Consider the following 144,179-nt stretch of genomic DNA (forward strand, 5'->3'; position numbering starts at 1 on the left):
TTGAAAATCAAATATCAATTGTGACTCATTCAATTCTCATATTTTCCTTGTATATGCTCTTTGGTGTATTCTTGATGCACTCTGAAGAATTACAGTACACTGCTATCGATATGCCTCTGTCACTCCAAGTTGAAAGTTAAATGCATAGTATTAATGTTGCTGCACAAGCTATGCTTCTCAGTGATATTTATAGTCTTTTCTTCACAAATAATCTACAATCAAGTTCGTTTTCTCAGTCTCCACAATGTAGTATACCTGAAAGTGAATCTGATATTATCTGTTTCTGAAAGAAAAAAAAATTACATACCACTTTCCAAATATTGAAGATCAGCCAACTTATCAGGAATGATGCAAGAGTGAGACTTGAGTGAAGAGATCTTTGCCAAACTATATTTAGCATCCATATTGCAGATATTTCTGTAAAATTTGACAAACTGCACAAAGAAGTGACTTGTTACCATAATCTCTCTGTCTCTGTCTCTCTCTCCCCCCCCCCCCCCAGGACATTACACTACAAAAATAGATATGTCAAGGTACCCCAAGGTCACTGCTGGGTTGAAGGTGATCACCATGGACAGAGCATGGACAGTAATCTCTTCGGACCTGTGAGTAATTTGCGTTGTCCTTAGCAGAATTAATTGCACACTGGACATTTGCATGGATCAGTGTTTCAGCCAGGAATTTTAAAACCAGGGGACACCATGTCCCACTACCATTTATTTTGGGGGACATTTTGCACATTTTAGGGACAACAAGCGTCAGTTGTCAATCAAATTTTGTATTATTTCGTAACAATTAGTTTCACTGAACAAAATTCAAGCTACGGCAACCGCGTTGCTATGCTTGAATTCAGTAAACTGTATCTGTCACCAATCAGAGGTCCAGTGGACTACAGTCAAGCAAATTATGATATCAAGCACAGCATTTTAATTACTTTTAATCATAGCTAGCTCGTTAAGTACATAAGTGTAAGCCTAAAAATAATTATGCAAAACAAAGGTCATTGTCAGTAACAGATATTACTTGTTGACTACTCCCAACACAGTCGACTCAGGGGAGCACAATGGGTCCTGTTAGGGGACAATGTTACAAGGGTGCGTCCTGGTGGCAACACTGATGAATGGTGTATTTGACAGTAAATGAAATATGACATCAAAACAAGAGCTGATTTAGTGTAGGACTCTCCGTGTTTTTGATGATCTTTGCTGCATCTCGCTTTAAGCACTTAGACAAATCATCTACCTAAGTGAAAGTAGTTTAAACTGTTTATGAAAAATTATATCATTATTGTTATAGATCTCAGTTGCACATCTCAATTTGAACTTTAAGAGAGTGATACATCTTTGACTATCGATATATCAAACTTGCGAAAAAGTGTCTTCACTGAAGAGTGTTGCCATACGATAAACACTCATGAAATGATGGACTAAAACAATGAACATAAATGTATGATGTTGCAGATTAAAGAACTAAGAGATAAAATGATCAAATTTAAGCAAGAGGAATTGCAGTGTTCTGTGTTTTTCCTGCAGGTTGCAGTGGGTTTAATACATGCCAAAGCATCTCACATCATATGGCCTTTGCATCGATTAGGAAAGCTGGAACCCTTGGTCCCACACAAAAGAGAACCAGTCGGTGTGTCGTATGAACGAATGACTGATGAAATGCTAAACGATATGGGTGAAACCTATTCCAGGTCATGACTGTGTTCTTGGCATGCATTGCTGAACTGATCCATGAAGTGTGACCTAGGTCACTCCCTGCTGACATTGAGGCACATTGGAGGTCACAGTGGCTTTCAGCTCTCCAGAGACAACAAAGTGTTCTTACTGCTTCAGGTTCTTGTTGACAGTGATGGGAACACCTAGTAGCAACCAGCCGCAGGCCCCCAAGGAGAGAGTTGCTGTATTGTGACACCAGTATTGATGAAGAAAATTTTATATCATCAGATATATTTTTATAGCATTTTGATCCCAGGGTGTACGATTTCACATCCAAATTTCTGATGACCAGACAATCAATCAAAGAAATTTGGATCATGAATTTCACATTCGGTGACACGATAGAAAAATCTCTGTAAATGATCACGTGACACAATTTTTTTCACACCCCTGCATTGTGTTTAATTACGTTTCTCGTCACACTTTTCACACATGCTTTCTCAGACTTGAAGTTTGGAAAGTGACATTGAAAATAAAACTGCCTTCAGTTGTTGATGTGCTCAGGTCCCAATCCATTGCCAAGTGTGGCTTTTTAGTCCATGTTCATCACTTTGTAACTTTGAATTGCCATTATACCAGTCGATTTGTATCATGCATATACCAGCATGGTTTTACTACAGAAATACCTCAGTGACAAAAAGAACCAAAACAAAAAAAAAAAATGAAAGGGCATCTGCATTTGGGTGATGATGTTGTTTTCTTGAATTGTGTGAAAAAATCAAGATTTGAAAATGTATTGTTTCAAATTGACAACCCAAGATTTGTGTATTATATTTCTTAAGCATATTTGACATTCTTCTCAGAAATGTTGTATCAGGATTTTTCCCAAGCTTGGGATCCATGGTAATATTTGTGTCAATCTTTTGATGGGGAAACCCAGTGATATTGACAGCTGCCTTGCCCCAAACAAAAACATACAGGCTTCATACATGTACACCTGTGTAGCCTTGCATGAACTCAGAAGCAGACAACAAATCTTTCAACACAAGTGGAGTCTCAACATTCTGGAAAGACAAACTGCAGATCAGTCATGAACTTTGATTGTTATTCCATCTCAAGTAACAAGGCTGTCACTTACCTTTACATAGTGAATGTTCATTACACAGGGCACAATTTGAAATTGGGGGTGATGACTTCCTTCAGGACAAATAATAAACATTCACAATTAACTTCTTCACGCTCAGGATTTTCTTCACGCTCAGGTTTGTTTGTCATGTTTCTTGTCTACAAGGAGTATCTGAAATAGTTTCTCTATAGTGTTTTGCATACTGTAAACCACATTGTCAAAATAACATCCATTTTTCTCCTTAAAGGGTCAAAGTTGGCCATTTTTTCATGAATTTTGTTTGATACAAGATACTACTTATATTGTTTGACATGTTGAAAGATGATGAATGTATGGGTGACCACGTATGTATTCGACCCGGGTTTTAGACAAAAAATGAAACCACGGCGAAAATAAATTAATGGTAATGACTCGTTTTCGCGATGGTTTACTGTATCTTTTCTAAAACCGGGGTCGAATATATGCATGGTCACCCATTCATTCATTATCTTTCAACAGTCAAACAGTATAAGAAGTATCTGGTATCAAACAAAATTCATGAAAAATGGCCGACTTTGTCCCTTAAAAACCTGTCAGAGGTGGATTTGGTATTTTCTGTACTTTTCAGCCGCTCAAAATACCGTAATATTTAGAAATGTCAGTAATCATCTGTCATCTGAAATATGACCGTCTCTCTCTTCAATAGCAATACAATGTTACATGTCAAAGTGTAAAGTTTTGCTTCAGTTGACCTCTGAATACATGACAGTATAATTTGTTCATGAGCACTGAGGATTGTGACAAATGGGTACATGAATGCTTACAACTTCATGATTGTTGCACTTCAGGTGAGAGAGTGAATGTTTGGAGAACCTTGAACAGCAATTTACTGTATGCATTGGAAGTGCTAAGACATTCTTGTACCATTTATCAAACTTTCCTCTTTGTATTGATTTTGATACTTTGCATGGGGGATAGTGTCTTGATCCATAGTTGGGTTGACCAAAAGGGTCCATGTTGCAGATGTCATGTTGTGCCACAAACCAACTCATTTTGCCATCCGGTGCATAAGATGTCTTGGAATATGTATGCCCACAACTTATCAGTACCCACCTTTGCTTTCCCATTTGCATGACTTGTGAGATGACAACTTGATGATGACAATCCAATTGTGTGTACAGTGTAGATGGGAAGGGTTATGATCATGATCATGTGTACCGGATCCTTCATGTTTTGCCAATTAATCACCGGTCACTATACACTGGCATAGTGAACTTTACCATGACACCCAACTTTATGAGCTGGCCAATCAAACATGACCTGTGACTGCGACCTCTGACCCCATGCACGAGATTAAGGATGAAATCTGTTATATGTGACAGATTGAATAATTTGTTGCAGGTCTAGAAAGCAGAAAAAGTCGTCATTTAAGGAAGGTTTTCGGTACCTTCACTACAAATGTTAACTTTGATATTTTATCCATGTATCTGTTTTTAATACATGAAATATTGTACCATTCCCTGTACCTTTGTATATATCTCCAGAAACTTCTTAATACTACATTGTAAAATAAAGACTACAATTGGAAGCATTCTCTGTGGTGTGGGTTCTTGATAAGCCTTTATTTATTGCCTCAGGCCAAAAAAAAAAAAATTGTGTGTTTCCTGTAACATGCTCTTCAGAAATAGGTAGGTAGGTCGGAAAAAAATTTTTTTGGTATTTTTTTTTTCTCTGCAAAAAAGAAAATGTGAAAATTTCTAATACCTTTCGACAAGGGTCAAGACATCGTCATTGTCAACACAAAAGATTACATACACGAATGCAAAAGACAATTACGCAACACTCAGTATTATACACAACTAGACAGTGACGACACAGAACAAACAGTAAACAAAGTACACGAACTATTAAACAAAATGTACGAGAACAAACACATCGACCATGATACTTATAAGTATCTCGATCCAAAAAACATAAAAATCCGTACCCCGCAGTGGTACTTATTGCCTAAAATTCACAAACCGCCGCTTGAAAACTCAACGTTTGCAGGGAGACCAATATTTAGTGGCTGCTCCAGTCCCACTAACAGAATTTCAGAATTGCTGGATTACTTCATAAAACCACTGGTCCAGCAACAACCGTCAAATATAAAAGACACAACAAACTTCATACAAGAAATAGAAAAAACAAATTCCCCCAACATGCATTTCTTGTAACACTCGACGTGGTGTCGATGGACACAAACACAATTCACGACGAAGCGATTCGGCTAGTCAGTGAAACATTAAACTCACAAACCTCGCTTCAAACAAATTACGGCATCAAAAAACCACCACGGAAGACTTAATAGAAATGATTTCACTAATTCTAAAACACAACAGTTTTGAATTTAACAAGCAATATTTCCGCCAAACCCGCGGCTACAGCATGGGATCGAATGCCTCGCCAGAGATAGCAGACATTGCTTTTCATGAACTTGAAAAGAAAATAATCGTAAACAACCACAACAACATTCACTTCTGGAAAAGATTCAGAGATGATGTCTTTGCAATCTTTCTGGGAACACAAACCGAACTCACTAACTTCATTCAAAAAATCCACACAATGCACCCAACGTTTAAGTTTTCATACGAAAACTCAACACAAGAAATTACATTCCTAGATGTAGTAGTTTTCAAAGGTGCAAGATACCACAAAGAAAATATCCTCGACATCAAAACACATACTAAACCAACAGACACATTCCAATTTCTACATAGAGAATCTTGTCACCCGACAGCAACATTTAATGGCTTTATCAAAGGTGAAATCCTTAGATACGCTCGCACTTGAAACAACAATGACGACTTTACTAAAAAAGTCGCTTTCTTTAGAAACAAACTACTCGACAGAGAATACAAAAACAATGAAATCACGAATATAACAGAAAAAATAAACACAGTATTCGTAATACACTAACAAACTGTACAAGTACACGTACAGAAGCAACAAACAAACTCATCTTCAGTACAGCATCTTAAGGGAAGTCTTTTGAAACATTTGGCTGAACCGGAGAAGGACTCAACACTAAGGAATCTATTCCCAGAATCACCAATCATTGCTTACAAGAGAAACAAAAACCTAAAAGACACACTAGTCAAAACAAAATTTACAGAAGTAAAGAAACAAAAACCAAACAAACCAGACCACCAAACGGACTCACAACGAGACCCAAACATTGATATTCTTGCCTACGCTATTCGAAGAGCAAGACCACTAAAATACATAAAATAAATTTTCACAAACACAAACTAACGAAGAATCTACATTGCGACTGATGAGAAACCACACTCGGGTTTCGAAACGCAAGCGTCAAAGGGCCACTCATCAACTTTGTAACACCATAGGTCCGGCTGCGTCTCGCCATAAGCTTTCCCCACACAAACAAAACATTACCGTACACACTAATCCAAAATATCCGAGGCGAAACAAACATTTTCATTAACACAAACAATCGGATAAGAAATGTAGGAACACATTTTTGAAACGAATCAAACAAAAACTCGACACAAAAACATTTTGGATAGTTAGGTGGGGAGCCTCTTTCACACTTTTTACAATCGCCATAAGCTTCCCCACACAAACAAAACATTACCGTACACACTAATCCAAACTTCCCTACAAATATCCGAGGTGAAACAAACATTTTCATTAACACAAAAAATCGGATAAGAATATAGGAACACATTTTTGAAACGAATTAAACACAAACTCGACACAAAAACATTTTGGATAGTTAGGTGGGGAGCCTCTCACACTTTTTACATTTTTTCTTGAACGTGATCGCATTTCTCACATGTTACGGAAAACACGCTTGCACAAGCAGTCGCTATTGTTGTTTAATGACGTCATGAAATCACGCGTGATTTAAAACTTTTCCCAGCCAATCTCGCGGGATTTGTTTTCAAGGTCCAAAAAAAAGTTTAGGGTCGGGGGGTTTGAACTAGGGTAGGTCGGGTTACCGGAAACACACAATTTTTTTTTTTAGGCCTCACATATAAAAATTTCACGTTTACAACACAACTATAATGATAACAAGGCACAGTGTTTTAAGTAGTTTGAAAGAGTTGAGGACATCATAGCAAAAAACTTCTCATTTCCAATGTTACTTCCCCCCCCCCCCCCCCCCCCCCGATCTACAAACATTTGGGCACTTGTTAATTACACAATGCAAGAGCCGAGGTACATGAATATTCCACAATGATTAAGGGTCATTAGCATAGAATTTTAATACCGAAACAATGCTCATTAATGTAATCTGCATATTTGAATATCATTATAACCTCGCATCTTGCCTAATAGTGTTAATTTGGTATTTTTTGGCAATAATCTGAGCACCATTGAACTATTTGAACAGTTGATTCACTACAGTCAACAGTTTTCACTTGATTGAGTCAGCGGTAAACAAAACGTGACTGGTTTCATTGGTCAATCAGCTTTCACAGACTATAGCAGTTGAAATGAGCACTACAGTAATCCTGGTGGCATTGTAATAAATGCAGACAAATATGGTCAACATCTGACTGAATATTTGTGTATCATTGTGGATATAGATGACATCAGAGCTGTCAACTCTAATCCAACCCCTGAAGTAAATTTCACACGAAACTTTCCAAATTATTGTTACTATCACTATTTTTTAAAGCCCTGCACATATACCGGTATTTATCATGTGTGGCACTGGCAAACTTCACTGGCAGATATTTCAGATGTATCAAAAAGGAGTGCAAAACTGACACCATTCAATGTTGTTCGCTTCAATCAGACATAAAACATGTAGTTTCTGAAATGTTTTAACTGTCACCAAAGTCTGTTACGAAAGAAGCAAACAGATCGCGTTTGAATTATCAGGTGGACATGATGTGATAGGATAATGATAAAGTATCTAATACGTGTCAGAACTGCATGCAATTAATGACTTCTTTCAGCAGAGACCCACACTTTATTTTGCACTGACCCAAAAATTATTACAAATTCACATTAATCAAAATGTAACTCCAAAATGCAAGAGGGGTATCATTTCAAATCACAATTTTAAAAAAATTGCACTTACATGTCACACTTTTTTGTTATCAGAGATTTCATTGTTTCAAAAAATGGGAAATATTGATCCCGTGTCTGCACACTGAGATGTACATTAAGAAATAATGATAAGAAATTACAACTCGTCTGGTCCACCTACTGACTAAAATTGGAACTGCATTTGGCAAATGCTGTATTTGAAAAATCACCTAAGATCCCATTTCTTGTCTTTGATCACATTGGCTGTTGCCATGGTTTATATCAACCAATGAGCTATTGTATCTATAAGAAAACTGTAAACACACCCAAAACCCTGAATATTTCTTCTTAAAAGTTTACAACTCTGTGTTAGTTTTATGACATTTATAACAAGAAAAATAAAGTAGGCTCAATTCTACAAAAGGAGAAAAAAATTCAAATTGCAAAGGGAAAGTAATACAAAGAATGTTATCCTTGACCCTGTTGTTGATCTTGGATTTCAAATGGGTACTGTTATGTAGGTCATTTCCCCCACACTCATCATGACCTGAGTTCAATTAGTCTAGAACATTCTCAAGGTCACTGCCCTTGATGACCTCACAACCTTGAATTCAATTAGTCATGTTTGGAATGTTCTGGAAAGTTGATTAGTTGTGTAAGGGAGATAATTTTAGAACAGTAATTAGCATGTCAATAAAAGTTCTAGATTGTTCTTACATGCCTTTATAAAAGGGACGTGCACAGCTTCCAGTCAGACTTTTGGGATCGTGTCTCTTGTGTGTTACTAAACTCCAGCAGTAGTCATTCTCAAGACTTTTCAAGACCTTCACTGCCAACGCTGGATTTATACTGTGGACTTTGTGCAGCTTCAAGCCTGCAAGCCAAAGGACTGTTCATTCATCCAACTGACTGTTACAACTCTGAGACTGGAGCTTTGCCGTCCCAGCTGAGATAAGTAATCTGTACACTTTTAAAGCTTGTACTCTATCCCTGACTTAGCAATTAGTTTTATTTTTGTAATAAATTCTGTGTTAAACGTTAACTGCTGAGTTCACCCTTTTGTTCGTTTTCTCTGCACGTAACAAAATTGGGGGCTTGTCCGGGATACGAATATTTTGAGCCGTTTGACAACATTTTGACAGCCTTTTTCAAAACTACTGTATACTGTGAACTCAGCGAAATTTAATCATGGCGGAATTTAAACCAGACGAATTTATGGATGACCTTGATCAGGACACATTTAATTCCCTCAGAAAAGACAACCTCATAACACTGGCCAATTTCCTTAAAGTAGAAGTCAAAAGATCTATGCGCAAGAGGGAAATACAGTACCGTATTGCCAAACATCTAGTTGATTTAGGCCATTTGAGGAATCCACCCTGAAAGATTATGAGCCCGAGTCTACCTCTGAACTCAGAAAATTAGAATTAGAAATGCAGACAAATTTGGAGATCAAGAAACTAGAATTACAAATGAGAGAGAAAGAATTAGAAATGGAAGAAAGACAGAGAGAAAAAGAATTGCGATTAGAAGAACAGCGATTACAGGTAGAAATAAAACGTTTAGAGCTTGGACAGTCAGGAAAATTCTTCCCTTCAGACAAGTTTGACATCACTAAGCATTTCAGGTTAGTTCCCCCTTTCCAAGAAAAGGATGTTGATAAATATTTCCTTCATTTTGAGAAAATTGCTCAGAGTCTGAATTGGCCTAAGGAGTCCTGGTCTATGCTTTTGCAGAGTGCTTTGGTGGGTAAAGCCAGAGAAATTTACATTCAGTTGTCAGTAGAGCAGGCTTCAGATTATGATTCTGTGAAGGAATTAATTCTCAAGGGCTATGAGTTGGTGCCTGAAGCTTACCGTCAGAAATTTAGGGATTGTGAGAAGGCGAAGGATCAAACTTATGTTGAATTGCTCGAACAAAAGAACAACTGTTTGATCGTTGGTGTTCTTCGGAAAAGGTCAGTCAGAATTATGACAAATTACGACAGCTTGTTTTGATTGAGGAATTTAAAGGTGCATTCGGAGTGACATCAAGACGTTTATCAATGAACAAAAGGCAGATACATTGGAGGTTGCTGCACGTTTGGCCGATGATTATTCATTGACCCACAAATCTTCCTTTCTCAGCAAACCATCCCAGTCCTTTTCATACAGAAACAATGCAGGTAAATTTAACTCCTCCTTTTCATCCAAGAATTTTTCAAAGGAGAGTAGGAAATCAAATGACAACAGTTCACAAAATTTAAGTAACACTCACACATCATCAGATCCCAAGTCTCAATCTCCTTCTGACAAACAGTTCGGTACACTTTCTTGTAATTATTGTAAGAAAGACGGCCATTTAATGTCAGATTGTTTCAAATTGAAAAGAAAACGTGAAGGTCAAAGTGGTCAAAGTGGATCTAAGCCAACCGGCTTTATTTCTTCATCAACTCAATTAGAGTCTAATAATGTGTGTAACACATTGTCTGAGGTTAAACCCCTCTTATCCCCAATTAATGAGGTCAAGGTCAATTCTTCTCAAGATAGCATTATGGGTATTTTCGAACCATTTATTCACGATGGTTTTATATCACTTTCTAGTGATTTTTCTTCCGCTACCCCTGTCAAAATTTTAAGAGATACCGGGGCTTCCCAGTCTCTTTTGTTGGCAGATACCCTGCCGTTTTCTGAAAAGTCATTTTCAGGTTCTAAAGTTCTTATTAAGGGGGTAGATTGTAATGATACATTCCTGTTCCTCTCCATAATGTCTATTTGTCTTCGGACTTTGTTTCTGGACCTGTGACTTTAGGTATTAGGCCTTTTTGCCTTTCGAAGGGATTCACCTTCTTCTTGGAACGACCTTGCTGGGGACAAGGTCATTACTAATCCACTTGTGACTGATAATCCTAGTTTAGATCAAAATCCAGAGCCAATTGACAAGACATTCCCGCCTTTTTCCTTCCTGTGCCATTACTCGAGCCATGTCAAAGAAAACTTCTGAGAATCAAATACTCTCAAAAATAATGTCACAGATGTTGACTTAAATGACACCTTTCTCAGTCAGGTGTTTGACACGGATCATTCCGTTATCCCTCGTGGATTTGAAACTTCCAGTAAAACTTCTGCTGACCAAAGTCAGACATTTTCTAGATCAAATCTCATTGCAGAACAACACAAAGACCCAGATATTTTGTGTTTGTTTGACAGGGTAGATGATGAAGATAAAACTTCAGATAGCTCTGTTTCCTATTATACAAAATCTGGTATTCTCATGCGTAAATGGAGACCTCCAGATGTTTTGGTTGATGACGATTGGGCTATAAAACATCAAATTGTGGTTCCAAAGCCCTACCATGCTGAAATATTGCGCCTGGCCCATGAAACCCCCTGGGCTGGTCACTTAGGAGTCAGGAAAACTTATCATAAAATTCTCAGTCACTTTTATTGGCCTAATCTCAGGCAGGATGTAGCACATTTCTGTAAAACTTGTCACACATGTCAAATGGTAGGAAAGCCAAATCAGACCATTCCAAAGGCCCCTTTACAGCCAATTCCTGCATTTCAAGAACCATTTAGTAGGATACTAATAGACTGTGTTGGGCCCCTACCAAAAACAAGATCAGGAAATGAGTACATGTTGACAATTATGTGTACATCAACTCGGTTCCCAGAAGCCATACCACTGAGAAATATAAAGACAAAGACTATAGTGAGAGCTTTAGTCAAATTTTTCACTTTATTGGCCTCCCTAAATGTGTCCAGTCTGATCAAGGCTCCAACTTTATGTCTGGAATTTTTCAACAAGTAATGGATCAGCTAGGCATTAAACAGTATAGGTCATCCGCCTATCATCCAGAAAGTCAGGGTGCTCTTGAGCGATTTCATCAAACTTTGAAAAACATGATTAGGACCTACTGTTTTGACACAGAGAAGCAGTGGGATGAAGGAATTCATTTTTTGCTCTTTGCTGTTAGAGAGTCAATTCAAGAGTCTCTTGGTTTTAGCCCATTTGAGCTTGTATTTGGACATACAGTCCGTGGCCCACTTAAGCTCGTTAAAGAGAAATTCCTATCAGACGATGATGATTGTCTGAATATTTTGCAATATGTCTCAGATTTTCGTACAAAACTCTCTAAAGCATGTGAATTAGCCAGAGAAAATCTTGAGTCATCTCAGCAGTCAATGAAAACCAAATATGATAAAAGCACCTCAAAACGGAAGTTTGAACCCGGTCAAAAGGTTCTTGTTCTACTTCCAATTCCTGGAAAACCACTCCATGCTCGTTACTTTGGGCCATATCTAATTGATAAGAAATTGAGTGATTTAAATATAATACATCATAATAACACCTGACAGGCGTAAACAAAAACAGCTATGTCACATAAATATGCTTAAGCCATATTTGGATAGGGATAATCCTACTATAACTCAGCCTGTCAGTGCAGTCAGTTCAAGCCATTATGAAGATAGTGATACTGAAACTGACTTGAGTGAAAATACTCTAAACTCAAAGCTGGGCTCGGTCAAGCTTCAGAACTCAGAAATCCTGGAGAAGCTGGAGTCTACAAAGTTGGCACACCTCCAGCCAGAACAACAACAACAGGTGAAAGAACTGCTCCACGAATATCAACACCTATTTCAAGATGTTCCAACGAGGACAAACGTCATCTATCACGACGTTGATGTTGGGGACAGTAAGCCTGTAAAACAACATCCATACAGACTGAATCCAACAAAAGCGAAATATCTCCAGGAAGAAGTCAAATACCTGCTGGACAATGACTTTATTGAACCCAGTAAAAGTAACTGGAGCTCGCCGTGTATACTTGTTCCCAAATCAATCACAGTTATCGTATGTGCACGGACTTTAGGAAGGTCAACACCTTAACAAAGACAGACACTTTCCCAATCCCGAGGATTGATGACTGCATCGACCGAGTGGGAAAAGCCAAGTATGTGACAAAATTTGACCTACTGAAGGGATTTTGGCAAGTCCCTCTGACGGATCGTGCTCGTGAAATATCCGCCTTTGTTACACCAGACGGATTGTTCCAGTACAAGGTGATGCCATTCGGAATGAAGAACTCTCCGGCAACGTTCCAACGGATGATCAACGACGTCATATCCGGGCTAGACGGGTGTGCAGCTTACGTTGACGACGTCGTCCTGTATAGTGACACCTGGGAGGAACACATTAAGCTCATGCGGAAGTTCTTCGAGAGACTGAGTAAAGCAATGTTGACTGTCAACCTTGCCAAATCTGAGTTTGGTTGGGCGAGGGTAACTTACCTCGGACATACTGTAGGACAGGTGAGGTAAAACCTGTTGATGCCAAAATCAGTGCCATTTCAAGTTTTCCCATACCAAACTGCAAACGACAACTGATGCGCTTTCTCGGTATGGCTGGTTACTACAGAAAATTCTGTCCAAATTTCTCCACAATTACTGAGCCTTTGACTAACTTACTTAAAAAGAAAGTAAAGTTTGTTTGGTCAGAGCAATGCCAACAGGCATTTGATACACTTAAAGCCATACTGCAAAGTGCCCCAGTGTTGTCTGCACCAGATTTCACTTTGCCATTCAAATTAGCTGTAGATGCTAGTGATACGGCTGCTGGTGCTGTTTTATTGCAAGAGGATAGTCATGGTATAGATCATCCTGTTTGCTATTTTTCACGCAAATTTAACAAATCCCAGAGAAACTACTCTACAATTGAAAAAGAGTGTTTATCTTGTGATATTAGCTTTACAGCATTTTGAAGTTTATGTTACTTCTTCAAATCAGCCAATAGTGGTTTATATTGATCACAACCCTCTTGTTTTTCTGCAGAAATTTAAAGGCAAAAATCAGAGATTGCTAAGATGGAGTTTAATGTTACAGGAGTTTAATCTTGACATTAGACATATCAAAGGCAGAGACAATTTAATTGCAGACTGTCTCTCTCGTATTTAGAAATTATTGTTGTTCACTTTCAAGAAATTTTATTGTTGTTCACTTTCAAGAAATTTTACTTTAGAGTAAAACAAAATTTGAGTACTTAAATCCTTTTCAAGATTACATTTGTAAAAGAAAGATTTTTCTTTGAAAAATTTTCTTTTTTGAAGAGGGGGTGTGTTATGTAGGTCATTTCCCCCACACTCATCATGACCTGAGTTCAATTAGTCTAGAACATTCCAAGGTCACTGCCCTTGATGACCTCACAACCTTGAATTCAATTAGTCATGTTTGGAATGTTCTGGAAAGTTGATTAGTTGTGTAAGGGAGATAATTTTAGAACAGTAATTAGCATGTCAATAAAAGTTCTAGATTGTTCTTACATGCCTTTATAACTCTTGTGTGTTACTAAACTCCAGCAGTAGTCATTCTCAAGACTTTTCAAGACCTTCACTGCCAACGCTGGATTTATACTGTGGACTTTGTGCAGCTTCAAGCCTGCAAGCCAAAGGACTGTTCATTCATCCAACTGACTGTTACAACTCTGAGACTGGAGCTTTGCCGTCCCAGCTGAGATAAGTAATCTGTACACTTTTAAAGCTTGTACTCTATCCCTGACTTAGCAATTAGTTTTATTTTTGTAATAAATTCTGTGTAAACGTTAACTGCTGAGTTCACCCTTTTGTTCGTTTTCTCTGCACGTAACAAAATTGGGGGCTTGTCCGGGAAACGAATATTTTGAGCCGTTTGACAACATTTTGACAGCCTTTTCAAAACTACTGTATACTGTGAACTCAGCGAAATTTAATCATGGCGGAATTTAAACCAGACGAATTTATGGATGACCTTGATCAGGACACATTTAATTCCCTCAGAAAAGACAACCTCATAACACTGGCCAATTTCCTTAAAGTAGAAGTCAAAAGATCTATGCGCAAGAGGGAAATACAGTACCGTATTGCCAAACATCTAGTTGATTTAGGCCAATTTGAGGAATCCACCCTGAAAGATTATGAGCCCGAGTCTACCTCTGAACTCAGAAAATTAGAATTAGAAATGCAGACAAATTTGGAGATCAAGAAACTAGAATTACAAATGAGAGAGAAAGAATTAGAAATGGAAGAAAGACAGAGAGAAAAAGAATTGCGATTAGAAGAACAGCGATTACAGGTAGAAATAAAACGTTTAGAGCTTGGACAGTCAGGAAAATTCTTCCCTTCAGACAAGTTTGACATCACTAAGCATTTCAGGTTAGTTCCCCCTTTCCAAGAAAAGGATGTTGATAAATATTTCCTCCATTTTGAGAAAATTGCTCAGAGTCTGAATTGGCCTAAGGAGTCCTGGTCTATGCTTTTGCAGAGTGCTTTGGTGGGTAAGCCAGAGAAATTTACATTCAGTTGTCAGTAGAGCAGGCTTCAAATTATGATTCTGTGAAGGAATTAATTCTCAAGGGCTATGAGTTGGTGCCTGAAGCTTACCGTCAGAAATTTAGGGATTGTGAGAAGGTGAAGGATCAAACTTATGTTGAATTTGCTCGAACAAAAGAACAACTGTTTGATCGTTGGTGTTCTTCGGAAAAGGTCAGTCAGAATTATGACAAATTACGACAACTTGTTTTGATTGAGGAATTTAAAAGGTGCATCCGGAGTGACATCAAGACGTTTATCAATGAACAAAAGGCAGATACATTGGAGGTTGCTGCACGTTTGGCCGATGATTATTCATTGACCCACAAATCTTCCTTTCTCAGCAAACCATCCCAGTCCTTTTCATACAGAAACAATGCAGGTAATTTAACTCCTCCTTTTCATCCAAGAATTTTTCAAAGGAGAGTAGAAAATCAAATGACAACAGTTCACAAAATTTAAGTAACACTCCCACATCATCAGATCCCAAGTCTCAATCTCCTTCTGACAAACAGTTCGGTACACTTTCTTGTAATTATTGTAAGAAAGACGGCCATTTAATGTCAGATTGTTTCAAATTGAAAAGAAAACGTAAGGTCAAAGTGGTCAAAGTGGATCTAAGCCCACCGGCTTTATTTCTTCATCAACTCAATTAGAGTCTAATAATGTGTGTAACACATTTTCTGAGGTTAAACCCCTCTTATCCCCAATTAATGAGGTCAAGGTCAATTCTTCTCAAGATAGCATTATGGGTATTTTCGAACCATTTATTCACGATGGTTTTATATCACTTTCTAGTGATTTTCTTCCGCTACCCCTGTCAAAATTTTAAGAGATACCGGGGCTTCCCAGTCTCTTTTGTTGGCAGATACCCTGCCGTTTTCTGAAAAGTCATTTTCAGGTTCTAAAGTTCTTATTAAGGGGGTAGATTGTAATGACTACATTCCTGTTCCTCTCCATAATGTCTATTTGTCTTCGGACTTTGTTTCTGGACCTGTGACTTTAGGTATTAGGCCTTTTTGCCTTTTGAAGGGATTCACCTTCTTCTTGGAAACGACCTTGCTGGGGACAAGGTCATTACTAATCCACTTGTGACTGATAATCCTAGTTTAGATCAAAATCCAGAGCCAATAGAGGAAGACATTCCCGGCCTTTTCCCTTCCTGTGCAATTACTCGAGCCATGTCAAAGAAAACTTCTGAGAATCAAAATACTCTCAAAAATAATGTCACAGATGTTGACTTAAATGACACCTTTCTCAGTCAGGTGTTTGACACGGATCATTCCGTTATCCCTCGTGGATTTGAAACTTCCAGTAAAACTTCTGCTGACCAAAGTCAGACATTTTCTAGATCAAATCTCATTGCAGAACAACACAAAGACCCAGATATTTTGTGTTTGTTTGACAGGGTAGATGATGAAGATAAAACTTCAGATAGCTCTGTTTCCTATTATACAAAATCTGGTATTCTCATGCGTAAATGGAGACCTCCAGATGTTTTGGTTGATGACGATTGGGCTATAAAACATCAAATTGTGGTTCCAAAGCCCTACCGTGCTGAAATATTGCGCCTGCCCATGAAACCCCCTGGGCTGGTCACTTAGGAGTCAGGAAAACTTATCATAAAATTCTCAGTCACTTTTATTGGCCTAATCTCAGGCAGGATGTAGCACATTTCTGTAAAACTTGTCACACATGTCAAATGGTAGGAAAGCCAAATCAGACTATTCCAAAGGCCCCTTTACAGCCAATTCCTGCATTTCAAGAACCATTTAGTAGGATACTAATAGACTGTGTTGGGCCCCTACCAAAAACAAGATCAGGAAATGAGTACATGTTGACAATTATGTGTACATCAACTCGGTTCCCAGAAGCCATACCACTGAGAAATATAAAGACAAAGACTATAGTGAGAGCTTTAGTCAAATTTTTCACTTTATTTGGCCTCCCTAAATGTGTCCAGTCCGATCAAGGCTCCAACTTTATGTCTGGAATTTTTCAACAAGTAATGGATCAGCTAGGCATTAAACAGTATAGGTCATCCGCCTATCATCCAGAAAGTCAGGGTGCTCTTGAGCGATTTCATCAAACTTTGAAAAACATGATTAGGACCTACTGTTTTGACACAGAGAAGCAGTGGGATGAAGGAATTCATTTTTTGCTCTTTGCTGTTAGAGAGTCAATTCAAGAGTCTCTTGGTTTTAGCCCATTTGAGCTTGTATTTGGACATACAGTCCGTGGCCCACTTAAGCTCGTTAAAGAGAAATTCCTATCAGACGATGATGATTGTCTGAATATTTTGCAATATGTGTCAGATTTTCGTACAAAACTCTCTAAAGCATGTGAATTAGCCAGAGAAAATCTTGAGTCATCTCAGCAGTCAATGAAAACCAAATATGATAAAAGCACCTCAAAACGGAAGTTTGAACCCGGTCAAAAGGTTCTTGTTCTACTTCCAATTCCTGGCAAACCACTCCATGCTCGTTTACTTTGGGCCATATCTAATTGATAAGAATTGAGTGATTTAAATTACATCATAATAACACCTGACAGGCGTAAACAAAACAGCTATGTCACATAAATATGCTTAAGCCATATTTGGATAGGGATAATCCTACTATAACTCAGCCTGTCAGTGCAGTCAGTTCAAGCCATTATGAAGATAGTGATACTGAAACTGACTTGAGTGAAAATACTCTAAACTCAAAGCTGGGCTCGGTCAAGCTTCAGAACTCAGAAATCCTGGAGAAGCTGGAGTCTACAAAGTTGGCACACCTCCAGCCAGAACACAACAACAGGTGAAAGAACTGCTCCACGAATATAAACACCTGTTTCAAGATGTTCCAACGAGGACAAACGTCATCTATCACGACGTTGATGTTGGGGACAGTAAGCCTGTAAAACAACATCCATACAGACTGAATCCAACAAAAGCGAAATATCTCCAGGAAGAAGTCAAATACCTGCTGGACAATGACTTTATTGAACCCAGTAAAAGTAACTGGAGTTCGCCGTGCATACTTGTTCCCAAATCAGATCACAGTTATCGTATGTGCACGGACTTTAGGAAGGTCAACACCTTTAACAAAGACAGACACTTTCCCAATCCCGAGGATTGATGACTGCATCGACCGAGTGGGAAAAGCCAAGTATGTGACAAAATTTGACCTACTGAAGGGATTTTGGCAAGTCCCTCTGACGGATCGTGCTCGTGAAATATCCGCCTTTGTTACACCAGACGGATTGTTCCAGTACAAGGTGATGCCATTCGGAATGAAGAACTCTCCGGCAACGTTCCAACGGATGATCAACGACGTCATATCCGGGCTAGACGGGTGTGCAGCCTACGTTGACGACGTCTCCTGTATAGTGACACCTGGGAGGAACACATTAAGCTCATGCGGAAGTTCTTTGAGAGACTGAGAAAGCAATGTTGACTGTCAACCTTGCCAAATCTGAGTTTGGTTGGGCGAGGGTAACTTACCTCGGACATACTGTAGGACAGGGTGAGGTAAAACCTGTTGATGCCAAAATCAGTGCCATTTCAAGTTTTCCCATACCAAACTGCAAACGACAACTGATGCGCTTTCTCGGTATGGCTGGTTACTACAGAAAATTCTGTCCAAATTTCTCCACAATTACTGAGCCTTTGACTAACTTACTTAAAAAGAAAGTAAAGTTTGTTTGGTCAGAGCAATGCCCAACAGGCATTTGATACACTTAAAGCCATACTGCAAAGTGCCCCAGTGTTGTCTGCACCAGATTTCACTTTGCCATTCAAATTAGCTGTAGATGCTAGTGATACGGCTGCTGGTGCTGTTTTATTGCAAGAGGATAGTCATGGTATAGATCATCCTGTTTGCTATTTTTCACGCAAATTTAACAAATCCCAGAGAAACTACTCTACAATTGAAAAAGAGTGTTTATCTTTGATATTAGCTTTACAGCATTTTGAAGTTTATGTTACTTCTTCAAATCAGCCAATAGTGGTTTATATTGATCACAACCCTCTTGTTTTTCTGCAGAAATTTAAAGGCAAAAATCAGAGATTGCTAAGATGGAGTTTAATGTTACAGGAGTTTAATCTTGACATTAGACATATCAAAGGCAGAGACAATTTAATTGCAGACTGTCTCTCTCGTATTTAGAAATTTATTGTTGTTCACTTTCAAGAAATTTTATTGTTGTTCACTTTCAAGAAATTTTACTTTAGAGTAAAACAAAATTTGAGTACTTAAATCCTTTTCAAGATTACATTTGTAAAAGAAAGATTTTTCTTTGAAAATTTTCTTTTTTGAAGAGGGGGTGTGTTATGTAGGTCATTTCCCCCACACTCATCATGACCTGAGTTCAATTAGTCTAGAACATTCTCAAGGTCACTGCCCTTGATGACCTCACAACCTTGAATTCAATTAGTCATGTTTGGAATGTTCTGGAAAGTTGATTAGTTGTGTAAGGGAGATAATTTTAGAACAGTAATTAGCATGTCAATAAAAGTTCTAGATTGTTCTTACATGCAGCTTTATGAACTCTTGTGTGTTACTAAACTCCAGCAGTAGTCATTCTCAAGACTTTTCAAGACCTTCACTGCCAACGCTGGATTTATACTGTGGACTTTGTGCAGCTTCAAGCCTGCAAGCCAAGGACTGTTCATTCATCCAACTGACTGTTACAACTCTGAGACTGGAGCTTTGCCGTCCCAGCTGAGATAAGTAGTCTGTACACTTTTAAAGCTTGTACTCTATCCCTGACTTAGCAATTAGTTTTATTTTTGTAATAAATTTGTGTTAAACGTTAACTGCTGAGTTCACCCTTTTGTTCGTTTTCTCTGCACGTAACAGTACACACTCAGTACCTATAACGACAAATACTTGTACAGTTGTACCATGTGATGCAAGAAAAGAAACTGTGACCAAAACTTATAAATTAAACTACAACAATCCGATTTTGTGATAAAGACCCTAAGCAAAATGTCTCCGATATCTACAAATATGATGATAGAACACCTTTATTATTAATAACACCTGGGACAAGGATACAAGTCACAGATAACACTCTGTATAGTATCAGCATGATCTATTTCTATAAAGGGTGTATCAATTGTATAACAGGCTATTTGTAGAACAATGAAGGCCACAGGAAAAGTAAGATTTGTTTGAGGTCTTGCAGACTGGGCGGTCGTGATGTGATTTTTACCCCATGCTAACTCCACCACTTCGATCTGAGATGGCAACAGTAGTTTTGTAGCGACTGCAAGTTACTTCCCCTTTTCTACATTTTATGGCTGTGCATGGAGGGGAGGCAGCTCCATCAAATACACTATTGATTTAAAGATACATTGTAAATGTGCGTCAGCCATTTGTTAAGGAATAATATGGTGAGGACTTTATCAAACACACAAAAGAAGGGTGGAAATAAGACATGCTGCACAGATCTAAAAGTGATGAGGGTGATGTGCGCAAATCCAATTGTTTTGTTGGTCTACACGGGCAACTCACAAATTTATTCTTTATTCATGTCTCTGCGGGTGTCATTATGTCAATCATTCTGTATTTAAGTACATGAAGAAAATGTGTTAAACCACAGATGGTTCCACCTGTCTTTATATATTATGTAAATAAGTCTATAATTACCCTACCCATTCTGATTTTGCATATTGACCTGTCCTTTGGCACTGTCCAAACTTAATCATTTGGTCCCCCTCCCCCACCAAATTTATGCAGAGGACCATAACCTGAAAAGCTCACATGAAATCTGAATAAACAAGGCAAGCTAAAAACGACATCATTCATAATGCCCAAAGTCACATACAGAAAACAAAGTGACAAGGATATTGAGACAGTGGGAATATTACTAATAAGACAGTACAATTTTACCTATACCTTAAGAAATGACAATGGATCAGCTATGTGTATGTTTATGCAAAAGTTGATAAATTTTAAGATTTCTATCCAATTTTTAAACATGACTTTATGGTCAAAAGAGCTACTGTATCCATTAATGATCATATTGGGATGTACACATCATATTACAACTTTGACTACAAGTGTTATTTCACATTTTTCAGTTAATGCTACTCAAATTCAATATTGATCTTTGCTTTGGCAGAATGATATTGTATTCAAGGCAATGCCATGTTATGTCATCACGATGTCATCTAGAATCAGACTGAACGACATCCCTCCTACAACTTCCACATCGCTTGGGTTAGTGCCATTACTGTCTATGCAATAGTTGGAACCCTGCAGAGGAAACTGGGTGGGGTTGGTGGGCATTGGGAGGATAGCAATATCAAACTAATATTCTGCCAGTCAGTGATTCATTGTCAGTGATACCATTGCAAACACTGAACTCCTCAACATCATGTTATCAAACATGATAAATTCACTTTGACCAAGACGATTGAGGAATATCAACAGCAGATATACAACAATATTAAACTGTACAATTTATTCCACTGGGAACAGCTGTGGTTGGCGCATATCACACAATCAATATGAAATTGTACACATTATAGAAACACCAACAGATTTGAAACCTTTGTACAGATACCAAACTACATACATGTAGAAACAACCTTGTACATTGATTGCTCTGATAAAATGTTTCAGTTCATTGCTAACTCAGGAATTCTATGTCATATTGCTTGCTATCAGCCACACAGAGTTTATAAATAGTACTGTTAAGACTCTGCAATACACAGACCTCAGCATATCACACAGGCTCCTTGTAAAAGTTCAAAGAAGCCAAAACGCAGTCGACCCACAATTCTAAATAAATATGTATGTATGTAGACAAAACTGACCTATCAAGTAAACATGGCTGAAAGTGGCTTGGTTAGTGCAGAATACAGAAGAAATAGACACTGTTACTGAAGAGATACATGTAGCAATCAAACCATCTCACCTCCGTAGTTTGGTAAGACTCAATTGTTTTTTTGTCGGTGAAGTTGAGCCTCTGTATCGGAAGATGGAGAGAAAGATCCGAGATCTGGTAAATGTAAAGATACATATTCATACCAGCTTGTGCATCTCTACTTTGGACATGTTCAGTTACTCAGGCAGTTCATTTTGCTGTTTCTCCCCCTTGGACACTTCAATAGTTGTCAATAGTTCTGCATTGAACATAAATAGTGTAATGTATTTGCGGAAACACTTACATTTGAACTTTGTAAACATGTGTACTCTACAAAGGTAATTCTAATTCAAACAAGGAATGTTGGGATAACTATTTGCACAATCTTTACGGCATTTTTTTGTTTTTGTGTCCATATTTTTTTTTAGTTTTTTTAAATATTTTCTCTATAATCAGTTATATTCAAAGTTTATGTATCTGTAATCAAATTACAAATAATTCAGTAAATTCCAATCATAAAGCTTGGTATTCATTTCAGTTTTCAAAAAGTCAATGATCAATAAACTATCTCTACTTTGATTTCATTTTTAAAATTAAAATTTTGTAGTACATTTTGCAGATCATTTCTCAAATACAACGTCATCGGTAACATGCGGTATTAACTTCCATTTGTTTCCTGCCTACAATTCCTTGGTCTAATTTGTCGATTTTCTCATTTATTAAAGATTGCATACCCCATCCTCAGGATCTGAATTCCCTTTGGATCCTCTATGTCATGTATGCTGCTCTAGAGGGAGTATGGCCACTTCACGAAATAGCTGATGGACTGTGAACACAAGGTTATAATTCAAAGGGGCCATACATAATTGGGCTGTCTCAGAAAAGCATTCAAACATGCCATGTACATAAGAAAGATTACATCACAAGTTGCAAGATTGTACATCAACAGTTTCTACCAGCCCTGAAGTATATCCCCAAATATGTTTGGCCCTAAAAAGGTTTGGATGGTGTGTATACAACAGGAGATGTTTGTGGATCATCAGCTGCTGAATCTCCCGAATCCATTTCTTTCAATTTCTTTAGATCTCGTGCAAGCAGTGCATAGGTATCCCTGGCTGTCTTGACTTTAGCCTCTGCATACAGGATTAAAGCTTTCTGGAAGGCCAGGACACGTTCCCTGTGATACTTCACGATCTGAAAGACATGAATAAGAGTTACAAGTGAAAGAATAAGTGATCACAAATATTCTGTTCTTTTTTCAGAAAGGACAAACATTATTGTTCATGTTAACATACTATGTATTTCCTAAATCAAATTACTGGTTCTTTGAAATATATGTAATCTGCAAGTATAATGAGATGCATAAATCTTTATGCAATATGTGTAACTTAATTCTCTCAACACGACCCAAAACTTCCTGAATTGATATATTTCCCTTACTAAAATCTTTTATCGTGAGGTATGGACGAGTGGAAAGAATGTCTCATGGAAATTAAAACACATTATAGCATCATCACTGAAACAGAAGGATACTGACTGTAAAATTTGTACAGAATAATAAAGGCTTCAATGGATACCAATGTATTTCATATGCAAACAGCATGACAGCTGTAACTACACACTGGTGTTAGTTTTACTAATTTTTCCCTCAAAAAGTACATGAACAAGTACTTGCCTCTTTCTTGGCAACATCTGAAATCTTATCAAAGGCAGCTTCTGCATCCTTTTTGACATCTTCAGCCTGTTGAAAATGGGGAGACCAATTTAAATATCTCTATACTTGTCTTCCCAGGGTGAAGTTTTAACAAAAGCTTCTCATAGTACAGTACAAACTATACACAAAACTAACGTCCCTTTGATATAAACATAGGGCCAAAGTCCCTGAAGCTACTATAGACATGGATTAAAAATTAAGTATTTCCTGACTGTATGAAATTATCTCACTAAGGTCATCCTACGGACAAGTAAACTAAATATTAAAGCTGTCTGACCAGCGGTTTTGAAAGAACAAGCAACTCAACAGTTGACAGAGCTCTGTTGAGTTATGTAGAGAATAACCTTTTGTGACACATGTATTGATGAAGAAGGTGGATATCTTTGATTAACAGTGTGAGTTCTGTTTAATAAGTTGAGACTGTACATACTCAGAGAAAGCACACTGAAGAGACAAAGGTTTGAAACTTAAGAAGTTCAAGGTCATCAAAAGCATTATAAGGAATCATGTTACACTTTCATTGCACTGTTTACACAGATTGCATAATTGCTATAAATAGCACATGAGGAATCTTTATACAGCCCAGCTTTACCATAAAAACCCTATCACTTTGACCACTCTTTTAATTGACCACTCTATTTTTTTCCTCAAAAAGTAATTTTATTTTATCCTTAATACCAAGTCAACCATAAATGGAAATTAGAACTTTCTCTTTCTCTATCTCTATCTCTATCTCTATTGACTATTTTGAGCAATTTCTTTTAGATAACATACAGGGCACAATAAATGACGGTTCAGAATATGTCAAAGTTGGGATTCAGGAAAGTTGCCTTTACATGTTTTAATCCTCCAAGATGGTAAGCATTTCACTATGAACTGTCAAAAAAAGTTGAACTTTCTGATAATTCGACACTAAAATTATTTTGGCTTTGATGATTTCCTAATTAATTCATTATTTAAAATCATATTAATTATTTTTTTCTGGTGAATTGATAGGGTTTATACAGTACAAGAATTACATACAATGTAAGTCAAATTTTGACCAAAAATGACAAAAAAATTCCTTAAAAATACAGATTTGCATATTTCATCACAATTTGAACAAGTCTAAGTTGGGTTACCCCTAGGGACCTGTATACCAAATAACAAAGCTGTCTGACCAGCGGTTATGAAGAAGAAGATTTTTTACCAAAAACACCTTTTTTGGCATTAATTTGCCTATTTTCAACAATATCAAAAATTAAAAAAATAGTTTCTCAAAATCGTATTTTTCATCTACACAACAAATATCAAATCAGTAAGTACTGCGGTTCTCAAGATATTTGAGTGGACGGACGCCTCACAAACGGACATACATACATACATACATACATACATACATACATACATACAGACTGACGACGGACGCCGGACGGATACCCATCCCAATAGCTTCTATAGACTATAGTCTATAGTAGCTAAAAATCATGTCAAAACACAGCAATGGATATCACAAGCACATGATATGATCTTCTCAGGTACACGATAGAAACTGGGAAGCATTTTGACAAAATATTGAGATGACAATTTGATAAAAAGTAACCAACCACAATACTAATATGACGACACAAAAATGCATTGATAAGGGAATATTTTAAAATTAAGTGCCTAATCAGACAGTGACTATGTGTGTACTTATCACACAGGGAATATCACCAACTGCGATGCACACTCTATGTGTACACATATGTCTTTGTGATGCATGTGAGTGTTGGTGTATATGTGATAAAACTTTTGTAACTTCGTCGTGGAGAAGTCTGTTTACGGCAAAAAAACAAGATAATGAAAATTCCACTTACTGCATCCCTCTTCTGTGGTTTTGCTTTCTCTAAATTCTTAGTAGCAGTCTCTAGGTCAATCATTTTGCACGTTCTCCGGTAAAGCATTTCCTGAAAAAGACAAATGTAAAATTGAAGTTGCAATTTGTGGATCTGTCCTACAAGCAGTCAAAGGATACTGTATTTGAAGATTCACAAAGAGCTAAAAAGGGGAAATTATATCATGTACAAAGGCAGCAAAACACAAAAATGTTCTCACCTTTTCAGATTCTTGATACCTTGCATAAAGATCTAAAGTAAAGCCAAGAGTATTTTCATCATTTGCTGAAAACACTGTTATGCCATGTTTATAGTCATCAAGTGCATGGGAAAATTTCACTAACATACTGAAAACAAGGAAAAAAAAACATTACAGTATCATTATAGGAATATATTTCTCGTGGTAATATACTAGTATTTGGTGTCTTTTGTTTCTCCAACACACTTTCAGTGATGACTGATATTGTAGTCAAAGGACTGCCAAGAGATTGCCATGGTGTGTGAGATTGAAAATTTGAAGAGTCAAAAGTGTGAAATCATAAGATTTAAGGCAAGAAAGGGGAAAGATTGTACATGTGATTTATACATGTACATGTACATGTACATGTAGTGGTATATGATGTCTTGGAATGATGATGATGTCTTGGAATGATGACATATAAATCAACAGGGAAAAAAACAAGCACTGTGGTATAGAATTAAGAAGTGATATAAAGGCAATATACCCAGTACTGTATCTCTTGTATACAATTCTTTTTTTAACCATGCTTCAAAGCTGTTCTTTTCAGTTAGTTTGTACCACTGCTTTGTTGTAATGCATGTTATAAAACTCCAGGAAGATGCCATCTTACTGGGGTTGAATTGCGAGAGCTGAGATGCAACAAGTTTTGTTATTTTTGATAAACTCATCAATCCCATTTGCCATCTTCGTTGTAATTTAACTTACTTTCCCATCATGAAAAATATCTTGTCTAAATCTAATATTAACACTCACAGGGAGTAAAACATAGACACGAAACATTAATATTTCATCTATGATAACTTGGCAGAAAATCATTTTGCAGGACTGGTTGAAATTCCACTGCAAATGTACCACAAGAGTATTTGGGTTTCTGTAATTTTCCAACTAATTTTCCTGTGCAAGGCAAAGAATTAAGGCACTCTGAGGAACACTTACAACACATTTATGAAAGCAGTTACTCCATTTCACAATTACACTTGGTGTGATCTAATTACCATCTGAAGAGTGTTTGGAGCAGTGGACAGGAACGAACGATTTGCACAGAAACCGACTTGGAATCACGATGATACAATGTATTCTTGAAACAAATAGTTACTTACTTGTTTGCGCTTGCACTTGGACCTTCAAGTACACCCCCTCCAAGATTGAGCATTGTGGATAAATGTGAATAAGCGCCTTCTAATCCTGGATGCAAAATATAACAAATAGGAGAAAACACATCAACAAAAAATAGTGGTACTCTCAGTAAAGAAAAGCCGTCAATGGTTTGAGGAAGGGAACAATGAGGTGAATTAGAGGCAGGATTAAGGTAGCTACATACCTTTTAGACACTTTCAGATTTTTATTTTTTTCTCAATTGAACACGTCCCAAGCCCCATAAAATATACATTTTCTGAAAGCCCTGATATAGAGCTATCCGACCAAGCACAGTACACGGTCATTATTTGCATAAGAGTCACGTGACAAGCGTTTTGCTGAACCTTCCAAAACCGTTTTTTCCCGCCTTATGTGAACACGCTGCAAGATTTCCGGTTGGAATTTCTTCATTGACAAGCCTTGACAATATCCTTCAAAACCGTGTCTGGGATTTTCTTTATATGCCTTTGGTTTTTTTTAATGCGCTCTTAAAGGTGTTAGATGAAGGTGCTTTCAAGGAATTTTAATTATCACGCCATATAATTTGAATGGAGCCTCCGGGAAAAAATCGCAGACACTGTTTTGAAGGATATTGTCAAGGCTTGTCAATGAAGAAATTCTAACTGGAAATCTTGCAGCGTGTTTGCATAAGGCGGGAAAAACCTTTTTTTGGAAGGTTCAGCAAAACGCTTGTCACTGACTCTTATGCGAATAATGACCGTGTACTGTGCTTGGTCAGATAGCTCTATATCAGGGCTTTCAGAAAATGTACATTTTATTGGGGTTTGGGACGTGTTCAATTGAGAAAAAAATAAAATCTGAAAGTGGCTAAAAGGTATTTAGCTACCTTAAAGAACACTGCCGTGATACTGAACCATTTCACAAATCACTACAATCCTAGAGGATCATGTTGCATCATGAAACCAGATTTTTTCCACAATAAAGTTAGTGCTCAAGGTTCTTGATGGGCACCAATTACAAACTATGCTTTCAGTAATACAATAAATTGATTGAAATTACTGTAAGCTTTTCTTGACATCAATTTACTTACTTAACTGAATGTAGACCATTTTGTTAAAGTTGTCACTAGCTTCTTTTGTCAAGGTGAGCTTGTCGTTACAGTTATCACGTTCTTTCTGGAATGTGTCGTCAATGTCCTTGTGATTTCCTTTCCTGGCCTCACCAACTGCTTTTGACAGATTACTAAGAATGTTCTTTTTCAGCTTTGTTCTCATTGGTGCCTACGTGAAAACAGGAATACAATAAATTGTCCAGCCATTGTAATTTTATAAATTTCCATATTTGGCGTGTGTGTCAAATAAACCAAATATTGTAATAATGACAGTCATAACGTCAATGTGAAACATGTATTGATAGATATTTAGTCATGGACTGACAGAAAGATTAAACCTATTTGCATTTTACCCCATGTAATAACTCATTCTTAGTACATTTATAAAGGAAAAGTGATTTCAAGAAAAAATATCAGTTACTGTTTTCTTGTAATCACACTGAGAAAAGTTGAGAAAATCATTTAAACAAAAGAAAATAACAAGAGAAGACACCATTAAATTTTGAAAGCAAGACTTCCTCCCAAAACACTTGTCTTTTCTGAATATTGTAGATGTACCACAGGTGTTTTAAACAGCTACTGGAATGAATTTCACATGAATTTCATCAATCAACGGAAATAACTAGATGAAGGAAATACCGGTAGACAACGACTGACAAAAAGACGATGCAGGCACATTTCAATTTGAATTTATTTCCAAAATTTATTAATTTGAGCTGCACAGAATTGCACTAAAATTCTCACCTCTTTGTCTACAAGAAACTTTCCAAGGCTTTCCTCTTTGCCCAGTAATTCATGTTTGAGGACAAGCTGCAGATATTTTTCTAAGCCTCGACAGTCCTTGTGAAATTCATCTCCAATGAGGGCCTTGCTGCCGCTACCAAGCTGTTTCTTGGATTTGGCTTCAGCCCCTGATGCTGATACACCGGGTTTAGGTGGCAGTGGAGGGAGCTGCAAAAATGGATGTACAGGGAAACAAAATGCTTACAATTATTTCCTGCAAAAAGTTGTCTGCATGTATTGTGTTAGAACTTTTGGCTTTTCCTTGTAATATTCAAATGAAGTCAATTTGGTTCTACTGCGATTGGAACTTACAAAAGTACATGTACAAAATGTTGACAACTAAAATTGCAATAACTTTGAACTGCATTGCAATCAAAACATTTGACTTTCTCTATCTGTTTGCTGTGTGCTGTTTGTTAGTATGAAGACAGCAGATACCCCAGATCTCTTCTGGCACACACGTTGGTAGAAGGAGGTCTGTACAGAAAGAAAAGCCAGCATGCAGTCTGAGGGCTCTTTGTCCAACAATACACAAAATACACACAGCAATGATACAACACAGTTTACTGTATTCAACATAAACTGTCTGTGACAGTGATAGTTGGCTTGAATTTTCATGATTTTTACCCTATAATACATACATTTCCTTTTTCTTATCCCAAAGTAATGTCAAACATAAACACAATGCTTTGTGTATAACTTGGAACATCACAGTTGACAAATGGATTCTAGTCTGGACTAGAATTCAGCTTTCCAGGATAACTCTGGACACAACACATAACTGTACATGAACAGACAGTATTAAGAAGTTGAACCATTTTCTCGAGGGTCTATGGTTGAACACTACGCATTTCAACATTATTCTGGACGTGGAATACCGTACTCGTCCGAGTATAAGCCCCCGGTTCAGCAACACTAAACAGCGGTAAAACTAGCGGAGGGGCTTATACTCGAGTAACCCCATGTTATCTGCCATGCACACTTAATTTATGCTAATTTTATGCACAATTTTTTTCAACACCACTCGATCTTTCTATCGCTTTCAAAATCGACTTACACATCCAAAGGAATTGATTGTACAATCTCTGAATACAGAAGTGATATTTTGGTGAAATTTCAGTGTCGAAAAAAAACCCAAACTTGAAACAAAGACGTCATGTATGCTGCTGATAAACAGTAATATGTAGTAATGTGAACAGGCATGCATTGCCTACACAGGAAGGCAACTCAATATTCCAGTATCAAACTGTCTACATCTTGTGAAAATAACAACATAACCAGTGTTCTCCCCAGGATTTTGAAATAGGGTGGCGGCTAATTTGCATATTAATTTGCATAATATTTACATATCATTTGCATGATTTTTGCATATGTATCAAGGGATCTCTACTTGCAACTGCAACTACACTGAAGACATCTTACTTTTAACACAAGACGCATTTGCTTTACATGATCAGTATTTTTATTAACATTCTCAAACAGAGGACATCAAAAACTTAATCATAAATGGTAACAACATATTGGACAGGCAGATTAGTTTTGTCAAATTTTTATCCATACAATGTCAAATACTTGTATACATACTTTTGTATACATACAATAACACTTACTGCACAGCCAGTAAGATAATGCATAAATGTAAAAAAAACAACGTAACAGTCATGTAAAAAAAACCAAAAAATGCATAAAGTCAGTGTATGTAAACAAGTCATCGTTGATGACACAGTCCCCACTTGTTAATGGGTACTTTGATTACATGTCCTAAGAGGATAGAGTCCTCTTCATTAATTGAGACATGCCCAAGTTTTGGCTAAGGACACGAAAAAATTGTAACAAAATGGCTGCCATGCAGCCATATTGGATCATATCAAGAAACAAATTGACATACATATGTATGACATAGGTTAATGTCCTTGTACCAACTTTGAATAAAATCCGTTGAAACATGTCTGAATTATTGCTCTGTACATGAAAATATCGTAATAAAATGGCTGCCTAGCGGCCATATTGGATCGTATCACATAACAAATTGACGTACATATGTAAGACATAGGTCAATGTCCTTGTACCAACTTTGAATAAAATCGGTTGAGATATGCCTGAGTTACATTGTATGCCTCTGCATATGAAAAAATCGTAATAAAATGGCCACACAGCAGCCATATTGGATTGTATCACAAAACAAATTGACATGCATATCTATGACATTGGTCAATGTCCTTGTACCAACTTTGAATAAAATCGGTTGAAACATGTCTGAGTTATGGCTCTGTACATGAAAAAATCATAATAAAATGGCCGCCTGGCGGCCATATTGGATCGTATCACAAAACAAATCGACATGCATATCTATGACATTGGTCAATGTCCTTGTACCAACTTTGAATAAAATCGGTTGAAACATGTCTGAGTTATGGCTCTGTACATGAAAAAATCGTAATAGAATGGCCGCCTGGCGGCCATATTGGATCGTATCACAAAACAAAATGACGTGCATATCTATGACATTGGTCAATGTCCTTGTAATAACTTTGAATAAAATCGGTTGAAACATGTCTGAGTTATGGCTCTGTACATGAAAAAATCGTAATAAATTGGCCGCCTGGCGGCCATATTGGATCGTATCACAAAACAAATCGACGTGCATCTGTATGACATATGAAGTAATCCTTGTACCAAGTTTGAATGAAATCGCTTCTTGCATCTCTGAGATATCTGCGTGAACGGACGGACGGACGCACGCACGCACGCACGCACGCACGCACACACGCACGGACATGACCAAACCTATAAGTCCCCCCGGACGTAATCCGTGGGGACTAATAAAACAATGTTACAGTCATATAAAAAATACAAAAAATGCATTAATTCAATGTGATGTAAATAATGTAACAGTCATATAAAAAATACAAATGCAAAGTTTTGGCAGTACAATAGAGCAATACAAGCTTGTAAACATAGTACTACTTTCAGTGAACCACAGAGACTATTCCTACACTTTCTCCACTGACACAAGCTCCCTAATCTAAATTGATGCGCCTAGTCTTCTTTGATGCCCAGATATCAGCAGCTGCAGAGAAGTCGAAGTGGTTCAAGTCAGGCCCCTCCACACTGATAAAAGTCAGGCACTGCAGGATCTTCTCTGACAATCTGTTGCGCAGCTTGGTCTTTATTCTTCCAATGGCTGAAAAGCCACGCTCACAGTCTGAAAATGGACAAGAATAGAAAATGCATATAAATAATAGAATTGCTGTATTTGTCCTACAGTACAAAAGTTATGTTGCAATGCATTCAAGTAAATTCAAGCATTATATATTAAAGTATTTTAAATTAGTGAATTATATTACAAATTTAGCACTAATCTTCAGATTCCTTTCTACAAAGTACTTCTGTTGTTGGTAACAAACATGTTAAACAGTACTGTATAAACTTCTTTCATATACTTTATAGTATTTACTCACCAGCAGTTGACAGGGGCAGTGTCAGTGCTATGGAAGCCAGACGATGCAGTGAGGGTGTGATGTCAGCAAACTTGGTGATTACAGTTTCTAGCATCTCTCGGTAGCTAAGACCCTTGTACGTTGTTTCCATGGATGACTTCAGGAAATTGAATTCACTGGTGACTGCAGCTTCATCCATGCTGTAATGGCTGATTAAGGTCTGTTAAAGAAACCAAGGAAAGATATGAGTCATGTCAACACTGAGAGGGAAAACAAACAAACATAAGCTACCTGAATGGGAATTATGACTTTATGACTACATTCAATTGTCATGATTAAATTAATATCAGAACACTACTTACATCGACATTTCCAGGCTGGCATCATCTTCAACAAGGCTCGGGTCAAAAATAGAGAATGCACCAATTAGTTGCACATCAGGAAACCGTTGCTCTAAGTTATCACAGACAGCATCAATGTACTTGTCATATACCTAATGATAAAAGAAAAAGAAATCATTTTACTCTCTGCAGTACAGAAACATGAAGTTTATTTCAATTTGTAAAAGTTCAATGCAAATGTTATTAATATTAATACAAATACACATAACAACTATTGTTATGAATGAAAATACAGCAACTCTTACCTGGTCTTTGAATCGTTGCTTTACAGCATCAGTAGAGGTCACACTGTGTTCTGCAAGATCTTCATTTAGGTAGGACTCAACATTCATGGTATGTGTTCCTGGCTGGGTCTTCAGTGTCCTGATCGCAGTAATAGTGCTGCTGATGATTGTATCGAGAATAGTCACATCTACATCTTTCTTCTGCAAGTAGATTGAAAAAAAAAAATAAAAATTTGATTTCACCTTGATGAAACATGTTTTGGATTCATTAATGTTGTATCAATATTGATCATGGAACACTATCTTTGCAGGAACTAGCAACAACAAAAATGCTAAAACCAAATACACACCTGAAACATTAATGACAGTCTTGTCAAGTGGGGTAGAACATCACTGAGCATCAGAATGCTGGCTACAAAGTTGAACTGCTTTAAGAACATGGCAAGACCAGTAGCTGTCGCATCATGTCGTTCTTCCGACTCCCTCTCAAGGCTGACTATAATAGATGATAATGACCTCCTCACTGCATCCACAGCTCTCTGATGAGATAACCATCTGACGTGTTTAGCCTCCTTCAGACGAACCTCACTGCTACCAAGGATTTTCTGTTTAAAAATTAAAAAGAAAACAACATTACATGGCTTGGAAAGTAGAAAATAGGTGAATTGAGAAAAAAAAAAGATCAAATCAGAAAGTTCTGTTTCAAAATAGGATTGGATAAAAAGGTCATTTTAAACCTAATGCAAAAAAACTTTCCACACTCCTGACAATAGAAGAAGCGTTTGACACAAAAGACGTAGCAAACTCCCTGTGGTGACTGAGGTACAAAGTAATACAACTGACTTGATAATGATTTCTGCTGGCTTACCTGAATTTCTTGTAAACCAGCCATACGCACTGCCGAATTCTGATAAAAATAAAATAACTGCTGCAAGGTTGAACTTAGTCTCTTCAAGTAGGGGATGCCTGCCATCGCCTGTCCTGCTGCCAGCGCCAGTCTGTGTGCCACACAGTGGATGTTGATCATTGACGAGTTAAGTTCTCTCAACTGAGTTGCTACCTGTAACAAAGGAAAATAATTTTTATTTTATTTGTTATTTACATCAGATATTGTGTATATCAAATCACACACAACTACACTATATTAAATAATACTGACAAGTACAAAAAAATGTAGAAACAAGACAATATAATTGTAGAAAACTATCGTTATATTTGAAGAAAAATGCATCAGGGCTCACTATTTTACACGAGACTACTGTGAAGACATGACAATTAAAAAAAAACAATCTGGTGAGAGTGATGCTCACAAAAAGACAAACTGCTATAATGGCACACTTACCCCAGTTCGCCTGCCAACCATGACAGCTGCCCCGTCAGACCCAAGAGCTGTACAGTCAGTGAAACTAAGATCTAGCTGTGCGAACATGTCCTGCGTGCTCTTCACAATGCTGCAGGCTTTGCCATCGGCTAAATCGTCTATATGTACAAATGCTGTCTTTACCTGTGAATGGGTAAAAAGAACAGGTTTCATTCATTTATTCAACTAAATGTGTCAGCTTCTGAAACAAAACACTATCACATTGTGAATTTACTCTTGAACATAGTAATAATTTACAACAGTGCGTGTTATTCTCCTGAACTCCTAAATCAAATGCCTGCACCCTGCATACAATAGAACAAAATATCAAGTTGTGTGATTTGTACTTACTTCACACTTGTTGTCTGTAGTCTTGATGTATTTGATGTACGTTATGAGTTGCTTCAAGATGGCTACGTCGGTCGTTTCATCCATCAGAAGACTGAAGGTGGGACTTGAACGAATACTCTTGTAGATGTCATCACTGATCACTGTGGCAATGCTCATAAGCATTTCTTGGATAGCACGTTCAGAGGTGTAATGTGCATTTGCACCCTGAAAGCAGAAAAAAAGGAAAAGATATATGATTATCTTTAAATTTAAATTGGGGTAACCAGTAAATAAAACCTCAATTTGAACATGTATCTTTGGAATGAACATCATCATTTTTAAATTACTGTACTGCATGCATTGATTTTGGGGGAACCCCCCCCCCCCCAAAAAAAAAAAAAAAAAAAAAAATTAAAACAAACAAAACCAAAACTGAAATGTTCCTTACCTGATCTAAATGTTCTAAGTAGGTGCAGCCCATTCCCTTGACGAAATCCATTAGCGATGTAAACTTTGTGGTGTGGGATATCTCGTTCTTCCCTAACCAATACAAACACTTCATCGCTCCTTCAAGTGCCAGTCGTTGCATATTCACTTGAACCTGGAACACTTCGTTGACAGGAGTATTTTCTTTACCATCTCTCTCTAGACCAAGGGCTTGCTGGTGGGCCTCTGTTTCGCTGTGACGCTGAACACTGTCTTTTCTGATGGCGACACAAGGAATAGCACTCCACACACCAGAACCATTTCGGGCCTTCATGTTGAACTTCTGACATGCCCTGCATAGCATTCCTAAAAGAAAAGACGAAAAGGTCACTTTGTACAATAACAAAAGTATCCCGGAAACTTCGATTTTACCCCCGAGTTTTTGCCTCCTTGGTCTGGTTGTGACACGACGCGACGATGATTTACAAAACGCTGTAGCCGTTCGTTCCAGTGAAAATTGTTATTGAAGCCCTACCATAAACGTAAACAGACATGAAACAAAATGGCCGCCGCCCTGCACGATAGATTCTAGAGAGACATAGCAATTATCAACACTCACAAGTTACGGTGGCATTTGAAACTTAAAAATAACTTTCTAGAATAGGAGACCTACATTTGTTCCCCTGAAATGATGAGAGATATCAGAAACCACGCCGAACCGAACGATCTCTGCGTTCTCACTTTGAACTGTTAGTTAGTACTCTCCAGTACTCTCCTCCAATCATACAGTGCTCGGATCGGCACGAGCGCCCTTGAAATACACCGATCAATTTTGACAATATACACGACGCAAGGTTTTGACAAAAGACATTTATCGAACCGATCTGACATTTAGTTTATTAAAATCGCGAAAAAAAATCTCAAGACAACTAGTCCCATGACAGTACGAATGAATAAAACTCAAAACACATCTTGAACGATATCACATGATTGACGGATAGTAAACAACAATAACAAGAAATGGCTGCCATTGAACACGTGCTACGATTGCAACCAGGAAGTAAAGTGAAATCGCGTTTTCGTACACTTAAATAGGGCGATCTCTTATTTTTTAATCATTAGAGTTAAGTTTTGCCCTCAAACTGGTGAATGGGGAGTGAAATTTGCGGGTAATCGGCCGCATGCCGAACACAAAAACTATGTTTACGTATTTAAATTTTATACGGACCGCGGACGTAGCACAGGCCAGTACAGTAAACGAAAACGGGCGACTGTATTTATTTCACCTACCTTTTTCATCTGGAGTTACAATCAACCATGGAAATAATTTTTTCCATGTCGGGTCAACACCAGTTACTCTTCTCTTGTTCTGTGATGATGGTGAGTTCACGGCCTTTCTCTTTGTTGATTTCGTAGCAGGCGATGACAAGATCGGTGAACACATATCAGTTGTGGGGGTCGGAGAACACGTTGCCGTAGGGCTGCTCGGAGATGGGTTGGTCGAACGGCAGAGCCAGGAGTCCATAAACTTGCGCTGAGACATGTTGCATTAACGATTTTCGCTGAGCAAGTGACGAGTTCCTGATTTTTTCTAGCTTTTTAATAGCTCATAGCGTTTGTGTTGCCGACATGTTCACGGCAAAAGTCTTTGAAGCACTTTACCCGTACCCTTACCGCCATCCTTGTCACCCCCAGGCCAAGTAATCAGCGTTGCCGCTGGCCGCGGTGACAACGTCTTTTATTGAACGTCTTTTATTTACGTTAGTAAACGGTTTACACCATCAAATTGCGTTTATAACACCTTCAAAATTAAGATTCTTTGAAATTGAACTTGACAAAACGAGGTTTAAGCGTGATAATTAGGGCCTATAGAACGTAAACAAAAAAGAGGACAATGAACAGGACATTCAAACAACGAATGTCGGTGAAAATGAAAAGATTTTACAAAGAACGGGGCCGTGATCACTGAGTGGCGGGCCAAGTGGTAAGCGTGGCGGCCTTGTTAAAGCGTGGCGGGTGTGGCCGTAAGCGTGGCGGCACCGCCACGCTATTTGTCCGCTGGGGAGAACACTGATAACAGTGAAAATTGTAATAGTCACCAGGAAAAGTCTTCACAAATGAAAGGATACTTGCTTCAAGCAAAAGAAACTGCATGTTTTGAGCATGAAAACATCGTGGCCGTGAATGAAAATAAGGCCAAAGTAATTAAATTCTTTGTTTTGCGACCACTCTAAATGGGAAAAGGTACGCATCTAAGCGGCTGAAAAACACACACAAGAAAATTAACACAATGTAATTTGATTGCAGCAAAGTAAAAATTGTAACAAAATTTTAGTTCAGAAAAGCTAAGCGGTTATGTCCTAAAATTTTCTATTCAAATACACTGTGTGTGTTTTCCATGAAAACCTTAAAAACCTAAGCGGTTGGAGACGCAAAACAAAGAATTTAATTACTTTGGCCTAAACGATGGTGGACATGGGTGAGACTATTCTATTTAGGCGACGGGGGTGAGCAGGGTCAAAGAATCAAGATAGTACTGGGAAAACATGTCATTTTCCTTACCGTGCTGTCAAGGGAATTCCAGTTTCCCATTGTTTTAATATCTTTCAATAGTTTCTTTATTATCTAAAAGTAATTTTACCAACTTAAATGACCAAATATACTCTCCTAACCTTTCTGTATTTGAGTTACACTAGGGTAGGGGCTTATACACGGATGTAATGCATTTTCTAAAATCCTCTGAAATCAGTAGGGGGGCTTATACACGAGCAGGGGCTTATACTCGGACGAGTACGGTAAGAAACTTTTTTTGACAGACAGATCAAACTTATGAGAAAAAGCATCAAAAGTTATATTATTAGATTATTCAGTGCCATTGGTAGCTTTACAATTTCTGACCAGTGCCGAAGATGAAACCTTGTTATCAAAAACTACAGAGAATCAGATACATTGTAAAAGTACTGAGATACAATCTTTTTAATGTAATTGCACTCTCTACGAAATAATCATTATTACTTACAATTAATCCACTGACATCATTATTTGTCACAAGGCAGTGCTCTAGCCACTGGAAATCCTCATATTCTCGAATTACATTGACTTCCTTGTTGCTTTCATCTAGCTGGAAGGTAGAAACAGGACATACATGTATGAAACACTCACAGGATGAACAGAGTTTGAAAAACAACTGCTATCAAGACACACAGGCAGCTATGTTTGGCAAACTTCCTGATTTATTAACCTTGATTGTGAGTAATTTATCTTAGGAAGCCAAGAATTGGGGAACCATGACACTAGGTTTGTCTTGGGCTTAAAATCAATTTTTATTTTGTTCTGTTTTGTTTTGTTTAATATCATACAAAAAAATTTCATTTCAGCTTGCTTAGGATTACAGGACTTGCATGGCAAAGAAAGTACCGCCGTGGACGGACTAACAGATTGTGCAAAGAGTTTTACTACAAGCAATTCATGTAATTTGAGAACTTGTTCAACAAAACTCCAATAGGACATAAAATGGTGATTAAATCTGCGGGCCAATCTTAAATGTAGTGATAATACAAATTTACATTGTGTACTGGGGAAATATATACATGTATGTACATGTATGTATAGAAACTGGTTTCTATTTCAGACAAAATTGGCTTTGGTCAACAGGTTCCTCCATACAACTCACACTATGCTGCCACAGTATAAACAAAATGCAAAACACTTGTCATTACGTATTCAAGGGTTCAATAGAGAGGGCAAATATTAATTTTTATTCTACGTAAATTCTTGTTGCCTGTGTAGAACTCCAAATGTGCAAGTATCTGTTTGTGGAAGTCAAAACTTTGCAGTTGGGACTTGTCTCGACAACTATACTGATTTTTTCCCCTTTGAGATTGAAGTACTCAAGACTCACAATCATTGACATTTATCCTATATCTACGTCATACACCATGTACAGTCATCAAAAGCATAACTTAAAAGTCATCATCACAAAAAGAATTTGTTTCTGTGTCTTTGCAACATGGTTTTGTGTTAAAATTTACATTACAGAGTTATTAGTAATAGTACTGTCTCAATTACAATTTGACTGACATTAATGCATGGATTTTAAGACCTCATTTCGTTTCCTTGATTGCCATTTCAAATTATTAGACTAAAAATATGGGAATACACTGTGTAATGGCTATTGATGTTTAAGTCTTTATTACCTTGCAAAATGGAAGGGTGCAGATCACGGAAAAAATGTCAATGGAGTGAAGTGCATTTGTCATACTCAACTAAATATAGAAAATCAAACCCATGAAATTGAAAGGGGAGGTGAATGATGTTTGTTGAATTATTATACCGTGTGAGATAATGACATGGAGAGGGCAGTGTCCATGGAACAGGAAACAACCTTTTTCCTGTTTAACAAGGTTTACAGCATTCTGCATAATGAATCAGCTACAAATAGGCTGTGAGTAAGGCAAATTTTCAAAGCTACATTTACTAGCAAGGGCAGAACCTTGAAATGAATTGAGAGCTAAAAATGCTGTGGGGAAGGCTACATATCTTGTGTTATCAACCTGACACAAACAATACTCCAATGACTATTCTCTACAGTTAAGATCTCTCAACTGTCCTGGTTCAAGTGATGTTTTCATTTCTGTTTTACTGTAGACTATTTTTGAGCCTCACCACTCAAGAACAGATGGTACGTTATTTGAACACACACATGGGACTCAATGATTTCAGAATTTGAAATCTTATTACCGTAGTTTTGGATTTAAGGTAGATACAAATGTTCACTCAAAACGAGACAGATTTGTGTATGAAGTGTTATGCCAATGATCTGGCCTTGATTTTTTGTTCATATATTTACTCAATATGTTGACGTACCATGATATTAACCTGGCCAGTGTCCATGATATTAACAAGCTAAGATGTAAAATAATATCTGCCGGATATTTCGTGATTTTTTTCCCCAACTAAATAACACTTGAATGGACATAGAAATGCACAGTACGACTAGAAGCATCAGTTGATTGTTTGATGATATCATTACAACTGACAGTTGAACAGAATCAGATTCACTTGGAACATTTCTTAATAATATGCATGATACAGATTAAAATGACCAACACAGATCGCAATGGCAAAGCTCTCCAGATGTCACTGGCAATGGCACTGACTCAACTGAGTCATTGTCAGTCAATGCTTCAACATCATCCATGTACAGTGCCGTGATCTTTGCTTACCTTTTTGGTTTTCAACTCATATTTGATGACGTCACCATCCTTGGTGGCTCCAACGACTTGTGCAGTGTACCACGGCTCGAAGGGTTCCATCCCGGCAATGTCACCGTTGGCATCTTGCATTGTTTCCTGGTTATCATAAAGGAATGAAGGATTTGTAAGCATTTCTACAGCAGTGCCATCAACTGATTGTGATCAAAAATTCTATCACCATATGATTGATGATCATTCAGCTCATAAGTGCCATCAGTGATCATTTGGTGGTTTTATATTTGACAGACAGGCCTTCATTTGAGTTGCATATTGTATATAAGTATACTTTTTGACTGGGTGTACACTTTGACCTTATTTAGAAGACGGCAATTATATTTACACTCCCACGCTATAAGGTCGCATGTATGCTTTCAGAAAGCATGTAAATTTCAATGAGTAATCAATGATCATATATCAGTCTTTCTCCTATCAGCTTCATTCTTTTTCTCCATAGAAATTTGAATGTATGTTAAGTAATTACAAAATAAGCTTCATTAGAACTTCCACATATTCATCAGTTCTTTCACTCATGAAATACATGTTAGGTGATGCAAATATCAAATTATGTTCTCATATTACAGTATATTAAACACATCAATAACATTCCCTCATTATAATCATTCATCAATACAAGTCAGTATTAGCACTATTACAAGCAATGAAATAAGGGATCCGTCATTATTTATGGCCTGGGGGTCAAAGGATACTGAGGGGGGTCACTCAAAAAATAGAAAGCTACAAGGGGGGTTGCTCAAAAGTGGAGAACAAGAAAGGGGGGCTACTCAATTTCCAATAGGGGAAAATGTATAAAGCAAGCTAATTCTGATTCTGTAAAGTTTAAAACCAGTGGAATGCCTTGACAACAAACCCATCTTTTATTGCAGGAAAATAATAATAAATAATAAATGTGAATAAATGTATGTCTGTTGCTATTTGTTCATTTTCAAAAAATGTTATTGAAATCAGTGAACTGGAATATAAGTTTTGGAATACTGTCTCATATTTCTGTTCCTTTGAGTTTTTTAGAAGAAAAAAATCTGAAAAAAATACTCCCCAAGTAAAGTGCCACCAATCTCTATTTTTCAAAAGCTCCAACGGCAGGAGGGGGACACCCCCCTCCTGACCTCCTCCCGTGACTGCCTGTGGTCCTTTCGCACCACATCTTTGCCCTCTTGTAAAAACATCATACGGAGCACACTGCATGTCATCAGAACACTGGATACAGACCTGTACATCAGCCCCTGTCACAGCAATGGAACCTCTTTCCGACACAGACCTGTACCACAGGGTTTAATCAGGGTCTGTACAGGGCCTGTCGCAGCAGCAATCCATTTTACTGTATAGATATTTAACTTTCCCAATTTTTTTTTTTTTTTTTTTTTTTTTTTTTGGGGGGGGGTCACTCAATATTTCTGTAGCAGAGAGGGGGGGGGTTACTCAAACATGTCATGGTTGTTGGCAGGGGGGGGGGGTTACTCGAAATTTTGGAGTTTCTAAAGCGATTCCTCCGACCCCCCAGGCCGTAAATAATGACGGCTCGAGTCCCTAATATGCTTGATAATTCCAGTACCTGGTATTAGTAGGAATCAAATATTATATTTATATCACATCAAAGCACTTAAAGGTTAATTTAGAATTCTGGATGAAAATCATTAGAAGTACAAACAATGACATGGGCATAAAATAAAGACTTCATGGTGCGGCAGTGATGTAAGGTTGTGTTCATTTTAAATTTGTTTAACATCTCACATCAAGACAAATCATTTGTATGCTGTATGTTACACTTCTTGGCACTAAACGTTTCTTTTTCTTCATTTGGTGGGAAATGGCAGGGATGAACTGATGACAAGAATGCATCTGAATAATCTTTATATACTTATCACTCTAACACTGGTTGAACTTAAAAATGAAAAAGGCTAAATTATGTGAACACATTCAGCTCTTTGCTAATCCTGGCTGATCAGGTAATTTTTCTATTTCACTAAATGTCTCCAACAGATCTTGTGGAATTTCACACACGGGCAGTAGCTCTGCATGGTAGGGCTATGTGTTACTGGCTATGGGCCTATAACCGGTAACACACATCCCTGCCATGCAGAGCTAACACTGACAGTAGTTCTGTTGATGAATTTAAATGTACGGCGCTGAGACTCTATTCTGTACACATCTAATTGATTGTTCATTTGAAGTAATCTGTTTCTAAATGACAGTTGATTGGATGATGGTGTTTTCTCTCTTGAAGTTCCTGCTGTGTCTGAAATGAGGAGTACAGAATGGTGGGACACATCTGCCAACAAGAACTTTGGGAGACAATGATCATCCTTTGTCATGTCAGAGACAAAATGCCTTCAGGAAACAAAATCATTTTGTTATTATATGATTTGGTTCATGTCTACATCAGCTGGGGGAGAGAGTATTATCTTTTGAAGTTCATCATAACTACAAATAGTACAATGTCACTCATTTCACTCATTACAAAAGGATCAGAACAGCAGACGATTGAGTTCATCCAGCGACTTTTTTCCACCAAAACTATTTTTAATTCTTTCAAAAATTTCTGCCACTTCGAAAGTGGGACACTTCTACTTCTTCATGACGAGCTGTACTTGCTCAATCGAGATAATACAATGAAAGCATAGAGCGAGTAAAACTCTGAACATGGATGTAGTATGTATGGCACCTCCATGCTCTGATCGTCCATAACTGAAATACTGGCATTTGTTTCTATAGAACTGTATCGACCAGCGAAAGATAAATGCTTCGATGTGACCATTATTTTTGAGATCTCAAGCTATTTAGATTGATACCGGTAAATCTGACTGCAGTTGGTAGCTATGGTTACAGTCGGAAACAAGAATGCTATTCACTGGGTGAGGAAACTCACCTTTATCATTTGAGTTCCTGATGGAGATGTTTGTGGAATATCATATCTTTGGAAAAATTACAATAGAAATAACTAAGAAATAACTGAATACGAGGCTTTAGTCACACATATGGAGCCGAGTGAAATACGAAGGCATGTTTCTCTTATCGTTGCATCGAAAAGCCGTGAACATGAATGGCCGCGGCGGTGGGGCGGCGAAGTCATTTCGGGGCGATCGTCTTACCTCCGTCGCCGGTAAATCGTGCACGGAAGGTAGGGCTACGATCATAAATGAAAACGGCCTTGAGGATTACTTGGAAATCTCTCTTTCCAGTCTCGGACCCATGCAAACGTGTTGTATGCATAAAGAGAAATGTCAATACTCACCATGTCAAGCTCCAAGTCTTCTCCGTTTAATCCGCATATACACACCTCTGCGCAAAGCTCACTTCCGGTGTACAAGTCTGCGCAGATGTAATACGCCCTCACCGGCACCAGTAGCACAGTCCCAGTCTAGTCCCTCTACTGCCCTCCAGCTCCACACACATACCGGTACGGTGTCCAGCAGCTGCCTGGGCCGAAGCTTCAACAGAGAGAGTCTCTATCTCTTCATGACGTTTTATCTCTTACTAAAAATTGAACAATACTAAATACTAAAATACAAGCAGAATTTTGAAAACTTTTTATTGTATTTGAAGACGTTTTATTGATAAACAGAGTGAGTACAGTGCTTGTCAGAAAGGTGCAACACTAAACGTACGGTTCTCAACTAACACGAATGGAACTAATTTGGGATAATTGGATTTTCATATTTTCAAATTTCTCAAAAGTGTTAGGTCCACTATAGCTGAATATTGCAATATTATAAATTACTCATAAAAAACAAGTGTATAATGTAAAAGGAAAAACAGATGAACTTACATTTGCAGATTAAACAGACATTACTTCACCATCCAATCCTCCTAAATTAGTTCCAATCGTGTTAACTATTTATCATTGGGAGTATTTTTATCAATTCACTACACACTGTCCCTAACTTGTCTTTTAACAGGGCAATTCCATACGCAAAGTGGTACAGATATATGAGTATTAGTTTTAGTATAAATGAGTGTAGGTGATGTAGAATGGTACGTCCAAAACATATAAATGAGAGTGTAGAGCTAAGAATCCCTTCACTTCTGTCTGAAGATTGCAGGATACATGAACATTATTACTTTGGACTTTAAGTAATTTATGTTATTATTTATAGCGCTCTGCTCTCCGCATCGAGAACTGTAATTTCTCACGAGGACATGATCTGTATACTTTGATATATATATATATATATATATATATATATATATATATATATATATATATATATATATATATATATATATATATATATATATATATATTATATATATATATAATTCCCCCTAAGTTGAACCTATGGGTCCAGGATGGTTGTGAGGGCATAGGAACGTCCGAGTGAAAAGTGTCCACCTCATCATCATGTCTCGTGTTTTGCCAATTGGTCCATACCCGTAGACCTCATTGATTTTTCTTCTCATCCTTGGTCTATAGCGAACGTTATACAGTGACGCTGTTTTTTGAATTAATTGTTTTGTTTTTGTTTGCTGGCGAGATTAAGCTCCCGACCACAAAGCAGGAAAACAGAGATATGTTTACAGAGTTCGCTGTTCAGGACTTACCATTGCGTGTATGCGATAACGCAGACATTTTCTACCATGTTTATAGAGAACTGCCGTTTTGGTATTTATGTTTTTTAACAAACGAACGTGAAAATATGCTGACGCAGCTAGCCTATGTCGATGCTCGACTGAGGATGAGAAAGAAAACCTTTTATCTTGGCCCTTATCAAACTTATTATGATGTCACCGTGTAAGAAAGCGGTTATACTTATAATCATCTCCTTGAAATGTTACGCCGTTTCAAAATCTATAGTAGGATGATATTACAGATGAAGTTACAATCCATACTCTGTGCCCCAGTAAACGTGAACTGCCCCCCCCCCCGCCGAAAGATGTAAAAGAGATGTCTCTAGGTTATTACGGTAGGGTCCTACTAATTGCTCAGATATTTAGAACCAACTTTAATTTGACGATAAACTTCGAGGTCTCTGAAGCTACCGCCAGGGGCGATATTTACGGAGGATCCTGAACTCTTTGAGTGGGTTGACAATTGACCGTACATCTAGCAGGCCTCAGAAGACTTTGACTAATATAGCTAACCATAAGCTATTTCGAGAAGATGCAAATAAGGAGGTATTTTATTTGAAAATGATCTTCGAAAGGGTTTTAATAAAATCAATATTTTAGAAGGAAGTGGGCATTGTTTGTTTCTACCTTCCTGGCGCTCCGATTTAGATAAAAATCATAAAAACCCTCACCTTATGTAGAAACTAGCTGCCAGTAAATAGCGACTATGGTAATTCGCCTCTGGCCATAATCATCATTCTTATAAAAGATATGCACAGGCCCACTCCTTCGGCATTTCTAGCCTCGTCCAGGCCATCATGTAAGCAGCCGTTCCAATGATTTGCATACAGTAGTCTGCGCAAGCGTCATTATCTTTTCAACATGAACAAAAGAGAAACGCTTCCACTCCCCTCCCCTCTCATTGATACAGGACAAAATTGCCAGACAGCCGCCAAAAATCTCTTATTGCCGCTTTTTACAAAATCAACAGATTTGTTAGCTGATACTGCATATTACAAGTAGAATTATCTTTGTAACCAACAAACCAACATATCGACACTATTCTGATCAGCCACAATGTACAAACTTTAAGATATCCTATTGATATTTACAACTTTGTGATTTGAACGAATCATATGCAACATAAGCAGGTAGGTTCACTCTTGGGATCGACTCTCAAAAACGCCCTCAAGCGACCGATCTTCTCATCGGCGTGAACTAGCTTCTCGAGATATACTAAATGTTAACGGTTCTGTCGCCTGCGGCGCACTACATATGTGGCATGCTCGACGAAGGGTCGTAAACTTGCATGACTTGCGTGCAAGTAACGTCACTTTGAAATACTCAAAAACAACAAACATTATTCTGAAATTGCTAACTCAACAAAGGTTCATGTTAACAAATCCTAAATAATACTGGAATTTGTTAACCTTCAAATTTGTTGAGTGAACAACTTCTCCATACAGTATCAAACACATCAGACACATGACTGCATTAAAAAAATCAAAAAATGCAATCGATTGAAACGACAAAATTCTACGCAAACATGGGTCACCGCTGACCGGGTGATCACCGAAGATACTGGGAGTTTTCGCCGACGTCTTTTCAGTTTCAAGTTGTGCGTCCGGACACAGACACGCCGGGCATTTGTCTGGGGATGTATATAGTTAATGACCATGCTTTAACATGATCATTTTACAGGTACACGGGTCTTCGTTGAAATAGCTAGCCAGTGGTACTTTGGGTATCTTGTACTGTTTTAGGCAGTGCGCTGTCAGCATTAGAAAAAAAATAATTGAATGGTGAATACTTACATTAGCGTGTCCTGTTATGAAAGAAAAACCTAACAGCGAGAAGAACAGACAACAAGACTGAAGGGATGTAGAAAACAAAACTGTCAATAACACGATTGGAACTAATTTTGGATAATTGGATGATAAAGCAATGCCAATTCAATCTTTAAATGTAATCTCATCTACTTTTCTTTTCCAGTTATACACTTGCTTTTATGAGTATTTTGTAATATCGCAACATTCGGCACCTATCGCTTTTGAGAAATTTGAAAAATATGAAAACCCAATTATCCCAAATTAGTTCCAATCGTGTTCAATCGATATCGGTTATTTATAAAGTAAAAAAGTATGAATGCAAATAATAGCTTCCTAATGGCCCATCAAATCTTGAATTTGTGTGTTTATGAGCAAAATTATTCCTGACACTAAAAACGCACATTGTAATAATTGTTTTCTATGTATGTCTTTGGTGACATCGTTTAATCATTATACCCATGAGGGTCCCCTGACATGTATTGTAAGCATACATATGCAACGAAAGTCCATGGTAGAAAAATAAAACATAAAATGTGGTCTCTCAATAAGTTACACAATACAAACAAATGAAATATTTGGAATGGATGAGAAAATCTCGAGACAAATTGTTAGGAAAGAATTCAACTTCGCTGCTCTTGCAAAAGCAGGTCATTATGCATGCACGAACCTCATCTACCAATCAAATCTTAGAAAGTAAAAGAATTGTATGTCCTGGCTTTGCTCATCTCTGAATAAACCCTAATTATATGCACCCTTTACAGGACAGTACTGCCGCTTTGCCTCGAAGAGCGACTCAGGCTTTAGAGCTCTATGTGGCAACTGAACCTTGGTAGGATTATATTTTGTAAGATGCACATCAACTGAAACAACAAACAAACGAACAAGGGGTACACTAAGTCTTACTTTCCTAAGTCAAGGTAGCAACGACGTCATGCATCTTTAAAGGTTCAACGACCGTTATTGTTGATGTATTTTGAATTCTGTTCGTTTTTTTATTAAACTACACTTTCTTGTTTTAGGCCTAATATGACATCTTTATGCCGAGTGTTGGACTTTTCTAGTCAACACAGTCTGCAGATGTATGTGCCTTGATGTTCATTAGCACTGTTGACAACTTAGTCTGGACTGTAATTCATTCGCATGTTAGATAAACATTGCATATTATACACATTGTCTTACGTTTGCTAGTCTAATACATTGTATTTCATCGTCATACAATAAAAAGTTGAGAAAATTCATTTGTTTTATAAAATAGACGGAATGAAAATATGTCTAAAATTAAAGCTTTTTTTAGGGATCACGACGAACTGCATTTCCCAACATGCATGTGGATAGCTCCTTTGTTATGCAAATCACGCAACATCGTGAACTCTGTGTGCATGTTGTGGTGCAGTTTCTTCAACTTCTCGGGCGGTAACATCACTGCGTCCTTATCAAAGTAATGATAATATAGCGGATTCCCATCAGGGTCGTTTGGGAAAGGCCAGTATCCATAGAGGTGAACTTCTTCACAGAAACTCATCGCCCCGCTGAACAGAAGAAATCCTAGATAAGATAGAGGTTGAAATCGACATTGGCTACGAATGAACGATAACAAATGGGTTTGTTTCACCAGAAAATGCGTTTAAAATTACCAGAGAGGTATTTCTATAGTTCAACTCATCGTGTCCCTGGTCCAGAGTACATACACGTAATTAGGAAAATTCAAACGAAATGTCGTTTTTTATCATTAAACACTTAACTATTCAAACGAAATGTCGTTTTTTATCATTAAACACTTGATAACAACGAAGTTAGCATTCACAGTTGTGACTGACAGATAAACTACAAGAGCTGTAAACCAGCTGCTTTCAAAAAAATTATAACAGAGGTATTTTACATTATTCAAAGGTATTATGAATAAACCGGAGACAAAAGTGATAGTTATTTGTAACCCCTCCTCCCCGTGCAACGGTTCAACAAATTTCCCTCTCGTCCCCATTGTCTCATCTCCCTCAGTCTGCATAAAAGGGAATCTCCCTACTGGCTTTCTCTTTATTATAAAATTCACCATCACTGCCCTCTTACCGATTATGGCATTACCATTGACAAATTGACAAACCTCTAAAAAGACAACTGAATTCAACTTTGTGCTCAACAACAGGGCCCTTTCTAAGTTGCCCGATAAGAAAAGGGTAACATTTTCAAGTCACAATTGCTGATATTCCGCGGTGCTCACACGAAAGGCAAAAATCGCTGGCCAACAACACTCTTGTTCGCAAACTTTTTGACCGCCGCTGACGCAGTATCTGTTGCAGAACAATCGTTCAAATCCAGACTCTGATGCATAGACGACACATCAAGATGTATAAATAAAATTTTAATTATTGAAAGTAACATCAGCTGTTCTTCTTACAGGTGATATAATTAAGATAAACAATCTTATTTCACATACTTATTTCCGATGGGTAAATTTGATGTTTCGTCTCACCTGTTGTTGTCCTGCGCTCTTTGATATTTCGGGCTTTCCAAAATTTTTTTACCAGAGTGATGTGGCTAGGATGAGGATAGACCACCTTGAAGTTCAGAGGTTCTAGCGCGTCTTGCACTGCAAATGAGAGGTTTTTGCAGGAAAAGTACGTAAACGCTGGCATGTACACCAGGGAATCCGAATATTCTCTCTGCATGTAGTCTTTGAAATCCAGTGTTCCGTTCTTGTCGAGACTTGCGTATCTGTCGTAAATGACAGAGGAAAACAGTAAAGCGTATTAACTACGCCCACACTGACATAGTTTTAACAATATCTTTTATACAGGGAAGAAGAGTCTGAGCTACAATCAACTGAAATGTGTTATTAACTACACAGCAATGCGGGGACAACGTTAAGTTCTCTGCAGCAATCTATTGCGTCAAAGACTGCGGGACCAAGAATTGTATTTAATGAATATTTAGCCATTTCATATCAACGCATAAACTTTTCGAGCTTCTAATCCCTCGCACATGCATACCTTTTATACAAATCATTTCATCGTTGAAAAATTACAAAACAATCATTTGTTTTATGTTTGTGGCTATGCCATGAAGAAATAACATCGATAATGTCACATAGAAACCATAAGCTGCTAAAGTAACTCAAAATCAAGTTGTAGCTCATATATATTTTATACACACACACACACACACACACACACACACACACACACACACACTCTATCTCTCTCTACACATGTATGTATGTATGTATGTATGTATGTATGTATGTATGTATGTATGTATGTATGTATGTATGTATGTATGTATGTATGTATGTATGTATGTATGTAGTATGTATGTATGTATGTGTGTGTGTGTGTATCTGTGTGTGTGTCTGTATGTATGTATGTATGTATGTATGTATGTATGTATGTATGTATGTATGTATGTATGTATGTATGTATGTATGTATGTATGTATGTATGTATGTTTTTCGCATACTTTCGTTCTAGGATGGTTGGGTTGCAGGTGATCAAGTCTGTCTTTGATCCGACGTCTTCAGAATAATTCCGAACACTCGCCAGATTGAATCTGAAAAATATAGACAATAAACAAATGTATTATTGTTTGCTTTTACACAAATGTCTTCAGATTTATCCTCCATTTTTCTTTAATATAGAAATCGATGTCTCGGCGGAAAAGTAGAATAAAAATATGTATATTTTCTGCAAATCATTCATGGTTGATGAAACTTGCCTCATTACAAAGTCTGCAGCGTCTATGGATTGACCGCATTTGCTACCGAGCAGAATGCCACTACTCCCAACCAAGCTGCACTTCTTGAACGATTTACTTGCGAAGGGCATTTTCTAGAATTAGAGAGAGGAATCGTTAAGCAATCATTTTGCCAGGACTACAGCCTGTGTGAAGCCAATGGCGCTTGCTGCTAGCAAGCAATATCATTGACTTGTGTTTTCTCAGCCGGAGCGAAATGTTTCTTAGGTAATGTTATCCCAGAACGTGTTCAGGAAATATTTTTAAACATCATCAATAGTTACCGTTACGTAGATTGCTTCTTTTCTTGAAGTTATTTACATGCTTTTAAAATTATTTTTTGTACATGTTTAATTTCATTTTTCCTTCTTGGTTGAACTTTTGACATTGCTCATGATATATTAGCTCGCATTTAAAATAAAAAAAGTCTTTTGTTGTTAAGTATTATCTAAATAACTGGAATCGTTTGATACTGCCTTAAAGATTTCGCTGTTTTCCAATTGGTGTTTGGAAACTATAGTAGAGTCGGGGCAAGGTTCCAAGACAAGAAATTGACCTTTTTAAGCTAACTATTGTCTAGTGGTTAATAAGCTCAAAAACCCCGTAAATTATATATTTCATAAAGCCTAGATATATAGGAATATTTGGTTACAATAATGTTACCATTGTTTACATAACTATCACGTGACAGGCAATTTGCATAACCTTTCGAAAATCGGTTTTCCCTATGTTTTGTTTAAATGCCTTGAGATATGTGGCTGAAATTTGTGTGAGTGCAAGCTGTTTTAAGGATCTTCCAAAAAGTGTCTCAGAATTATTTAAAACTTTCTCAAACAATTTTTATGCCAGAAAAAGTTCCAGGGGGGTAAATTTAACCCCAGTTGATTTCTTTAAAATTGTGCTCAAATAAAAACTAAGCAAGATATAAAAAATCTGAGATACGCTTTTGAAGAGCGTTGCAACAGCTTGCAATTCATCAAGATTTAGTCAGATATTTGGAAGTATTGAGACAAAACATAGGGAAAACCGATTTTTGAAAGGTTATGCAAATTACCTGTCACGTGATAGTTATGTAAACAATGGTGACGCTGTGGTTACCAAAATGTGCCCCTATATCAAGGCTTTCAGAAAATGTATAATGTACGGGGGTTCTGAGCTTATTAACCACCAGAGAATTGTTAGATTAAAGAGGTCAATTCTTGTCTTGGAACCTTAAGTTCTGTTTTACAAGTTCCCAGTGATGATAAAGCAATCGTATTCATTGAATGTAATAGATACATCGAGGGTTACCTTCGGGAATCTTTCAAAGACATCTGATGTTACATTTAAACGTGATTTTCTTTCAGCTTCAAACTTCAACGTGTCGTTGAGGTGAACATTGGTCTGCGTTGTCAGAAATAATTCCGTCGTGTTACATTCTCTCTCGAGGAGGGCGCTGTGTGTCAATGTACAGGTCCAGGGTCACGCGTACGGTGGTAATCGCACACAGGTCCATACCGAAGAAAAATATAGCAGTATATTTAGACTATAAACTCATAATATTCATTGCAACTTCCTTCTATCTAGCGTATCTAACCTCCTTTTCATATTCTTAGGCATAACCACCACCTTTAAATACTGATTTTTGGACAGGTATCTTACAAAAAAATAACCATTAAAGCATTGTCACATCGGGAATAATTCCATTGCATTAGTTGAAGTACTATCCGGTGATGACCATGGAAACAGACAACTGATACTTTCCTCGTCCATGGTCCCGAACAAAAAAGATAATCACAGGTCAGCAAGTAATGACACAAAAACAATGCTCATGGACCATGATACTTTTTAATTCCAATTTGCAATATAAAACATGTTTTGACTGTGTGACTGTATTTTCCTGATGTGCGATGGTATGGAGTTTTAGTGTTTGACAACTGCATACTTAAGATTGTTTGAAACGATTCCAAGCTTTGTGAATGGGACTCAAAGATTACCATTATGAAATGCTTTTGTTGAAAAGCAATGGAATAGGAAATCAAACAAATGATCGATATTACGAGGAAAATTATAATTTTGCAGGTCAAATGTGAACATTCATGAGTTATATTTGATCAACTTTAACGTGTTCAACGTATTTAACTTGTATAGCAATAGCTAAATAATGAACATGGAAAGAGAAAAGTGCTCAAACCAGAAGACGTACTTAGGCTCAAGGTCGACGTTGCAATATTGGTCAGTGTTGCATTATACGTTGCCCAAGATTCAAACACAAAAAGTTAAGTGATGTCAAATTAAGACGTTGCAAATGTTAATATGTACATAGTTTGGGCTCCAAATATCTAATTTTGTAAGTTATAGGTCTTATAACTCTTTTAATGTACCCCAATCTACCCTTGCCTATCCTATATGCCTGCCTGCCAGCCTGCCTCTTTCCCTCCCTCCTTCCTCCCCTGCCTACCCACCTACTTACCCTTACTTTACAAAATCCTTACCGTAGAGACCCCCTCTTACTTACCATAGACTGGGCCCTAGTCGTCTGGCTTTTCTCGGCAACAATTACTGGCTGTTGGCTGAGGCGTTCGCCCCACGATCAAAGCAACAGCCTACCATCAGCGAGATGGCCAGCTGATGTTCAGTCCTTCAATTTATTGTATGCTTTGATACTTAAGTATGCCCACAGACTTGGAGTAAGTCTAACCATGGACGTAAAAAATAGACTTACGGCCATGGTCTAACTTATTCACACTTTTCCAGTACACATCTTCACCTTCATATTGATATCAACCTACCTTAGCTTATCAGCCTCTTCTGGATCGAAAGTCCAGTCTCTTTTGATGCTTTTATAGATATTCACCACAGGATCTTGCGATGGTTGCATGGAATTAGCAGCTTCTTTCTCGATCTCTATAATCGGTGGTCCAGCAGTGTTGAGTACGTATACGAGGGAGAACGTAACAATAGTCGAAATTAGCCCGATTATGACAAGAGGTATAACTATCTTCGATCGCTTCGTCATGGCTACTGGAATGTGAACTTATCAGTAAACCTGTAAGAGGAGTGGTGAAAAAAGTTTTAGTTTGTTCTCCAAAAGTTAAGTTTAATTCAAAAACACGCGGATGCGCCAAAATCTACCAACTCGCAGCAGGTTGTTGGACGCTGCCAACACTGACTATGTTGCCAAATAGTAGGCGAAAATGTTGACTATGATTCATTCATTCAGTTTAGCAACTAAACTGGCTATACAATTTAAAATGAATGACATCACCCTGTGGTACTATAAAGAGCTGTATTTCTATTCGGTGTTTGCACTGACTGTTAGGCAGACGCGACGATTGAGGGGATTTATCATTCTCCCAGACACGGAATACGATCGTGTTCAGTGGGTACCCCGATTTTGATATTCAGACAGGTGATAATTGAATGCTCCAAATCCCCCTAGTGTAACAGATAGTGCTTTCCCCGATAAACCATATCGAAAAACTCCCGCCCAGTTTATGCAAATACCTGTGTCATTACTAATCCACCCATTGTGCGCCCACGGTCCTGTAACTTCCCGTTTAAATGACAAATGTACTTCCACATTACATGGCAATTTATATTTAACGAGTCTAAGTTTCATGGTTTCTTTGGTTTAGTATATCAGTATGACATCAATCGATCTGCAAAGACAATTTAAACTTTATTTTTCAAGAATTAAAAAACGTGAGGAAGCAAAACAAAGAAGTAAACGGAGGGATATTGTACTTGTGCAATGTGACGAAAGAAAGATTGCATTTCTTCCTATGCTACTATGTTAAATGCTCATCAGATATCATCCAAAATAGAAAATAAATTAGCACTAAATATATCCCTGCATTTCCATCTCTATATAATTGATAACAATCATTTGTTTCATGTTTGTCTCCATACCAAGGAAAACTCAAAATCAAGTGAAAGCGGCCTTATGTATACTTGCAAATTTAAGGTTTTCTTAGTCTGCTCTTTCTAATGCTGCTGATGACTTATGTCATATATATATATATATATATATATATATATATATATATATATATATATATATATATATATTATATATATATATAAACAGATTACTTCAAGTACAAAGTAATGAAATCTATTACTTAAGTTTCATGCATCTTGCAATCCTCAGATAGAGTGAAAGGATTACTAGCTCGACACTCTTACATATATGATCGGGACGAACCATTCTATTGTAGGTAGTGTTAAAATTCGATAAATAATATTATCAATGCTGACAAATCTACACTGTTAAACAAACGCTCTGAGTTGGTTTCAAAATGTCGCCACCAAAACAAATATTATTTATCGAATTTTAACACTACCTACAAATAGAATGGTTCGTCCCGATCATATATGTAAGAGTGTCGAGCTAGTAATCCTTCACTCTATCTGAGGATTACAAGATGCATGAAACTTAAGTAATAGATTTCATTACTTTGTACTTGAAGTAATCTGTTTATTTATTTATAACGGTCTGCCTTTTGCATTGAGCACTGTAATTTCCCTCGAGGACATCTGTATACTTCATATATATATATATATATTATATATATTATTATATATATATATATATATATATATATATATATATATATATATATATATATATATGTACATATGTGTGTGTGTGTGTTTGTGTCTGTCTGAGTCTGTGCTGTGTGCGTATGTATGTATGTAAGTATGTATGTATGTATGTATGTATGTATGTATGTATGTATGTATGTATGTATGTATGTATGTTTGTATGTATGTATGTATGTATGTATGTATGTATGTATGTATGTATGTATGTATGTATTTAGTATGTGTGTGTGGTGTATGGATGTATGTATGTATGTATGTATGTAAGTATGTACGTATGTATGTATGTATGTATGTATGTATGTATGTATGTATGTATGTATGTATGTATGTATGTATGTATGTATGTGTATGTATGTATGTATGTATGTGCGTGTTTGTGTATATATGTACACTACGTACAAAGTAATAAAAGTTTCATGCATCTTGCAATCTTCAGAGATACATTCATGTTATTGTTTTTGACCCTGTGCTTTGAAATCTGTACGCTTGGGTGGATATTCTTAGAGAGAGAGAGGGGGGGTAGGGAAGGAGTTACGGAGGTAAGGAGCACGCCATTTGCGTGTTGCGTTGGTGATGTATGGTGGCTGGAGCTGTCGCCGATAAAAATACGCCAAAATTATTAGTGTGTATTATGTTAAATATTATTTTAACAAGTGATTTTTTTAACAAAAGAATTCATGTTAAAGTAATATCGAAACAAAAACGAAAAGCGTTTGCAAATAAGACAAAATATTTGAAAAAAAAATCATTTTCTTTGATTTTTGAAAACGAAAAAATCAAACTATAAGCTTAGAGATTAGAAACGAAAATCGTTAATTTTATGATTTTATTTTGATTAAAACAGCAGGAACACTTCATTTGAAACAATTTTTAGTCCCCACGGACACCGTCCGGGGGGACTTATAGGTTTGGTCATCTCCATGCGTGCGTGCGTGCGTGCGTGCGTCCGTCCGTTCACGCAGATATCTCAGAGATGCAAGAAGCAATTTCAATCAAACTTGGTACAAGGATTACTTCATATGTCATACAGATGCATGTCGATTTGTTTTGTGATACAATCCAATATGGCCGCCAGGCGGCCATTTTATTACAATTTTTTTCATATACAGAGCCATAACTCAGACATGTTTTAAAAATTTTTATTCAAAGTTGGTACAAGGATATTGACCAATGTCATAGATATGCACGTCAATTTGTTTTGTGATACGATCCAATATGGCTGCTGTGTGCCCATTTTGTTATGATTTTTTCATATACAGAGGCGTAACTCAGGCATATCTCAACCGATTTTATTCAAAGGTTGTACAAGGACATTGACCTATGTCATACATATGTAGCCTACGTCGATTTGTTACGTGATACGATCTAATATGGCCGCAAGGCAGCCATTTTGTTACGATTTTTTCATGTACAGAGCCACAATACTCTCAGGCATATCTCAACCGATTTTATTCAAAGTTGGTACAAGGACATAAACCTATGTCCCACATATGTATGTCAAATTGTTTCATGATATGATCCAATATGGCTGCATGGCAGCCATTTTGTTACAATTTTTTCGTGTCCTTAGCCAAAACTTGGGCATGTCTCAACTAATTTTATTCACCGATTTTATTCAAACTTAAGGACATTGACCTATGTCATACATATGCACATTGATTTGTTTTATGATACAATCCAATATGGCCGCCGTGTGGCCATTTTTTCCGATTTTTCACGTTCGGAACATAACTCAGATATGTATCAAGCAAATTTATTCAAAGTTGGTACAAGGACATTGACTTATTTATACATATGTATGTCGATTGGTTTCACGAGATGGTCCAATATTGCCACATGGTAGCAATTTTGTTATGGTTGTTTCATGTCGAGAGCCATAACTCTAGTAAGTCTGAACTGATCGTATTCAAAGTTGGTACATGTACATTGACTTACGTCATACATATCTTGTTGATTTTTTAAACAGTAAGATCAAATATCGCTGCATGGCGGTGATTTTGTTACAATTTTCAAATGTACAGAGCCATAACTCAGACATATTTCCACCAGTATCATTCAAAGTTGGTACAAGGACATTGACCTATTTCATACATATGCTCATCAATTTGTTTCACGTCATGTAGCAGTAACATGTCAATTATTGAAGTTTCGTATGTAGGCTGATATGTCAAGAAATACGTACTGCATCATATTCATGAAACTTTATACAGATGTTATCTGATGTTAAGCTCACATTGCTTTAACATTGAAAAAGACATTTATCAGTGTCATTTTAATTAATTTGTAATTGCATAAGTAATGAACTTTCCTAATTAGGGTGATATAGCCACAAATTAATACAACGTCAAATGTGATGAAACTTGATACAGATGTTGATCTCATAGTGTTGTAAATACTGCATCAAACTTTATGAAATATGGTACAGGTGATAATCTGTCAAGTGTTAGAATTGTATGCAAAAATGTTTTGCAACATCCTGTTGATTAATTCCTAGTTGACTCATTTTATGAACTTTAGGATGGTGGCTAATTGGTTTTATGTTTTCATCACCATGGAACTCATTCTTGGCCATTGAGCGCCATCTGTATAAAAGTATTTTTATCACAGACCCAATTAATGAAGAGGACTCTATCCTCTCTGAGGACATGTGATCAAAGTACCCATTAACAAGTGGGGACTGTGTCATCAACGATGACTTGTTCTTGTAAGAAACAAAAAATAAAATCATATTTTAAATGAATAAAAAAAATTAAAGTATACAATCATGCTTTTTGGGGTATGGCAAGCCGAGTGTTGCAAAATTCATGAACTTTATGTTTATGTTCATAAAAAGCATTTTTGTGTTCATAAAAACCATGTTTATATTCATGAAAACCATTTTTGTGTTCATAAAAAAAATTTTGTGTTCATGAAAAACATTTTGTGTTCATGAATTTTATGTTTATGTTCATAAAAACCATTTTTATGTTGCTTTCTAACTTCGGGCGCATAACTTTAATGATAATCAGACATATTTTTCATAGCCCTGTCCTAGTGCAAAACTTTAATATATCAGACTTACATATATCTATGATATATGTATATATAAAATATATAAAATATATATATATATATATATATATATGATATATATATATATATATTATATATATATATATATATATATATATATATATATATATATATATATATCTGAGATATCTGTATGTTTATAATTTTTCGGCGCGCCCTTCAAGCGCATAACTTTAATGATAATCAGACATATTTTTCATAGCCCTGTCCTAGTGCAAAACTTTAATATATCAGACATACATATATCTATGATATATGTATATTTAAAATTTTTCGGCGCGCCCATTGAGCATTTCTTTAAAATATCAACAATAGTTTTCAGCATGCCCTTCAGCTGCATGACTTTCATACATCAGATATATATATATATATATATATATATATATATATATATATATATATATATATATATATATATATATATATGAAAGATATACATATGAATATATATTATATATATATATATATATATATATATATATATATATATATATATATATATATCAGAGATATATATATAATATTCGGTACGCCCTTCAGGCGCAGTAAATTAATATATCAGAGATATGTCAGAAATATCTTGATGTCTGTAAATTGAAAGTCTGTTTTGCAAGTGTACTAATCATTATGAAATCTGCAGCTCATATGAAAAGCATGACAAGTTCCTGACACTTTTCTGTTTCCTCTATGACATCTAGTATGCATAGAAAGAGTGGAGTACATTCACTGCTCATTCAAAATACTGTTTTCAAACTTTAGATATCAAACTTTTAAGCTCCTATCTTAAAACTGACATGACACCAATTTCATTAAAACACTGAATGACTGAATGTTTAAAATATACCCCAAAATTTTTATATATATATATATATATATATATATATATATATATATATATATATATATATATATATATATATATATATATATATATATATATATATATACACACTGAATTATTCAATTTATATTCCACTTTATGTTTAACCTTTGTCCTGCGCAGGAGGGTCACCTTGTTTCTGAAAGTTGGAATAGGGGGTCAGCCACTTTTTGACGTCAGCAACAAATAATCCACAGCCCCGTCAGGCCAAATAAACTCACCAGTCCCTTATGTACAAGTCCATTGATGTATGATAAACAGATTGATTTTGCAACATCGCCGCATTAAAAAAAATTCTTTGAAGGAAAAATGCTAAAAAAATTGCCAGGATTCACAAGAAAAAAAAACATCCAGTGGAACATGTGGGAAAAAAAAGGCCCCCCAAAAATCTTCCAGACCCCCCAGGATATCAAATGGTCCACCCCTAAGTTTCCTGGATGAAATACAAGGGAAGTGTAATAAGCTCAAGTTGCCCATGGAATTTATCATCTGCCTTATCCTTATTAAACAAAAACTCCCTGTGTTGCACTTTGCTATTTCTGGTGGCATTTCCGACAGGGACTGAAATTCGCAACTGACAGTGTGTTTCTGTGTCATCAGATCTAACGCGACGTTTATTCCGAGGAGAAACTGTGTGTTAGTTATGGACTGGTAATTACTCCAAGAGCCCGCAGAGATTACAGGTGCAGCCAACAGAGCTATTCATCGAAAAAGCTATTCCGGAAGCATTTTTTGAGGGCCGGGGAAATTTTAATTTTACTGGGGCAGGGGACATATTTTTAGGTGGCAGTGGAGCAAATTTTAGTTTTTTATGACATAAACGTGATCATGAACACAAAAATAGCTGTTATGAACACAAAAATGGTTTTGATGAACATAAACATAAAATTCATGAACACAAAAATGGTTTTCATGAATATAAATATGGAATTCATGAACACAAAAATGATGTTTATGAACACAAAAATGGTTTTCATGAACATAAAAATGGTTTTGATGAACATAAACATAAAATTCATGAACACAAAAATGGTTTTGATGAACATAAACATAAAATTCATGAACACAAAAATGGTTTTTATGAACATAAACATGGAATTCATGAACACAAAAATGATTTTTATGAACATAAACATAAAATTCATGAACACAAAAATGGTTTTCATGAATATAAATATGGAATTCATGAACACAAAAATGATTTTTATGAACACAAAAATGGTTTGCATGAAGATAAAAATGGTTTTGATGAACATAAACATAAAATTCATGAACACAAAAATGATTTTTATGAACATAAACATGAAATTCATGAACACAAAAATGGTTTTGATGAACATAAACATAAAATTCATGAACGTAAAAATGGTTTTGATGAACAAAAACTTTCGAAAGTTTTTGAAAAATAGTTACCTTGAATGATAACGATTATTGTACCTAATTTGATGTCTATTTTCATGAACATAAATATTGTTTTGATGAACATAAACATAAAATTCATGAACACAAAAATGGTTTTCATGAACATAAACATGGAATTCATGAACACAAAAATGTTTTTTATGAACATAAAAGTAGTTTTCACGAACTTTGCAACACTTGGCTTGCCATATTGGGGTATGAGATTCACAATGGCGGGGATATGAACGCTTCCATCGCATACACAGCATATAAAGAATATACAACGTATAAAGAGAAAATTTGGCTTTGCGAAGTTTGGAAGCGCAGATGAGCACACCATGTACCTAGGCGAGGTGGGTGTGCTCGGGGGAAGCAAGTTTTGGATTCAAAATCGACTGCTTTCGGCGGAGAAACCGCACGCCGCAAATCCGAGGCGGTGTCGGCGGTTTTTTCCGTGGCAGTCAGGGCTGTGGAGGGAGGCCGGAAACACGAGAAGGGTCATGCAGCATTCGGAAACCGTTCTCCGCTTAGCTACTTACATGTTTAACTTTTCTATTATCATTTTCTGAGACTGTTCGCTGATGAGAGCCACTTACAATACGACATTGAACTATCGTATTATACGTAATGAAACTATCCTATTATCGTTTTCTAGGACCTTTCCCTGTTTTGACCCGGGGTTTAGACCGGCCTCCCACCACAGCCCAAAGGCGTAGCGTGTTTTGCAGTAGTAGCCTCAACAACATGCTCACCAATATATGAAAGCAGTATTAGTAAAGTAAGTACACACCTTAAGGCAATTTAATGTCGGCCAATGCCAACTGATCTTGAACAAACAGCAAGTCCAACGGAAAGGTATTTACGAGAATGAAATATAAATAGGCTGTGTTTGAGTTCACCTTTCATCACGGTGCATGATCAAAGCCCGCCTTGTGTTTTGAGCTATCTGCGTAGTATTATCCTAGTATTGAAGATTGGCCTAGTATGGTACTTCCCTCGCCAGGTGCTATGATCTGTTTAAAGATTTGTTTCTCAGCAGTACCTACCGTAGCCACGAATTTCTGTCAACTCTTAATTCCTTTTGGTAGTCGGTATTGTTCCTTCAAATTGTGCCCCACATATCAACATGCCCTATCCTAAGCGCAGCCCGTCGAAGAGATTTGTGCCACAGTTAATATTAATGTGTCAAGAGTTATAGACCTCGTGACTATCGTTGCCAACGGCAACTCCACTTTATACGATGTCAGTTACAGATGAAACTAAAGGCGGTTAATCAGCAGCTGGCAATATGTGTTCTATCAAACCACAGTTCAAGAGGGACAGTTATTTTACTTTCAAGTTTTTCATTTTTAGTTCTTCATTCACAAATACTCTAAATACTTGAGAGGGGAGGGTGGGGACGCTAAGGAATCAAGACTGATATCTTAATTTGTTTATATCCCCTCCCTTTCAATACCCTATAAACATTCAAATCTCCCTCTATATCCGTTGTCTAAAATACTCAAACCCCTATTATACAGCCAAACATTTTAACCTAACATTTTGATGTGATTTTTAGCGTTTTTAATCTGCATATCAACTCCAATCTCTTGTTTTACACCTATATAGTCAGCATTCAGCGTATCAACACAGCCTTCTTATGTGTCAAGTACACTTGTATTGCTGGCAGTCGCATTTCAGGCCAGCTATAAATGCATTGTCAGTTTTATAGCAACAACACTGCATATTCATATACTCTTGTGTTAGCAAGCTGAAAGTATCTCAACATGATTGTAAAAAAAGAGAAGTGCGAGAAATGATGTCGATAAACAAAATGAAAACGTTGAAGAAGAAATACCAAGTTTAATATAGCTACCGGTCATTTGCATCTTGGCTACTCTCTGAGGACAATAGGCTTTATTACATCCCGCCATGTGAGTGCAAATCAGTGCATTGATTTGAATAGGAACATCCGGGAAGTTGGCGCGCCGGTGAAAGATATACTGACCGGTTTCCATGGTTACCCGGTCCTGTGAAGCCGTTCGACGTTTTCGACGACAAAGAAGACGCTTAACTCTAGATGTAAAATATCCATGCGCGCACTGCTATTTTGACTTTCGTTAAAATCTGTTTGATGTTGGTCGATAACGGTAAAATTGTTTGAAAATGCCCTGCATGTAACCATGTAAAGCATTAACTGTGAAGAGGCATGTAATAAAAATATTATTGCCTGAATACATGGGTTTATGTGCCCTCGCAGCAGGAGACAATTTGCCCTCCTGGCGTCGGGCAAATTGTCACCTGCTCTCGGGCACATTATAAAAACCCATGTATTCAGGCAATAATATATAATATGCGTTGTAAAATGCCAAATACATATAACCATATAGGAATAGAAGTAAACTGTATTACAAACGGGGAAGTAAACTGTAGGGCCAAACGGGGACGTCGACGGCACGGTCGGCTGGCGCACAGGTTATCGTAACGTTGCTTGGATAGTCGTTCGAGGCGGGCGGCCGCAGGTCGCCGTTTACTTGGAAAAAAGAGATTCATGCCGCTGCAAATACTTATCCGAATACTTATACTGCAAATACTTATACTTAAATATTTATCATTCTCTTTTTTCCAAGTAAACGGCGACCTGCGGCCGCCCGCCTCGAACGACTATCCAAGCAACGTTACGATAACCTCTGGGCTGGCGCAAAGTGGTGTAAAACCTCAGTGTAAATGATCGGGTACGGCGCGGTGGTGTCTGTATACGTAGCGATTGCAATGTACAGCGCCGCCAGTGGTGGTAAGGGAAAAATTGGCAACAAGTAGGCGCAGGCGCATTAAACTTAACGCTCACCGTTCAGGTGTTGATGTCTACGGTCAAAACTATTTGTCTATTTTGCTCGGTGGGTACGATTCTCACTTTTCCCATTTCTGCCATTGAAGAATTGAGACAAAACATTTGAAAAACCGATTTTTGAAAGGTTATGCAAATTACCTATCACGTAATAGTTATGTAAAAAATAATGACACCAAAATGTTCTCCTATATCTTGGCTTTCAGAAAATGTATAATATATGGGGGTTCTGAGCTTATTAAGCGCCAGAGAATTGTAGATTAAAAGGGTCAATTTCTTGTCTTGGAACCTTAAGGGGACCGGCCACGGCTTATAGACACAGACACCCGTGTATTTCTTGTTGCTTTATGTGTGGGCACTTCTGATCGTAATTGATCAAAAGTTGCTGACAAAAATCTTGTATTTTAATTACTTATCTCCTGAGATAATGCAAAAATGGCTGTTATGCTGTTGTTGGTTTTGGTATATGCGCGGGCTATATTAACTTTAATATAAATTTTGGCAGTATTTTGTTTAGTATATGATCTAGACTCTTGTTATACTCCCTATGGCATGTTGGAGTGTCCATTATTCATTTTCCAAATACAGTGTGTGTATGTGTACTGTGCATTTGTATAATTGAACCAGATATGAACTGAATATGCTAACGTGTTTTACAACAGGTTCATTAATAGTAGTAAGCTTCACAGAAGAATAAGATATCTGTTATATCACTAAATGTAGCAGGTTTTATCAACTTCGCACAGTACTCTCAGAGTTTAATCACTAATTACAAAACTTTATTTAATATGCAAATGAGCTGTTAATTAACTTGACACTGCTCAATACTTCACGGGACAATTAGATATCCATCAGATCAACATTTGTAGCACGTTTCAATTAATTTAATGCTGTAATTTCAGAGTAATGTCACTAATTACTAAGTTCATTAAATATGCAAATGAGACCTAAATTAACTTGATTGACACTGTTCAATGTTTCATAGCACAATAAAATATTTATCAAATCAATATCTGTAGCACGTTTCACCAAATTTGGTGCCGTAATTTCAGATTTACATGCCTAATTACAAAGTGTATTAAATATGCAAATGAACCCTTAATTAACTGAACACTACTAAATGCTTTACAACACAGTTAGATATCTGTCGGATAAGTATTTGCAGCAGTTTTCGTCACATTTGATGCAGTTATTTCGGAGTAAAATCACTAATTATAAAACTTCATGAAATATGCAAATGAGCTAATTATTAACTTGACACTGCTCAATGCTTCTCAGTACAATTAGATATTTATCAGAACAATATGTGTACCCAACTTCACTGACTTTGGTGCCGGAATTTTAGAGTTATATACCTAATTACAAAGTTCATTAAATATGCAAATGAACCCTTAATTAACTTCACACTACTAAATGCTTTACACCACAGTTAGATATCAGTCGGATCAGTATCTGCAGCAGATTTCATCACATTTGGTGCAGTTATATCGGAGTTATATGACTAATTACAAAACTTCATAAAATATGCAAATGAGCTATTGATTAACTTTACACTGCCTAATGCTTCTAAGTATAATTAGATATATATGAGATCAATTTTTGTTGCATGTATCATTAAGTTTGGTGCAGGAATTTCAGAGTTATCTCACTTATATTAAAAGTTCATTAAATATGCAAATGAGAAGATAATTGACATGACACTAACAGTATCATGATAATGTTCTGAGATTGTCATCTGTGAAAAGTTTCATGAAATTTTGTGCAGTATTTCTTGATATATATCTAGACCTGTCATTACAGTCTCACTAGAGAAACCATTGTACGGAAAAAAAACGATATTGCATAACTTCATTAATATGCAAGCCACACTAACCAAAATCTAATAAGTTCTTGCAAGTAGCATATGGTACCTGTCTACCAAAGTTGACTTGAATTCGTTCAGGCGTTTTTGAGTTATCGTGTGAACAGACAGACAGACAGACACACACACACACACACACACACACACACACACACACACACACACTAACATACACACACACACACTGACAGACAGACAAACATCGCTATGACATTAGCCCACGTGTTTACACACGTCAGCTAAAAATGAATTTCAGTGTGGATTCTAATCCAGTCACTGACAATAGTATTTACATATACGGCAGTGTTGACAAGTTGCATATTGTGCGTAAATCAGCATGCTGATTTGAGACAGGAGAAACTGCAGTTGATACAATGTATATTCAAAAGCAAATCGACAGTTGCAGCTTTTGACCCCTGCTACAACACTTATTTGTTTCCTTATGACAACTCGATGATATTCATACTATTGCAGAGTTTTGTAAAATATTAAAAGGCACGAAATCCTATCAAATTATTCCAGAATTTGTTTAACTATTATTAATATTTGCCCCATTAGATGACATAACAATGTTTTTATTGACTTACCTAACCCACTGTTGAATCTGAAAAATGTAAAGAAAAACAGACAACCAAAATATTTTGAGAACCCCTACACTCTATACTCTGCAAGACCCGAGGTGCGAACATTGTTAGACTCCCTTCTCACTAAGTATTGCACTGTAGCATATCCTTCCATGCCTTAAGCTATCAAGTTTGCAATACATCGCTTTATTTTGACAATTCCTCAAAGAAAGGGAATGTACAAATTTTACAGAATGTTTTATTCAATATAAACCGACACTTCTAACACATTAAGCTTTCAATTGTAGTGTTAATTTAGTTTCGCTACACTGTACAACACTTGTTCTCATTTGCATACAACTTTGCACCTCGCTCTTGAATTAGATGCTATACTCAGTGTAAACCTTTCTAATCCCCCTCTACTACCCCAAAATTTTGAGAGCCCCCCTTGAATTCCTCCAGCCCCCTCCTTACCCAGTACTTGTGAATACACTCATATTACATTTGATCGCAAGCTATGTTTGTCGGAACATTTTCTCTAAAGTTAGTATGCGGCTCGAAAGTGAAATACTTACACTTTTGCTCAAACTTTCCTCAATGAAACTTTCAACCACTTTCTTCAAATCACAAATAAAAATGGGAGGGGGGTTACCGTGGAAATTTGGTGCAACAAAAACAACCCACCCAATATCTACCAATTTTTAAATTCAAAATGGCTGTGTTAACTCTATAGAGAAAAATGCAGTTTTCAATTTTCGAATATCAGTATCAGAATGTTCTATTATGGTTTATGTTTTGAACGGTAGACATTTTCTTACACCAAGAGCTTTAAAGTGAGCCCCAATAGTGGTAGATCAGAAAAGAACTGTAAAAACTTTGAAGTCCGAATATTAGTACGCGAGGGGCATTCTACCTTAAAAAGTCACCCTATTACATTTTTTCCCATCCGGACTGTTCTGCTACCCGAGAATTTCAGTTCAAAATTAATTCCTACAATTCCGATGTTAATGTCAGAATTGGGATAAAGACGCTATTATGGCCCGCCTACTATTTATCATGAGCCACGCAAGTGACTAGCCGCTAGCATGAAATAGTCAAAGGTGGTAAGGGCTGAAAAAAAGAAAGTAAAGTTGGTCAAAATAAAGAAATGGTTGAGTGCAGTATGAACTGGCAAAGAAGTCGATAGAAAGACTTAGTTTGCTTTCGTGCTGACAAGCAAACGGAAGACTAACTCCAGATTTTGGTGGACTTGCATGACAAGGTGTACCACCAAGGAATTTCTCGGAACATATTCGAGCTTTCAACATCGAGTCAAAAGAGAAAATACAAAGTAACAGCATTTAATGGCCGTGTGCTTCTATGTGTGAAAATGCCACAACTATAAAGAGGCAATTACATGAATTTCCTTAGAACCTTTAGAAATCTTTGAAATTACATTCTGACATTTACATTTTTACACTGGTCGACGATCTGTTTTGCTCATTTGCATATCAGCCATTCTATGACAATCTTGCAGATTGAATGTATCTCTTTAGCAAACACTAAAGGCAAAGTGCAAGCATTGTCTTAGTGAAGACTTTTAACAATTTTGCCATTTTTTGTGATTTATTTTACACACTGGAATATTACTTATCTAATCAATTTCATTTGAATAATCATAAAGTTTCATCAATAGAAGAATATTTCTACTGGAAGTTAATTTCCCTGAGCCGGTAATTTATGTGTTTGTGATTTTTGGCCGTTTTCATATTTTTTCCCTTCGCGCTGATCTTTTTAGCATAAGTCATTTAACCAACCTGAACAGACATACACCAAAATGACACTAAAAACATCCCTATGAACTATTAAAGTCATAGAAAGTCATAGAAATGGAACTTCTTGGATGTAGAATTTTCGGTCATTTCTAGTAAATGAATTTTGATGTTCCAAAAATCAAATATTGTCCCATGGTGTTCATTTGGCGGCCAATTTGGATTTCAACAAAAATCGTTTGTTTTTTATACAACTTTTGAATTAGGCATCACAGGAAGAAAAATAAACATGTTTTGAGGTACATTTGGCATGAGATATCGATTTGAAAGAACTTTTTTATGATTGAGACACGTTAAATACCCCAAATTTAACAAAAATGTGAAAAAGTCTATATTTCACACCAGCAAACTGAAAATTGGATCTCCTCTTCATGTTCTGTGTCCAGCTAGCTAGCTGGATTTGACTACATTCAGCTCGTCCCAATGTGACAAACATCGCATGCCAAGTTCTATCTCTGACTGAATTTCATGTCCAAGGCTTTGGTAGTCCGTGTGGGCTACCATTCCATGGATTTTGGTAGCCCCATGGAAAAGTTGGTAGTCAGTGGACGCGGGACTACCGCTAATTTCGAGCCCTGAATCTTTTCGCAAGAGGGGTACTCAAGACTCTGGCCCTGTCTTTAAATACTGGGAAGTTGATGCATCGTTCAGAAACACTTTCTTTTCCATTTTTCTACAGAAGATGCATTCTGGAGGGAACAGCCGCATGACAGATGAAGTTTAGGGCTGATTAGACGAGTTTGATGCAGAGGCTTCATTTACTGCTAAACTATGTCTTAAGTGATCCTGCTTTTTCGTAAACTTTGATTGAAACCTCGATGATAAGCTGTTTCTTCAAAATCTGCACCTTGAATCCGTACTGCGTAATATCAGCCTTGCGATAGGTTGAATCACGTGGTTCAAGTAGTCATCCGTCACGAATGTCATGCAGCTGAGCGAGGTTTTCAATGGCAGACCCCCTCGACTTTACTAAATGTTGTGAAATTTAGATGCTCAATGCCATTTATATGTTAAATACAATTTACAGAAGGACGCTTCTGTTGTACTTCTGGCCTATAGTCGTGATTACTCTTTCATTTTATTTTGCATGAATATCCACCACCACCATCACTCTATAACTACTATGATTTTTAATTCACTACCACCTGTTACAGCTAATACTACAAGTCCAAGCTTACACCTACCAAAGAGACGGGAAATTACAATTTTCAGTGATATAATGTCAATCATATCATTCCAGTATATTTATATTTCACATTCGTTAGCCCTGATTGCTCCAGACAGTCGCATGACTGTGTATGTATTCGTGAGATTCTGCACAGTATGCCATTCCGAAGTCACAGTGGATTTTTTTCACTTTATGTTTTTAGTCTTATACTGATAATATATAATGGCAATAAACAGCCCCTGGGTCTTGTATACCACTTGGTTTTGACCATTTCATCTAATATATGTTGTTAACCTGTCCAAAGATTGTCGTATAACCTTCCAAGCAGTGGTTTGTTGCTATATATCACTATATATACACTAAAAGGATTGAGGATGAGGAGAATTAACTATTTCTCCTGTAATATCACCTTAGCATGAAGAGGAGATCCAATTTTCAGTTTGCTGATGTGAAATACAGACATTTTTCTCATTTTTTGTTAAATTTGGGCATTTAACGTGTTTAATTTATAAAAGCGCTGTTTCAAATTGATTTCCCATGCCAAATTTACCCCAAAGCATATCTACTTTTCTTCCTGTGATGCCTAATTCAAAAATTATATCGAATAAGCGATTTTTTTGAAATCCAAGATGGCCGCCAAATGAACCCCATGGGACAATATTCGGTTTTGGGAACATCAAAATTCATTAACTTATGGAAATCCGGTCACGACATGCGACATGCGACCTGCGACTTTAAAACTGCGCCCTGCGTGTTTATTCACAGGGTACAGGGGAAAGTCCCCTGGGGTGGGGAGGAAGGTGTTTTTTGTGCAACGGTTTACCCTATTTGATTTTATTAATTTTGACTGTGATGTTTCAAATAAAGAGTTCAACTCTACAACGTCTGACTGCTTTATTATTACCGACAAGTCCTTATCTCCTCTCCAACTTGTGTATACACCACTGTATTTGCTCCGAAAACATTGCCAACTTGCTAATCCGCTGTCCGTATCAGCGGATTAAGTGATTGAGTCAACACCACAGCCGTCCCACACGCATCAAAATTTACCCTGCGGTTTATCAAACTGCAACTTGCGACTTCAGGGTGCTCTGGCCTAGCTGCCACCTGCGAGTTTCAAACTGCGACCTGCGAGATCACGACCTGATCCATGATTTTAGGTATTTGGTGTTTATTGAGAGTATGAAAAGCAGTCACAAGTAATATCAGTGATGGGTGGTGTCATTTAGGAAAGAGATGACCTTCGATGACACAGCTGTGTTGGCCTACGTGTTGTTCGGTTGCTTTCAAAGTCCGGTTTCAAAGGGACAATGCTCAACTGATCACCGATTTTCATGAATAAAATTTGTTTTATTGATAGGCCTACTTCAACAAGCATGTTGTTATATATGTTGTTTCCTAAAGTGTTGGCTATTTCACAGATCGAAATGACCTAGTTTAGGCCTAAAGAAGTATTCTGTGGTTGTTGTACTTCGATTCGGTGACCATGCACCCAGCGCCGTGGGCGCAAAATAGGCAACGGGGTAGTGACGTTGGTTGTTGGCAAACACTGGGCGGGATGGTTAAACACTTGCTTAGTTGTTGGTTTAAATCAGAGAAACATAAAAACACCTGGGCCAACCGATTATCACCTTTGCCTGAATATTACGGAAGTGTACAGGGTTCACACAATTCGAGCCTAGCTTATAACTGCCCGTTTGTGGAGTACAGTCCATGTAGCCGACAATGAGATGCAAATGTATGCGGTCAAGGTCTCCTCAACTAACTTTCAGCTGGTTCTTCACTTTCTACTATTTTTATAGTTTTTTTTTACAAAGGCACAGACTTATTCTACCTGCAACTTAAAACTGATAGTGATTTTGTAGCTCATTCTTTACCATTTTCTTAGTTTTTGGTTGCCGGTAACAGACACTTCATGTTCGTGTCAGCTACAGTTTGACAAACACGCAGGACGCAGGTCGCTGTTGTGAAGTCACAGGTTACATCCAGGTCTAAATGCCGAAGTCGCAGGTCGCATGTTTCAAACTCGCAGGACGCAGGTCGCAGTTTTGAAGTCGCAGGTCGCATGTCGCATGTCGTGACCGGATTTCCATATTAACTAGACACCCTTTGGATTACAAAAATGTTTAATAGTTAAAATATGTATCCGTGGAAGTGCATGAGAACCCTATCTTCCGACCCGACGACTAACACATTTGTCGTTGATGTTAGCGATTACCGAAACTATCTATGTTTAGAAAGATGAACGTTATCATCTGTAACAATAAACAGCGTTCTCAGAAGGCAACTTCCGCGACGGTGGTCAAATTGTTCCTATTGCTTTGAATTGTTGGGTTTGTTTTTCAAGTAAGTATACATACAAACATAGGCTGGCAAAACACTTACCTCGCCTCAGGACAGAATCTACAGAATTTCTCTGAAGGCACCTCTGCCACTTGGTGTACGTTAAATTGCTTGATCCATACTGATGTGAAGGTCACGTATTTTTTTTTCAAAATTGTTCACACTTATCGTCAATACACCTACGCCTGAGCATGTCAAGGTGACGCATTTCATTCTTTTGTGATCACTGGTGCAATCGGAGACGCAGTATTAAAACCGTATACAATTAGAAGCTGGGAACTATTCAGCAGCGACAGGCAGTCAGCGACAGGCTGTGAGTGCGGTCACGCCCTAGATTCTGATCTAGGCTAATTATAAGCTTGCAGTAAGCTACAACAAAAGTCATACCACAGGGAATAGAGTAATCTTGTTGTTGTTGTTATTGTTGTTGTTGATGGTGATGATGATGATGATGATGATGATGATGACGATAATAAAAAATATTAAAAAACAATGTGTCATTCCTTGCTGTTATTTGTCGATGTTGTAGATAATTGTAAAAGAAAACTGTAATCGTGACAAAAAAACGACGTAGGTCGCCCAACGTCACTCCCGTCCTATTATACAACCAAAGGTGGAATCGAGATGCCCCTGATCAAGGCTCATCAGCCACCTTCAAGGCCCCAAAAAACCCACCCCATTTATGAGCGATCGATTGAAATGTGCTATCATAGGCATTGAAATTTATCTCACTGACCTAATTTTGGCTTCACTTGAACTACCGACCTGCAAACGAGTGGAAAAACGGCGATTTCCAAGTCGTACTCGGTCAAAATCGATCACATTTGAACTTCCCGGTCGATGGTGATGGCTCTGTCGTCACTGGGCATTTAAATTGACCAATTGGGGGCCCTGACCGGGTACGACTTGGAAATCGCCATTTTTCCACTCGTTTGCAGGTCGGTAGTTCAAGTGAAGCCCAAATTAGGTCAGTGAGATAAATTTCAGTGCCTATGATAGCACATTTCAATCGATCGCTCGTGAATGGGGTGTTTTTTCTGGGCCTTGAAGGTGGCTGATGAGCCTTGATCAGGGGCATCTCGATTCCACCCTTGGTTGTATAATAGGACGGGAGTGACGTTGGGCGACCTACGTCGTTTTTTTGTCACGATTACAGTTTTCTTTTACAATTATCTACAACATCGACAAACAACAGCAAGGAATGACACATTGTTTTTTAATATTTTTTATTATCGTCATCATCATCATCATCATCATCATCACCATTAACAACAACAATAACAACAACAACAACAACAACAAGAAGAAGATTACTCTATTACCTGAGGTCATACATGTAAGTTTTTCCCATGCTGGTTGTTCTGCTACCTAACAATTTTATTGACTTGATGTAATCAATTACTTTTGGTGCTTGCGATGTTAATACCAGAATTTGGATATGTCGAGGTTGTCATCTTTAACAATCAATAACCAGAAGTTGTAAACATGAAAATGCAAATGACTCACTGTACGCAATGGGTGAAAATGCATCATCAGTATTTCGATCATGACCACCAGCCCGAGGGCAGGCAAAAAATCGTTATATTGCCCAAGCTATCATGTGTTATTATTTTTATTACACCGAACAAGCAAACATGCAAAGAAACAAAACACAAAGACTTCTTCGAGTACAGTTCGCCTTCTGAGTCCGGACCTCAGCGTAAAATGTTGTCAGTGCCGAGTCTAGGGTTGCCGCTAAAGTTTGCCGATCTCCTCGGTGGCGTATCCAAATTTGTTGCTTGCATAGTCGCTGAACGCATTCCTTGTTGTCATTTTCGTTTGTTTCCTGTTTACTTGCATCAAAATATCGTCTAACTGTGCCGGTGACAGCTCTGCATGACGTTTCGCAGCCATAAGTTGCCAACTGCAAAGTACAACAAGCGAACGACAATTTGTTTTGCGCAGAAAGGAGGCGCAGTAAGTAAAATGACGTCATCCATGTAATATCAAATGCAGATGGCATCATCAAGTTCGCAGAGGGCATCATCACATTCGCAGAGGGCATCATCACGTTTTGTAACACACCTCATCCGTAGTCTGTATTCTAATTCGCCAATCGATAGTCACGTGGGATGCATTCTTTTTGTGCTGATCCATGTAAACGAGGTCATCAGGCATCATCTGGTTGAACTGTTGCCTGCCAGGCATCAGTTCCGAAAAATGATGCTCGCTGACGTCAAAACGACATTGACGCGAACGTGGACCGGAATGTAAACAAAGATGTCGTCTGCGGCCGATCGAAACGATAATCCAGAAATTTCTTGGTTTATCCTACTTTCTGAAGAAGAATTGAATGCTTTGGTTTCCAACAAGGACTCGATACGGACAAAAACTATATCAAAGGTGCATTGAACGTTTTGCAGAAGTATTGCGATCTTTGTAGGAAAAACTTTTTCTTACTGAACCACTCCAACATATTACATCATAGACAAGTTTTGTGTATAGTACGTTCTTATGTATGGCTACGGATGAGGTGTGTTACAAAACACATATTGACTGGCATGAGGGCAACAGCATACGTCTTTAACCCCTCGGGCCTGTGAGTCACCCCCCAAAACAGACTGTTTCCCTCGGCCTACGGCCTCGAAAACAGTCTCTTTTAGGGGGTGACTCACAGTCCCTCGGGGTACAGACGTATGCTGTTGCCCTCATAGCCAGTCAATATGTGTATACTTTTACTTGTCACGTGAGTCGTATTTAACCAATGGCAGTGCACGCTTAATGAAAATGGTAAAGGTGACAAAGGTTGCGAAAGAGAAAGTAAAGTTGTGCAAAATAAAGAGATGATTAAATAAGCCCACCATGAATGCACCATTTGGGTAAAGTTCACCGGAGCTTATGAACAGCCTTAGAGGGCGATGTGATAGTTTGATTTGGTGCCGACAAGTAAACTAAAGCCTGAGTACTATGGAATTTGGTAGACTAACATCACAAAGTAAACAATCATCTTATTTGAACTTATTGGGAAAATGTTATTTCAAAAGTTTGCTCAGGTTTACAGTCCTTCTATGGCAACTGCCAAATGTGATTTACCAACATCGAGTTAAGAAGGGAAAGAAACAGTAAAATACAAAAGCAACAAGAGAAGTGTGTGACATTTGACATTAGGCCAAAGGTTACAGTTTAAGTGTTGTCAATTTATTTCGAACGATCAGTTTACAGAAACTGTAGTTTAAATGGAACGTTTTCTTTGGAAGACTGGAAGTGGCACGGACGTTCAGTGGTTCTGCACGGCATACCACATCTATCGCTCTTTGCTACTCTCATTTCCGAGCTCGACGACACATTTGATTCATATCAGGATTTACTTTGTTCTGTTTAACAGCATACGTCTTTAACCCCTCGGGCCTGTGAGTCACCCCCAAAAACAGACTGTTTCCCTTCAGCCTCGAGGCCTTCAGCCTCGGGAAACAGTCTGTTTTTGGGGGTGACTCACAGTCCCTCGGGGTACAGACGTATGCTGTTGCCCTCATGACCAGTCAATATGTGTATATTATTACACCTCACTCATTAAGCGTGCACTGCCATTGGTTAAATACGACTCACGTGACATGTAAAAGACCGTGAAGATGCCCTCTGCGAATGTGATGATGCCCTCTGCGAACTTGATGATGCCATCTGCATTTGATATTACATGGATGACGTCATTTTACTTACTGCGCCTCCTTTCTGCGCAAAACAAATTGTCGTTCGCTTGTTGTACTTTGCAGTTGGCAACTTATGGCTGCGAAACGTCATGCAGAGCTGTCACCGGCACAGTTAGACGATATTTTGATGCAAGTAAACAGCAAACGAACGAAAATGACAACAAGGAATGCAATTTCTGTGTTCAGCGACTATGCAAGCAACAAATTTAGATACGCCACCGAGGAGATCGGCAAACTTTAGCGGCAACCCTAGACTCGGCACTGACAACATTTTACGCTGAGGTCCGGACTCAGAAGGCGAACTGTACTCGAAGAAGTCTTTGTGTTTTTGTTTCTTTGCATGTTTGCTTGTTCGGTGTAATAAAAATAATAACACATGATAGCTTGGGCAATATAACGATTTTTTGCCTGCCCTCGGGCTGGTGGTCATGATCGAAATACTGATGATGCCCGAGCCGTATCGTGATCTTGCCCTCGCTCTCATGTGTTATTATTTAAATATTCTACGTACTCGTCGGGACAAAAAAAACCCAAACCGTGGCATGTCTGAAACTTTCTACTAGGGTGAACTTGTAAAATTTATCGCCCTAGTTGATTCCGTGTCAACCCAAAGTGGAGACAATTGTTTTTGTATTGTTTTAGGGCTTTTCTTGCCTTTCTAACCTTTTCCAATGTCTGTAAAACCTTTTTGGAGACCTGTTCACTGCACTGTTACGAAAAGTGATTTTGTTGCCCAGGAAGATTGTCAGTAGGAAAGTAGTACCTGAGTGTAAGTTTTCCGACTTTCAGCGATGCTTGCTTAACTGAGCTTAAGAGGAAAGATCGTGAGAAAAGAGTTTAAAGCTTTCTATGTTTGCCTTGTCAGTGGTAACTTTCTGGAGATTAGTTCACTGTCACACGAAGTGCCTTTGTTACCCACAAAGGCAATCCTTGAGGAAAGTCGTACTTTTCCGACATGCAGCTATGCTTGAATAGCTTACGAAACAGTTTTATTGCTCCCATGGAACTGTAGAGTGAGGTGAGGAATGAGCGCCAGAAAATGTTGCCCTTTTCCTTGTAGTAGAGTTAAGTTCCCGGCCGTGTGAGGACGCTATTTGGCCCACAATTAAAAATGCCGCCGGAGCGCACATACTCAAAACGGCTAAATTTGTCCGTTTTTTCTCCTTTAAATTCAAATAAATAGACTAGTTTTGCAGACGTACGTAATATTCAACCACAGTGTTCAACTTTCCTGAACATACAGCCACCTAGCTGATTAACCCTAGGTTGAATAACCTCCACATGTTGGTAGACTTTAATACAATCGAAGTGCTAAACAGCGCAACATTCATTGATGAATACATTTAGGGAGCCCACAGTTATATTGAGGGGTGGACCGGAGGAAATTGAGGGTGGTCCATCCTGTAAAATATTCCCTCCCCCTGATGCCCAATCCTATAATGTGACCCCCTTGATACCCCTTTCTAAAATGTGACCCTCCCAGCCCTCCTCCCTGCAAACTCAAAAGTTTGAAATGTGAGTATAACCACGGCGGAGGGACCGTGGTATAACCTTGATAGAACGGCTAACTTTGTTATATAAAAAGCAAAGATATTAAAATGACATTTGCCGTAACTTTTGGTCATACTTTTGGTTTTCTTTTTCCGTGTACCAAGTGCTGTTTTCCTGTCCAACTCCCTGTAGTATGTTAGTATTCCAAGTATTCTGCAGAAAAAAGTGCAGAAAATTGTTTGTTTTGTTGCTTATATTTCGTCCCCTGTCTGAACCTGCTGTCAATATTGGTAGATCCTTTGTGAAGACGAGTTTGTTCACTGTCATGCGGAGTACTTTGGTTACTCACGAAGATGGTCCTAAAGAAAGTCGTACCTGAGTTTGAGTTTGTTAAGCTGAGAAATGCTTGCCTAACTTGAGCTTCAGATTTGTAAGGTTTGTGAGAAATCAGTTTTAGCTCCAAATATGTTATCCAATGTCAGTTTAAACTTTGTGGAGATTAGTTAGTTCACCGTCATGTGGAGTACTTTGGTTATCCATAGTCCGCAAGGTTAGTATTACCTGAGTTTGAGTTTCTCGATATGCAGAAATTCTTTTTTAATTCTTGGGATTGACCCCATGTCAATCCCAAGGGCAAACATTGTCAATATCGATGGATCCTTTGTGGAGATGATTTTGTTCACTGTCATGGGGAGTACTTTGGTTATCCATAGTCCGCAAGGAAAGTGTTACCGGAGTACAGGTTTTACGACATGCAGAAATTCTTGTTTAACTTAAGATTCACATGTGAAAACCCGTTTTATACTCCTACGGATGTGTAAATTGAGGTGAAGAGTTAGCGTCAGGAAATGTTGTCCCTCTCAAGAAGTTCGATGGGAATGTTGTTAGCAAAATTGCAAGCATTTTTGCCGGTGACGATACACAATAAATTACAAGTGAAACAGGGCATTAGAATTGTATGAGGTTTTTAAATGTTATGTCTGGTCGTTGGTCGCTTAACCATGCAACAACTTAGAATGTCCTTCTCCAGCTTGCAAGTACTCAATCTTGATGAATGTTTATCATGGAATGAACACACAGATATCCTTTGTAAGACTTTGAGTACGAGAATTTTTCTGTTGTTAAGAGTACGCACATTTATTCCAATGAGCCACCTCATCATTTTATATAATGGTCTTATACAGAGTACTCTTGACTACTGTTGTGTTGTGTGGGGAAACACAACAGAAACAAATCTCAACAAAGTTTTCATTTTACAAAAGAGAGCTTTACGTATTCTGTTTGAATTACCTTTCGACTATCCTTCTCTTGAGTTATTTTCTCGGTTCAATGTTCTGTCCATTAGACAAAGAATTGTTTATTTCATGGGAGTGTTAACATTTAAGTGTATGACTGGAAATACACCAAAATATCTGTGTAAGTTCTTTGTATTTCAGAGTGATGTTCATCCTTATCAAACACGTTCTGTTTCTCGTCAAGACTGTTGTATTCCGAAGTCAGTTTTAAATACTGGTCAACGGAGTTTCATTACCGTGCCACAAAACTCGACTGGAATTTTCTGCCAAACGACATAAGACATGCGCCTAATATTATACAGTTTAAGGTGAAGCTAAGAGAGTTTATCAAACTGAATTTTCCTTTGTGAACGACATTTACGTACTTCTGCCATTATTAAGATTGTTGTATTTATTGAGCCCCGATGAAAATTACTCATTTAGTAACTCAGCCGCTCATAATAAGTGTAAATAAATAAATAAATAAATAAATAAATAGACAAGTCAGCTTGTGTTGGCCTAACCGAAGAACTGCTTAGTTTAGTTTTGACGTGGGTTGAGCGCAAATTATGAATTCTGCAAATTTCTGTATTTTAGTGTCCGATGCTGCTGATCAGTTTAACTATGGCTTGTAAAATATAATGAAACAATGATTTTTCAACACTTTCTAGAGACGCATTGGCAGGCAAGGTTGACGGATTATGATGTTACTATTTCATGGAACACTTTACGGCAGTTATTTAAAATCCGAAAATGCAAATTTAGCAATCTTTGAACGTGTTAGGCCAAAAAAGGATCGTTTCTGGTCACCGCGCGCGTCATTTCAGAACCTGCGCGTCATGGCTTTTTGTGGATTACATACTCATCAGTATACAGCTATCCCTGTTATCCCTATTTGCATGTTTAAAAATGCTAAAAAGAAAATGGAAGTATTATGCAGCCAGTGATAAAGACAATAACTGTTGCATCAACAGTGCCAAACCAGCATTGTTAGGAATAAAAAGGGGAAAGGAAAATAAGAAAACCGCGTTGCCTCATCACTTTTGCTGAATGTCAAGGCCCAGAAACTTTTTGGGGGGCCTTAAATCGATGTTGGTTTTGTTATTGTGTTCGAGCTTCCTTTATTCATGCACGGCTCACGTGTCCATAAAAAGCATTTGAGACATACAGACAAACACATCATTTGCACAGCGTGTACAATTGTTCAACGGCATCCGATTCCGTAGAGTGAAAGATTCAATCTCCTAAGTCCCGCTATCTCTAAAATTGGTCGGGATGGAGTTGGCGGAGACCCACAGACCAGTGAATCTTTCAGTCTAGCTATTCATCGCCAAGGGATAAAACTCATCGCAGTTGAACATCACATGACAAAAAAAGAATGACACATGTTCTTTGATTCAATTATTGGTGTAAATGTCATATTTCCTACAATGCTCTTCCAAAAACCAATCGTTTGCACACAATCGTGAAATCGACGTCTTCCATCGAATGTACTTTATTAAATTAGGGAAACACCCTGAAGGCTTATTGAAAAAACCTTAAAGGCAGTACGCGCCTCGAACTGAAAGACTCAAGTCTCCCTCAAACATTCCTCAAGCAAACCTTCAGCCATTCTTTTTCAAAATCAAAAATAAAAATCAGAGGTCACTATGCAAAATTTGGTACTAGAGAAATAAAGTACCTGAAAATACCGATATTTGAAATTATTTATGGCCGCAATTCCTGTCTTAACTCTATGGGAAAAAATACAATTTTCGATTTTTACCAGAGTTAGACGGTGAAAATTTTATTCATTTTAAGAGCCTCAAAATAAGCCCACACCAGCAGTAGATCCGAAAATTATTATAACAGTTTTTTGAGTCCGGAAGTCCGTCCGCGAGCCAAATGATATTTTTAATCTATAGGTAATGTCGCCTTAGTATTGGGGTCTGTCATGGATTCATCCTTTTCCTTTTTTTGTAAAAATGCTTCGGAAAAGTATAACCGAACATGACGTAATCAACGTTGTACAATCTCCACAAGGCATATGCGTCATGCGACGAGAGGTTTTTGTAAAAATCATCAACAAGGTACTTAGTTTGGCCCTGACCCGGCAACGGCTTTGGAAAGCTGACCAGCTTGTCCAAGTTAGCCATTTTAAGTAGTTGGTCTGCATCGTCCATGAGGCTGTCGTAGTGTCCGATGAAGTCGTAATTGACGACACAAGGGTGACATAGGTAATAGTACTGCCTCCAATGTTCGTTGAGTGCCTGCGGCCCGCGCTCTTGCGTTCTGTGATCCACTATGTATCGGACGAACTCTTCAAACGTGACATCATGACCCTCCTGTAGGGACTTTGCCGACGCATTTTCTCGAACGAGTTGTACAATCTGACTGCCGTAGTATCGCTGAAATTCTCTGCTGCTGTTGTATGATTTTGTGAACTTGTTGACGTACGCCGAAACCAGTCTCTCCATAGGGTCGCGAACGAAGATGAATTTCAGGTAAGACCGCAAACGCGATTCGATTTCCTTGAAAGAATAGTCACTGAGTTTCCGCATGGTGGCGCTGTGGTGTGCGTCATGGGGCAAAACGTCATCAACCTTCTTGTACCTCTTTTCGTCATCATTTAAGAATACCAACAGCTTCTTCCAGTTTGTACATGCGACTTTTGGAATGAAACAGTATATGAGTCTGTATTTGTCGTCCACAATTAGATGGTCTAAAGTTCTGCTTGATATCGTCTCCAAAGTCGACCCTACGCGGTATTTTCGACACTGCTGTTCCACGAGGGACAATCTGCTCTTCTGCTCGTTTCTGGCATTTGATTGGTTCTGTAGGATTGCAAATTAAAATGTTACAGTATGATACGAAACATTGCTAGAAAGTACTGTTGACTTTTTCAGACAAGAGACATTTAAAGGGAATATAGAAAATTAAACTGAACAATGTATGATTTGCTATATCGTCAGCTAACCTGCGCAAATTATCTAACTTTAACCTCCTACAAGAACTTATCATGAAATATAGGCTCTAGAAGAACCTAAGTATCCCCCATATCATTTAAATGAAACAATTATTGGCGATCGCTGAGATGACGTGACTATTTTTCCAAACAAAAAGTCATCTTTGAAATAGTGGCAATGAATTTCAGGCTTTGTACACAATTGAATGGGGCATTAACATTTTTGCAACCACTCTACGAACGAGAGCACAATGAAAGCTATCATACTGCTAAGTTGTCAAATATTGTACATGTTTTAACGACTGGGATTTTACGAATTGTTACCTATCAATTGTGCCCTCAACGGCGCTTCTATCGTTTACAAGAACTATTCACATATATCTTCATCCTGCGGCTGGGCGTTGTGCCTTTCGTGAATCTCTACCACCCGAAGAAGTTCCTGCCAGCTCTCAATACAGTACTTTGTACCCATCAATGGGGTATATCAAAGTTTACGTAAGCAACCGAACGTTCCTAACGCTGATCACTTGATCGGCCGATGCAAACCCTACTTGGCACACTTCAAAAGTATTATCGCACAATACTGGGCAACATGAACAGCTTCTGTGTGACACTTATTGGCAGGGGCATCTTTGATAGCTAGGTGAATATAGTATGAGCAGGGGAATTCTATCGAAATGAATCTGTTTGCTGACCTTAACTGCCTTGAAGTGCGTGGTGTCGCCTTCAACAGTCAGATTTAAATTCAACACCATGCCTTCAGCTTGCCGCACTGTAACGTCTGCTGGTAAATATATGACAAGAATACATGAAAATGAATATTACTTTTCACAATGTGCACACTTGAACACTTTTCCCGACGGAAACATGATTTCTTCAAAACTTGTGTATATATTTATTGTGTGTAGGCAAACTACGGGCCATAGACGACGTGCCACGCCCTGTGACGCCATCAAACTCAGTCGCAGAAAATATAGAGTGACATTGCTACTCACTTTTGTACGGTGTGTACGAAGGTGAAGACAATAATAGTAGATATATTGCAAGAGCGCATGTAAATACCAGGGTCCATCTTTGTACCGTCTTCATCTTTCTGTTTCCTTATTTCAGGATAGTCTGTAACAGAGCAAAAACGGCGATAATTTTTGACAGAAAAGACAGCCGTAACGCTCGCTCATGCTATATGTGAACATATGATAGAGCAGCATGTACGTATTTCTACATACATACCACGGTCATGTATGGTTAGAATGCCATGACCGTCATACATACATACATACATACATACATACATACATACATACATACATACATACATACATACATACATACATACATACAAAAGACAGATAGACAGACAGAAAGACAGATAGACAGGCAACACTAGACAGCTATTTTTCTTATGTTTATTTTTTACTAAAAGAAAACAAGATATTACGCAAGATGAGTGCGTGACAATATTGATATTACGGCTCGGTCATTAATCTGGCAGTTCACATAATCAAAAGTAAATACTATCGCAGCTATTAATCCGCTCAGTCGCTACAATCCAATCTTACGGCTACGAAAACGAAACCAGGTTGGAAGAATTGGGAATAACTTTGTTTCGTTTAACTTGTGCTGGACAATACGTTTATTATTGATGGAAACTAAGTATTCAAGGCTCTTCCATAGGTGATAGCTGTAAACAGTTTCTTTGTAAAGAGAATGTTGTCCGCATACCTCTGTCTCAGCGATCATGTGCATGACGTCATCATTTCTGAAATCGACAGTATATTGATACAACGCTCATTACAACAGTGCTTGTACACGAATACAAGTTGACAATGGTTCGAAGAATGAACAATCCGCAGAAATCAAACAGTGTAACACTGACTTAGACAGGTAAAACGTTAACGGAATGCGAATGGGTTTTGGTGAAATGAACAGGAAGGGATATAGACTGTGTCGTCGATCTCAAAAGTGTCCGGCAGAGGGAAGATTTATCGTGGACACAGACCGTCAGAAACAAATTAAAAAGGTTTTCCTTTTGTTCTCTAGCTAAGTACTCTATCCCTCAACTTCACTCTTGCCCGTAGTTGTCGTAATGAGGTGTAAGTACAAGCTACGATCGAAACAAAAAATTCAACCACTAATAGCACGAGTAATACTTGTTTGAATTGCAGTGACCTTTGCGACGGCGTCTACATAACCAGGCTGTCATACCAACATTCCGCAAGCTTGACTTCAAAGATCTAAACTGTTCGGGGTGGAGACTGGTGCGTATTAGGAAATTGTCCACATTAGTAAAATGTTGACATCTGACACAATGAAGGTCATAGAGGACCCACTCTTAAATCACAATCGACTTTGTGAATGCTTATGCGCCAACGCGACTGCGCCAGTGTGTTACCACAAGTTTCATATCTGATCGAAGACATTGACGTTCTAGTTACCAAATATGCCCGTTTTGCGGTTAGCAAAATTTCTAAATTTCTTTAAAATCGCGTCAATAAGAAGTCCAAATTTTCCCCTATTCCATTGAGCCCCGCTGATAGACCTTGTTCGTTTAATAAATAGTGAAATTCTTACATTATTTTTGCAGACAAGGAGGTACCACAGTCAGGTCTGTATGTCTAGGCGTTTGTCTACACTTTGCGTTAGCTAACACGGTAGTTGTTCGAGATCACCCCACCATTGAAGTGACAGTCTGCTGAAGTTTATTCCTTCCGTCTGGTATGATATTAATAAGATCACAGACTTAGGACAAGTCTAGTGTGAATGCGAAACCACAACAACACAAAGTCTGCGAAGAATTTAAAAGTATTAACGACGGTCGTTTACCTCGTTGAGTAAAAAATTCTAAAGCCTAGAATAAATAGAACCGCAAGACGAAGTACAGGGAGCTAAGGTTCATGGACACATTACTGAAACCATATCACGTTGTCGGTGTTGTACACATGTAATAACCTGCAGCAAACAGGAGAAAGTCTAGTCACTTGTACTCGCATGATAAAGTTTCCTGTAACTCACACATAGCGTCACTTTTCTATTCTGTAACGCATACTGGTCATGTTTAATCAATATTAAATTTTAGAGAATGTGGGAAGTACATTATGTGCAGTCCTTAGCTCTCTATAATTCTCACCTTGCCCCATTGAAAGGCAGAAAATGGTCAGATTTTCTTGATGCATAAATAAATGTTGCAAGCTAGCAGTCGTCAGAATCGATATACCGAACTGAACCAATCGCACATTGACATGATGAAGTTGGTTGAAAGTTGCCAGATCCGGTGTCAGTTTTGAAGACTAGTGATCGGTTCAAGTACGTATTTGAAATATTTGGGTGACCGTTAGGTTTTAAAACCAGGGTAACAAGACAACAAACGTCCTTCAACTTTACACAGGGAATATATTGCAATATATGATTATTCGTGAAATACGGCAATCGCAAAAGCCTACGGTGCAAATAAAATTAAAATAAACTTTTAAATTGAACAGTTAATTATGACAATGATACCGTTCACAACGATGGTACAAGACAGCACTTTCCCGGTTGTGTATCGTTACAGGATGGACTAAATATTCGAATGCCACCGACATTTCAGTTTTGCAAACCACTTTTCTACATATCTGTAAATTTTCACATCTGATCAATGCAAATAGAGCTTCTATAATTATATATACCATAGTTGAGTCGTGTTCGTCATAATCTTTTCAACATGGTCGATCGTTTTAAAACTTCCTACCGTTGTGTGTATCACTCGAACCTTTATCTGGACGTGAAACCGGGGAAGCACTCACCATAGGAATGGTTTTGATTAACAGATGTACCGCGGTGATTACAACACCCCCTACTTTTCGCCTCATATTGACTTTTGACCAAGAATACGATGATTTAATGTAGACTTTTGACCCCTGCTGTTGACTCTACCATAGGTTTGGTCCTAAAATAAGGACTTATGACCTATGGTTTGGTAGAAAATGTAGAGGTTCGACCTAAATATTTGGCTAAAAATGAAGACGGTTGATCCATCCACCCTCCCCACCCCCAAATTTACGCGAAATTGTATGATTTGTCGTCAGCAGTTTAAACTCTCAAGGGTACACATGCACCTATTGCTGGGATGATTACCACCCTTTAGGCGTGAAAAGCATATCTCCAGACATCGTCTAGTCTGCTCGGCTTGGTTAGGTCGGTGTAGCATACATGGATAGACTCCCTTATCTAGGGAGGGTCTCTGCCCGCCGAAGAAACACCCATTGCTAGCGAAGTTGGTCTCTGGCGAGTCCAGTTGTGTTCGATAACCTACTTGGTCACTGACGCCCTCTACGTCTGAGGATCAAACGCAAACAGCGGCAGCGGTTCTTACACGACAATTTCGCGAAGTAATAGTTGTTTGTTTGCGGTAATTCCATCTATAAGATCCAAAACCAATCGACCATGAACTTTCACAGTTTGCATTTTTGAAATTCGAAGGTGATTTGTACATACTTCACGTTTTCGTTCGATCGATCGAAACAGATGAGAAATAACCCTTGCTCGGTCGACCCCTTCGCGTTGTCATTAGAACAGCACATGCGCTTTTAGTCTTAAAAAGTGAAAGATTGCCTAATGCGTCCAAAGTTCGTACGCTCTGATTTCGGCATACTAAGCCCAGGAACCTCCATCTTGTACGCCCTGACGCAGAATTGACACACCGTTGATGAACTATGACGCGGTCAAATGTCGAACAGTCTTGCTAAATTCCATCATGGGAACATCTTTATATTTAATTCACTACCAAAATGGAAGCAAAGGTCAAACACAAACGGGAATGAAGTCTCAAACGGCAGATGTTTCCAATAAGAGGCGATAAAGCTGCACAAACACGGCTGTAGGAACGATCATTATTCCTATTAAAATATGTGGACGTTTACTGAGTAGCTTACTTACTCTTCACTGTTACAGACCAGGAAAATGGCTGAAAGCAATCATATGCTGTATCAGATAATCATTTTGTTGCAGCAATCTACTGAAAATTGTGTTATATTCACTTGTAACCAATTGATTCAGAAAAAAGCATATCGTAATTCAACAGACAGGTGTTAGATGTGAGGACAGTGCCGATACGAACCGCGATCGATTGGTTCTCTGATCCTGCATGTCTATCTATAAAGGTTTACCAAAAGCCGCCAGAACTAGTCCACGTGACCTTAGAGTTACAGCAAGTTTGTGCCATTAACTGCAAGGGATGGACAATTTGATATCCCCGGGGAAGGGGCTTGGAACACTACTGAAAAATTTTCCGAGAGGTTGCCTTTGAAAAAGAAATCAAGCCAAGGATGGCAGAGAAAAATAAAAAGATTTCCAGCAGATAAGAAGTAAAAAACAATATACAGACAGTTACTTTAAGTCTTTACTCTTTACTCTGGGCAATTTATTTTATAACATCTTTAATTTTCGGCGTGCCTTTCTGGCTCCTTATTTTCATATCATCTTTCATTTCCAGCCTTTGGTCATGGCATTTTCAAAACATCTTTATTCATTACATTTCATTGATGTCCTGATTAATATTTTAAGCCACCCTACTAACCATCCCAAAGTAATTGGATTAATTGTATCATTTCAGTATCCAACTACCTCTGTGCATTTGCAGTCTTTCAAATCCTTAGTCAGTTGCAGCACACTTTTATCCTACTTCCTAGAACAAACTTGAGTCCTCTATGACTTCTTATTTGTCTCCATCAGTAATTTTGCTGTGGTAAAGATTCTTCTATTTTGTTTCCAACTTTCCAGCGATCTCTGAGGCAGATATTGTTTTCTATAGTTCAATGTAAACTTTGTGCTGAAGTTACGTTTCTTTCCTCATTCAGTTTTGTCATGTCATACGGAAAAAAAACCTCTCAAGAAAAAGAACGTACGATTAAAATATTACATTTCAGCGCGCTAAAAAATCCTCTGAGACGGGAAGTGAAAAAAATGCCAAACTTTACACTACTGAAAAAAATAGTTACAGATGAAGCAGGGAGAAAAAATAATACTCCAGAGTCATTTGTCAATTTTTTCCAAGCGCCCCCTCCCCCACCAATATCAAATCGTCCATCCTAACCAGACCTTGAGCCTGGCGTAAACCACTAGTCCACCATTACAGACCGAGAACCGTCTGCTGGTTACAGACAGAGAACCGTCTGCTGGTTACAGACAGAGAACCGCGTCTGCACATGCAACACGGCGAGGTCAGTTGTTCATGAGCCTGAGGGGTCCGAGGCTGTGCATTAATAGGAATCAGAAAGGTCTCTAACCTCAAAGTAAAATGGTTAGCCTATATTTTACTTTATTGAATAAGTCACTCTGCCTCTTGTGAATTAGTATTGAGTTAATTTTTCGTCTTTTTTAATTTTTTAAACTTCAAGATATCCTGCAACTTTGGACGACATCCACCTACTACTCTCATCACTGGTTGCAACATCGAGTTTCCCTGAAGTTACCCTAAAGCGTCAAACTTCATGAATCTTGCGCGGTTCTGATATGAAGTTACGATCAAACAAGGTATAGCCACTAACCTTTCGAAATATTTCCGTGAACGCAACTTTTGAGATACCCAAAGTACATCCTTCAACAATTTATTACGTACCTGTGTGACATCGCCATTGCCTGATACAATCCTCAATGCTTGGGTAATTGTCTCCAGTACAAGTGGAATTGACGCCAAGGAGGACAGAACAAACCATTTCAGTGAAACGTAACCTTATTATCATAATTTACTCATACATGGACACCACGGTCCATGGAGAGTTTCGAAGGGGTCTGTGTTACTGTTAAAAGTAACCTTGTCCTCACCCCGTGACTGACGTAAAACGTTCCCATCCAAACGCTAGCTTTGTCATAAACATTGGTATAAATAAGTAGCAGACAGAAGACGCGTGTATACATAGCAAAAGTTAACCTCTTTGTTTTTTGCGTCCATACATTTTCTATTCCTACAAAGAAAACAATATTTGCTCATTTTTGGCTCTTGCAAAAAACTACCTCTTAACAAGCTACCGATTTCGCGATAACACGCAGACGAAAAAGGAATATAGAAAATTGAGGCGAGACTTAATACATGGAATTCGAACTCTCTCTGACGTCTATCTAACGACATCGGAAGAAGAATATTTTCTAAGTCTTAAAGTCATGTTTTTATGTGTCGTGACAGCAATGTTTTCCTATTTTCAATAGTCATATGGCCGCGGAGTTTGCTTTGTGTGTAGAAAGTAAGGGACGTGGCAATGCGGAAAAGGTCTCCACCCTCGTTCCCGGTCAAAGATTTTAAAAACATGCGCTGCTTTTTCTAGCAGTGGCATCTAAACAAGATAAGATGAGTGTTGAGTATATTGCATATCCAACCTACTTTGTTGAATCAATATAATCTGTAGCAAGGTCATTTAACGTTTAGTGGACGGGCGAAGTCTTCAGGTCAAAGCATATAGCCTACATATAACTTATAAGCAGTAGTGGAAGCTAAGTGCAAACTATGAGTATGCGGGCAACGTTTATAGGCAGCCAGTAGCATGTGATATTGGTTATAGACATCCGGCGATAAAATGAACTTAACCTCTGAACAAGGACGCACTTCCATGAACTGCCTTCATAAAACCTCACCGGTTTTAACTGTAGGCAGTATATCGACACAGGGTTCAATTTCATTGAACAAGCCATGGTTTCTCTGGGGTCTGTGAGCAACGTGCCTGTGAATTGACGGTCATAGAAAAAATATTTCAAACTGCAGAGTACAAAAAAGCCAAGAGGTCGTTTTACGGAAGTCTTGCATAGTCACCTTTGAGAGATATTTAACATTTGTGAGGCCTACTTGTGGAAAGGCCGGGTGTGTTATTGAAAGCTGGTATGTGAATATTGCGAAAAACAATGTACTTTAGAAGGTTCTGAGTGACATTCACATTTACATCATTGGCCTTGGCGTTAGAACGCTTGCGCGCCTTTCACTATTTGTCTATATAACAATTATATATATATATATATATATATATATATATATATATATATATATATATATATATATATATATATATATATATATATATCGAATTATTCAGATGTCCTCTTGGGAAATTACAGTGTTCAAGATCAAGAAGATCTGAAATTCTTCTGTCTGATGATTGCAGGATGCATGGAAATTAAGTAACAGATATTATTAATTTGTATTTGAAATAATTTGTGGAAATATATATATATATATATATATATATATATATATATATATATATATATATATATATATATATATATTCCTTGATTTATCGAATATAGGTAAATTGCTTGACTTAGATTATAAACAGATACCGGCATTACAGAAGACGAAACTTCAACATTAGTTTATCATCGTATCGAGATATGACAGGTCTCAAAATAAAAGCGTAAAGGCATTTTAGTTTCGCCAAACCAAGCGGTTAATTGAATGCACCTTATGTCTTCAAGTTCGTAATTTCAAGGATGATCATTGCTTAAAGGGGTTACAATGCAAAATCCTCTGTTCACGTGTTATTTATTGCGGTCCTTGCAAATGAGAACGTGACATTTCACAAATTACAATGTTTGACGCGGGAGGGACTTTTGCAAATCATATGTTGTATACACTGTGTTATGAGTTGGAAAACGTTCACTCCAACAACGAAACCATGAGGCTGAACTATGCTGTGACAACTTTACCGCGAGACTAAAGCTCTATGTAGAGTTGTTATACAGCTCACAACGTTAGCCGTAATGTTGTAATTTGTCAAGGTCGTCTTTCGTTTATCGATGGTTGCATGAGGGCAAGTGCCCGACGGCTGGTTACTTCCAAGTTGCTTATATGGATTTGATAGGCGCCGAGCTACAAATCTTGCACTAATGGCCTGCTAAAGAGTTGAAATCACGTTTATCAGCAATCGCTTCTCGCCTCTTCTCCACCACTCTCTGCTGTTCCTCACATTGGCGTACTGTCTTGAGTTAGTTCAGTTGATAATTAAGGCGTGTGGCAGACGAAGAGCATCCGTTTGACTTGAAATCATTCCTACCTTCAACGAACATAAAGAAGCAGAAAATTCGAGGACGGAGTTATGATTTGAACTTCTCCTCAACACGATAAATGTCTGAAATAGTTTGTCGGAAGTTTAAAACTGCTGAAGGTCATTTCACTACAAATATTGAAAATAAAGTCTGAACAGCGATGTAAAGGGTTTCCATGGCATAACAGACTGATGTAATAGTCCGTTCACTTATCGAATTAAAGCAAAACTTCTTCGTCATAAACGCAGTGATTTTCGGTGGATATGCGCATGTTTTACTTTTTCCAGGGCCCTAAATGATATCTAGTAACCAACAGTAGGAATTGAATGTTATCGGAGCAAGATAGCCTTAAAAGTGGGACTCTTAAATTTCCAAAGTAGAGCCTTGCAGCGACATAGGCAATCATTTTGTTGGGTATGCGATTGAAGATAAGGTACGGAATATGGATTTCATTTGAACCAGCACCATATGAACTTTGACCGAAAACAGATGTCAAATTTCATTTGCAGATGTACACGTATGACATTTTCCATGAGCCAACGTCTTTAGTATTTTGTCCATAGCTTGGGCAAGTTTACTGAGCACTGTTTATTTTGTTAGTTTGGGATTGCAATCAGAGTATCGATACTGGTAAATGCAACTGAAGAAAAAGCATTTCAGTTTAGATGTTTAGTAATTCTATGCGAGAACCCTACTATTGAGCGAAGAAGAATTTTATTTCTTCAGATGATGATGTTGTTAAATCCGTTTATAAACATTGAAACTTTTGCGACGTGATGCTAGTTTTTGCAAACGGTGTGTGATGCTGCAGAGACGTGAGCATGCCACCGTTGTGGCCGTATATGTGAGAATTGATGAACGATTTCAGATGTAAAATAGAATGAAGCTAGCCATGTCTAATGCTTGCCATGCAGGTACACATGCACAAACCTTATATAGGCTACGTGAAAGCAGTCACCATCTGAGAGTAGCAGTCAGGAAAAATGGAAGGGGAGAGGCTAGAAGCATCTGAAAGACTGTTAACGGAAAGTCCGGAGACATCACACCGGACTCATTATTGTAGGATGGTGAGCTCGAGACTCAAGCATGGTGTGGTTTGATATACCCTTGAGCAAGGCACTTTACTCCTCCCAGCCTCAATTAGTAATGTGTACTTCGTCCTGTAATTGGGCTTTCGCTCGTTGGATGATGGACACTAGAATTTGAACGTAAATTTATCTATCGACTGGGAGATGCATTTAAGTGTGAAACTGTTCATCGATAAAATATCGTGACAATTTATACCTTCCTGAAACCGTTTGGTTTTATTTCTACCAAATCGCAAGAATAAAGACTTAGTGTGTCGATCAGTACGATAAAACTTAAAAAACGCTTTTGTTTCCTTCAGAAATTGTGAATATAGAGAGGAAAAACATTGCAACTTTTCAATGGAAGGAGTGGAGGTTGAAAATATTGTTACCGATTTGTTTCTTCTATTCGCACGGTCTTTTTTTGTATTTAAGTCATAATACGGTATCTACCATAAGATGTTGTTTTTTCCACTGAAATAGACATGTTTATGAGGCTGTTTCGGGTATTGTTGGTGCAAATTACATATTTTACGTGTGTACAGAGTATCTTTGTAAATAATCTGTTGAACACCCTTGGGTCGTTGGGATGAAAGTCCACTTACATGATGGTATACCTGTATATACCAAGGAATATTCTATCCCGAGGTACCCCGGTATGTCTTCAGAGGAATTAATGTAGAAATTCCCCAAAACTGTATTGTGACAAGTGACTATGACCAGTGACCAGTGAATAGGTAGAAGGGACTATAGATGACTTTAAGAAGACCTTAGCGTGTCGTCTGCGCTGTGGTTCAGGAAAGTTCAAGCCCTCTCAGAAGCCGCCACGGGCAACCAACTACAACGGAATTCCAACAACATTTTTGCCTATCCTCATATTAGGAGGGTTATATCGAGGCCAGTGCACCGGGGCAGCTATTTAACCTTAATTTCAATCTATTTTCACTCCTAGCAGAACCCACACAAGAAACTCTTTGACTAACGAGTTATTCTGATTTTGAGTTATGCTGCAATTATGCTGATACTGGAAACACCAGGAGTAAATTGAATTGGTGGCGACCTAGGAAAAAAGGAGTCATCGAAAACTGCCAAAAAATTCCCGGAGAACACATTTGATATTTTTGACTGAGATTATCCAGCTTCGAAAGGTGACGGCTCTAGTTGTCCGCGTTCAGTATAGATTATACCTGCACTGAGCTACCAAAGCTGGCTAATGTACCACCACCGTGACATGTTTGTCAAACCGGATGTATATATCAACCTACCGATGTGTCTTGGTTTCAGACAAAAAAGCGCCCTGGCCTGCTACATGTATCCTACATCGGCTGATTCCAGGGACAGCAAACCATATGCGAAAAACCCGTCTCTTAAAACGAAAACATGCATTAAAAGTCTGTGCTGGGTGCCTGTTCTCAGGAGTCATAATGAATTCTCCGCTCTTGCCCGGCTGTGATTTTATTGAAAGCGACGTATATTACCTGTGACCCTAAATAGCAATTTCAATAGAATACACAGTCACGGTGTCAAAGAGAGCTTTCACTTTGTCTGTGCTAAACGACACGAGTGGAACGTCATGACGGACTATCCTAGGGACTGTATTGAAGCAAAGACTTGAACCATACCTTGAATAATCCGACAGCAGGGTGGACAAACCAAAGCATAGGCACACAGCAGCACACGTTCGTCACCGCATAGTCGACCAAGCAGGGTGTCTCACAGTGACTGCGAAGGAGCTTATAAAATCCTCGGAAGACATCAAGACAATCACTTCTCTCGACGTTCAGAGTATATGGCGAATTTGTATCTCAAGAACATAACAATAGGTGTGAAATGAATTGCACTACACTTTTCCTGTTGGTTGATTTTGACGCCCTCGATGTGCATGTGTCTCGCCCACTACCAACGTCCTCCCGGTTGAGGTGAATGACCTCCAATAGCCCAAGTGATGTGTCCACAGATACAACAGAGATATGAAGAGGTGCAGGGTATCTGTCGTTCGATGCAACGGCAAATTGGCTCACTGACGCTCGTTCAACATGGACAGAGAGTTCAGTGCATGCATCTGTCTGTTGGAGAATATAATGTACAGCACAGCGAAGGCATCCTCGTCATATGATACCAACAGTTTGACCTTAAAGTGACCTTTCCCGAAGCCGGGGCGCTGTGCGTGCTTGCAGGAAAAATAATTCGCTGTCAAAAGGATCTTCGGGTTTCTGTCGAACAAACTGTCTCGAGAAACACGCCACAGTTCTATTTTGAACATGGGCAAAACAACGATTTACCGATGAAGAATTCAGTCCAACCGCACCCTTTTAAAAGAGATGTATTTGGTTCCGATTTTAGTGCAGTAAGCATAAACTGGCAATATTGTAAAATCATCGATAGAAAAGCCACTGAGACTTCAAAGAATGAAAACTTCCCCCTCTCCGCAAATTGGTATATAAGAAGACTAGTCAGCGTGTAAAGTTTGCTGACAGATCTTTTTTGCTCCCTATGTTGTGTCGCAACTGTATTATTACTCACATATTGTTTTTAAGAGTTATGTTTTCTCGTTCAATTGTATTTCTTGGCGTTCAGTACTGAGTACACCTGTTTTAGGTTTTGACAAGGCGTCAGCGGACATGTATCTTGGGTAAAACCGTAGAAAAAGGTGCATGATATGTAAGTAAAACCACCTACTATCGTGAAGTTCGCCAAGACGAAACCCTATCTGTCATCTTAGTCCAATTAGCCACAGTCTTTAACTTAGGAATCTCTGGGTACAAGGCCCTCGCCCCGAGCCAACCCGTGAGCAATCGACTACAAGTTAGCTGAATTAAGATAAATATGCCATTGTGCACTGTTTTAGTGGAGTCAGTGATGCGGTGCAGTATGGTATTCAAGCAGTCTCCTTTGCTCCTTTTCCTTTCAGCAACTTTTCATCGAAGCAGCTATATTACACAGTCGATTGTGCTCTATGTGAATGTGTTCGTTGTGTCATTTTGACAAAAACGTGTGAAAATGTGGATTTCTAAACAACCCGATACCTCCCAGACAGTAAACGTTTTAGCTGGGTTAAAAACGTGATACTATGAGTTAAGTCTGTTTCTTTACATTGAATGCTTTAGTATGATGGACAGATCATTATTTTGTCCCGTCATTCAAGTGTCGTCTGCTGGTTTCCGCTGGGCGTGGACAATGATACCAACTCATTTGATCACACGTACGTCTTTCATTCCACTTGGGTTTAGGAAGCAAAACAAGTCATTTCCTTAGCTATTTGCAAAATATTGTCCGCTATGGATGAAACCCTATTCTCGATCGGCGCGAGTCCTCCCACAGTTTCCGTTCATTTTTGTAAACTAAGGTCGCACTTCTAACAACCTCAGAAGTAGAGTTCTCACGAAATCGAATAGACAAACCATTCGTTATGGGAAACGTTCGTTCAGAAGACGGTTAGTATTTGCTCTATCACACACAATTTGCTTTTATGTACGGTGTACACCATTCAGGAGATGCGCAATGACCTGGAAAGTTGACCGTCGCAATCATGACGATCACGATCATCGTTCGGGCTACTCGTTTCAATAGTTTGCAGAATGTCATCATCTCATTAAAATATTATCCTGGTTTCCCTTGCGTTTATTCGCAAGCGAATTCGACTATCTTTTCGATTTAAGTACAGCATTGAGTTTATTCAAACCGCGTTTACCTAACACATTTCATCACTTACAGGCTACAAGTGTACAGTAGAATTTACGTTGACAATGGGGGAATGCCGTCAGTAACGCCCAGTATGCACTATATCAGGATAGCGTATTGCGCCCTCTATTGCAGGCCGATGTTTTACGTCAAACGCTGAACCACAGACAGTGGAGCGGATCCACAGTCTATGGTTGAGCAGAAGATTACACTATCAATATCAGTAGCTTCTGTATCATTGTTTTAGGATCAGTAGGATTTATCATCAGGCGATCCAGGGTTTAGTTTGATAGCCACAGAGAGTGGTGAAATACAGGTTGCGTAAGGATGAGAGAACGGTTTTCATATTACCTTATTAAATCATTGCACCAAAGAAGTTCATCTGAATTAAATCCCCTAGGGGCAACCAGCTGTGCCTATCTACTCCTCTGGAGTCCTTGAGCAATCTTTTACTAACTACTAACCAACGAGTCATAGTCCAACTGTTATGTGTACATTGTGAGCATGCTCAGACTGGACGCACGATAGCTTATCGATATATATGTACATTCATCATCCCCCACCCCCCCAATCTATTTAAATCAAAACAGAAATCAAAACAGAAATCTATTTAATATTAAGTGTTATCGATACAAATTTAATATATCCTAAGTTTTAGATAATACTTTTTAGATATCACAGCACATCGTCCGACGAACGACTGTGGGTCATTAATTTTTCATATATTTTCAAAGTATCCTAATGTAGAACTGAAGTTAGTGATTTCTAACTTACGATGGGAGTTCTCTTAGCTTCATTTGTCGATCACAAAATCACGCTCTGGTTGTTAATTGTCTGCTGTCAGTAATACCTGCCACGATTTTGTGAATTTTCATTCAGAGCATTACAACTGAAGATTAATGCATGGCTGTTGATGTTATCATTCTTGAGATTCCCGTTGAATTCCGTTGAGAAACAGTAATGCTAAAATTATTAACCTTATTATGATTTAGATCCATTGAAATTTTGATGGTTTTTCATAATATATTGAATAACCACATGTGCATGGTGTACATTTTGCCTTGCTGTACGAAATAGCTGATAAATAGGCCATCAATACTCCCTTTTCAACATTCGGACCTACCGTTATTTTGGATACCCACAATTACAACTTGAATATAGTCTGATAGAATTTGACTGGGCCATAGATGCATACATGTTGTAGGAACATAGTTTATTTACTTATTTATTTTATTTCACGGTCACCTTTCTACAAGAAAGCAATTCCTAGTAACAGTCTCATTTAAACCTTTGAATAATTGCCATGCAATCGCTTTTAAGATTTGATTAATATTCTATTTTTTATTCATTTACTAAGATTTATCCACCGTAAACTGTAAAAAAGGGTCTACATAGGATCGGGTGACCAAAAAAGGTGCAAATCATCTATACAAAGTCAGTCCCCCACAACACACTACACAACGAGCAAAAGAAAAAGCTGACGTAAAATATACAACATTTTACAGTAAAAAAGCAACATTAAAAAAAATTAAAAACTTGCTTATGTAGGTCTACATTAACTATAAAAGCAGTGGATTTTCCATGTAAAAGTGTTTTGAAGATCAAACGAACTATGAAATTTGTTTCAATATGATCTCTTTATTGCCTAGTTAAGGTAGAACGCACCTCGGGAACATAAATTCGGGCCTTCAAGTTTTATCAATTTTCTTCTGACCTACCATTTGTGGGGGCTCATCCTGAAGCTCTCGGCGAAAGAAAAGTTTTCATGGTCTTAGTTTTTCAAAAATAGAAAATATTATTTTTTCCCATAGAATTAACTCTGGGATGGCGGCCATTTTGGATTTCAAATGTCGAGAAATCGCAAGTTATTTATCTCTCTAGTACCAAAGTTTGCACGGTCACCCCTAATTTTTATTCTTGCTTTTGTAAGAGAATGATTGAAAGTTTCACTGAGGAAAGTTTGAGCAAAATTTTAAGTCTTTCACTTTCGAGGTGCATACTACCTTAAATGCAAACGTTGAATTGATGGTCCTCAATGCCTTGGGTAAATTATTCCATTAAAATTGGCTAAGTATTTATAAAATAGATGGCGGTAATCGCAGTGTATTTGAATCAGCACTGAGACGGGTTTGAATTTTAGAGGATTAAAACTCAACAAACTTGTGCGTTTTGATAGAATATCTGAACTGTTCTGAGCTCAACTATACCGGGGGCACTTCAGTCTCACCAATGGCACGATAATCCCTTTACTATGGACATAGGTCGTCGACTTATGTCCTGCTCAATTTCGCTCATTTTCTTTTCCAAAGGAGGCGTCGGGCATACTACTCTTCCCGCCCCTCAAAGTCAAAGACCGTAAGTCTGTCTCTATCCTAATAAATATATTTTGTATATTTTAGCTAGAGACAGATGTGACAATATCTCATTATGTTGTATATGCTCTGCTGGTCCCCAAACATAAACACGAAGTCAATCAACTTGCCGTAAATCCTTGCTAACCCACAAGACATGTTGTGAATCAATTGCAATGAAGGTTATTTCACCACCAAGCTTTTGTTCAGCACAATCGCACATGAAAAATTCTTGAGTAGCGCCCTTCTCCTTCAATCCTTAGAATTTTGAGTGGTCCCTTGTGGCCTTTGATTTTTTAAGTGGATCCCCCTCCTCAATTCCTCGGACCTTAGACCATAAAAAATGACGGTGATGAGCTGATGCGTCAGCCTGTAAATTCAGAGGGCCGGGTCAGACCCCATCGGATTATGCGGTCGAACAGTGTCAACCCATATGTTGAAGGATTAGATTAGATCAATTCAACAGTTCATTAGATTTATATGTTATCAATCTTGTAAAACGGTTCAGCAGATGAATTTTCTTTTCAAATTTTTACTTTGGGTAGCATGACGAATCAACAGAGAACACATGACAATGACTAGAAGTTGCTTTCATAAAGGTTTTACGTCACTTTGATATATTCCTCCTCACCAGGTACAGCTCGTTTACAACAAAATACACTTTTACGACATAATATTCATACACAAGGACGAAATAAGAAACCAGAGAAACAATCAGCAAATTCAAACATTTGTATAGAAAAATAAACCATTGCAATACTCAAATCGATAAGAGACTGTCATAATTTAGATGTGATCATTTTAATGCCGAAATAGAACAACTTAAAAGGAATTATACTTTGAATTTAAGGGGCGGGCATCTCTGACAAGCACAATGAACAATAGTAATGCCAAACTTTAAAAAAATTACTCAACAACAGAAATGACGACTGATGTCTTTCTGTTCGTTTTTTTAAGTTATTCACAACACTGTGCAACCCTGATCGGATGGAATCGAATGCATTTCCACAATGACGATCATTTGCCGTGTCGCTGGTACCATCAGCTTTCGACAGATCCAGCTGTCTCCCAGTTTATGGCATGCCGAATCAAATAGACTAACACGTGACCAGACTATAGCAATCGACTCTAGTCTTTGCGCCCGCAGTAGAAGTAGTCAACAGATAGCGTCATTCTTGCAGATGATCACTTTCGCGGCGGAAGCCTGGAAGACGTACAGGTACGTTTTTTATCCAGTTTCCTTGGTTACATATATCTTGACGATGTCATATCGTGAGATTCATTTAACGTCTGCGTTACATTGACAGGTTTTGGTTGAAATCAGTACACGATTCTCTTCGGAAAAATGATCTGTTTTAGCATAATAACTGGCATGACGGCGTGTGCATTGCTGGGCCTACTGGTATTACGGTACATTGACACTCGGATGGATGACAAGTCCATGGACCATGTTGCTGACGTCTACGTGCCAGAAAGTGCTACCGAGATTGCTTTCCATACTACGTTGGTATCCGAGAAAAAACTTGCTTAAGAGTCTGTGCTGTCGTTGACTTGCCTACACTGGTCGCTTTCAACGATGAACTTTTGGTGCATACACAACAAAACTGTACATAAATACTGCTACTGCGCAAATTAAGTGCTTTATCTATCTTTCGATAAACTGTGCAAAGTTTAGGACACGACTTTACGACTCTAAGGATTCGTCCGACAGTGAACGGGTCACGATAATGCTGCTAAAGACAGCCGATATGGTTGTAATGGCATTACATGCAGTGCTGTTCCGAGTTGCGTGGCGAAGTGATTCCGATTGCGGCTCCGTGACTCCATAAACGACTGGCTCACAGAATTGGAGAGAAAAGGGTATTTTTTCACACTATCACCAACAGGAAAAGGTGGATTTCGATGTATTCATGGGTTCTTCTCAATATTATACTGAGAAAACTAGGCTAGGTGCATTTGAATGGTAATTAATGAATCGACGGACGGAGAATTTATTTTCACCTATCGGTGTATGTCCTGATCCTAACAGTTGTTTCGTGGAAGACTTTTTTTACGATGTTCTTGACAACTGCTATCTGTTTGGGCAGTCAGATCGATGGAGTTCCTTTTCACAAACTAGCTTGCTCCTGTGCGATGTACACACGATTTATTCTGACATCAGAAAAACGTACTTTCCTTTAAAATACCGCCTTGCCAGTGCCGTCAAAGTGGCAAAATACTTTGTTCACGATAATATGAGCCCGGTGGTATGAGCATGTCAAGTAGTTTTCCTGTAAAGTTAAAGCGATAAGCAAAGAATTAACTAAGGATAGTTCAACGAGAGATATATTTCTAATTTTGAAGTTATACACTATCATTTTCTGTTATGATAGCAACAAGAGTCAAAACGTCATTATGGTATATAACCGTCAACAGATGAACGCTCAGTTATGGATTATCAGATCATCTGAGTTAAAAACAATTGGAAAAAATGCCATTCCTTGCTGCTGTTTGCAAAGATACTCACATTACTGGAAGCCAAAATATGATATATAAATTCTTGAAGAGGTATGTGCCCTACTTGTTCCGAAAAATTATTTCTACCCTTAGAAGGCGAAAGCAAATACATATCTCCAAAAGATCGAATGGTGTGATCCTGAAATATTCTGCCCTTGTATTCAAGGAATGATTATTGATAGCATTACCGACATTTCTGATTCTGAGTTGACGGTGACGTAAGAACGCCAAGGAAAGCACGAAAGAATGATTCAGGACGAGAATTACGTGGCATGGAATGTTGATATACATAGAGCTTTTCAGTCACTTTTTAAAATGATGGCAAGGTCGTTCAGTAATGGTGGATTTTTCATTTATATTACTCAGTTATCGACGTCTGTCTCTCATTTAGTTATGGTTGTGCATTTTTCATATTTGCATATTAACGATGTGCTGAAGCTCTGTGATACTGAGTTATCAGATTTGTTGATCTTTGTGTTACCATCTTTTTCAAATCACCTTGGTTATTTTTTTTCTAATGTGAGAAGTTATTTATGTCGTTTTGCCTACGAAAACATGGTCTGTACCATAACTTATGTCATCGAAGCATTCATTGTTGTAACTTCAAGCAGGGATGGAGTAGAGATCTGACGCATGGCAATTTACCGTGTTTCAGTGAGCAGAACAAAGTGATGAACAGATACTCACACTGAATAGATATAACGTAAATACTGTCAAAGGTAGTGATTTTGTTCCCTGTAGTAAATAAATAAACATGCACGCTGAAAGTTTCAACAAAAGATGTTTCATAATTTAAAACTTGTAATCTTGAGATGCTTAAAGTGTTCAGCAGATTTTCAAAAGTAGAATAGACGAGTCACAGGGATACTTCGTAATATCACGTTTTTTTTCTTTTGAGTTGCTGGAGATGATATCTGCAATATTGCTGTGTTAGCAATGACATTCAGTTTGTGGTAATTCAGAAGATCCATACCAAGCAAGCTGTAATGTACATACTCAAGGAGAATAAATAGAAGTATGTTAGTGAACCATTTAAAGCTAATTGGTCACCACAAATTAGCATATATCAATATATGGTAGAAGAGGTTTCTTATTGACCTGTGGAACTTCAATAGCATTTTTATGTTTTTTTCCAGTGCACTATTGTAGGACAGCCTGAATTGAAAATCAGTGGTTGGGTGCTATAAACACAAATGATCAAATTCCTAGAAGGAATTCGTGGAATATTCATACCATTAGATTGCATCTTAAAGGGAGGGTGTCGTCGGAACTCTGCTCAAAGGTTGCTAGGTATCCCTACGACCGATGTAAACACTGTATCTAGTGCAAGTTGGCGATTGATGAATGTTAAAACATGTTTTTAACGATGAATATCGTAAAATTTAAATGTTGCAGCTATGTTGACGTGATGCATCTAGATATAATGCATGAAATACACTGTTTGTAAACAAGAAAGTCGCACTGTTCAGTTCCAACGATACCCTTCGTTTAACCTCTGGTATTTGAGTTAGCGTCACGTTACACTGGTAGATGATCACAGCAACTAAAGGAGCCTAAAACAAAGGCTTCCATTGGCTGTTTTGAAATAAGTCATTGGTATCAATGATATTCAACCAACCAATAAGCTAGAAGCTTCTAGGATACTTGGCATTGCCAGAGTATATAACTGGAGTCAATGTCTTTGTTGGGAGCTGGAATGAAGTTGGCTGCACTTGACTGGTAGTGTTGCAAATGCACATTTAGCATTGAAGTTGACATGACGAGGTTGATCTGAAATCAGACATCAAGACTGCAGCACAATTCTAACTCAATGGAGAATGCTTATAGATTTTGTCGCAATTAACCTTTATAAACAGATAAACCATGTAGTGTACAATCTTATATGCCTGGGGTTACACTATTAACCCATTGAGTGCTGTAATTTTTTTTCCATCCAAAATTTTAGTGCAACATTTTACCAATTTTCACGAATTTTTCAATAATTTTTTTGATAATTTTGTACCCAATGGACATCACATTTCATTGGCTACAGTTTTTTTTATCAAAAATTGGGAATAAATTGACAGGAGTATATTTTATAAAGACAATAAATACGGACTTTGGCACTCAAAGGGTTAATATTCATAAAGGGGCTAGTGAGAGGAAAAGCCAATTGAAAGTAAAAATAAAAACAATACAGTAGAAAAGTTATTGTCAGTGACTTTCATAACAACACTCGCACGTTCACAGAACCATAAAAGTCTTACAAAAATTGTGAAATGAAAGGGAATTCTGTCAAGTCTAAAGAATATCTATAATTTCCAAGAAATATTTTATTGTATCTCATTACAAATATACAAATCCATGAAGGAAATTTCAAAAGATCATTACAAGGACGGAAATATGGATAATAATCAATTAAATAATCTGTGAATAAATGTTTAAAACGAATACTCTCTTGTATACTTCTTTTGTGGAGAGTTATATTTTCTGAAAACTTAAGTATCTTTCCCACTGCTTGTTAAAATTGCCTTATTTTCCTGCAGGCTGTAAACGTGATGGTTTAATCAATGTTAACTGCCAGTAGACGAAGCAGTTGTATTATGAAATCATGTGGTATATAAAAAATGTACCAAGTTTTGTTCGCTGCAAGTTAATTTGGTTTTCCAGTGAGACTTATGAAAGTAAGTAGGCAACATTGATCACAGAGACCTAAAAAAGAGAAGCAAAACCAATCATTCTGATATATCAGCATCATATTAAGGTCAACTTTTGGAATAAGAGATTCACATTAACTAGTACCAGTAGTATTTTTGAATCACTTGCAGCAAACTGCATTTTATCAGAAACTGTATTGTATCAATATTTCAAAATAAAAAAAACAGACCTGATGTTTAAAAATAGCATTGCCTTGAAAGCATTGCAGATACATGTTATCCCAATATATACAACATCAGCTTACAAATGTTCTACAGAACTGAATAGCAGTGATGTCGACTGCCAGATTGAGATGAAGATGTTTTACTCAGACTAAAATGTGATGCCTTAAGTTGGGTGTAATCATGGAGTCACAAAATAAATAAGGCATTTTGATTCTGAAGTTGTGTTGTATTGACAAAGCTTATACACATTTAAAACTGCTTATGAGACATCTTTAACACATAACTTACAGCGCTTACAGGCAAGCCTTGCCACTTCGATGCCTGGTATGCATGTTTTTTTACACACACTAAACGTTTTCATATCATTAACAGGAAGGAACCTAATGACTGGATTGTTTGTACAGGATAAACAACAGAAAACCGACACCGTAATATATCTGACATGTAAGCCTTGAATCAGATTACTATCACCAGTCTGGGGTGCAAATTAATGTCTTTACGACCAGATGGCTATTGACTCACACACATCCAAATTAAAGTCAGGCACACTATTACAAACAATCCAGTCATTAGGTTCCTTCCTGTTAATGATATAATACCTTTAGTGTGTGTAAAAAAACATGCATACAAGGCATCAAAGTGGAAAGACTTGCCTGTAAGCCCTGTAAACTTAAGGCTACTATTAAAATTTTACCGTATTCTTGCCTTGCTAATGCTGCAATGGAACAAAAAAGCTACAGTTTTTCAAGATTCACATGTGCATCAGACAGGGGAGGAAATGATTTTCTTGTACAGAAAGGAAATCAGAATCATTGATTAATTTTGTTATCATTCATCCAAAGTAAAGCTCATTAAAGGTATACTGTCACCTGTTCCAATTTTGCCACAGTTACCATGGAAAGAGAAAATCTAACCAATTACAGATTTTAAGTGGGTGGCCGCTTTTTAAAAACAGCGCCTAACATGGGAATTTTGAATACCAAGGAACGCCCCTTTGACCATATATGGGTATATTTAGATTACAGGTGACTGTATACCTTTAAGGGATTCAGTGGATTGACAATGGACCCTTGATGAAGCTGACAAATACTTCAAAGCACTGGTATGAATATCTTTCACGAAAGGTCAAAGGTCAAACAAATGCTCATTACTCCAAGGGTACAGTACATTGAATGGCACTGAATATCTTATAGATACAGCTGGATACTTGTCTGTTAAGACTAAAACTGGATGACAATTCTATCATTTGCAGTGGTCAGCTGCTGCTTTGCTTGGTTTGATCTCCTCCCTCTTGTAGCTTGATTTTGTCCAGTGCATCTGTCATCAGTTTGCAAGCTGCTTTGTGTTTAGGCCAGTGCTTCACTTGACATTCCCTGTAGAGTTGAAGAAGAAGAAGAATGAGAGAGAGAGAGAGAGAGAGAGAGAGAGAGAGAGAGAGAGAGAGAGAGAGAGAGGAGAGGAGAGAGAGAGAGAGAGAGAGAGAGAGAGAGAGAGAGAGAGAGAGATTGAAATCTTGTGCATCAATAGACTACAATACCAATTTCTTTAATAACATTCTGGTTTCTTTCTTAGGAAACCCTTCAACAGTGTACACTTTTACATGTCACAACAAATGAGGGAAGATGCCACCATATTTGATGACTGCTATATGCGTTGTAATCATTTGACTTTGGAAGAAGAGTTTATATGATGAACACTCCAGACATCTCTGTGTTATGAAGTGAACATAAATGTGTAACAATCATGTTTTGAGGTAGTAGCAACTTTGGAATGTGAAATAAAGTCATAACACTTGTATTTGTGAGTCTTGAGAGTACACATTAAGACAGAGCTACTTTTGTCAAATTGTGGTCAAATAAGTCCAGCATCATCTTTTCTGCACAGTAACCTAAAAAGTAAGTTTTCTAATCACTGAAGCCTTGAAGTAAACGATGGATTACCTCCTGCAGTACCATTCATTCTGACACCGTGAACACCGCTTTGTTGCTGGCTGGCCACAAACGCCACACTTAGGGGGCTCATTGATCAGACCCTCCAGCAGATCAAAGTTATAAGTATCTGCAAATCTGAAAGTGAAAATCAGACAAAATACATTTCAGATGTCATGTTTAAGCAATAACCTCAATTGCAGGCAGCTATACAAGAGATTTAGGTACAATGAGTGGCATGTAACACAAGCCATTAGGCAAGTGCTGCAGTATATTATGCAAAATTAGTCAAATTGAGTCATACCAGCCTGCAGAGGGAATTATAATATCATATCAGCAAATACTCTACACGTCTGGCTGTTTAACCCTTTCACCCCCAGTTCCCTGTATACAGGTCCAACTTTACCATAGAAAACAATGGATTTGGGACAAACCATGGTGGTGAAAGGGTTAAGTTGGCTTCTCCACAATTTCAGTACCCAAAGTGAGGAAAGCAACTTTTGAAATTTAGCAACCGCCATTGAAAGGAAATTTAGCATACTGGAACAGAGTGTTTTAATAGGCGGATACTTAAAGGTAGGGGACTCGATCCCAGGGATTGAGTTTGTCTGTTAGAGTCTGTAAAGGATTATGAAAATGTCAGAGCCTTTTGTTTTCCATTGACATTGTAATGTAGTAATTACATTTTAATTTAGTAAGTAAATTTCTTGGCAAGACAATCTGACGCCTGAACCATGCCTTTAAGCATGCGCTCTCAGTCACTGCTGCAGAAGTAAAGCAGACGACAAAAAGTGACAATGCTGGTATAGTGACAAGCTGAATGTTCTAACAATGCATCTGTATGAGCAAATTTCAAAACATGTATGCTACACTTTCAATTATCGCCACGTATTTTGCCATTTTATTGGTTCTCATAGAAATGCTGATTTTCCTCTCTCATTTTAATGCTATGTGTTTCAGCATCACCATTCTATGCTAGCTGAGCAGCCTATTTCAGCACTGGTACAGTTACTTTGCAATTCTGATTTACTGTCATTTCAAAAGCACTGGCAGTCATTATCTTAAATAGATACAAAGAAAGGTATCAACATTACTGGTGAGGCCCATCGACATAGACAGTACAAATACATGTAGTCCAACATTTTGCTTTAATGTATTTGATAACTCTGTAAATTTGAGAGACAACAAGACTAGACCATGCAAAAACAAACTCACATGTACTATTAGGAGAAAAAGCTACTGGAGCAAAATTTTGTGCACTATAATTCGGCAAGTCAAATAACATGTCTGCAATGTTTACTTGGGATATTTTACTACCTTACCACACAGAATGTAAACTTGTAGATGAAAATGGCATCAATTTATTGATTAACTATATATCTTTTGAAGTACGAGTTTCTGGAAAATCTTGATTCATACCGTTTTGCCTGCTCTTTAAGTGCTGCCTTCGGGGGATCAAAGTATTTTTTGACTTGATGCTTGGCAATGGCGGCCCACTTGCCTTCATTTTCCTTCACCAAATTGTCGTAGATTTCAGGAACCTAAGATTATTCATAAGATGATATCAACACATGTCATTCAGGGGCAAACACAACAACTGTTGTACTATGATCTTTTCAATTACGCTGGTCGGTATTGATATTTCATTGTCAATAAATAATGCTTCATATCACTGACACTGATTAGACCAAAGAGACTGACTGCTGTCGGCAGCTGTGAAGAATATTGTTGACAATGCCTTGTTGGTCGTAGCTTTGAATTAAATTATATAATACCTCTGTCAATACCAGTGAATGTCATCTCCACAGATTATTACTGATAATGTATCTGATTATCCAGCATGGTGGCCCCAGATGTTTTCTACATCGTCAAATTAAATGGCATTGCCAAAACTGTAAAATAACAGCAATAATGTAGCCCCCCCCCCCCTGGCCCATATAGACTCAAGCAAACATTACACTCCATATGTACTCAGCTTTGCCTTGTACATTATGTTGTGCTAAGTTTGCCTTCATTCATTATGGGTCAGAAGTGGGTATATTATCGCTCCAGTAAAAGATCTGGCATAGTTGGCCATTTTCAATGTCTGAAACAAGAGACTGTACATGGAACAGCCTTTCACCTGCAACACCACACAAATTACAAAATCTGATAATGAACATCGATATTGTTTGCCTCTTTCCGGTTGATATTCAGGGCCTACCTGCTCAAGGACAAGGTTTTGTCTCGCTGATGGAGGTTCCATCATTGATAGGTGCTCAAGGTATCTCTGAAGTTCAACTAACATTGGGATCTGGTCCAACAGGACTTCAGTCATGTGACCTCGCAGCTGCAAACAAAGAAAGGCAGGAGATGTGTCATGGAGCTACATATAATACTGCGGCACTTTTTGTGATCTCAGAACACTTGGAATGCATGAAGAACTTGAAAGAAATATTTGTGCATTCAGAATTACATTCAGGTGAAAATTAATTAATAACATAGAGTTTGAAGAAAAGAGCAAGTCCCTTTGTCTACAGTTAAAAACTTTATTTTGTCAAAGTTTCAACCACACACAGGAGGTCTGCCAAAAGTGTGATCAGCTGTATATCAGAAAAACACAAAGTGAACTGCGACACAGAATTTATGAACATATCTACAGCATACGTATCTGGAGAACACAGTAGTGGCAGAACATTTCAATTACCACGATCACAGTATTAGTGATTTCAAATTTAGCGCCATCTGCAAAATCTCACAGAAAACTCAGATACGGAAACAATTAGAACTCAAAATATTAAATCAACTAATACTCTATCTCCACATGGTATCAATAAAAAGGAATGGTAAGGCAACCAGGCCCTTTACTTCAAGTCCATGTCTCCTCCGAGTTGTTGCATCTACACTGTGGTTGGACTGATTTTAGCCATATCTATGAACTCAAATAACATATGGCAACACTAAATAAGGCCAAACAGGTTTGTCTCTCAACCTGGATCTCTAGCAAAAAACAATGATTATCTTAGTTGTCTTTTGAGCTCACAATTACCAAGTACCGACGAGGAAACAGCAGAATAGGAATGCTTGAATGCAGCAGTAGTTCTGATGGGCAGTTAGATAACAATGATAAGTTTACTCCTCAGAACTGTACAATGCATACATGAGATCCTACCAATCTTAACATTTCCTGTCATGCAGAGGTGCACTGTCAAATTTATTTATTGAATGTTTAAAGTGAACCTGGAACAAAGACTGTTCACAAAAAGAGGCATTTACAAGCTGTTTCTTGATGAGCATATGAGTTGGTATTTCTTTCCACCAGCAGCAAGTGAAGAGAGGGAAAGTAGCAAATGTTCAATTGTCAGCCTATTGGAAAATTTATTCTTTTGCTCTTGGATGACATGGGAAAAAATGTCATGCATGTTGGCAGGGTCAAACTTGGTTCGTGTTTTGGTTTGACGATTGAAAAGGGCTAAACTCCGCTGAGGATCAAAACAATGAGAGGCTTTTTTCAAGGAAGAGTGAGCTTACTAGTTTTTCTTGTGCGGAATGGAAAATAGTGAAAACTAGTTGGTGGGAGAGGAACTTTCAAATTATAGTGGGACAGTAGTCAATTACAAACAGCTTTCACTCTATCCACATAGTTTGTCTAAATAACCTTATAAAATACCTTACAATCCTTTACAATTGTAAATTTATATTCAAAATCACCTCTGGTGACCATTTCTCAGATTCAACCAATTGCTGTCCCCTGATATACTGGTATGCTAAAGAATTTTGAATTCTGAATGTTGACAGAAAAGCACAAGCAATCTCATCAAGAATGCATGCCATGAAAATAATAAATGTTACAAACTACTATCTAAAAAATATAATTCCTAACAGAACAACAACAGAGCCTCTGCTGCCGCTAAACTTTGAAAAAATGTTCCTCAGACAAAATAGCACATTCAACTGTGCATATACTTAGCAGAGGGCAAACATCCTATGTTGTGATATCAGTTGGGATTTTAACAATAATTGCTTTTGTTGTGTTTGTTGCAGTGCACTGAATTATTGGCTGAGAGTGGGTGATACCCCTAGCGCTACTTGTTTGAAAAAGTAACACGTGTGACAATTACTGGTACCACCACCTAGCAAGCCATTATATTATTCATATTATATTATCTCTGCAGGCAGCTTGACAATAGTGCTAAAACCACAGCCCATGAAGAGAACCACGTCTGTCACACAATTGACACAATTGAAAGCATCAAGCATTATACAGATCTACCATGAGATATTACAAATGACAACATGCTTCCCGGAAGACATGAAACAAGAAATACACGTGATACTCCTTCGACAAATCTCATAAAATGAACCATGAATATTTAATACATTCAACATTGCTGGTATGAACTGGGTAATGACCAGATACCTTACCTTCAAGACTTGATCCTTGTTGAATTGATTAAATTCATATTTCTGCTGGCATTCTGAACCCATAAGTAAGTTAAAGATGGCAATCCAAACTTGACCCTCTAGCTTGGTTAATTTGAGCCTCTCTGCCATTGGCACCTCTTGCCACTTGCCATCTATGTTTTTCATAAGTTTACCTTCAAAGACAAGAATTTTCATCAGAATAAATAGATAGTATACAACTCAGCACAATTATTGTGTCAGAATAACCAATTTTTTCACAGAGAGTAAAATTTCTATTTGTACACCATTTTCAAGATTATTATAGCCAAACATGATATGTAATGGATGAAATATTAACTAATAATTATAAGTGACTTTGATTTTCAGGAAAAATAAAAAGTTCTGGTTCAGAAACACAGCTACTATCATATATTATATTTACAAGTTATGGACATACACTGCTGTCATTGTTAGCAAACCAGGCAAGTCATAACATAGACAGTACCCAGAAAGCTATGCTACTTCCTGTCATATGACTGCAAAATGCTCCACGAAGTCTGACCAGTAAAGAAGTCGAACCATAGATCAAGTATTGCAATGACTTAGGTCTTGATAACTGTATTGCTCCCAATGGGTAAAACAGTAGATCATTTAAGATGAAAAGCAATGCTGATTTTTATCTTCATTTTAAAATGAAAAGTAATGCTGAGTTTTATCCTCACTTTAAAAGAAAAACAATGCTGATTTTTACCTTCATTCATGCAAGTCCATGGAGGGCTCTCAACAAGCTGAACTAATAACACTGGTACATCGTGAGTGTTCAGAAGTCTGGTTGCTACACTTAATGGAAGGCTGTGAAGCAGAGTTGATATTTATGGTCACAAAAGAGGAAGAAGTCAGTGAAAGAAAAGAGAGAAAAGTGAGAGATACCACTCTCGCAAAGAAGTGCAGATTTGCTGTGTTATCTATATGCTGATTATCATGTAATGTAAAGGAGTAAGGAACAATATCTTAGAACAAGTCATCGTTGATGACACAGTCCCCAGCCATGGCTAAACAACAATTTACATAAAACAGCCAAACAGGATATACACTTATATTATACACAATATCATACATAAAACACAAACAACCCAATTATGAACAATGAGTGGAGTTGCTTTCCCTTTACTACCTAATTCCATCTTTGGATCAAAAGCAATACTTTTACCTTGATAGATGGTCTGTGACGTAGCGGAGAACAGCTACTGCTTTGACCCCAACATCAAAACTGATCGCCTTCTCTTGCTGTCCAAGCTCCTGTACGGCACAGAGTAGCATTGTTGAGACAGTTTGGGGAGTAGAAGTAACAACACCAAATGCCATACTGTACTTTCAGTTATCAGTTGAGTATGCTATGAATGATTTAAAATCCCACTCATGCTAAGAGATTGAACAGCAGCCTCTTTCAATTAGGACTATATAGAATGATAATATTTGGCAATTTCATTTTCTTTACTTCTAAAAGGTAAGATGTCTTTTATGTTTCTGAACTTACAAAATATTCCTGCAAAATCAATTTTTACATCAACTGCTACTTTGAAGTCGAAGTAAAATACCGATTCCTGCAATATCAAATACTATTAAATTTCATCAATCTTATTCACATACAAATTTTTCAAACAAAGGGTTTCTCGATGTTTTTCTCAGTTCTCTACTTTGAATCACAGCAACAATATTGTACTTCCTACATAACCTTGACAGTGTCTGCTCACGTAATGCAATTTTCCAATTAATCCCTCACAGGGGGCCCTATCCACTCTTTAACAAATGGAACACAATTTAAAAAGATCACTTTCAAAATCATAATTTTTTTTAAAAACATATCATAAACTGAAATCCCAATACCTGCAAGTTTCCTCCAGTTTCAACGACTCTTGAAGCAGCTTTTTTCACAAGTTCATCAACTTCACCAGCTTCTTGCCTGGTAAGAAATCAAAAAGAGTTAAACATACATGAATGCAGAAGACCAACAGAGCTGGCCTAGTAAAGCGCCCTCAATAGTTTAACAAGTTCTACACACCAGTCTTTTGCAGCACTGTGTACAGGCAGTTATAAGTAATTACATTTTGAAATAATGAAAACCACTTCATATAAACTGGATGATATTTCTGCTGCACTCAAAACTGCAAACCAATAATCATGAAAGGTTTTCAATGGCAAGAAGCAAGATCCAACCATGAGCAGGTTATCAGGAATGACAGTGTACATGTACCGCTTTAAAATTAGATTTTATGGAAAGTAAGTTCAGGTAGTGACGTTAGTAGCTGTTGTCCATCTGGAAATCATGAAACTGTGTCTTCATACAGTGATGTGTGGCTTGTAAATGTACGAAATGTGAAAATATTGTGTAGAGTGCAAATTTCATTGTGAACATATGTTGCTTGCACATAATAATTTTCTACAGTTTCCGGTGATTATATTCCTTCAGAAAAAGTTGAAATATTGCCCATTATTCAGTTGCATTCACCTCATTTTTGATGTATCATTGGAAAATGGATTGCCGCTTTTCAAGAATATACAAGAGCTGCTAAAATCCAAAAGATATACAGCTATAATATATGACTTGAAAATGATTGTCACTCAGAATTTTATGATACACACATATACAGAAAAAGTAAATATGTATTTGAATTCAAAGCAAATTAAAAAAAGACAGATATCAAAATGTTAAATTCATTCTTACTTTGCGACAAGAGCTGTGATTTTTCTATAACAGTAATCTACTAAATCCAAGACACTGTCTTCAGCTGCTTCACAGCTTTCCTACATGTACAATGTGAAGAGAAACAGAAATAGCTTAATATCCTCTCGCAAACCCAAAATCAACGGCATAAGGTTGGCCTTGTCATTTCAGGATGGGCTGACAGTGACACTACATTTCATCACTGTTTCTCATACTCTGCGGAATTGGCAGTGATAAGGCAAAGGTGACTGCTTGTAATATGAATTGCACTCTGATGTATTCTGAGAAATATTCAGGAAGTGTCATAAAACTACACTTGTCAACAAATAGACCTGAAAATACTTCTTCCTTGTGAAACGCAGTTGGCAGTATCACAGTCACAATTACAGCTATAATATTGAGTTAAGTGAACAGTTAACAAAGATTTAAATTTGTTAGTTCAGTTTATGTTCCCAACCACCAATCAATAACTCAGAGAGCTGCTCTTACCCTGTAGAAGAATATGGTCTCGACAAGATTGATCAAAGTTGCTTCGTGGTACAGGGCCATGTACAATGGGAATGTTGTCTTGGGTTCAAAATCCATCTTCATTATGATGCTGAAGACCTTCTGTTTCCACACCTCTATGGCAAGCAGTTCATGAATCAAAACTGGAATCTGATTTGAAATCATAGAAATGTCATTAACATAGAAAAATGGACCAACATTGATATTGAAATAAGTAACGCTGCGAAGGTAATAATTTTTAATGTTTATTATAAGGGTCAATGACTGTACCTTTTGACTATATTTTCATTATTTTTGTTTTACAAAATAAGTTCAGTGTTTCTGTCATCTATCGAAAGTATGCACAGTTGAAACACAAAGTGGGTGTTAGCCATGCCAACATGTACTACATACATGCAATGTTATTATTGACACATGGATTCAGCTCTGGACACTCGAATTCAATTGTCAACAATAAGATTGGACCTAATACCGTACATGTATAACAGACTATGTTGACAAGTTGAAGACCTCAAGTATGCCAGTATGATTTTCAGAGAAAAACACGAAAAAGTATTTTACAATCAGAACAAAAATAATTGAAGATTCATCAAAAGTTACAGCTTCTGTAAGAAAGTTTTATCTGGCATTGTTATCGTTCATGACTACATGTCCTTGCTATTGTCTATTCACAACAGTGTGCTATTGTCTATTCCCTATGACATCACAACATTGTGCTATTGTCTATTCCCTATGACATCACAACAGTGTGCTATTGTCTATTCCCTATCACATCACAAGTGCTATTGTCTATTCCCTATGACATCACAACAGTGTGCTATTGTCTATTCCCTATCACATCACAACAGTGTGCTATTGTCTATTCCCTATCACATTACAACAGTGTGCTATTGTCTATTCCCTGACATCACAACAGTGTGCTATTGTCTATTCCCTATGACATCACAACAGTGTGCTATTGTCTATTCCCTATGACATCACAACAGTGAGCTATTGTCTATTCCCTATGACATCACAACAGTGTGCTATTGTCTATTCCCTATGACATCACAACAGTGTGCTATTGTCTATTCCCTATGACATCACAACAGTGTGCTATTGTCTATTCCCTATCACATCACAACAGTGTGCTATTGTCTATTCCCTATGACATCACAACAGTGTGCTATTGTCTATTCCCTATCACATCACAACAGTGAGCAATTGTCTGTTCCCTAAGACATCACAACAGTGTGCTATTGTCTATTCCCTATGACATCACAACAGTGAGCTATTGTCTATTCCCTATGACATCACAACAGTGTGCTATTGTCTATTCCCTATGACATCACAACAGTGAGCTATTGTCTATTCCCTATGACATCACAACAGTGTGCTATTGTCTATTCCCTATGACATCACAACAGTGTGCTATTGTCTATTCCCTATGACATCACAACAGTGTGCTATTGTCTATTCCCTATGACATCGCAACAGTGATAAGGTAATGTAAGGAATACTTGTTTTGAAAAATGATTGAATGCAGTCAAACCTTTTCTGCTGATATCAGGAAATCTTTGACGAATTCATCCTCTTCATTTGATGCATTGAGCAAGGCTTGCATGTTGAATTTTTCCAAGTATTCATGCTGCCTCATCCAACTGTAGATAAATGTCATTGGACTCAGCATTAGCAATATAATGCATAATAATGCAATTTTAACTTTTTTTAATCTCAATTAACTTTTCCACAAATATAACATTAAGAAGCTTGGTGAATTGTACACCAAAATGTAACTTAATAAAGGCACGAAGGCCATTTTAAATGATAAATCTCATACATAAATACATGTATCTAGCTTGAGTCTCTCATTTTTTCTTTTATAAAGCTGGGACATACCATCACACTACAGTCCCAGGTGGTGTTGTTATTAGAAAAATCATTTGATTATATGTAGCTTTATTGACAGAAAAAGATTACATTATTATGTAGGAGTAACTTGAGGCTCTAGCAATATTTGACCATGATACATCAAAGTCCTAGTCCTTGTTCTCAGAAGACCAAGCTGAGACAATTCAGTACTATTCTCACACTTTTTGAACATTACAAACAATTGCGTGTGATTAGCAAAGTATTTCTGCAAAGTGTTCCAAATGAGGCCTATGTAGACTTTCTCCTCAGCCACAGGTTAATCCACAGGCCAACTACAAGTAGGAGTAAATAATATTTATGTCATGATCAGTGTTGCAGCCAGGATTTTAAACCAGGGGTCACTGTGTCCCACTACCATTTACTTTTGGGGACATTTCACATATTTTGGGGACAACATGCATCAGTTGTCAATAAAATTTTATGAATTAGTTTCACAAAACAAAATTCAAGCTACCTGAACCGCATTGCTATGCTTTAATTTCAGGCAATTGTAGCAGTATACTGTATCTGCCTCCAATCAGAGCTCAGTGGGGCTACAACCAAGTGCAGCGTTTTAGTTACTTTAATCAGAGCTTCGAAAGTACGCAAATATAAGCCTCAAAATAATCATGCAAAACAAAGGTCATCGCTAGTAACATTACTTGCAGACTACATCCATTGAACACAATCGACCCATGAGTGCGCCAAAAGTGACCCGCAGTCCGCAAGAATACGGTACAATGGGTTCTGTTCTGGGGACATTGTCGCAAGGGTGCCTCCTCGCTGCAATACTGCATAATTATGAAATATTATGAAATATTAACATTATCAAGAAAACTGTTTTGGCTTAATAGGTTGAGCTCCTTTTCTGCTCAGCAGTACTTGATAAAATTACAACGCATATGAATTGAATTAAACTTGCATCATAGTCTATGGTCGGTCCTGTACAGTAGATAAACAGGGAAGGCAGCTAGCTTTCACGACCAGACTCTATATCTGTGAAAACCTTGTTTTACTGTCTATCATGAACTTATTGGCTATATCTCTAACTAAGGACTGATAGTTGATAACATGGCCATCAAATCCACCCTGTTTGACCCTTCTTGAATGTTGCCTTGTAGGGCTATGTGTAGTGCAAAAGTTCTAAAATTCAGTTTCTCTAGGGCATGGCACCTGTTCATGATAACATCCAGGAAAGTAAGTAAAAGTTCAAAATTTTCCACTGCCGTTGGCATAAATTGTAGCTAACATTATCATAGTGGTCAACCAATTAGCACTTATTGTCCACCAACTCAACTGGTGTGACCTTACAGATGAGATGTAAATATTTCTGTTCTCCCTATGTATGCATTGTGTATGTTCAGAACAAGCTAACGGAGCAGGAAAATGACAAAAGAAAAGCGTTTGTATGTGATTAGCTGTGTAATTAGAAATCTTGTTCACATCTATCTCTGGCTAAATTGGCAGGCATTCAGTTTAGCTTAGTCTGAACATATACAACAAGAACATGGCAGACAGAAATATTTACGTTTCTGTTGTCCTAATACATGTATGTAAGATTGCCAGCTGAACTATTGCAATCAGAGGTTATTTATTGAGCACAAAGTGATCGACAACTGTGATGGCGTCAGCTTACACAATTTATGCTGATAAGCCAATGAGAGAGGAAAAATTGGAACTTTTACTGACTTTCCTGGATGTTCCCATAAAAAGGTGCCATGCCATAAAGAAACTGAATTTTAAGACTGAGCACTACATTTCAAGGGTGATAGCTCAACGGAATGACATTCAGGAGTGGTCAAACAAGGCAAAATTGCCGGCTATGTCATCAATTGTCAGTTCTGCGGTGGAAATACAGCAAATAAGTTTGTGATAGTGGGACAAACAGAAGGTTTTCGCAGACATTTGGTGAAGACTGGCAGTGGAGTCTGGCTGCCTTCCCTTTTCATATACTTACACTATATAGGATGTGCCGTAGACTACAATGTCACGTATAATGCATACACGTTCAGTGATTTTATCGAGTATTGCTGAGCTGAAAAAGGAGCTCAACACTGGTGCAATGCCAAAATAGTTTTATTGAGAATATTAATATTTTATGATATTTTATAATTATGACATCAATATCGTATTTCTTAGACTATTTATTCCTCGTTTGCCTGTATCAACTCCTATCATAGAGGTAAGGCCAAAAAAAATAATAGGTTTGTTTCTGGTCATTGACATGTGGCAAAAATGATGCGGTGACGCGATTTTTTTTTTCAATTTTTTTTTTATTTTGTCTGGAATTTGATACATTTTCCCCTTTTTTCCATAGGGGCAAATGAAAAACAGGAAAAAAAAGAGTTGACGCGCACACTTTGAAGTGATGCGCGCGCTGACCAGAAACAAATCAATTTTTTTTTTTGGCCTAAATAAAAAGACTTTTTTTACCTCCATGCACCTATTATGACTTCAGTCTTGTAAATGACACTACTGGCTTTACAGTCTCCTTAACACTGGGTACGTGGACATCTTGCAGAAGTTAGTTCTGTGTGTGTGTGTGTGTGTGTGTGAGTGTGTGTGTGTGTTTGTGTGTGTATGGTATATATATATATATATATATATATATATATATATATATATATATATATATATATATATATATATATATCAGTATACAGATGTCCTAGTGAGAAATTACAATGCTCCATGATAAAAAGCAGAGCATTATAAATAATTCTGATTGTTCTGTCTGATGACTGCAGGATGCATGAAACTTTGGTAACAGATACAATTACATTGTATTTGAAGTAATTTTTGTTTATATATATAGAATATGTGTTAAACGGGCTCAATTTCCATACTAACATGGACTAACTTTTCATGTCCATGATATACTAGGTTAATATTGTTGTGTACTTCGCTTTCCTCCTTGTTGAACATTTACGACTCAAAAAGAAAACGAAAATGGATAAGTACCATCGCAGTGAGTCCCCCTGCACACTGTGGAATGCTGTACTCATGGAGCTAGAAAGGTTTCTAGCTCCATGCTGTACTGTACAGAATATGCAATTTATATAAATCGTGGCTTTCCAAAGTTCAGGTACCATGGTGACCGGTGGCATTTGGGAAAACTGAAATTTCAGGGCTGGAAATAAACTTTTTTCCATGGTAGTCCGCTTGGCTACCATTTTCTGAAGTTGGTAGCCCAGTGACAATGGCTGGTAGCCCATGCATATTTTAGTTTATGGTTTGATTTTTCATTAACCAGAGAAGAAAAAGGTATTTTTCAAGATTATGGCCAATAAGTGAATTTGTTAGTCATTTGATGTGAATACTTGTACACCTTTATTACCCAAAGGAAACTGGTATAATTGACGACAGTGACACTCAAAAGTTTGGTGACCTATCATTGTATTGACAACCCGTTTCATTCTCAGAGTTGCATGCCAATTTTGATATTCGTCATGGCAATGACCACCACCTTCTCAGCAGGGCTAAAACCAGACCACGGGCTTTCTGTAGTACAGAGGAGTTTGTGATTGATACATCTTGATCAAAATGCAATGAAAATACGTTTCCATTGGCCACCATTTTCTGTGCCTGTCATTCAAGTACATCAGTTGAGATATTGAAACTTTGTTGCGAAGTTCCATCACAAGGTCGTCTTTCTAATTTGCAAAACAAAGGCGTAGTCTGGCCTTTATACTTTGTCCAGCTGGGTTTCAATGCATTTAGCTCGTCAAAAAGTGAAATACCGGACATGGAACGCCAAGTACTGACTGAATTTCATATCCCAGACCTTGCTAGTCCATGTGGGCTATCATTTCATAGACTTTGGCAGCCAAGGGAAAAGTAGTTTGTGGACGCGGGACTACCGCTAATTTCGAGCCCTAAATTTGGTTTCCGAAACAAAAATATTGTCAAAATAGTTTAGTATACATGTCAAACAGCGTTGTAGGTAACCTGATCGAGACATTGCAGTAGACCTCATAGTACTGTGTGCTACATCACCACGCGAGAGTTTGCTGAGACACCGTAGTTTATGATAACTATGGTTACCAATGCGCTGGAAATACAATCCCTCTGCAAAGATATTTACCTTGGATTCCCGATATCCTTAATCTTGTACGATTGTAATGTTTGAGCATAGGCTTCTGCTTCTGTTGGCAACAGAACGGTGGAACGTCCGTCAACTGCCATGTTAGGATAACTTTTGAATGACTATGTTTGACTTGCTACTCTCTACAAAACTATTTCATGGACGCCGCCATTGTTTTTCAACATCTGGGCATGCGTGAAAGAGAGCCCTTTAGCTACGCGTTGTTTCTTTCAAAAGCATCCCTCAGTTTACTGTAATCCACAAGCGCTCGAACCGTGATCTGTGCACAGGTGTTTGGAGTTGACGGTGTACATGCATAGAGAGAAGAGGCCCTTCTACACGGCAACTCCACGGACCTGTGGATCTGTGAAAATGGAAATCAATAAACTGATCACAAAAATGTTTGTGGTGTCTCCTGTCTGAGGGACCGTGTATGTGATTGCCCATAGAGCGAAGCGCGACCAATTTCGTGTTTACGTCAGACGCGAACGTTCACCAATCCACAGTTGCGAGTGGAGTGATACGTACCGGCCGCCGCGTACTATGCATAGAATAAGGGGCCGGTACGTATCACTCCCCTCGCAACTGTGCACCAATCGGGCTTTGCCAGTCATCGAGTGTACTGTAGTGCAGTGTACCGTAAGCGTACTACACTACGCAGCATTCGAAAATGAAATCTGCCGAACAGATATCTACTTATATGAAAACCAATAAAGGTGAAACTGCCGTATGCTATATTTGTCATTAGGGACATTTGACAGTAATCAAGCTAGGAGACATTTCCTGGTCGTCGTTGTTAGGGACTGGTCAGTTTCTTCGGCCTGGGGGAGGGGGTGGGCGGTGGATTATTTTTGCCGACGTCAAAAAGTGGCTGACCCCCCTATTCCAAATTTGGAAAACAGGGTGACCCCCTATTCCAAATTTCGAAAACAGGGTGACCCCCCGCCCCACGCCACAACTGTAAAACAAAGGTGGACATATAAATTAATATATATATATATATATATATATATATATATTATATATATATATATATATATATATAATATATATATATATATATATATATATATATATTTTGCATACATTTATATTTTAACAGTCATTCTGTGTTTTAATGAAATTGTTGACATGTCAGTTGGAAGATAGGAATTTCAAAGTGTCAATCTTAAAGTTTGAATACAGTACATTTTGAATGAGCTGTGAATGTATTTCACACTTTCTATGCTTAACCAGATGTCCTGAACTGTTGTACAGAAATGGATGTCAATCATTAATATCAAAGAGGAAAAAGCAGTAAATCAAAAATTTTGATGGGTGTTAAGACTTGCCAGCCATCCAATTAAATCTCCTGAGGAGCCATGGAGAGGCATTTTAGCCAAATCTGATGTGTGCAGTGTCTGAGATGACCTTTTCTTGTAACATTGAAACCATAAAAGCACAGCTAATAATGACAAAAACTGCCTTTTTAACTGTTATTTTGTCATAAAAAGCATCTTACATTCTACAGAAAACCTAAGACACAAATGAAAATAGTTGCATCAATAAGAACGAAAGATATCTTGCCATTTTTCTATCTCTAAAATAAGCCTTGTATCAAATATATTGTGAAATATTTGTGCATGTTGCTTTCTCATACTGAATTCTCATAGAGAGAACAGAAAAGTATCAGGAATTTGTCATGCTTTTCATGTGAAATGCAGATTTCATAACGGTACACTTTCACTTAGCAAACATCAAGATATCTCTGGCATATATCTCTGATTTATTAAAGTATGGCGCCCGAAGGGCGAGGAGAAAAATATGAAACATCCTGATATCTCTGATATATATGTCTTGTATATTAAAGTCATGCACAGGAAGGGCGTGCTGAAAAATGTCTGATATATTAAAGTAATGCGCTCGAAGAGCACGCTGAAAAATATTGAATATACAGATATCTCTGATATATGTATGCCTGATATGTTAAAGTTGGGCGTGCTGAAAAATATGTCTGATTATTAAAGTTACGCGCCCAAAGGGCACGCCGAAAAATGCAACCGAATGATGAAATTCGTGGTTGACATGATGCATTTTAGGCAATGATGAGCCTGTGTCGAAATTCAAAAACACACTGAACCCCCCCCCCCTATTGGGCAAAGTCAAAAACAGGGTGACCCCCCTATGAATCCACCGCCCCCCCCCCCAGGCCGAAGAAACTGACCAGTCCCTTAAAGAGGCCACTCCCACTTGGTAACATTTTTAAAACACATTTTTTTAATGCCAACGGTCGATATTTGACGTGGCGACTGCGCGCGGATCGCGAGATATCAATAAAAACATGTCATTTTCCGAGCGTATTTTTCACATCCCGAACATTCTGATTTTGACCCGAAATCCCCCGAAGGTTTGTTGTTGTGCTGATTGACGATATTCTAGGGAGTCTACAATAAGTTCGAACGACGCAATTAATTTACTTCCCACTGCAAAGATTTTATATACAGCATTATGCCATTACCTCAGGTAAGTTTTGTAAAACATCTCATTAGTTTTTGTCGTTTTTATTATTCTAAATCAGTTTTACTATATTTTTAACCAATACCACATAAACATCAGTTTTTACGTGTCAAATATCAGCCGCCTCCGATCACAGGCGCTTGGCACATTGCTTGGATAATAATCGTATTTAATACGTAGGATGTCTATATACGACTTGATTATTCAATAAAAGAATCACCGTACGTGATGTTAGTGTAGGTCTATAGGCCTACATGTTGACTGGTAATCGTATTTAATACGTAGGATGTCTATATACGACTTGATTATTCAATAAAAGAATCACCGTACGTGATGTTAGTGTAGGTCTATAGGCCTACATGTTGACTGGCATTGTACCTATGGCTGCCTGGCTCGGGCCCGGCGAACGCACTGCATAATCATCAATGTGTAGAATGTCTACACGACTTGATTATTTATTAAAGAATAACGGTACGTGATATTACTGTACATGTCGGCTAGCTTAACCGGGCGGCTAGAGCTCTACAGGGCTGTTGGGCCCGGCTTGGGCCCGTTGTCCACTGCTGCACAGAGTTCCTGTCTGTGCAGCAGTGGACAACGGGCCCAAGCCCTGTAGAGCTCTACAGCCGCCCGGTTAAGCTAGCCGACATGTACAGTAATATCACGTACCGTTATTCTTTAATAAATAATCAAGTCATGTAGACATTCTACACATTGATGATTATGCAGTGCGTTCGCCGGGCCCGAGCCAGGCAGCCGTAGGTACAATGCCAGTCAACATGTAAGCTATAGACCTACACGAATATCACGTACGGTGATTCTTTTATTGAATAATCAAGTCGTATATAGACATCCTACGTATTAAATACGATTATTATCCCAGCAATGTGCCAAGCGCCTGTGCCTCCGATGACTACATTTTGTCGTCTGCCACACAGTACGCCGCGCGCGTGGTATGCGTCTATGCATACCACTCGGCGGCCGCTATGTATCAGCCGCACGTAACTGTGCTAGTCACCTATGCGAATTCTGGTGGAATCAAACTTTGTTTTCCGTTTTTTCTCAGAGTCAGTAAGACTATAGGCTTTCCCCCAGGGGGCATGACCGATCATCGATGCGAGTGGTACTGTGGCGTACAGCAGCGTTAGCGTAGACTCGTACTCCATAGCTTTGTTGACAATGGCCCCAGTGCCGAACGTTCGATGTTCGGAAGCTGAATTTAGGTGGGCCACCGGAATTCAAACTTTTACTTTTTTGAGGACATGTTTTTATCGATATCTCGTGATCCGCGCGCAGTCGCCACGTCAAATATCGACCGTTGGCATTAAAAAAATGTGCTTTAAAAATGTTACCAAGTGGGAGTGCCACTTTAAGTTCTTTATAAATCAGTATTCAGAACGTACTCCAGCCATTCACGCCACTGGATCTACGCGTCATCATTCGAATAATTTTTCGCACTTTGTTGTGAGTCATGACCTTTTCTTTTCAAATGTAGATTTTGGGGTCAAAATCTCTATTTGGGGATACCCAGCCATATGAAAACAATAGATCACGGTCCAAACCATTTCTACACTGTCTATGTCCAAACTTACTTCCTCGGCGAGAAGAAAAAAATTCACCGATGCTTTTTCGAAATATTAAATTTCGATTTTCGCGCCTGTATTGCATCTTGACGATATACGTCACGAATGACACAAAGATATACGATTAGGGGTGGACCATTTGATATCCTAGGGGAGGGGCTTGGAAGATTGGTGGAGAGCCATTATTTTTTTTCCCACCTACTTCACCATGAATTATTTTTTCTACAGGGCATATGCTGGAAACTTTTTTTTTCACTTTCCTTCTTCGAGATATATTTTTTTACCAAATTTCAGTGCAATGTTTGTTTGCTTGGTTTTTCACACCCAGTAACAAGATGCTGTTCTATCGCACACAGAATATATTAAAGAAACTAAATTAAGATATGTAAATACATGTACATGTTTGATTCACTTTACAAAAATATCAGTTTATAAATCTTATTTATACCATGGGTAACACACTGAAAATACAAATCAAACAACCTGATTACAGTACTGAGTTCTACATTAAGCATTAACAAACTTACAGTGAAAACTTTTCTGAGAACATCACTGGTGTCATCAGAAGAGATGATTGCAAAAGAAATATTGAATGACATTGTTGACACTATAGTTGGAAAGGAACAATGATTGTGTGACTTCATACAAAATACTGATGATTGAACTTTTCCATATGACATATTGCTCCCTGGCTGACCAGATGTCTGCTGAACTCAATCAGTATGAGAACTTGTATGTACTATTACCAATTCAAACCAAACGAGCACAGTGTCCTTGAGACTTTATTAAAGTTTTGGTGTTTTGCTTTATTTTTGACAAATATTTATTGGTTTGTTGCAGACAAGTTTTTGTTTTCAGTTGCTGAAAGATACAGTGATAGTAGCTGTAACTTTTGACAATTTTTCAGTGTTTTTGTTTGTGTATTTATTTCAGTTCCTCGTTTAATAAATTCTAAGTTATTGTTCCTCAAGCTTGAAATGGTTTATGCTTTATAAAAGTCCAGAGCTTCTGCTTGATTTTTAGCTACTATGGACTATAGTCTATAGAAGCTATTGGGATGGGTATCCGTCCGGCGTCCAGCGTCAGTCTGTATGTATGTATGTATGTATGTATGTATGTATGTATGTATGTATGTATGTATGTATGTATGTATGTCCGTTTGTGAGGCGTCAGTCCACTCAAATATCTTGAGAACCGCAGTACTTACTGATCTGATATTTCTTGTGGAGATTAAAAATATGATTTTGAGAAAATATTTCTTTGAATTTTTTGATATTGTTGAAAGTAGGCAAATTAATGCCAAAAAAGGCGTTTTTGGTAAAAAATCTTCTTCTTCATAACCACTGGTAAGACAGCTTTTTTATTTGGTATACAGGTCCCTAGGGATAACCCAATTTAGATTTGTTCAAATTGTGATGAAATATGCAAATGTGTATTTTTAAGGAATTTTTTGTCATTTTTGGTCAAAATTTGACTTACATTGTATGTAATTCTTGTACTGTATAAACCCTATCAATTCACCCAGAAAAAATAATTAATATGATTTTAAATAATTGAATTAATTAGGAAATCATCAAAGCCAAAATAATTTTAGTGTAGAATTATCAGAAAGTTCAACTTTTTTTGACAGTTCATAGTGAAATGCTTACCATCTTGGAGGATTAAAACAACTTTCCTGAATCCCAACTTTGACATATTCTGAACCGTCATTTATTGTGCCCTGTATGTTATCTAAAAGAAATTGCTCATAATAGTTTGTCATGATAGGGTGGTCAAATAAATAGAGATAGAGAAAGTTCTAATTTCCATTTATGGTTGACTTGGTAAGGATAAAATAAAATTACTTTTTGAGGAAAAAAATAGAGTGGTCAATTAAAAGAGTGGTCAAAGTGATGATAGGGTTTTTATGGTAAAGCTGGGCTGTAAGATTCCTCATGTGCTATTTATAGCAATTATGCAATCTGTGTAAACAGTGCAATGAAAGTGTTACATGATGCTTTTGATGACCTTGAACTTCTCAAGTTTTAAAGATTTGTCTCTTCAGTGTGCTTTCTCTGAGTACCTATAGGCTCAACTTATTCAACAGAACTTACTTGCAATTTTAATTTGAAAGTTAAAATGTGCTTGGTTAATAGGATGAAAATACTGATAAAATAACCAGCTTAAGATTCTTTATAACCTGACAGATGTGCTGTTTTTTATGACGAATATCTTGATTTAAGCAAGTCTTGTTTACTTTGATTAGAATGTAATTAACTCTCGTTTATTAGCTACTATAGACTAATATAGTCTTTAGAAGCTATTGGGATGGGTATCTGTCCAGCGTGCACTGTATGTATGTATGTATGTATGTATGTATGTATGTATGTATGTATGTATGTATGTATGTATGTATGTATGTATGCATGCATGCATGCATGCATGCATGTATGCATGTCTGTCTGTCTGTCTGTCTGTGAGGCGTCCGTCCACTCAAATATCTAGAGAACTGCAGTACTTACTGATTTGATATTTGTTGTGTGGATAAAATATATGATTTTGAGAAACTCTTTTTATTAATTTTTTGATATTGTTGAAAATATGCAAATTAGCGCCAAAAGGCGTTTTTGGTAAAAAATCTTCTTCTTCATACCCACTGGTCAGACAGCTTTGTTATTTGGTATACAGGTCCCTAGGGATAACCCAACTTAGATTTGTTAAAATTGTGATGAAATATACAAATCTGTATTTTTACGGAAATTTTTTTCCATCCTGAAATGAGCTATCAAAGATATCCACCTTCTTCATCAATACATGTGTCACAAAAGGTTATTCTCTACATAACACAGCAGAGCTCTGTCAACTGTTGAGTCGCTTGTTTTTTCAAAACCGCTGGTCAGACAGCTTTAATATTTGGTTTACAGGTCCCTAGGATGACCTTAGTGAGATAATTTCATACAGTCAGGAAATACTTAATTTTGTATCCATGTCTATAGTAGCTTCAGGGAATTTGGCCCTATGTTTATTGATGCTGCAGTGTGCATCGAACAATTGCCAAGATTTTTTTTCCGAGTCGCAATTGTTTTTCCATCTTAAAGCCAGATTTTTTTTTTCGAGCAACTCCACCTGGCATCTTTTTTCCCCCCAAATCTTTCAAGCCCCCCTGGATATCAAATGGTCAACCCCTTATGACTAGACTTATAGAGTTTTATACTCGACATCGACAGTGCAAAGTGGTGCTATCGTTCATAGTCACCTGTGGTCGGTCTATTCCACTTGGCGTCTATGCCCCCATAGACGTGTGTATATATGCCCACAGTCACTTGTGATCGGTCTATTCCGCTCGGCGTCTATGCCCCCATAGACGTGTGTACATATGTCTGAGAAAAACCAAAGTCAGGAAACTCAGGCACATGTACACACGTCTATGGGGCAAATACGCCGAGCGGAATAGACCGATCACAAGTGACTGTGTATCGCTATACAAAAACTGAAAAACTTGTTGCGGGTGAATGACAGATAGACTGCAATGCCGGTGTCCTTATCATGGAGAATGGACAAGTTTGACAGCCCCGTTCTTTCAGTAGAGTATGCGAAATTGCCGGTGATCTGCCAACAACGTAGGCTGCCAACTACGGAGACACATTAACATCTGCGCCTGCGTATAAGATGACACCACTCCAATTCAGACTAAGTTACCCCCATGCACTGATGCAGGCACATAAGTGCCGTGCCAGGCCCGGCGAAAGACCATAGTGCGGTACGGGTAAATGCCCACACTTTCTCGGTAAATGTTGCTCCCCGTTTTGGTTATGCTTACAGTATTAGTGTGATCCTAAGTAAGAAAAACTGACCTGGTTTAATAAGCGTTCTCCCACCCGGGTCCCATCGTCGGGCATAGAAGTTAGAACTTGAAGTGCATGAAGTCTGCGCTGCATGTGAATACATGTTTACAGACACTTTTAATTTTACAACAAATAATGGGAAATCACTTCAGTTAGATAAATAACAGCTAGTTTTTGAGAAGAAACTTACAAAGTTTTACATCCCGCGAAAAATTGGCTAATCACACGATTAATCTAACGAGATCTTGACGTCACGTAGACAACCAAAACGGCGGCGATATTGGAATAATCACACGAATGGGTTCGAACGGACCACAGGAATTTGGATCATGAAAGATTTACCGAGAAACGTAACCAACATTTACCGATATAACACTTACAGATTGGTAAGTTTTTTTGTATATTCTTTGCTGACGTCGGTAATGGTGAATGGTGGTGTCCATTTTTACACGTCTGTCTAGTTGCACGGTATTCTAGTTAGGCTGCCCTGTCTGCCTATTTACCTACTCGGCCAATACACGAACGCTTTGGCAAAAATTGCCATTGATTGCTACAAAAATTGATTGCTACTCACGTAAAATTTGGATCATTTATTCATTGACTTTCTTGCCACTACCTCAGACTGGATATTTATCTGCGTTCTGGACAATTCACAAAAATTATTTCTTCAAAATTCAAAGAGCAGGAGACGAAAATTAACGGATGCATCGTCCAATACGCAGACACATCGCTAAAGTTTGTTTATGTTGCTACGGAATGTAAGGTTTCTGGTCAAATTTAATATTTTCAACAGAGAAAGCCACATTCAAATAAAGACCGGAGGTGTGGTCCGAAAAAATTTATTTCACGAGAGCCTGAGCGGCAATGCAATGTGTGGTTTGCTGCTGCTGACCGGCGCGTTTGCTGTACTTCGGTCGCAACGATAATTGCAATGATATCGCCTTCTGATATTCAACGCGGAGTCCGTCACTTGAAAAATTAACCATTATAATCGAATTCGTTATTGGCCGTTAAATTTTTGAAATAATTGTAAAATGATCAACATTGTGACCGAGAAGAATAATCGTTGAGTTGCAACTTACCATTCACGATTTCAAAAATTATTACCAGATATCCGGGCTGTAATTCTAGTGACCATGAAAATGCGGATACACGCATTTTATTTTGCTCAAGTTTTTTTTTCAACTTAACGCGCCTGATGTCTGTAAACCATGTCACAAAAAATGACAGCCATCACTTTCATCAATGTAGGGAATAACTACTGTTGTGCGAAATTATTGTATTTTGAATGTTGTATGACACCACGGCACAATAATAGCAGGGTGTAGGGCACCTGGAAGTCATGAAATTAACCCATTAAGATTTGTCATGTTGCAGGAGACACTTCACTTTTTGTCACTATCACTTGTATTCTTTCTTAATACTTGATCACCAGATGTCTGATAAACTTTCACACAATCTTGTCATCAGACTCATTCAATAGTAGTAGTCAACTTACTAGTTATGAGTCTACAACCCTACTACAAGCATATTTCCCATAGTTTTTCTGCCTTTTTCAGGCTGAATTTTGATGTCACGGTTATTTGTTGTGGTAGTTGGGTTGTGACGTGCACCATAGAACGAGTTTACACATTACTCCCCACCACCTGTACAACAACATTCAAGGAGACTATTGAAAATCAACAATTGTGGCCGAAATTCAACATTTTAACACTGTTGATAGTTAGTCAATGTTATTACGACTTACCCAACCTACATATTGGCATGCAACCACCTGAACACATGCCAGTCCAACCGGTTTTTTCCTGTACCTCCTTTTCAAAGTACTGGCGGAAATCAATTCATAATGGTTAGCTAGATGGTCAGTGTCAGTGAGCCACTGCGCATTGCCATGATTTCCAGTCTCGTATTTATGACAAACTAGTAAAATCACAGATGGGTGAAAGCAACATGTATTATGTAGTAATTTTTAAAATGATTTTATCAAGTAAATAATAAACAATACATACTTCTCTCTTTGTGTCTTTTCGCCTAAATACAATGATTTCATGTGTTTCTGTGAAACTCTGGCCTGAATATTCAAACTTAATCTCAATTGCATATTTTTATCTGTTGCTGGTGTTATTTCCCATCACAAAGTTTCACTTTTTATGCCATTTGCAAATACATGTATATGTGGTGCTTTGCCCCAGACAGTGTACATCCGGTTTATCCAGTACTGGATAGAGAAAGACATACATGTTAATCATGTGACTTAGTGCGGCAATTTTGAAAGTACACATTATGCAACGGAGAAACTTCGCTGGAAAAACATGCGAATAGGTTGTATATCCGTAGTTATGTGCCAATTTTTTTATTGTGTTAAGTCCTTATTAACACACTAACATCCTAACGAAAGTGTTGAACTTTATGTTTCAATTTCTTTGAATTTTCTCTGTTCGTAGCCTTGAATGAGGCCACTGTGGGTTTTCGTGCTGTCACTTTGTATGGCAAATTTCCATGGGCGTTGGGTTGACCAATCTTGTCACCGTTGTTGGTAGGCTACGTTGTTTGCACTGATACCCTGCCAACAACATAACTTGCCAACAACGGTGACATGCATCATCTCCTGATCCTGATCCTTTCTCCTCCTCCACCCCTTTCCGTTAGCGGGGACACACGAAATCTAAGTTAACTGTGTACTGAATCAATGGGCGCTCAACCTTTCTTAAATTAACTCTTACGAAAAATAATTATTACGATATAAAACAACCAAGTCCTGTCAGCAGACGATAGAAAATGATTAAATACAAATTTGGGGGACATATCATCAGCTGTAAACGATTTGTTGTGAAATATAAGGCAAATTTCTATGGGCGTTGGGTTGACGAGTCTTGTCCCCGTTGTTGGCAGGCTACGTTGTTTGCACTGATACCCTGCCAACAACGTAACCTGCCAACAACGGTGACATGCATCTACACAATCATAACTATTTTATTTCATAAATTGGGGTTCGCAAAAAGGCAAAGTAAAGCAAAGCTATTCTTCCTGTTCCTTTCTCCTTCTCCAACCCTTTCCGTTGGCGGGGACACACGAAATCTTAGGGAGCCTTAGTAGTAAAGTAAACGTGGACAACTGGGATTAATAAGAATTTACACCCCATTTATTCATTTATCTACATGAAGCGAAGGAAAAATTAACCATCCATGTAACTAAAGTATGACCCTGACCTATATACGAACTCACGCATGCGCAGCAGTGCATTGTCCTGTACTAAGCGGGGAAATTCCCTGCTGAGCATGTTTATACATGTACGGGAAATTCCGTGTGAGTCATCACCATCAAACTAGCCTATATAAAGGAGCCCCGTTGTCAGTCCGGCCGGCCGGTCGCGGAGTCTAGCTGATGTTGAACACGAAGTTCCTATCGGTGCGAACTAAATTTCATATCCATTCAATCCATAATGTCTTAAGTATCTTTCCAGAGGTGGACTAAATCCTTCTTGTTTTTGAATTTCTAGCGCCTGATGAAATATGTCCTGAATAAGTTCTGACCCCGGAGCCTCTGTTGTTGCGCCTTTTTCTTGTATTTGTGTAAGCAGCTGTTTATATTGAACATAATAATGTTTATATTTCTCTCGTCTCTTTGCTACACCCGTTTTCCCTTGTATTACATCAATAACAACACCTGGTATAGGAGTTAAGGCTAACAGTACCGGAACTGTTGGAATTGCTGCTATTACAGCAGAGCTTACAAGAATTCCCTTAGTAATATTGAGAGCCATATCAATTCGACCCATTAATTTATAACTTCGTCGATATGCAGCACTTGTTCTTTCTATGTAATCAGCCAATTGTTCAACGCTTTCAACAACTGAGATGTGCATTTTTTACTGTATATGTAAGGGATATAAAAATAATTGTAGTAATATAGAAAGACAATATGGCAGAAGGAGGAGAAGAAAATATAACACTCCAGGATTTCGATGATGCAAATTTAAATGACGATGATGCTACTGCTGAAACAACTTTTTCCTATGATGATGATACCTTTGCAGAAGCCGGTTCTTCCCAGGCTGGCTCACGCGATAGCCCGCAGGTGGATCCTTCGACTAGACATAGAGTAGAACTTACAAAGCAAGAGGCTGAACGACTCTTAAACAAATATAAGATTACTAATACGGATGCACGAAACGAATTTATTTTAAATTCTAAGATTGAAGGTGGTGAACTTTATTATAAAGAAATCAGAGTTACAACAGATAAAAGAAGTAGATTTTTAGAGAAATCTACGTTAAAAAAGAGGGCAGGAGGTTCTGAATTTATAAATAAAGTATACGGATGGAGTGGAGTCGAAAGCGCAGAGCCCGAATATGTGAGTCGTACATTGTATTCTGTAGATGTGGAAAACGATAAAATACCGGCTGAGAAGATGACGCCAGAAGACATGGGTATATACAAAGATAAACTGACAGAGTTACGACAAGATGCCTCTGTAATGCAGATAAATACAAGCTTTTGAAAATAAAATCGAACAATGGAACAATCTAAACCCAGAATATAGAGCTATTAATGATGAATTAAGGATTGCGAATATGCGTATTAGCGACCTTAACAACGAAAAAGTTAAAATAAGGCTATTGAAAAGAGAAGTTGAAAAACAGTTAAAGGAAATTCCTGAAGATCACACCCAAGGAAAAGAAAAGCCAAGAAACTACTAGCTGAACTCATAACAAGAGAAGCTAAAGTTGACAATCGAATTGAATACGAAAATGGTAAGATCAGTGAGGCACGTGAAAGTCTGGCTACGACTAGGTCTCTTCGTGATGTAATTTCCGATCCAGAATTGTCACTCAGGCTGAAGCTGACAGAGTTATTTAAACGAAATGGTATAACAATCGCTGCAATACTGACTGCCCTTGGAATGACAATATCAACAATTGCCCTGGCTGTGACTAGAGGAGGAGGGGGAGCAGAGGGGAGGAGGAACAACGCAGGAGGTTCAGGTCCGCCCAAAGTATATACAAAAGCGAAAGAAATTGTAAAGCAATTTGGCGAATGGTTAAAAACATTGGCCGCAAAAAGTGCTGCTGCAATACCAGGTTTAATCGGTTCCCTCGTCAGTTTTCTATTAAAAACAGCAGGATCGGTTGTCGGATTTGTTGGAGAACAGCTATGGATATTTTTAACTGGATTAACATTAGTCATTATAAATAAAATTATGTATTAATATATGACCCCCCTACGGCATCGACATGTTTGGTGAAAAGAATATTGCAAAGTTTCTTTCTAAAAATAAAGACCTGTTTGGTTTCTCTGTCGAATTGGAATGGTGCAAACTCCGACGAGTAAATCGACATATACTTCGAGCAAATCCAGGTGTCCGACTCAAAGATGATAATCTATATCATAACATTTTAGCTTTCGTGAAGGAATGTCAAAAGACTAACTTCTTTAAGCGACTAGAATTCATAGCTGTATTCCAGGATACTGAGGATGACCAAGAGGCTCATCATCTCCAAGAATATTGGGTTCTTCGATTGATTCGCGACACAGGCAATCGATTTATCTTTCAGGCAGACGGAAATATTTACGTAAAGATGTGATTTTTTCTTCTAAGTCATTATATACACGAAGTGAAAGTAAGATGTGATTTATTTTCTTTTTTTCTTCTACTATATACATTACACGAAAAATGGGGTACGATAGAACATTATCACCGACTTTCACCAACCGAATACCGAATGGAACGAAGTCAGAAAGAACTCATCACGTGATTGCTCATAATCCAAGTGAGGCAGATCCAGGCCAGACACTTATCATACGATGTCCGAAGTTAGAAAGCGGAGTACTCTTAGTTCCAGATACTTTCGACCTGGTTTTTGATCTCGAAGTAATGGGAGATGAATATAACCGAGTAGTACAAATGTTGCAAAAAATTTGGTGGAGCGTATGAAACTCACATTTGAGGGTCAGACACTTTCGATTTGAGTAAATATAACCTTATTGAATGCTATCGTGATCTCTTCAAACATAAAAAGGAGAGAACGAACATGACACTGTACGGAATTCAGAACGAAAATCTAAGAAAATTAAGAAGCGGTTCGACCGATGCAGATCAAAACGTCGTGGGCGATAAGTTACTTTTCGACACATATAAAACAAAATATGCTATTCGTCTCACTCACCCCCTAATAACAGGTCATGGAGTTGCATACCCAAAAGCGTTAGGGAGTCATATTGAATGGGAAATTACGTTGGCACCCGCCCCCCAATTACTTGTCAGTAATCAGGTTGTTACAACCAATTATAAATTAAAAAACATTCAAATGGAATACGAGACAATTTCTGACCTCGATCTCGCGAGGTCAACTGCTGGTTATTACAACGGTGGAAAAAGTTACCTTTACGAGCATATACATTATTTTAGAACAATCCCATTCAAAGAATCGGACACGGTTATCAATGAAAATATAAATGTACCACGACGTAGCATTAGAGGTATCGCTATACTCTTCACTAAAAATCAGAATCAGACAGAACTGAACAGTGAACTTTTCTTTAATCCATCCATTGAATCTGTGTCTGTATCAATCGAAGGCATTGCAAATAAAGTGTACGCTCAGAAGATGATACCAAGACAATTTTGGCGAGAGGTGCGACGGTATTTTGCTGAAGATAAAGATTGGTGTGAAATTGATATAGATGAGGCCGATTATTTGAAGAATAAATTCTGTCTGTTTATCGATCTGCGTAGTTTTAAAGATATTGAGTTTCATGGAAATGGTTTAAAAGTAATGAACACAAAGGACGGAATTCAACTTGAAATTTTGAAGAAAGACACCTCAATTAAGGTTGGCGATGTCACTCGCGATGACAATATATTTGCCCACATTTATGTTATCAGTGATGCCCTGGTCTCTATTGAAAATAGTAGATTAATGTCTTTACAATATTAACCATGACCCGTCGTCCGTCCTATCGGCCATGTTTCTGCCAACCATTCGCCCGTGTCTGGATTGTATAACTGCACACGTTTGATATCATTTGGCGCCATCATGATTTTACTACGCTTTTCACTACGGATTTCTCCAGCCTTTTTCCGTACAAACTGTACAAACTGTGCCGGCTCCGGCTTCTTCCCAGTTTCAAACAGATCTTTATAATCTTCAAAGTTCAAATGTTTTCTAACACAAACATCTTTCACCCCTTTATTTTTTTCGTCTCCGAAGTTGGAGTTCGAAAAGCATACACTTTCGAGCGTATGCCGACAAAATCAAGAATAGGTTCACCATTCAACTCATCTTTAAATTTACCTATCACTTTTTTATTAATCTTCGGAAAGTTGGGGGCCACCATGGGTCCACTCATCCCACTAGTATCATATATAGACTTCTCACCATTCTTTTCAACATCTTCCGGGTCCGGGATCGGCACACTGTAAACAAAACTATCAGTATCCATGTAGGCTAATCGTATTCCAGGGAACTGGGCCCGAAAGTAATTGTAATGCGTCTCATACATAAGCAGCTTAGAAAGTTCCAGTACTGCGGCGCCGATGAAAACTGGTTTTACATATCTATGCTCATCCGTTTTCAGTTCCAGTAGGGCACTGTCGCAGGAATCGCCATCCTCTTCGGAAGTTATGAAAGTTATATGTTTCATCTTTGGATTATACTTCTGAATCTTTTTACGTCCACTATCCGTGCCGTTCCAGTCCGAAACAAATTTAAAGTCTCTGTACTTTCGAACATCTTCTATTGTCTTACCGAACATTGCATTATTCATCAGCTTATAGAAATTCTTTTCGAAATCTGTCCTCCCCTTTGCCCTCATTTTAGTGTTAAAGTCAATATATTTCGCGAGACATGGAGCTTCATCGAAAGCAAGCACCCGATAAATCTTTTTCAATCTCATTCCCATCCGAAGATAGATTCCAGCAACTTGTAGTGTAAGACATAGGACTCTCTATCCATCACACTTGTAATCAGTCGACCGCCCTGCCTCGGAAATTCATAGTGATGCGGTGCTAATGGCAAATCGCTGTGTTCTTCATGTAATTCGGCTGGGTATTCTAAGTCTACTTCTAGAAAACTTGGTGGAAAGGTGGCGCCAGGTCCCCACGCTCCGCCAGCTCCACCGTCTCGGGCCCCCGCTCCGCCGGCTCCGCCTCCCATTCCTCCCACTCTTCCATCGTCATCCAATGAAGTCCGCCCATAGGCATTGCCTGACTCATTGCCCAGCCGTAGAGATTGTTTGCATCGAGATATTTTATTTCGGTCACTGGTTTCTCTGGATCGTAATTCCCGTAAGCAGGATGATTTGTCTGTAAATAATGAATATTACACTGGCTGATGCCGCCTCGAATTCCCCGTTGTACGAATTTCATCTGCTCAGCATCTTGAATGAGCCCAAACTTATTACCTGTGTAAAGTAACATAGCATCCCATGTCAAGCCGGGCGCTGACATATAGTGGGCTGGATCTAACTTATATGCTTCTAAACATGTGTCACGGAAATTTTCAAATATATTTGCAAGAAGTAGAACGTCAGTCTCACAATAGAATTCCATATAATCACGAATCGTCTTACATCCAACTTCGTCCCATACTCTTAATGCATGTTCGTAATCAGACTCCGAAATCCCCTCTTCCGTCAATTCGCTATAAATTCCTCCCTCTCCGGGAGCTCACCCTCTCCCAGTCTGTCAACCGAGTCTAAATATTCGTAGGGGAAGAAACCTTTCGCCCTTTGAATGTCCGGGTACGAAAGTGGGGCCGCCGTCCACCCGTGGGTCTCCGGCACAGTTTTTGCCAACTTCGCCAATGACCCCATCATCAGCTGAGCACTGTCCATAAACTTTATAGAAAAGTGGCGTCTCTTTATCTCCCTCTTCCCATCAACAACAATTGAGGCGTGAAAAATAAATGTTTTCGAGAGGCCCATAATTCCACCATTGCTCGTCTTAGCTATTATATTTGGCTCTTGTCCGGGACCATCATCTATTTCATGTAACTTTTTCAAAATAAAAGAACCATCGTATCCCTTGAGGTTGTGAAAGTAGATAGGAATGGTTCTCGACGGCCGGCATCCTTCGCAATAGAAGGTCGCCTCCTCCTTCACTACTCGGTATCCTGCCGGCTCTCCACATGCAATACAGACTGGATCACATCCGTCGCGCCGGTAATTAGAAGGATCCCTCATCGGTATTATTTTCCAATAATACGATTTCGAATAATACTCGGCCCGTTCTTTCATATCCTTTAGAAATTCTGTAACACAGGAGAGACCTGTGAATGTTCTTTTACCATAAACAGTGGGTCGGCCCGGGCCTCGTTCCGAAGGTCCCCACCCGTTCCACCATAACATACGAAAGACAAATTGGAATGTGCCGGCCGGTCCCCTTCTCAATAATTGCCTCAGTATCTGCATAGACGACGTAGGGGGCGGGGACCTTCTTCCGATGTCCTTCGAATTGACACACTTCCTTAGGAAAAACTGGCTGGGCGACGTCTGTTCCACAGTATACCTGATGTATTTCTAATTCTTCTGTTGACTTAAAACCTCTTTTACAAACCAGGCAAATACACTTCCTTCTGCGCTCATTCTTTCGATTAGTACGAGAATTACGAAGGCGATTTAACGCAGTAATTGGTATGAAGTGGCACCTTCGGGCTTCGCCAACTATCAGTAAGATATTTGCTATTTGATTCCTATCACCTTCGGAACGGGCTCCGCCTTCGGCTCCGCTACAGCTACTATATAACACATTTATGCCGGACGGATCGGGATCATTCTCGTAGATCTGAAATACTTGAAGTTTGACGCTCGGATTTTGCTGCTCGAAGCGTCTGAATACAGTCATATCGGTGGGTGTAGGAAAGGGAATACCTTCCCAACAGTAGTCAGCCATAAATGGGGCGTACGTATTCCATTTTCTCCTTACCTGACCACATTTCTTTTCACGAAACTCGGGTCGGTCAACTTTAAACTTGCTACGATGGCGTATTGAAAACAGTTCTCAGCCCCCACCGGTAGAATAAGATCGCTAACACAATGCTTATTTTTTAACCATCCGGGAAGTTGAATCCCAGCCCCCGGGCCAGCCCGAGTAAAACTTCTACTAGAATTACTTCAAAATTAAGTATCTCCTCGAGAACGAGACCAGAACCCTCAACATTTTCAATTGTATCAAGCATACGATCGTAGCGATCTATTAATTGTTGCCCCACATCCGACCCACCTACATCTTTTGTGTATGTATCTTTTAATTTAACAGGCAATGTACGATTTTGTGTATTACCAGTTTTCGGATCCGATAATTTGACTTCCATTTCGGTATAAACAGAGTACATCTTTCCCCCTTTGACCATACCTTCAATATCCACCAGCTCCCCGATATCCTTGACTCGCTTGACTTCAGGAAATTCTTTTCGTAAAACTGCTCCCTTGAATGCTGTATGTAATTGACGGGCCATAATAATCTTTATGATATATACTATCCTAAAAATTTTTAAAATGAAAAAATAATTATTCTATGATAGGTCATCAAAATCCACTATAATATTTTTGTCAGCATTTATTTGTTTATATATCTCACCTAATCTTTCTAAGTCGACTAGTTCTTCCGCATCTTGAATTTCTGGTTTATTAGGCGCAGCACAAAATATTAATCTCTCAACAGTGAAAGAAAGAGCACGCTTACTTAAGCGCGGTTTAAATGCTAAGAATTCTATCTTACTACCTTTCCTGATATTACGAGGTACAATAGCAGGATTTTCTCGGACTGGTAGTAACGGACTCACTGTTTAAAACCGCAGTCAATTTCTTGAACCATATCAATACATGTAGCGAAATCGTGAGCCCTCTCCCTCTCCCTCTTTTAAACTGAAATTTAAAATACGCCACTGGCTGAGGCCCCTCGCTCCCTCGCTTCTGATACACTTTAGATGGATTGTAAAATCCGCAGGAATTATTCTTGGAGTGAGCGGCCAGGCTTGCAGCATAACTTTTAGCAGTGCTTGCATCGAAACTTTCACCTAGGGTACGGAATATTATTAAATCAGTAAACTTTTGAAGACTCGGTTGCCAACGAACACACACCCCATCGCATGTAGCAGGATCACCTCCCGATCCATATTTAGGTCCGATGTTGAAAACCACTTCTAGCTCACTGTCTACATATATAATAGGATCTACCAAAGATTTACCAAATATGAGTTTCCCTCCGTCACTGATTTGAATATTCTCTTCTCCGGTTTCAAGTATTTTTATTGCAGTTGAAATAGAAAGGATTGTCATTGTCTTATCGTATATATCTTAATAAAAAAATAATTTAAAAAAATTTTTTTCTATGATATAGTATACTAAAATGTCATACATATTCATAAATGGACCAACTGGAAGTGGTAAGAGTTACGATGCAATAAATTTGGATCCGTATCACGTACCAGAATTTGACACTAGTTTTTCCAGCAACATTGCCGACTTTTATAATGGGCGTGTCACCCACGTTTCGATTGCCGATTTTCAGAACCAGTTTATAGAACATACGCTTAGTTTACAATGTCAGGCTGGGAGGAGGAGGGAGGTTTCCCTCCCTTCAGAACAATACATTATTTGTGACTCTTCCATAATTCAACATCTGACTTTTTCTCGAATCCGGGGCGTTTCCGTGGCAACGGAAGAAAAAAGATTGTTTCTAGAGCATTTGACCATTTACCCAGTTTCATTATCATATTCAAAGATATGCCTTGGGATTATTGCAGGCGGAATGTGTTGACTCGAGCCAGGTCGTACGAAATAGCCGCCTTAGAAGAACTAGAAGAGATTCACAATAAGTTCAAACAGACTTTCTTAGAAATTTGCCACGACTACAGACTTCCATGTTTGGTAATTCGGAACGCTCTTACCCCCCTCGTTCTCAAGAATATACTTAATCCAACAATTGATACCGAGACAGTCGGACCAGTAGAATATCCACGAGCTTTTGACTTTGGAATTGCATGGAGCGGCGGCCCTTCGGCACGCGATAGCTGTAGCCAGGGATTTTTAATAGACGGTTTCAAGGAGGAGGAACTTGAAAAAGCGTACTTCCCACCTGGTCAAGAACAACTAGAACAACCTCGAGTCTCACTAAAGAACCTACACAAACTTCTTAACGCTTGTGAATCTGTGTGTGCTTATAATGCTTCGTTTGACCTACGAGCACTTGACATTATGAAAAGGGGGGACTTTGAAGTTACTTGTCTATGGCTTATGTCAGTTGTGTACATTATACTTCAACCAGAACTTATCGATAAAGCTGAACAAGGGGGACTCGAAAGAACGGACTGTGGTAACATGAGAAGTCGTTTTGAAGATCTTGCAAACTTAATATGTTCAGGAACTGAGGGGGTACCACCTCATCCACATACGGCGAAAAAGATGCAGTAAGTGAACATTACTTACGACAGTACATGATAAATACTTGGCCAGGTGGGGGGTGGAAGTGGGGTGGTAAACTGACACTTTCGGCTTTCAAGAAATTAAGACTTTTTCCATGGTACTTATTGAATAACTTTCGTAAATACTTACGTTAGTACTTACGTAGTACTTGACAAGTACCATGGACAGTAACTTACGAAGTACTTACGTAGTACCAGCACAGGAACTTACGAAGTTCTAATAACATTTTCCTCCGGCTCCCAACTATTGAAACTTTCTGGATAACCTTTCCATTTTATCAGATAATATTTCTTTCCTCTAATTTTTCGTCTTCAAAATTCGTTCTACTCTGTACAGCTCGTCCGAAAGGGCGCTCTGAAGTTCATCAGAATAGAAAGTGCCGAGTATTTCCTCTCCATTCAGATCTTTTATTTTGTAAACTGGTGGTGTTCCCAAGCCAGCTGCGTACACAACTTTTGAAACTACGAAAATCTCCTCTGTCCAATTTGGTAAATATCCTTTCTTAAAAGTGGTCTTGTATTTTGTAATTCGGACACGTTCTCCCGGCTTGAATTCAGGGTTGGCTCCCCGGCTGCCAACTCAGGACCGAATAGTGTATAAAATGCCTGCCAATCGTTCTCCTCTGTTACGTCCCTGGGTTTCATTTTGATACTTCCGTGAACGGTGTTATTGTAATTCTCGAGAAGGTGGGGTAGAATAGAAAGCCATTCACGTGTCTGTCTGTATGTAAAGTATTTCCACATCATCGTCTTGAGGGTCCGATTAAAACGTTCAACGACGCTAGCTTTTTTGTCACTGTAGGTGTGAAACCAATGAATGCCTGACTCCTGGAGCCACCCCTGCATTTTCTGATTAGTAAATTCCCGCCCCTCATCTGTCTGAAGTTTGTCGGGCCTTCTCCCGGATTTCTTAATCACATCTTGTAGTGCCTTCAGAGTGTCATCGGCCGTTTTTGACTGTATTGGCCTAGCCCAGGCATATTTACTGAGTACATCGATTACTGTTAGCATGTATCGAATGTTATGATTCTCTTTTGCGAATGCTGCAGGGAATTCCACAAGGTCTGCTTGCCACTGTGAGTCTATCGATGTTACAAAAACGCGTCGGCCGCCCGTAGCATGAGAACGAGGTACCGGTTTATGTAGATTATAAGTTAGCTGAGTTTTTAACCAGTCCTTCACCTCTTTTTAGTGACGTGGAGTCCGCTGGCCCGTGCTGCGTCATACAATTTTTGTACACCTCAAAACCAGTTTTCGGGTTGTAATATAATTCTCTAAGAGTACCTTCAGCTTCCATAATTGTTATATTATACGAATAATTTTATGTCGTACGGTTGCCGTAAACGAAATACTAGTTTACTGAATGGTCTACTTTTCAATTGCTTGATTAGGCCCACGGCTTCCTGTTCTGACACCTCCATTCCATATTCTTTTATAATAGTTTTGTTGTCTATCTTGTTCGGTGTGTAAAATAGTACTAACATCTGTATGTTTTCCCTGAATGGTTTACTAATACTAGTATATTGTTGAGTCAGAACCCAGACAGATATCCGTCGTGTCTTGCGCTGAAACCAAGTTGGACTAAAACGTTACTGCGCTTCTTCATATCTTTGGACGAGGCGCAGTCGTCGAGGATTATTAAAGTGTTCGTGCCGGCCCATTCTTTATGCACGTAGGTTAATGTATCATCCACTGCATCGAGTCCGACTGGAAATATAAACACATTATCATCGGTGAAAATGAATCTTCTATTATACGCTTTATTATTCATGAATGTTGGGCAAATGAATATCACATATTCGAATTTCCTTAAGTACGGACCGGTGAGGAGGTCCAACATAAATTCTGTTTTGCCAGAATATGTCGGTCCAGTTATAATCATGTTGAATGGTGGGGTTACGTATATTGACATTTCCTCTGGATCTATATACTGTAAATTAATGAATCTCTTCTAGTTCTTTTAAGTTACTGGTTCGAGTTAGATGAAACCCAGTCACATCGACAGCATCTGAATGAACTATATAGTTAGTGACTTTATTCCAGTACCTACAATAGTAATGAATATTGCTAAAGATAACAAACCAATTTTACCATATTCGTGAATAGGGTCTACGCTGGTCCGGCTGCTGCCCGTTCCGGGGAGGGGAGGGGAGGCCCCGAGTCGTGTCATTGTGAGGTGACTCTCCGGACTCGTCCTGCCACTTCACGGGATCTCCCCCCTCCATCTCGTGTACAGCACTTTCTCGAACTTCCGTGTTTATATCACCGTTCACCCCGAAGGACATAGATTCTGTAGCGTATTGCAATCATTATTATAACCTGAGATTGCCGGGCCTGAAAGAATAACCATCTCAGACGGTAAGAGAAGTAAATTGGGCGAAACTGCCATATCAAGTTTGACACCAGTATTCATTATTGTGTCTTGATATCGCCGATAACTGATTACTTTGTCAGTATTACGAATTTCATCTTCGAGGAGAACGCCGAATTCTTTTCTTACTTGCTCTGCACTGCCAGTATCGCCCACAATGGTACTGCGAATATTTGCTTGTGCACCGAGTATGCAATATACGTAGGCTTCAAGACTTTCGTTGAGGCGAGCGAGACCGGCCTTTGTTAGTCCCGAGTCTCCTGTCAGAGGAATGAAACTATTGTATTGTCCCTCCGATCCATCATTTCGGAAGAAATAGTAGTGCGGTCGTTCTTTGTCGGACAGTACATGTTTTTTCTTTCCAAAAATGGTATGTGTATAGAAAACGCCTCCGTCGGCGGAGAGGAAAAAGTCCCGACCGTTGTATATCGCTTTTGGCTGTCGAACAGGCCACGATTAGTGTAATATTCATATCCATAACCAAGACCTTTATTTTGACCTTTTCGATAACGAAAGTCGGACTTCGTTGGACTTATATTTCCAAATTCTGTACATAGAAGTTCATATTGGACGAGATTGTACGGATTGTCGCCCGCTTTGAAGGTGGGGGTATCGTCTGGAAGTGCAACGCCCATTTCATGAAGGATCCTACGTATTGTAAATATACATGGAAACGGCGGAGATGATCGTATTTGGGGCGGAAATTTCCCTTCGGAACCAAAGAGATGGGCGAATGATATACCACAACCAGTAGTGCTACACCATACAGCGAAATTCAGTTGCTGGTCCCAGTATTTCATCTTTGGACTGCCCAGCCAGACATTACTTTCTTTAGCTGATCGATGAGTGATTACGTTATCTTTAAATATATCCCGTGGATGAAAAGTAAATTTATCTGTCGGCGTTACAATATTTCTAAGTCCATGAGAATAGGTTTTATTCCCCCGTCCGGTTTGGAAGGAATATCAGCATGCTGTACTGTCGGTACGCTCGTCTTATTCAATTGAAAAGCAACTGGGAATAGGTCTGTACTCATTATTCGTGTTTCTATATACAGATAGATTTTAATGGAGGAGAATTTTCCCGGAATCCCTGTCGGAACGATTTCTTAGGGGTACTAACATTCCAGACTATGTTAATACTTTATTTCGGATTCAGGTTTAAACGAATTTTTTATTTTTTACTAAGAATAGATAACATACTGCAAACAATGGAGAATTTAATAAAGTCATCGGCAGCGGCAAATATGGCAGCGCATTCCGAAGGGGCTTCGGCACCTTCAGCGCCTTCGGACAATAATCAATCCATAATAGAGACAAAACGTGAAAAAATACTCTGTGTCATCGCAAGTGGTCAAAGCAAGTTATTTTTTGGTAAGGAGATTACAGTTGCTGACGTAGAAAAATGGAAAGATGAAACGGTGGTTAAAGCCTTCAAAATGTACGAAGCGAAATACAGTTCTCTTATAAGTGATACCATCACTCAAAGTTTCATAGATCTAGGAGCCCGTGCAATAAGTCAGGTAGTTCCAATCGATGATGAGATAACTATGCCACTGATCTTAAAAAGGATTTTATTCTAAACAGTGAAATAAAACGATTATCAGGACGGATAGCCTACACATGGGGGCCCCTGATTGCTCTAATTTCCACCGGTTTAATTACGGGTAAACATTTAAATTTTAAAAAAATCGGGTTTAATATAGTACCTGAAATAAATGGATTCAACTTCGCCGACTCAGCAAACGACTCCGTCAGAAGCCCCGCCGACGACCCCCACACCGCAAACGGCTCCGCCGACTCCGACACAGCGCAACATAGAGAAAGTGACGTTACCGCCGAAGCATCCAGGGAGAGTTGCTTCAGGGAAGCGATTAGCGGAATGGAACAGGCAAAACAAGGAGAAGAAACTAAAAGCAATGGAGGGGGAGGGGGAGGGGGGGAGCGATGCGGTAGCAGACCTACCGCCTACAATGAAAGAACAGTGTGATAATAATTCACGCTGGTATAATAAATGTTATCTTGTTTTAGGAATTGTGGGAGTTTCATTGACTGCATTAGGGCTATATTGGGGGCGTGCTCGGCATATTTGTCCCGTTAATCGATCGAGTCCAGATCGGAAAGATCCTCCCCAAAATAAGAAAGCGGAAAAAACAGAGCCAGTAGCGGCTCCCTCCAGAACAGTTCCGACGGGAGGGGAGGGGGAGGGGGAGGGAGGACCCAGCTCCTCTACATTGTATGAGATGGATTAACTCCCCATATTTTTATTTTATTTTTTATTTTATATACTAGTCAGCAATCATGGATATTAAAACAGTTGTAAACACAATGTACGATGGTATTGTAATCGCAGGACTTGCGATGGGATATCTAATGATCTCCAGCAAATTTCTGAAAATTGATATGGGCGATCCAAGTCGTCCAAATTTAACTCGATTGGCAAAATTAGGCGGTGCGACTGCTGCAGCGGTAGCAACCAAAGATCTCCTTGAACAGAAAAATATTATTCCTGCAGAACCTTATACTTCGTAATGGGCACCTTCGGATATATTCATCGAACATTTATACTTAGTAATATATACATACAACGTACAACGATGATCATTTGGATTGAAAGCAAAACAGGTGAACCTGTTACTGTTAATTTTACCCTTGTATTGACACGACACAGTTTACGAAGATAAGACTGCTAGAGTGCGGACTATATAATTCATGGCATAACATAACATCGACGAATAATGTAATAAAAATATCAAGAAGGTGACCAACCGAAGAAGACTAAATCAATACGTCCAGGTAACTACAATATCGATACGTTAAACAAAGCAATCGGGTTGAAGCAAAAAATTAATTTTGAAAAACATCTGCCGACAAACCATGTTTATCTAACTTTGACTAAAGATATTAAAGTCTATTTCAATGCCACAGGTAGCTTCGCCAACGTCGTCGGCTTTTCAGATAAACCTGAGAACAACCCAGTTATAAAAAGTACTATGAGTCCGAAGAAAGTGGATTTCTTAACAGTCACTAAATATATAGTTCATTCAGATGTAGTCGATGTTACTGGAAATTATGTTTCATTGGTTCGGGTGCCTCCGGAGGATACATACAGGGGAAAGTATCGAACTGTTTACAAATACTTCCCATCCGGGATACGAGAGAAATAAGTGAAAAGGTTACTTACGATTTTAAAACGGAGCAATTTCTATGCCATTGAGAAAGGGGGAGATTACATGAATTCAATGCGTATCTGGATAACAGATCAGGATGGGAACATGATCGATTTCAATAACTGGCCAATTAGCTTTTGTATTGAATTGCTGTAGTCGTTCTGAAGCGTTCCGAAGGAGCCCCCTACCGGTGTAACATAAACCATCCCACGACTAATCCTCCAGCAATATAGATCATCTCATATTTCTTTTGCTCAGGGCTGGGTTGATAATAATCTGAGAATTGAACTGGACTTGACGTAGAGTTGCTTTGCACCGCTTCTGCTTCTTCCAGGATTTCTGCATCTGTATCTCTTAATTCTGCCGCAGCATGCGCATCCTTTGCTTGATTTTCTCTTTCCCAGTCAGCCTGTAGTAATCTTTTTCTGACCAGACGTTGCGATCATGTTCAAATTTTTCTAATGCTTTATCATGTCGAACTTTCTCTTCAATAAGAGCCTCACCATTCCCAGAAAGCTTTTGTCCGATAATATTTCCTCCTGTGAATGCCGTTGCATTTAATACAGCACCGAGAACTGTCATTCCTATTGCTGAAGCCATGGTTGTGTATATTACAAGGTATTATTTTAATTTTCACTGTATATAGTCCCTACGGAGTATGTCTGATCCAAGTGGCTTCGGTCTAGGTACAATTCGTATGCAAAATCTTGAGCTTGAAGATCTGAGTGATGTTAAAGTTAACAATAATACTAAGATGGCTGCTAATCATAATAAGGATTACGTCCTTCGTTATAAAGACCGCGAAAAATATTTCGTTTTAGCCAATGCCGCGGCGCCACCCCACGAACATGCTGTAGAATTTTCCGAACTTAAAGACATTGATGAAACTGTAATTGACGCCACAAAGGCTTCGAATGATCCTACTCCTTTTGCTCTGACATGGGATGGGGATAGTCAGAAATTCATGCCTTATAATGTGCCGCGTAACATCTTAGATATATTGGATAGTGAAATTGCAGGAGGTGTTGCTGAACCACCAGGAACTCCGAATGTGATTTATTTTGATAGCAATGTAAACAAATA

At 38.1% G+C, this 144,179-nt stretch overlaps 6 protein-coding genes across 10 annotated transcripts in view; 1 reads left to right on the forward strand and 5 right to left on the reverse strand.

Moving 5' to 3' along the window:
• Positions 1–1,927, forward strand: part of LOC139135825 (mitochondrial inner membrane protease subunit 2-like) — a 6,831-nt gene extending 4,904 nt beyond the window's left edge. For both annotated transcript variants that reach the window (XM_070703557.1, XM_070703558.1), the window contains 2 exons: positions 503–605; positions 1,533–1,927. In XM_070703557.1, coding sequence (XP_070559658.1) covers positions 503–605; positions 1,533–1,703 — 274 coding nt within the window. In that variant the 3' untranslated portion in view covers positions 1,704–1,927. The remainder of the gene's footprint in view (positions 1–502; positions 606–1,532) is intronic.
• Positions 1,928–22,489: 20,562 nt separating this feature from the next.
• LOC139135827 (sorting nexin-6-like) lies at positions 22,490–43,596 on the reverse strand. Its single transcript, XM_070703561.1, has 10 exons — positions 43,472–43,596; positions 40,192–40,317; positions 37,986–38,087; positions 28,747–28,953; positions 27,982–28,171; positions 26,894–26,978; positions 25,773–25,899; positions 25,535–25,624; positions 23,658–23,723; positions 22,490–23,176 (listed from the first exon to the last, which is right to left on the reverse strand). Exons 1-10 carry the CDS (start codon positions 43,472–43,474, stop codon positions 22,973–22,975), a joined length of 1,200 nt encoding a protein of 399 aa, XP_070559662.1. The 5' UTR covers positions 43,475–43,596; the 3' UTR covers positions 22,490–22,972.
• Positions 31,742–36,717, reverse strand: LOC139135826 (zinc finger protein 862-like). 2 transcript variants are annotated; one of them, XM_070703559.1, is made up of 10 exons: positions 36,257–36,717; positions 34,989–35,332; positions 34,562–34,765; positions 34,193–34,354; positions 33,719–33,910; positions 33,201–33,455; positions 32,872–33,051; positions 32,588–32,718; positions 32,247–32,445; positions 31,742–31,990 (listed from the first exon to the last, which is right to left on the reverse strand). In XM_070703559.1, exons 1-9 carry the CDS (start codon positions 36,507–36,509, stop codon positions 32,439–32,441), a joined length of 1,728 nt encoding a protein of 575 aa, XP_070559660.1. In that variant the 5' UTR covers positions 36,510–36,717; the 3' UTR covers positions 31,742–31,990; positions 32,247–32,438. The 2 variants fall into 2 exon arrangements, with proteins under 2 accessions (XP_070559660.1, XP_070559661.1); XM_070703560.1 differs by having other exon boundaries at positions 35,640–36,387.
• Positions 43,597–47,024: 3,428 nt separating the features above from the next.
• LOC139135828 (alpha-2,8-sialyltransferase 8E-like) lies at positions 47,025–71,095 on the reverse strand. 2 transcript variants are annotated; one of them, XM_070703562.1, is made up of 7 exons: positions 70,895–71,095; positions 53,111–53,367; positions 51,630–51,774; positions 50,322–50,434; positions 50,067–50,156; positions 49,084–49,325; positions 47,025–48,158 (listed from the first exon to the last, which is right to left on the reverse strand). In XM_070703562.1, the coding sequence occupies exons 2-7, from the start codon at positions 53,335–53,337 to the stop codon at positions 47,911–47,913; spliced, it is 1,065 nt and encodes a 354-aa protein (XP_070559663.1). In that variant the 5' UTR covers positions 53,338–53,367; positions 70,895–71,095; the 3' UTR covers positions 47,025–47,910. The 2 variants fall into 2 exon arrangements, with proteins under 2 accessions (XP_070559663.1, XP_070559664.1); XM_070703563.1 differs by lacking the exon at positions 70,895–71,095 and adding an exon at positions 61,326–61,450.
• Positions 71,096–78,409: 7,314 nt separating this feature from the next.
• Positions 78,410–92,440, reverse strand: LOC139135829 (carbohydrate sulfotransferase 11-like). 2 transcript variants are annotated; one of them, XM_070703565.1, is made up of 4 exons: positions 91,946–92,435; positions 81,243–81,363; positions 80,943–81,031; positions 78,410–80,116 (listed from the first exon to the last, which is right to left on the reverse strand). In XM_070703565.1, the coding sequence occupies exons 2-4, from the start codon at positions 81,334–81,336 to the stop codon at positions 79,235–79,237; spliced, it is 1,065 nt and encodes a 354-aa protein (XP_070559666.1). In that variant the 5' UTR covers positions 81,337–81,363; positions 91,946–92,435; the 3' UTR covers positions 78,410–79,234. The 2 variants fall into 2 exon arrangements, with proteins under 2 accessions (XP_070559666.1, XP_070559667.1); XM_070703566.1 differs by having other exon boundaries at positions 78,698–80,116; positions 80,943–81,028; positions 91,946–92,440.
• Positions 92,441–101,143: 8,703 nt separating this feature from the next.
• LOC139135830 (zinc finger MYND domain-containing protein 10-like) lies at positions 101,144–117,426 on the reverse strand. The gene is made up of 12 exons (XM_070703567.1): positions 117,230–117,426; positions 112,787–112,895; positions 111,238–111,405; positions 110,749–110,828; positions 109,911–109,986; positions 109,234–109,322; positions 108,775–108,875; positions 108,045–108,217; positions 105,844–105,969; positions 105,060–105,181; positions 103,653–103,778; positions 101,144–103,085 (listed from the first exon to the last, which is right to left on the reverse strand). The coding sequence occupies exons 1-12, from the start codon at positions 117,328–117,330 to the stop codon at positions 102,968–102,970; spliced, it is 1,389 nt and encodes a 462-aa protein (XP_070559668.1). The 5' UTR covers positions 117,331–117,426; the 3' UTR covers positions 101,144–102,967.
• Between the last annotated feature and the right edge of the window lie 26,753 nt (positions 117,427–144,179).

Source organism: Ptychodera flava, chromosome 6 (genome assembly GCF_041260155.1).
Source record: "Ptychodera flava strain L36383 chromosome 6, AS_Pfla_20210202, whole genome shotgun sequence".
Lineage (NCBI taxonomy): Eukaryota > Metazoa > Hemichordata > Enteropneusta > Ptychoderidae > Ptychodera > Ptychodera flava.

Coding starts and splice junctions, on each gene's coding strand:
- LOC139135827 (XM_070703561.1), bottom strand. Junction 26,979..27,981: donor AATGGTCTACATTCAGTTAA/GTAAGTAAATTG, acceptor TTTTGCATCCAG/GATTAGAAGGCGCTTATTCA. Junction 25,625..25,772: donor GGTATCAAGAATCTGAAAAG/GTGAGAACATTT, acceptor TGTCTTTTTCAG/GAAATGCTTTACCGGAGAAC.
- LOC139135828 (XM_070703562.1), bottom strand. CDS start 53,337: ATGACGAAGCGATCGAAGATAGTTATACCTCTTGTCATAATCGGGCTA. Junction 51,775..53,110: donor GAAGAGGCTGATAAGCTAAG/GTAGGTTGATAT, acceptor ATTGACACACAG/CGCCCTCCTCGAGAGAGAAT. Junction 49,326..50,066: donor CCAACCATCCTAGAACGAAA/GTATGCGAAAAA, acceptor CATTTACGACAG/ATACGCAAGTCTCGACAAGA.
- LOC139135829 (XM_070703565.1), bottom strand. CDS start 81,336: ATGAAGACGGTACAAAGATGGACCCTGGTATTTACATGCGCTCTTGCA. Junction 81,032..81,242: donor TTCGTACACACCGTACAAAA/GTGAGTAGCAAT, acceptor TATATTTACCAG/CAGACGTTACAGTGCGGCAA. Junction 80,117..80,942: donor CGCACTTCAAGGCAGTTAAG/GTCAGCAAACAG, acceptor GCAATCCTACAG/AACCAATCAAATGCCAGAAA.
- LOC139135830 (XM_070703567.1), bottom strand. CDS start 117,330: ATGGCAGTTGACGGACGTTCCACCGTTCTGTTGCCAACAGAAGCAGAA. Junction 103,779..105,059: donor CTTAAAGAGCAGGCAAAACG/GTATGAATCAAG, acceptor TTTCACTTTCAG/ATTTGCAGATACTTATAACT. Junction 103,086..103,652: donor AATGAATGGTACTGCAGGAG/GTAATCCATCGT, acceptor TCAACTCTACAG/GGAATGTCAAGTGAAGCACT.
- LOC139135826 (XM_070703559.1), bottom strand. CDS start 36,509: ATGTCTCAGCGCAAGTTTATGGACTCCTGGCTCTGCCGTTCGACCAAC. Junction 34,355..34,561: donor CTACAGACAACAAGTGTGAA/GTAAGTACAAAT, acceptor ACCCATTCACAG/GTAAAGACAGCATTTGTACA. Junction 33,052..33,200: donor GACTGTCATTAATGTTTCAG/GTGTGTATTTGG, acceptor ATCTACTTGCAG/AAGAAAGATGTAGATGTGAC.